The 144,179-nt window shown below is 45.6% G+C and overlaps 1 protein-coding gene, 1 long non-coding RNA gene and 1 gene segment (V, D, J or C); 2 read left to right on the top strand and 1 right to left on the bottom strand.

Annotated features, from left to right (window-relative positions):
- The first annotated feature begins 64,186 nt into the window (after positions 1-64,186).
- LOC122546778 (immunoglobulin kappa constant-like) lies at positions 64,187-77,538 on the top strand. The segment is given in 4 exon segments: positions 64,187-64,436; positions 64,623-64,946; positions 66,490-66,593; positions 75,908-77,538. Coding segments are annotated over 2 exon segments (432 nt in total).
- Positions 77,539-83,124: 5,586 nt separating this feature from the next.
- On the bottom strand, positions 83,125-133,335 carry LOC122554620 (2-5A-dependent ribonuclease-like). Of its 5 annotated transcripts, none has more exons than XM_087990931.1 (7): positions 133,211-133,335; positions 103,877-105,570; positions 98,855-99,027; positions 96,814-97,031; positions 91,733-91,865; positions 89,952-90,076; positions 83,125-84,328 (listed from the first exon to the last, which is right to left on the bottom strand). In XM_087990931.1, the coding sequence occupies exons 2-7, from the start codon at positions 105,543-105,545 to the stop codon at positions 84,208-84,210; spliced, it is 2,439 nt and encodes an 812-aa protein (XP_087847057.1). In that variant the 5' UTR covers positions 105,546-105,570; positions 133,211-133,335; the 3' UTR covers positions 83,125-84,207. The 5 variants fall into 5 exon arrangements, with proteins under 5 accessions (XP_087847057.1, XP_043555871.2, XP_043555872.2 ...); XM_043699936.2 differs by lacking the exon at positions 133,211-133,335 and adding an exon at positions 132,632-132,770; XM_043699937.2 differs by lacking the exon at positions 133,211-133,335 and adding an exon at positions 132,625-132,761.
- On the top strand, positions 133,015-143,572 carry LOC122554621 (uncharacterized). Of its 2 annotated transcripts, none has more exons than XR_006313040.2 (6): positions 133,015-133,129; positions 135,452-135,790; positions 136,023-136,057; positions 138,947-138,985; positions 142,787-142,826; positions 143,359-143,572. It is a non-coding gene; the product is annotated as an uncharacterized LOC122554621 (long non-coding RNA). The 2 variants fall into 2 exon arrangements; XR_006313041.2 differs by having other exon boundaries at positions 133,034-133,074.
- The last annotated feature ends 607 nt before the right edge of the window (positions 143,573-144,179 follow it).

Raw genomic sequence — 144,179 nt, 5'->3', positions numbered from 1 at the left:
CTCCTCATTCCCAAGATCCAGGTCTAGCAGAGCCTCCATTCCCATTGGACTGGAAACATACGGCTGGAGAAAAATCATCTGAGCACACTCTCACAACTCTGGCCCTCTCTGCCCTTCACATTGCTCCTCTCCCACTCTATATTCTGATAATTAAAGTCCCCCTAATGTTTGCACTTCACTGTAAACTCCTTCCAGGTTTGTTCCTCTCCATCCTTCCCATTAGTTGGTGACCTACAGACTGCACTGAAAAAACTGATTGTACCTTTTTGTTCTTTATCTTGAACCAAATCGACTCTGTCCTTGACCCCTCTGGGACATCCTCTTTCTCGAGCTCTGCACCCATCTCCTTAACCAATCCCACACCTCTCACTCTTTCCCCCCTTTCCTATCTTTCCTGAATGCTTTGTATCCAGGAATATTGAACACCCAGTCGTGTCCTCATTTCAGCCTCATCTGTTACAGCAACAACATCAGATTTCCGCTTAGCAATCTGTGTCTGTAACTCCCCAATCTTATTTGTTTCTATAAATGATGAACAATGATGAACCCAGAACCAATCCTTTTGCCACATTGCTGGTCACAGTCTTCCAGTCTGAATAATAATATTCTACCACCACTCTCTGTCTCCAACCATCAAATCAATTTTGTACCAATTGGCTGGCTCTCCCTGGATCCCATTTGATCTAACCTTACTAACCAGTTGTCCATGTGTGCAGTCCCATACAGTCAACCGGATTTAGAATTTATTACTCTCTCCCTCACTCTGACCTTGCCCAAGAAGTTACTATTTCTCATTCTCGTGTATCTATCTCCCAGGATTCTGTCTTCCTTGGTGTTCCTCCTTGATATTACCTCCTGGTTCCCTCAGACCTGCCAAATTGGTTTAATCCCTCTCCAACAGCACAAGCAAGTGACACCACAAGAAGCTCAATTCCTGCTCTGTTCAGGAGCAACCCATCCAGTCTATAGAGGTCGCATCTCCCCTGGAATCATTCCCAATGTCCAATATCTCAAACCATCCCTCCTGGACCATCTTTTCAGCCTCACATTCACCTGTCTTATCCTCTTATCCCTATTCTCACTTGCATTGGTCGCTGGGAGTAATCCAGAGATTCCCTACTTTTGAGCTCATGCTGCTAATTTCCTCCCGAGCTCCCTAAATTCTGACTGCAGGACTACATCCCTTTCCTCCCTCTGTCACTGGGACTGATGTGGACCACGACTGCTGCCTGTTCCCCCTCTCCCCTCAGGGTGCTCTACAGCAGCTCAGTGACATCCTTGACCCTGGCACCAGGGAGACAACACACCATCCTGGATTCCCATCTGCAGCTGCACAAACACCTATCGATTATCCTCACTCTCGAATCTCTTCTCACTATCGCTCTTCCAGTCTTCCATGTGCCCCCCCCTGTACAGCTGAGCCCCCCACCACCACTGTGGTGTCATAGATTTGACTCCGGCTGTATTCCCCAGATGAACCATCATTCTCATCAGGATTCTGAACTGAATCCCGATTGGAGAGAGGGATGCACTCAGGGGATTCCTGTACTAGCTGCCTGATCCTTTTGGACTGTCTGCTGCTCCCCATTCCCTCTTTCCCTGCATTCTCTGAAACTGCAGAGTGACAACATCTAGAAACGTGCTCTCCACGGAGCTCTCAGCCTCACGGACGCTCCGCACTGACACCAGCTGCTGCTCCAAGCTCCGAAACCTGGAGCTCCAATTGCTGTCACTGACCACACTTCCTGTACTCATGGTATTCCAGGAGCTGGGAAGTATCCTGAAGTTCCCACATGGAACAAGATGAACCTCTCTCCATTCCCTGATTACGTCTTGACAAAGTTCTGATGACAAACAGCTCCAGCAGGGCTCACAATCCAGTGCTTTCAGTGTTCGTGGGTTTTGCTGAGTCTCTTCAAAAATATCAGAATTAGGCCATTCACCCCATCAAGTCTGCTGTGCCATTTGGTCATGGCTGATGTGTTTCTCAGGACCATTGTCTTGCCTTCTTCCCATTATGTTTGATTGCCTTGCCAGTCAAGAACCTATCAATGTCTGTCCTAAATACACTCAATGACTTCACCACCACAGTAATGGGTTATCCTTTAACTCTGCGGCTGTGCCCACTGGCCCAATTTTCTCTTCCTTGTGGAAACATCTTCTCCACGTCCACTCTATCCAGGCCTCTCAGTATTCTTTAAGTTTCAATGTGATCTCCCCATGTCCTTCTGAACTCCATCAAGTCCACAACCAGAGTCCTCAACCGCTCCTCATCAGACCAGGCTGTCACTCCCAAAGTCATTCTTATAAACCTCCTCTGGACCTCCCCCAATACAAGCACATCCCTCCTTCGATACAGGTCCCAAAACTGTTCACAATATTCCAAATGCAGTCTGATCAGAGTCTCATACAGCCTCAGCAGGACATACCTGCTCTTATATTCTAACTCAGTTGAAATGAATGATAACATTGCATTTGTCTTCCTCATTGCTAACTGAACCAAATGTTCACCTTCAGAGTGACCTGAAAGAGGATTTCCTTTGTACTTGAGAATTCTGAATTTCCCCATTTAGAAAACAGTTTGAGCTTCTATTCTTCCAACCAAAGTGCATAACCTCACACTTTCCCACATTGTATTACATCAGCCACTTCTTTGCCCACTCTCTGAGCCTTTCCAAGTCCTTCTGCTTCCTCAACTCTGCCTGTCCCTCCCCGCATCTTTGTGTCATCAGCAAATTTACTAACAATGCCCTCAGTCCCTTTACCCAGATCGTTAATATATAATTAATTGTTACATGAATAGCTGAGGTCCCAACACTGCCCCCTGCTGAACTGCATGAGGCACCAGCTGCCATCCTGCAAAAGACCCATTTATTTCCACTCTCTGTCCATGCCAGTACCGGGCCCCAAACCCCATGGGCTTTTATGTTATTTAGCAGCCTCCTGTGTAGCAACTTGTCAAAGGCCTTCTAGAAATCCAAATAGATCATGTCCATTGGCTCTCCTTTGTCTAACTTGCTCATTAATTCCTATTACTACATCGAATTCCAGCTTCTCCCTCTCGAACTGCAGGGTGAATTCTAACACATTATGGTCACTGCCCCCTCAGGGTTCATTCACCTTCAGCTCCCCAATCAGGGCTGTCTCATTACACATCACCGAATCCGGAATTACCTGTTTCCTAGGGGCTCTACCACAAACTGTTCCAAAAAAGCCTCTCGTAGACATTCCATGAATTCCTTTCCTTGAGATCCATTCCCAACCTGACTTTCCCAGTCCACCTGCATATTGCAGTCTCCATGACTATTGTAATAATCCCTTTCTTACATGCCTTTTCTATCTCCTGATTTATTTTCTGACCCACATCCCGATTACTGTGAGGAGGTTTGTACATAACTCCCATCAGGATCTTTGTTCCTTTGTGGTTTCTTAAGTTGACTCACACAGATTCTATGCATTCTAACATTATACTTCCTCTTGCTGTCGATGTAATTTCAATTCTAACTGACAGAGTAAACCCGCTCCCCAACACCCCAACCTGCCCATCTACCGATCATTAGAAACGTAGAAACATAGAAAATTGCTGCAGGAATAGGCCATTTAGCCCTGAGAGCCTGCACCACCGTTCAATATGATCAGGACTGATTATGCAATCTCCGTATCCCATTCCCACTCTCCCCCATATCCCTTGATCCTTTTCGCTGCAAGTGTCACATCCCTCTTGACATATATCTAACAAACTGGCCCCATGAGCTTTCTGTGGTAGAGAATTCCACAGGTTCACAACATCTGAATAACCTAGCCCGTATTTGTGATCTTTGACCCCGAGTTTTGGATTTCTCTAATATCGGGAACATTCTTCCAGCATCAAGCCTGTCAAATCCCATCAGGATTTTACATGTTTCTGTGAGATTCCCCTCATTCTTCTAAATCCCAGAGAGTACAAGCCCAGTCGATCATATGTCAGTCCTGCTGTCCCAGGAATCAGTCTCATGGACCTGCGCTGGATTCCCTCAATAGCAAGAATGTCCTTCCTCAGACTCGGAGACCAAAACTGCACACAATACTCAAGGTGAGGCCTCACCAAGGCCCTGTTTAATTCTGCAAGACATCCTTACTCCAATACACAAATCCTCTCACTGTGAAGGCCAACATACCATTAGCTTTCCTCACTGCCTGCTGCACCTGCATGCCCCCTTTCAGTGACTGTTCCACCATGACACCCGGCTCTCATTGCACCTCACCTTTTCCTAAACTTCCACCATTCATTAATAATCTGACTTCCTGTTTACCACCAAAGTGGATAATCTCACATTTACCCACATTATATTGCATTTGCCAAGCATTTGTCCACTTAGCCAGCCTGTCCAAGTAACCCTGCAGCCTCTTAGCATCCTCCTCACACCACACACTGTCACCCGGCTTCGTGTCATCTGCAAGTTTGCAGGGATTGCATTCAATTCCTTTGTCCATATCATTTATCAATATTGTGAACAGCTGGGGTCCCAGCACTGAACCCTGCGGTACCCCACTCATCACTGCCTGCCACTCTGGGAAGGACCCATTTATTCCAACTCTCTGCTTTCTATCTGCCAACGGGTTCTCTCTCCAATACATTACCTCCAATACCATGAGGTTTAATGTAACTCACTAATCTCTTGTATGGGACCTTGTCAAAAGCCTTTTGAAATTCCAGATACACACTATCCACTGAATTCTGAGGGAGGGTCACTCAATCTGAAACTCTAACTTTGATTGTTCTCCACAGATACTGCCAGATCTGCCAAACTTTTTCATCAATTTTTGTTTTTGTTGTCCACTCGCAACTGAACACATCCTCAAAACCTTCCAGAAGATGTGTCAGGCCTGATTTTCCTTTCGTAAATCCATGCTGACTTGGACCGATCTTGTCACTGCTTTCCAAATGCTCGGTTATTGTATCGTTAACAACTGACTCTGGTGTTTTCCTCATGTATAATTCCTCATTTTCACTCTCCCTCCTTTTATTAAAAAGTGGGATTATATTGGATACTGTCTAGTCCATTGGAACTCTGTCAGAGTCGACAGAATGCCAGAAAATGATCACCAATGTGCCCACTATTTCTACACCCACTTTCTTAAGGACTCTGAGTTGCAGAGCATCAGGCCCTGGGGACATATTAAGTTTTGATAGCATCAGCTTCTCCAAGACCATTTCCTGACTAACAAGGATTACCATCAGTTCCTCCTTCACACTTGACACTCTATCCCCCTGCATTTCCTTTCAATAGGATGTGCATCCCTGGATATTTAGTTCCCAGTCCTGATCCCCTTGCAGCCACGTCCCTGCACTACAGGCTCATTTACCTTGTTTCATATACTCGATACATCGAAGTACAACACCCCCAGTTGTTCATTGACTGTCTCCTTCTCATCGTTATCTCCTTTAGAATTCATAGAAACCCTACAGTGTGGAGGCAGGCCATTCAGCTCATACTGACCTGCAAAAAGCATCCTACCCACCCTACAATTCCCACGGATAATCCTCCTAACCTACACTTCTTTGTGACAATGGGAGGAAACCCAAGTAGACACGGGGAGAATGTGTAAACTCCACACAGACAGTCAGTTGGAATTGAGTCTGTGTCTCCGGAGCTGTGAGACAGCAGTGCTAACCACTGATCGACCATTCCACCCTGTGGTGCCTCAAGTTCGATTCCAGATTCTTTCCCTACTCCCTATCCCATTACTTGGTCTTGATGCTTTAATAAAGTGTCCTGAGCCCCTACCTTCTTTAATTAGTTTAAATTCCTCAGAAGCTTTATTTACATTGGTTTGTGTGGTACCACTTTGTCGACATTATTCCGAATGGGTCATGCATTAAGAGACAAAGCCTTTAAGTTTGTTCTATATTGAGCTTCCTTGCACTTTTAAGTTCCCTCAGTACAATATGACATTCACAATACTCTGTCCCTTTCCTATTATTTTCTGGTAACAATCAATCCCATCACTAACCAGTATTCCTACCTTCTCCCTTAACTTTCATTTTCTCATTTTCCATCCAACTGTTCCAGTTACTTTTTCTTTGAATCGTACTCAAGCTGATATTTATCCCTGAACAAACATCTCTCAAAATGTTCCTTGGCTCATTGTTACTTGTGGGATCTTGCTGTGTACAATCTGGCTTGCACATTTCCTTCATTACAACAGTGACCACATTTCAAACAAGTCTGTCTGCAAATGTCTTTGGGACAGTACGAATCTTTCTTTTCTTTGGATGAACTGGGAGTCTTTCAGATGTGAAAGATGCCATTCCAATATTGCATAGTCCTCCTCCTCAACTACAGTTTCTGCTTTGTCCCTCTCTTTTGTGAAAACAGACTGGAAGTTTTCATAAGGAACCATTGCTCCATCTCCCACCACCGCACACAAGTTCCCTTCCTGCTCTCGAATGGGCCTCATAAATTCCTTCATTCTCTTGTTGTTTCTGTGATTATAAACATCACTGGGATTTCCCTGACTTCATTTGGACACATTTCATCCTGTCAGCTCTGTGCTTTCCTCAGGTCCTGGTTAATTTCCCCTCTGCATTTTGTCTTTCAGCCACTTTTACCCAATCCCTGCCCAGTTTAGTAAAATGGTTTTGTTCCCAAATGAAAACTTTTCCACTTGCTCCATGATTCTCCATTTCCATCCACACTCTCATTCTCACTGAGTTCTGATCACTGTCACTCAAATGCTCCCCCATTGAGAGCTCTTCCAGCTGCCCACATTCATTCCCAAAAGAATGATCCAAAACTGTCCCTTCTTTTTCACCATCACCTTCTCTGGGGCAATTAGGGATGGGCAATAAATGCTCGCCCTGCCAGTGACACTCACATCTCAAGAGCAATTTTAAAAGGCCCTGTCCTTTTATGGGGTCTGTTAGGTATTGAATACAAATGTTCAAATGGATTGCTTTGCCAGTGAATGTTCAGAGTTGAAATCCCTTTGAATGGCAGGGATTAAAATTGTTTGTCTTGTCTTTCAGACCGTGAAAACTCTCAGCCCAAGCTGACCCTGCTGCCCCCCTCCCCGGAGCAGTTCAATGCCAAGGGCACTGCCACCCTGGTGTGCCTTGCCAATCACTTCTATCCCGATGAGCTGGAGGTGCAGTGGAAGAAGGACGGTGCAGTCATTTCGGACGGGGTTCAGACCAGCAACTACCTGCGAGCTTCAGACAGCACCTACAGTGTCAGCAGCCTGCTGACCCTCTCTGGGTCTGACTGGGAGTCCAACGCTCGCTTCTCCTGTGCCCTCACCCCGTGACCCTCCCCTCTCCCCTCAGCAAGAGCATCAGGAGATCAGAATGTGTGTAGAGTGTTTGAGACAGTCCACAGAGGAGACACAACTTTAAATAGAACAGGGCTGAGCTGGCAGGACAAAGGTCATTGTCAGCACTGAATTTCAACTCTCTTCCTTCTTGGGATTGGTTCAGAGACACTTCTGAGGTTCAAGGGTTAAGGCAGGTCATTGGGATCATCAAAAACAAGCTTTACTCTGTATCAAACCCCATGCTGACCCTGTCCGGGGACTGTTTGATTGAACAGTGAAGACTCGTGATGCCAAGTAAAACCTCTCGAAGATACTTAAAACTGCCAGCTGTACAAAAACAATGTGAACCTCAGAAGTCTCTGCTTCAGTAAACCAGATCTCCTTCCTGCTCAGCCGCCAGTTCCAATTTAAGCTTCTCTCACTGTTTAAAGGGACAGGATTCTTATGTCATTGAGAAAATCTCCACAAGTGTTTTCCTCAAGCTCCATTGTGGCTGTGAATTTGTGCGGCTTCCTCTGTCTGGGCTGTTAATTGCAGTCTGTTTTCTGTCAATGTCAATCTGGAAAAAGGAATAAAAAGATGAAGATTCAGTCTCTGTCTCATGTGTGCTTTGGGAATGGCCAGAGTTGAAACCTCAGGGAAAGGTGTGTGAAGTGTTAACTTCCACCCTCAAGGTCTGGAACAAGAGGGGGGAATTGAGGGGGTAATGAGGTCTCTGGAGCAGGAGGGCAATTCTACAACTGTGTCCAGAAGGGGTACTTTCAGAAGGAATGCAGGGTCCTAAGGAATTCTTTCCCAATAAATGGAGAAAATAAGGAAGGCAGGAAGGGACACTGGGGAACACAATAATCTGATGGAAATTCCCTTACCCATCCCTTAGGCACAGCAAGATCCCAGGCCAAGAAATTCAACTCAACTGTTTGTGAGCCAGTGCCATTGGGAACCCTGTATTCATGAATATGACCATCAGGCTCTTGTTACTCAGAATAACAATTCTACAAGGTTTGAGAAATAAATATTCCATAAATTAGACCTGGGTTTTCTTTCCTCTTCAAATGGGACGGAATTGCCCCGTGTGTCCATAGGGTCAGATTGAGAATGTTCAGTCCGGGGGCATCTGGGAGTCACGGCTGGGGAGGACCATCAATGATAAATCTTCTGCTGTCATATTCTGTAGCCCCTGGGCCATCTCAGTGAGGATCATCCAGGGCTCAGGGTGGATTCCAGAGCAGCTCATTGTCCTGACTGTTGTGTTCCTCAGTCCACATTTGGCTCCAGCAATCTCACTCCATGGCTCTAGTATCAGTGGGAACCCATGGGGCTGAAATCTTATCCAAACAGACCCTCACACAGCGGGGAGGCTGCTGGTGGCTCAGAAACCCTTTGGATTCAGTCCCAGATTCCACCGTGGCTCTTTCATTCAAACACAGCATTAGCACACTGACACCACATTCAGAGGGCAATCCTGAGATGGGGCAAGTTTGATTCTTGATTCCAATGTGAGGAAATGGGGGCTGGGTGTGAAATGTCCAGTCTGAAACTGTTACTTTATAATGAAGAATAGGAACTGTTGTTTGAATAAAGTCAGGTGTTGATGGGAGTGAGGAATATCTCCGTGATCTGTCTCCAGAATCCACAGATGGTACACATCCTTCTGTCAGACCTTGACATCATATATTTCTCTATCTTTCCCAGAAAAGGTGAAGTATCCTCTGCCTCTCTGGGACAGGACATTTTAAAAAGGGTTGTGGGAAGGGAACTGTTGACTCCCAATGACAAAGCCAATGGATGGATGTGGAGCTGGCTCTATGAAATGTTAGGGCACAGAGGATGACACCAGAAGCAATTCAATGTTGTTGCTCTCTCCTTTGAAATTGCTAAACTGGTAACAATTACTTTTTGCTCACAATTTGCCCCCTTGTATTCGATCCACGTGCCTTTCTTGCTTTGCTTCTTTTGACTTTAGTCTGTGGGTAGTTCCACCAAAACCCAATCTCCTCACACTCATCCTGGCCCCTGAAGAGATTAGAGACAAATAAAAAACTGCAAATGCTGGAATCCAAGGTTGACAAACAGGAGGCTGGGAGAACACAGCAAGCCCAGGCAGCATCAGGAGGAAGAGAAGTCGACGTTTTGGGTATAACCTTTCTTCAGGAAGTGGGGTGGGTGGATGTTGGGGGAGCTGCAGATAAAGGGAGAGGTGGGGGCAGGGTGGTTAGGTGGGGATAGGTGGAGACAGGTAGAGGATAGGACCTGGTTGGTTGAGGGGATGGATGATTCCGGATTCATCTCTCCCATCGACCAATCAGGTCAAACTCTCTATCTTTCCCAACCTATCCCCACCTCACCACCTCGCTCCAACCCACCCCTTTATCTGCAACTCCCCTCACACCTATCCCCCCTTCCTGAAGAAGAGTTACACCTGAGATGTCGACCCCTGAAGAGATTAGACGAGGTTATTTCACTGAATCAAATCATCGAGCCCATCAATCCTGAGAACAGATTCCAGCATTGAAGTCATATTTCCTGTTTGCAAACGTAAAGTGTCTCTCAGGCTGAAAGAAGAAAGCTTTCAATTGAGAAATGAGTGAGCTTAACCCAGATCCTGAACAACAGCACTTCAGGATGGAGTGATACAAATCAGAAGCATTATAAATACAGGACAGCTTATATACTGCAGCTCAAACTGAGTGCAGCCAGCACAGAGGGGAATGCTGGGGAGTTTGGTCAGTGTGGGAGTTCGGTGAACTCGGGGAAGGAGTCTACCTTTGCTTTTTCAAACTGATTTGGAACTGTCACTTCAGCTGCTGGGAGCCTGCACATGTACTTGGTTTGAATGAAAGAAAATGATAAACAAGAAAATAGGAATCTGGGATTTGTTTAGTTTGAGGGGCTGTATAAATAGACTGCTTCAGGACATGTCCATTAGGGGAGGTTAATAAATGGAAAGTATTGAAACTTCAAAACAGAATGAAGACAATTATTACTCTAATGAAGGAATGGATATTTTTCATTTGTAAGTGAGATCAACATTTCTTTATTGCATTGAAATGATTCAGGGTAAATACATCTGCAGTGAATGTATAAAACTACAGGAACTCCCATTCAGTGAGTTTGGAATAAAGGCTGAATTGAAAAAGCAGTGATATATCAGGGAGTGTCGGAGATACCTGGAGACTTAGTTCCAGAAGGAAGTTATAGGCCTCAGGACTGCACAGTTCAATTCCACATGTAGTAAGGGGCAGGAGGGTATGACCCATGAGGGAGGCAGATAGGGAGTTGGAGAATACAGTGGGACAGGAAAACCCCTCACTCTTCCAAACTCCAGTGAGAACAAGGCCAGCCTTTCCAATCCTTCCTCATCACACAGCCCACTCATTCCAAGGATCAATCGGGTAAAACTCCTCTGAACCACTTCCAATGCATTTATATTCTTCCTTCAATAAGGAGACCAAAACTACACACATTATTTTAGATGTGGTCACACCAATGTCCAGGAATAACTGAAACATCACAGTCTCACTTTCTGGTCCCAAATCACACCTACTCTTACTTTTACCAGCCTTTTTACTGTCCATCTTTAATTGTCCTGGACAAGATGGTGCTGCAGGTAGACCCACAATGTCCTTAGGAAGGGAATTCCAGAATTCTGACCCAGTGATAACATTTCCAAGTCAAACTGGTGAATAACTTAGAGGGAACTTGCTGGGGTATGTTCCCATTTTATCTGCTGCCCTTGTCCATCTTGATTCAAGTAATCATGGGTTCAGAAGGTGTTGTCTCAGAACTTTTGATGAATTTATTGCAGTGCATCTTGTAAATAGTACACACAGATGTTACTGAGTGTTGGTGTGGAGGGAATGGATGTGTGTGGAAGTGATGCCAATCAAACGGGCTAAAATTTGATAAACAAAATTTAAATAAAATAGTATAAAACAACTTAAAATGGAATAAAATAAAATGCTGCTGCTTTTTTGATAAAACATCACTGAACCCCAAAAAGTTAACTCCTCCTGTCCCCACAGAGGCTGCACCTGTTCCCTTTTTCCAACATCATGCTTCTATTTGAGATTTGCAGTATTTTGTTTTTGTATCTGTTTTAATGCCATTGGTTATAAGAGAAGTATTGGTCAGCACACTGGCGGGGATTTTGTCTGAGATGATTGGAAAGCCCTTACATTCACATTGACCTGAGGATGCAGTGGTTTAACCAATCATCCAGCAGATGGCATCTTTGCCTTTGCCAGCCTCAGGATAGTGCTCCAGTCTCTGGAGTGGGGCTTGAAACCTGCAGGTTCAGGTGACGGCGTTACCACTGAGGCTGTCTATTCTTTCCTGGAATGTGGGTGTCACTGGCAAGACCAGCATTTGTTCCCCATCCCTAAGAACATAGAACATAGAACATAGAAGAATACAGCGCAGTACAGGCCCTTGGGCCCTCGATGTTGCACCGATCTAAGCCCACCTAAACTACACTAACCCACTATCCTCCATATACCTATCCAATGCCCTCTTAAATGCCCATAAAGAGGGAGAGTCCACCACTGTTACTGGCAGGGCATTCCAAGAACTAACGACTCGCTGAGTGAAGAACCTACCCCTAACATCAGTCCTATATCTACCCCCCCTTAATTTAAAGCTATGCCCCCTTGTAATACCCGACTCAATACGCGGGAAAAGGTTCATACTGTCGACCCTATCTAACCCCCTAATCATCTTGTACACCTCAATCAAGTCACCCCTAAACCTTCTTTTCTCTAGTGAAAACAGCCCCAAGTGCCTCAGTCTTTCCTCGTACGATTTTCCTTCCATACCAGGCAACATCCTGGTAAACCTCCTCTGCACCCGTTCCAATGCCTCCACATCCTTCCTATAGTATGGCGACCAAAACTGCACACAATATTCCAGATGCGGCCGTACCAGAGTCTTATACAACTGCATCATGACCTCAGGACTCCGGAACTCAATTCCTCTACCAATAAAAGCCAGTACGCCATATGCCTTCCTCACCGCACTATTTACCTGGGTGGCAACTTTCAGAGATCTGTGTACATGGACACCAAGATCCCTCTGCTCATCCACACTACCAAGTATCCGACCATTAGCCCAGTACCCCATCTTTTTGTTATTCTTCCCAAAGTGAATCACCTCGCACTTAGCTACATTGAATTCCATCTGCCACCTTTCTGCCCAGCTCTGCAGCTTCTCTATATCCTGCTGTAACCTGCCACATGCTTCCTCACTGTCAACAACTCCTCCGACTTTCGTATCATCCGCAAACTTGCTCACCCAACCTTCTAACCCCTCTTCCAGGTCATTTATAAAAATGACAAACAGCAATGGTCCCAAAACAGATCCTTGCGGAACACCGCTAGTGACGGCACTCCATGAAGAAACTTTGCCATCAACTACTACCCTCTGTCTTCTTCCATCCAGCCAATTCCTAATCCAAACCTCCAACTCACCCTCAATGCCATATCTCCGTATTTTCTGCAGTAGCCTACCATGGGGAACCTTATCAAACGCCTTACTAAAATCCATATATACCACATCTACCGCTTTCCCCTCATCAACCTCCTTCGTCACCTTTTCAAAGAATTCAATAAGGTTTGTGAGGCACGACTTGCCCTTCACAAAACCATGCTGACTATCCTTGATCACATTATTCCTATCTAGATGTGCATAAATCCTATCCCTTACAATTCTCTCTAAGACTTTGCCCACAACAGAAGTGAGACTCACCGGCCTATAGTTACTAGGGCTATCCCTACTCCCCTTTTTGAACAAGGGAACCACATTTGCTATCCTCCAGTCTTCTGGGACTACTCCTGTAGACAAAGAGGACATAAAAATCAAGGCCAATGGCTCTGCAATCTCCTCCCTTGCTTCCCAGAGAATCCTAGGATAAATGCCATCAGGCCCAGGGGACTTATCTATTTTCACCTTTTCCAGGATTTCCAACACCTCTTCTCTACATACCTCAAAGCCATCCATTCTACTTATTTGTGCCTCAGTATTCTCATCGACAACAATGCCCTGTTCCTGAGTGAATACTGAAGAAAAGTATTCATTCAGTGTCTCCCCAATCTCTTCCGCCTCCACACGCAACTTCCCCCTACTATCCTTGACTGGACCTATTCCTACCCTAGTCATTCTTTTATTCCTAACATACCTATAGAGCTTCAGTGTTTGCGCTCAGTGTGCATTTTCCCTTGCGAATTGCCCCCCTTTTACATGATAATGAGGAAAGAAGGCTTGTTGGTTCAGTTTTCTTTTAATCTTTTCAGAATATTCAAAGCTGCGAGCACAGAGCAGTCACGTTCCCAGACAAGATGGTGAGGTCCCACAGACAGTAAACGAATGACGAAACACATCTGTTTTGTTGGCACTAGTTGAATAGCGAGCAGGACAGCCAAGGGAATCTTTCAGAATGGGATCTTGTCGAGCCCGCTGAGGTGGGGTGGGGCTGGTCGGGGTGTGGTGGTGGTGGAGCCTCAAATGATGGTGCCAGAGACTGTGCAACTTTCAGCAGTGCACCACAGTCTCAGCCTGGATTCTGTGCTCTCATTTCTGAGGTGGCTTTCAACCCGATGACCATTTTGACGATGAAGCAGGAGCATTGCCCATGGAGCCACGGTCAGTAACAATGTAAACTGTGTGGCTCTGAAAGCCTGAGTTTGCACCTCAGCTCGGAAGGATATCAGCTCATTCACCAAATCTGTTTCTGCCCCTCTGCAGGCTGACCAGGCTGCCGGTGCCTTTCCAACACTCCCACGTTTCCTCTTGTGCCACAGCTCATTCTCCTGAGGGATAGTTGTGCTCGGAGTCGAAACGTGTGGTGCTGGAAAAGCCCAGCAGGTCAGGTAGTTGTGCTCAGGCCGAGGACATGACCTTGTCCCTCTGTCAGATCCTCTTCGAGACACTCATGGCTCACCACTGCCCTCTGCAGGAAAATTAAGGAAGAGCAACAAGCAAGGATGGAGGTGGAGACGTGGGGCTTCAGATGCTGATCTTTGCACTTTGGTGGCACGCTTTGATGGCTGTTTGTAAGATCTTTGCGTAAAACTATATTTGTGCTGTTCCCACTGCTAATCCGAAGGACACTCCACCCTTCAGTCTGACAAACCAGGTTCACTCATTTCAAGGCTCTGTTTCTGAGCGAGGCTCCAGTCTTTCAAAGAGATTAATTCAAGCCTCACCAGTTTGTTCATTTGAATTGGATGCCATTTATTTTGATTTCTCCTGGGATGGGGCGGGCGTTGATGTGTCGGTTATTTGTTGCTCTTCCCGAATTGTCCTGGAGGTGGCGATGGTGAACCATGTAATATCTGGGAAGCAACTGACAGGTCATTCCCACTGGAATCCACTGGAATGACTGCGGGTTTGTTCGCGGCTAATGGAAGGAGTCGTTACCCATAATCCTCAGCTGCAGTGCAAGTACTCTACAGTTAGTGGAAGGCAGCTGTTCCACTGTGCCCGCACAATATAAAGTCAGAAGGCACACAACACCAGGCTCTAGCTCAACAGGTTCATTTGAAATCACACGTTTTCGAAGCACGGCTCCTTCATCAGGTGTACCCCCATCGGTATCCCCCACATCACTGAACAGTACAAATAAACTGGGGCTCTGCGAGGATCCAACCGGCTGAATCTTAGAGAGTACAGCTCTCGAATCAGGATACCACAATGAAAATGCCCTGCATGCTATGATATATCAAAAAGAAATACATTGATGTGACTTTAGATTGTCTTCAGATTGTACTTTTTTCTCATTCTGTGATACACGTAGACATTGTCAGTGTTGGGTATCACAAAGTATGTTTTCTCCCTTAAGCACTTTCCAACACACCCTCTCCATCTTGCTTTAATCCTTATTGACTCTCCGACACTGTCCCTGTTCCCTCACTCCGTCCCGGTCCCAGAGGAATTGATGGCCGGAGTTCATGACCACGCACTGTGTGAAGATTGGTGTGAAGTAAGGCCAGTGTGTTGGAGCTTGGGCCCCTGCCTCAGACCCAGGTGTAGGGGCCTGTTCAACAATCTGCACATTGTCCTTTTTCTCTTTCTGAATGAACTGGATCAAGTTGCAGTAACGAGCTGGCAACAAGGTGTCTTGTTTAAAATGTTCCCAGCATTGGATAGAGAACTAGGTTAGTCACAGGAGACAAAGGGTAGCGATGGAAGAACGCTTTTCAGAATGGAGGGCTGTGACTAGTGATGTTCCACGGGGATCAGTGGTGGGAACTCTGCTGTTCATGATCTCCATAAATGATTTGGAGCAAAGCGTAGCTGGTCCAATGAGTACGTTTACGGTTGATACAAAGATTGGTAGAGTTGCAGATAATGAGAAGGATTGTCAGAGGATACAGCAGGATATTATATCAGTTGGATGCATGGACAGAAAAATAGAAGATGTAGTTTAATCCAGCCAAATGTGAGGTGATGCATTTTGAAAGGCGATATACAGGTGGGAATTATGCAGTGAATGGCAGAATCCTTTGGAGTATTGATATGCAGAGGGATCTGGATGTGTATGTTGACAGATCACTGAAGGTGGCAGCACAGGGAGGTAAGGCAATAAAAGAGGGTTACGGCATGCTTGCCTTCATTGGAAGGGGCATTGAGTATAAGGATAGACAAGTTATGCTGCAGTTTTATTGAACATTAGTTAGGCCACACTTGGAATATTGTACACAGTTCTGGTCACCACACCTTCAGAAGGATGTGGATGTTTTGAAGATGGTGCAGAAAATGTTTATCAGGATATTGTCTGGTATGGTGGATAGTCGTCCTGAAAAAAGGTTGAATAGACTGGGTTTGTTTTCACTGGAATGCGGAAAAATGAGGCGTGTCCTGATCGAAGTTTATAAAGTTGTGAATGTGATATGTAGTGTGGAGAATATGAGGCTTTTTATCCCCAGGGTGGAGGGGTCAATTATTGGGGAACAGAGGTTCAAGGGGCGGGGGAATTTAAAAGAGATGTGCGAGGCAAGTATTTCACACAAAGGGAGTTGAGTACCTGGGACACACTGCCAGAGGAGGGGGTGGAAGCAGACCCAATAGAAGTAACAGGGCATTGTCGTCGATGTGAATACTGAGTCACAAATAAGTAGAATGGATGGCTTTGAGGTATATAGAGAAGAGGTGTTGGAAATCCTGGAAAAGGTGAAAATAGATAAGTCCCCTGGGCCTGATGGCATTTATCCTAGGATTCTCTGGGAAGCAAGGGAGGAGATTGCAGAGCCATTGGCCTTGATTTTTATGTCCTCTTTGTCTACAGGAGTAGTGCCAGAAGACTGGAGGATAGCAAATGTGGTTCCCTTGTTCAAAAAGGGGAGTAGGGATAACCCTAGTAACTATAGGCCGGTGAGTCTCACTTCTGTTGTGGGCAAAGTCTTAGAGAGAATTGTAAGGGATAGGATTTATGCACATCTGGATAGGAATAATGTGATCAAGGATAGTCAGCATGGTTTTGTGAAGGGCAGGTGGTGCCTCACAAACCTTATTGAATTCTTTGAAAAGATGACGAAGGAGGTTGATGAGGGGAAAGCGGTAGATGTGGTATATATGGATTTTAGTAAGGCGTTTGATAAGGTTCCCCATGGTAGGCTACTGCAGAAAATACGGAGATATGGCATTGAGGGTGAGTTGGAGGTTTGGATTAGGAATTGGCTGGATGGAAGAAGACAGAGGGTAGTAGTTGATGGCAAAGTTTCTTCATGGAGTGCCGTCACAAGCGGTGTTCCGCAAGGATCTGTTTTGGGACCATTGCTGCTTGTCATTTTTATAAATGACCTGGAAGAGGGGTTAGAAGGTTGGATGAGCAAGTTTGCGGATGATACGAAAGTCAGAGGAGTTGTTGACAGTGAGGAAGGATGTGGCAGGTTACAGCAGGATATAGAGAAGCTGCAGAGCTGGGCAGAAAGGTGGCAAATGGAATTCAATGTAGCTAAGTGTGAGGTGATTCACTTTGGGAAGAATAACAAAAAGATGGGGTACTGGGCTAATGGTCAGATACTTGGTAGTGTGGATGAGCAGAGGGATCTTGGTGTCCATGTACACAGATCTCTGAAAGTTGCCGCCCAGGTAAATAGTGCGGTGAGGAAGGCATATGGCGTACTGGCTTTTATTGGTAGAGGAATTGAGTTCCAGAGTCCTGAGGTCATGATGCAGTTGTATAAGACTCTGGTGCGGCCGCATCTGGAATATTGTGTGCAGTTTTGGTCGCCATACTATAGGAAGGATGTGGAGGCACTGGAACGGGTGCAGAGGAGGTTTAGCAGGATGTTGCCTGGTATGGAAGGAAGATCGTATGAGGAAAGACTGAGACACTTGGGGCTGTTTTCATTAGAGAAAAGAAGGTTTAGGGGTGACTTGATTGAGGTGTACAAGATGATTAGGGGGTTAGATAGGGTTGACAGTGTGAACCTTTTCCCGCGTATGGAGTCGGGTATTACAAGGGGGCATAGCTTTAAATTAAGGGGGGGTAGATATAGGACTGAAGTTAGGGGTAGGTTCTTCACTCAGCGAGTCGTAAGTTCATGGAATGCCCTGCCAGTAGCAGTGGTGGACTCTCCCTCTTTATGGGCATTTAAACGGGCATTGGATAGGTATATGGAGGATAGTGGGTTAGTATAGGTTAGGTGGGCTTGGATCGGCGCAACATCGAGGGCCAAAGGGCCTGTACTGCGCTGTATTCTTCTATGTTCTATGTTCTATTCAAGAAATACCTGCTCTAATACATTAATAAGAAGGGAATAGAGGGATATGAATCCTGTAGGTGACGTTTCAGTATGGAAGGCCAAAATGTGTCAGCACGGGCTTGTAGGGCCGAAGGGCCTGTTCCTGTGCTGTATTGTTCCTTATTCTTTGGTCCCTGCTGTTGAATTGGATTCTCTGGAGCCAGCTCCGTATAAAGAGCCTGTTCTCATTCTTTTGTTGGAGTTCATGGGGCAGCTGCTCCGTCACTGATCAAACCAACAATGTGGAAAGCCTCTTGATATTTTAAATACACTCTCTGCAGGAAAATGTTTGGCCGAGGTTTTAATATTGTTTAATAAGATAATGACGTCAATACACCAGTGTTGTTTACGGCTCGGAACATTTCACATCATGGTCCAAGATTTAAATGGACCCTAACTTGTGATAATACAGTTTTCAATGTTTCTCTCCCCTGACGTGTTATGAAGAGGTTTTGATAACGTGTTTTGATGAAGACAGTGCATCATCAACACCGTTTGGTGGAGTGGGTGTCTGTTTGAATTCTCGCTTGTGATAATACAGTTTTAAATGTGTCAGTGTTACTTTCCCCACTCTCTGGGGGGTGTCGCTGTCACTATCCCCACCCCACCCGTCACTCTCGGGGTGATACGATTTTAGCATCTGAGAATGTCCCTGTTCTTGTCCCCCCTCTCTCAGGGATGGGATGGGTGTTTCACATGCACCTGGTTTGTTCGATCCATTTACTCTCTTGTGAAATGGGTAATCCTGTTTTACTCTGGTAACAGTGAGTTGAAGCCCGGCACAGTTCACCCTTCATCTCCATCATATCTCAGGGCCGAAGGTTGGTCAGTTCTGTCTAGGCCCAGAACAATCCCACCACTTGTCGCAGTTTTCCCTCTTTCCTATCTTTACTGAACACCTTGTATCCAGGAATCCCCAGTCCCGCCCGATCTATGTTCGAGCCACAGCATCAGTTTTCCACTTGGCAATCTGTGTCTGTAACTCCCCAACACTGTATTATTGACCCATTTCAGTCTGTTTCCCATCAGTCGCGGTCCTTAATTGGCAAAGGCTGCATTTAACGAATCTCACTGATTGTGGAGACCTGGTGAGGTTGGGAAAAATCAGAAGGATCAGTTGCACCATTTGCATTATGTACAGGGTCCGGGACCCAACAAGCGGTACCTGGGATGCCAGGGGGCCCGTTGTGCTCGGGTCTGAGACTGAGGAGCCTGTAATCTCTGGTCTCTGTCCCTGATTTATGGGTCCTCTCTGATGGAGACCATTGCGAAATCCATTGTCAAGATCGCTACCTGCTGACCTGGAGATGCAAGAACATGCAGTGCCCGTGGGCACAACCTGAATGTGATCAGAGGACAAGGTCAAAATCATCCAACACCAGATTTATTAGAACAACAGGTTTAGTAGAAAACATAATCTTTCAGAGCCTCGCCCTTTCTTCAGGTGATCAGAGCAAGCAAGGTGAATTTAATCAACAGAGAAAACAAACTCTGCTGTTCATTTCTTTCTCAGTTGACTCCGTTCTCCTAAATGACGTGAACAAGATACAAGGCAAGAATAAAGAATCTAAGGACACCACCAGTGACCTCCTGAAATTTATCAGAAACCTCACCCAGCACTTTGATAAAAAGTAAGAGTATGTGAACCATACTTAGTGACAATATTTTTCTGCTTTTTCAGTTTTTAGCATCGATTCAAAGCAGAAAGAGTCTTTCTTTCTCCTTCCCTCCTTGAAACTCTTACTGAGATGATCAAACCCAGCCACAGTTCATGTGACGGGTTGAAGGATTGCCGAATGATTGAGAGAGGGGACTGGGTCAGGATTCCCTAGAATTCAGAAGACTGGGATGAGATTTCACTGAAACATTTAAAATTCTCCAGGGCCCTGACAGGGTAGATTTTGAAAGGATGAACCCTTACCTGGGGATTCTAAAGCAGAGTCCCAGTCTGGGAATAAGGGGTTAGACATTGCAACCAGAGATGAGGAATGGGTGGCACAGTGGCTGGCACAACTACCTTACAGCGCCAGGGACCTGGGTTTGATTCCACCTTCAGGCAACTGTCTGTGTGGACTTTGTATGTTCTCCCTCTGTCTGAATGGGTTTCCTCTGGGTGCCCCAGTTTGCTCTCTCAGTCCAGAGATGTGCAGGTTCGTTGGATTGGCCATGGAAGTGTAGGGTTAGGAGAGGGGGCTAGTTCTGGTGAGATGCTGCTTGTACTTGATGGGCTGAATGACCTTCTTCCACACAGTAAGGATTTTATGATTCTATGTTGCTGTGGGTCTGGAGTCATATGTCAGTCAGTATGGACAAGGACAGCAATCTGATGGACATTAGTGGGCCCGACAGGGTTCTCCCCCAACAATGGTCGTCATTCGACTCTTAACTCCAGAGTCTTTTTGAATTTAAAATTCCACTCCATGCATTGCCAGGATTTAGATTAGATTCCCTACAGTATGGAAACAGGCCCTTTGGCCCAACAAGTCCACACCGACCCTCCGAAGAGTAACCCACCCAGACTCATTCCCCATATTCACCCCGACTATGGGCAATTTAGCATGACCAATTCACCTAACCTGCACATCTTTGGATTGTGGGAGGAAACCGGACCACCCAGAGGAAACCCATGCAGACACATGGAGTATGTGCAAACTCCACAAAAGGCAGTCACCCGAGGCTAAAATTGAACCTGGGATCCTGGTGCTGTGAGGCAGCAGTGCTAACCACTGTACCACCGTGCTGCCCCACGGTGATCCCAGGTCCCCCAGAACATTACTTGGCTCTTTGGATTAAGAATCTAGTGATGATACCATTAACTCATTGCCTCCCCACATGTGAATCATCTCTATCTTGAATTTATTCAAATGCCCAAGTATCGATGAGTATCCCAAAGATTCCAAACCCTCTGAGTGAAGAAATTCATAGAATCCCTACAATGTGAAAATAGGCCATTCAGCCCAAACCGCCTCTCCAAAGAACATCTCACCCAGACCCACTCCCCTATAACCTTGCATTTCCCATGGCCATTCCACCTAACCCGCACGTTTGTGGACTGTGGAAGGAAACCAGATCACCAGGAGGGAACCCAGGCAGGCACAGGGAGAACGTGCAAACTCCACACAGTTAATTGCCTGAGGGTGGAATTAAACCTTGGTCCCAGTGCTGTGCCACCCCATTTGATTCTGGGCAATAAATGCTGACATAGCAAGTGATGCCCAATCCAGTAAAGGAATTAAGAAAAGATCAGTCAAGTTTAGGATAGGACTGTGGTGGGTTACTCCCCACTTGCCTGGATGGATGCAGCTCCAAAAACAATCAAGAAGCTTGATATCATCCAGTACAAAGCAGCCTGCTTGATTGGCACCACGTCTACAAACAGACACTCCCTCCACCACTGATGCTCAGGAACAGCCGTGTGCACCATCTACAAGATGCACTGCAGGAATTCACACCAAGTCTCTTGAGACAGCACCTGCCAAACCCTCGATCATTTCCATGTAGAAGGACACAGAACACCACCAAAAACAAGTTCCCCTCCAATCCACATAGAATCTTGATTTGAAAATGTATTATTGTTCCTCCAGTGTCGCTGGATGAAAGTCCTGAAATTCCCTCCCTCAGGGCATTGTGGGTTTATCTACAGCACATGGACTGCAGTGGTTCAAGAAGGCAGCTCACCATCACCTTGCAAAAGGGCAGGATTGTGGCTCAGTGGTTAGTGCTGCTACCTCACAGCACTAAGGACCTGGGTTCAATTTCACCCTGGGACAACTGTCTGTGTGAGGTTGCACATTTTCACCATGTCTGTGTGGGTTTCTTCCACACAATCCATAGATATGTTGGGTAGGTGGATTAGCCATGCCAAATTGTGCATAGTGTCGAGGGATGTGTTGGCTGGGTGGGTTGGCTATAGGAAATGCTGCAGTACAGGAATGGGGTCAGTCCAGATGGGATGCTGTTTGGTGGGTTGGTGTGGATTTGATGGGCTGAATGGCCTGCTTCTACACTGGATGATGATTGCATGATTCACAAGGGCAACACAGAACGTGTAATAAATGCTGGCCCAGCAACACCCATGTCCTCAGAGTGAGTTTTAAACAAAAAGACCATCTGCACTGCTTAGTATTCCATCAGATTTTGTGTCAATGTGGAACTATGATTCTCATTAATACATACAGTCAGTAGTTAAGGCCTCACCACAGAATCCTTGTGGAACACCACTCGTCACTTTCTTTCTCAGTTGTCTGTCACTAAACCAGCCTCCAAACCAAGTCAAACATTCATCTTCAATCCCATGGGTTTTAACTTTGGTCAGCAGACTGTTTTGTGGGAAATTATCGAGTACTTCTGAAAGTTCATGAGACTTTCTGCCCTATCGACTATTTTGGTCAATGCATTTGGTTCGTTAGTCAGAACCTACCTATCACAAATCTATGTGGGCTATTTCCAATTCTCTACATGTTCATTTTCTTGGCTGTTAATTATAGATTCCAATGAACCCCCCGAAAGAGATGTTAGATTGACCAGAATGTAATTTCCACGGTTCCCTCTCTCATCTTTCTTCAACCCGTGGAGTTACAGCAGGATATTTTCCAAACTAAAGGAACGGTTGCTGCTTTGGAAGCTGATGGGAAAACCTTCTGAAAATTCTTCCCCTCTTCCTTTAAACCCCTGAGGTCCTGGAGAATCTGTCAGCCTTTAGAGCTGCTCACTCTCCAATGCTGTTTTCTGGCATGTATCAAGTTTTGCGAATTCCAGTCTTCAATTCATTACTAACCTCCCTGGAATGGAAGCTGCATCATCCCGTTCCTTGACTGTGAAGACTGACACAACTAATTATTGTACATACCGGCAATTCCCTTAGTCTCATTCATGGAATTCCCTGTTTGTTTTTAAAGGGCTCACATTGCACTGGAGCCCCCTTGATTTTCTAATTTTCGTGTAAAACATTTGTGTTATTCTTGTGACCCCTTGCAGGTCTCTTTCTCAATCACTTTTCTGTAACTCTTGCTTCCTTTTTGTCTTCCTTTGCAGTTCTTCATGTCTTCCTTCAGTTGCCTGAATTTTCACTGATATTCCCACATTTGAGGGTTCTCACCTTTCGTTTGCTGTTTTCTCTCACTTATTTTGTCAGCGACGAAGTGGGGACCTGTTCCTTACTGAGCTGAATTTATCTTTAACCATCTCCCCATCTCATTGAGAGTCTGATCTGACAATTTTGGCTGACATCAATCTCTGTTGCATTCTGTTTTCTGGGAGGTGGGTGTCACTGGCATAGATCAGCATTTGTTACCCAAGACTAATTGCCCTTGAACTGCTGGCCTTGCTGTGGCCTCTCAGAAGGCACCTAAGAGTTAACCAGATTGCTGTGGGGCTGGAGTCACATGAAGTCCAGACTGGGGAAGGCTGAGGCTGGACAGCAATCAGGGATCATTATAGTGGTCACCATTAATGAGGCTTGCTTTGTGATTTGAATTCAAATGCCAGCACTTGTCACTGGGGGAGATAGTACAGTTGGATATTTTGTGGCAGGACCCCTGTTTTGTATCTCCCCTGAAAGACAACAGTTCCCTCAGTTTTACAGTGTCAGCCTTGACTGTGTGTTCAACATAGGAATTAGGAGCGGGAGGAGGCAATTCAGCCCTTCGAGCCCGCTCTGCCATTTAACATGACTGTGGCTGATCTTATCCTGGTCTCAACTCCACTCTCCTGCCTGCTCCCCATCGCTCTTTATCTCACTTTCCATCAGAAACACATCTTTCTTGAACCTGTTGATTGATTCTGCCTCCACTGCACTCTGGGGCATTGAGTTTCACAGATTCACAACCCTCTGGGAGATGTAGTTTCTCCTCAGCTCAGTTTTGAACCGACCTCCTCTCACTCTATATCGATGACCTCTTGTTCCAGAGTGTCCCGCAAGGGGGAGCATCTATTCAACATCCACCTTCTCAATCCCCTTTCACATTTTCTATCCCTCAATCAGATCCCTCCTCATTCTTTTGAACTCCAGCGAGTACAAGCCCAAGCTCTTTAACTGCTCGTCATGGGACAGCACTTTCATCCCTGGGATCAGTCTGGGGAACATCCTCTGAACAGCCTCCAGTGCTGAAGGACTCTATGATCAAAATAGACTCCCCAAAGCTTCTGAGACAGAGGTGACAGTGCTCCCACTGACCAGGATCCAGTTTGTACAGGGATCCGCTCTCAGCTGGATGGTTGGGAGTTGGAGCTGATTTTAAGCTTTATATTGGAGAGGAGTAAACAACCTTTTTGATCAAAGCCTCCAGAAATGTGAAGGTGAAATTTATGAGCAATTCAGAGCAATGATTTACTCAGTTATTTTGACTCCTGGGGCCTGCTGAGTACTAAAACTCAGCATTTAGTGATTGCTGAGAAATATCTTCATTGACTTGGACATTAATTGTATTTTTCAGGTTCCACAGTTTAATGAAGAGCCCAGAAGATTATAGCTTTGGGTTATTTCCCGATCTCATTGTTGCTGTCTACAGGGCTGTGAAGGACACAGAGTGGAAGAAGTACTTTCCAAAGGAATAGAGGCTGCTCCTGTCTTCAAAGGGTTGCCATCCCTTGAGTGGATATGAGACAGAACCACATGCATGCTTCAGGGCGAGAATGGAAAGAAGGAATTTGTATTTGTAACACAGAATTCCTATAGTGTGGAGGTCGGCCATTCAGCCCATTGACTCCATACCGCCCCTCCGAAGGTAATTCTATCTCGACCCCTATCCTATCTCTGTATGTTCCAATGGCTATTCCACCAAGCCTGCACATTCCTGTACACTCTGGGCAATTTAGCATGGTCAATGTATCGAGCCTGCAGATCTTTAGACTGTGGGAGGAATCTAGAGCACCTGGGTAAAGCCCACGCAGACACAGGGAGAATGTGCAGACTCCACACAGACCCACCTGAGGCGGTTCTCTGGCACGGTGAGGCAGCAGTGCTAACCACTGAGCCATCGTGCTGCCTATTATTGCTTGCTGTAATGTCTGTTTCATGACTTGTAATTTATTTTATTGTTTTAAATAAACCAACTCATAGAGTTAATGGATTGATTATGGGACCATTATCTTTAACCTCACAGTGAAAGGCTGGAGGAAACACTGTGCAGATGAGGCCTATTGCACAAGCAGCTTAATCTGCAGGTAGAAAATACGAGTGGCAGTCTTTGCTTGTGCGAAGGTGTATGAGGCAACATATGGGCAGGGAACAAAAGTAGGCCACTCGGCCCTTTGAACCTGCTCCCCCATTCAATAAGATCGTAGTTGATCTGATTTTAACCTCAACTCTACATTCTCTGATAATGTTCCATCCCTTCAGTCATCAAGAATCTATCTACCCCTTCCTAGGGTAAATATAGGGTCGGGAAATGGGTCTGGATTAGTTAGTCTTCGGAGGGTTTGTGTGGACTTGTTGGGCTGGAGGACCTGTTTCCACACTGGATGGATTCTAAATTCTGCATCCACTGCCTTTCCACATTCACCTGGTCAAGGCCCCTCAGGATCTTGCTTGTTTCAATGAAGTCTTGCATTCAGTTTCCCCTCACACTACACCATAATGTTCTATGAGCTTTCCTGATGACTTGCTGTACCTACATACTAACCTTCTGTGATTAATGCACAGAGACCCAGATATGGTTCTGGGGACACAGGCTCAAATCCCACCGTGGCAGATGGGGGAATTTAAATTCAATTAAAAAGTCTGCAATTAAGAGTCTAACGATGACCATTAATCCATGTCGATTGTCAGGAAAACCCATCCGGTTTACTAACGTCCTTTTGGGAAGGGAACTGCTATCCTTACCTGGTCTGGCCTACATGGGAATCCAATCCCACAGCAATGTTGATGACTGTTAACTGCCCTCTGGGGCAATTAGGGGTGGGCAATAAATGCTGTCCAAGGCAGTGACACCCTCATCCTGTCAATGAATGAAAAAGAAAAATCTGACTATAAATAATCGACGAGGATTAAAGTCATTTGTAATTAATGAGCAGCCTTTGTTCCAGGCCCTCATTATCTCCTGATTTATTCTCTTTCCCACTGTAAAGCTACTGTTAGGAAGCATGGAGACTAGTCCTATCAGCTCTTGGATCTCTTCCCTATTTGTGCTGCTTTCCAGAACACAAGTGTCTTCCTGCTCCAGCCTCCATTCCTCACCCTCAAACTGTTCTCCCTCTCTCCACTCCTGACTTCTCACACTGTTCTGCAGCCTCCACTCCTCACCCAAACCTATTTAAGACCACGGGTTATAAGATTAAGGTGGAAGTATTTTTTGACCCAGCGTGTGGTAGATATATGAAACATGGTGCCTGAGAGGGTGGTGCAGGCTGAAAATTTCACAACCTTTAAAAACATTTGGATGAGCACTTATAGTACCAGGGCATGGTAGGCTCCAAACGACTGTGGGTAAATGGGATTAGTGTAGTTGAGTGTTTGTTGGTCAGCATTGACATGGTGGGCCGAGGGGCCTATTTCTATGCTGTGTGACTCTCGAAACTGGGTCCCTGGCTCTGTGAGGCAGCAGTGCTGTGTCACCCATTTTGAGGGAGGCACACAAAAAAATCAGCACAAGGGGCGATAAGAATTCAGCTCTTCCTGTTTTTGAAAACCCCATCCACATCACCCAATTAGCAAATTAAAACAAACGATGGGTTATTAGCACATCTCCATGCTGGGGTGGTGAAGGGAGGTGTGGTCACTGGTCAGATAACAAAGACATAGGAAGAGAGGGAGTGGACTCAATTAAAATGAAAGGGGAGTAGTGTGGATGGAATCTGTGAATGGATGCTTTCCCATCTGACAGAGAGCCCTCCACCTGGCAATCTATTTTACATGATGTAGAAACATAGAGGATAGGAGCAGGAGTAGGCCATTTGGACCCTCCACCCTGTTATGCCATTCAATATGATTGAAGCTGGTCATGGAGCACACTACTGTAATCCATCCCTACCCCATATCCCTTGATTCTTTAGCCACAAGAGCTAGCTCTACCTCTTTCTTGATAACATCATGTTTTGGCCTCAACCACTTTCTGTGACAGAGAATTCCACAGGCTCACCACTCTCTGGGTGAAAACATTTTTTCTCATCTCTGTCCTATAGAGTTTAACCCTTAACCTTAAACCATGTGCCCTGGTTCTGGACTTCCCCACCATTGGGAACATCCTTCCTCCATCTAATTTGTCTCGTCCTGTTCCAATTTTATAGCTTTCTCCAAGATTCCCTTCCTTCATTCTTCTAAACGCCAGTGAAGACAATCCTCATCAACTCAACCTCTCCTTATCCGTCAGTCCTGCCATCACCGAAATCAAATGGCATTCAGTAGTTAATATTAATCAGCCCAATGTGGAACACAGACTTTGTAGGTTAGAAGACAATCATTGCTGGTTCTAAAATTCAGGTTTCTGTTGCAGTAATCTCAATGGAATCATTGGATACAATCTTACAAAGAGGGGAGGTGTGGATGGAGGATGCAGACAATGGTGTAGACAGTGGGTGTAGATGGTGGGTGTTCACAGAGGGACTAGACAATGGCTGTGAATGCTGGATGCAGACAGTGGGTACAGATAGTGGTGCAGACAGTGGGTGTAGACAGTGGGTGCAGACAGTGGTATAGACAGAAGGTGAAGAAAGTGGGTGCAGACGGTGGTGTAAATGGTAGTGTAAGCACAAACAAGACTTTGTGTAGTGACCAGACGAGTGGCTGTGTGGAATCACACAGAGAGCAGTCAGTGAGCCTGACACAGTCAGGGACACCCCCTGGTGCTGAAGGTCATGCTGCTGCTGACAAAGGTCACATTTTAACTGAAACTGCACTCCCTCCCTACACACTCCCCTCTTGTCCCCAATTACCTCACTACAACACAATGAGATGCCAGTCAGCACCCTGCGCCCTCGCTCAATCTCCATTGACCTTGTCTCCATTCGCCTTGACCCTCCTCCCAAGCACTTACTTGGGCCTTCACTGAAGCTTGAGCCATTTCCTCTGACCCTTGATCATGTGTTTGCCATCTTAGAACTGCCTCACCTCGTCACCATTAACCTACACTGCCCTCTCAACATGGAGCACAGATTGAAACAGAGCGGAAAAGATCCTTTGTCCCATTCGGTCTGTACCAACATAACTACCACTAAAGGCACTCTCATCCCAATTTCCTGCACTTATCCCAGATCCTTGCATGTTATGATATTTAAAGGTTGTAAGGTTTCCACCCTGCACTACCTTCCCTGACAGAGGGTTGCATGTTTATAGTTTATATCACGTCAGGCTCACGGAGCTGAACAAAAGCTCAACTCTTTGGGCATTTTTTAAAATTTGTGCCATGGTGGCTCAGTGGTTAGCACGGCTAACTCACAGCACCAGGGACCCAGGTTCGATTTCAGCCTCAGGTCTTTGTGGAGTTTGCACGCTCCCCCTGTGTCTGTGTGGATTTCCTCCGTGTGCTCCAGTTTCCTCCCACAATCCAAAGATGTGCAGGTTAGGTGAATTGACCATGTTACAATTGTCACAGTGTTCAGGAATGTGTCGGTCAGGGGAAATGTCGAGTGATAGGGCAGGGGAATGGGTCTCGGGGAGTTTCTCTTCAGTGGGTCGGTGTGGACTTGTTGGGCCAAATTGGTGATGTCTGTAATGAAATCTTTCAAACCACTCATTTTGTCCAGTGTCGTTTAGTTCTTGCACTCCTTGTTCGATAAATGTTTCATTTTTTCTGATAATATGAGTTCCCTGATGAGCTGTTAACCGTGTCCAATCAGGGAGTCCTGGCTGACAGATAAAAAGGGGAGTGTCAGAAGGACTGACACTCTGGGACCTGACTCTGAATAACAACCTGCCAACCAACCCCCTCCTTCTGTCACCCTCAATCTCCCCATGCTTACTCTTGTGGCCCCATCGATCCAGCCTGTGCTGCCTTTGGGAGAGGTTGACCTTCCCTCCATTCCTGATGAAGAGCTTATGCCCAAAATATTGATTATCCTGCTCCTCGGATGCTGCCTGACCTGCTGTGGTTTCCCAGCAACACACTCCCAACTCTGATCTCCAGCATCTTCAGTCCTCATTTCCCCTTCCCCCCACTCGCTCATTACAAACAGAAATGACTGGTGGTGAGTTTAACCCTGAGCATCATCACAGCTGAGGCAGAGGGAGAGAAGGTCACACCTTCATGGTGGTAGCACCCTTAATTAATCCACTGCAATCACTCTCGGGGCTGCAAGAATTCAACCTCCCTCACTCAGACAGCTCCCTCCCTGTAAGGTAATATTGCTGCACCTGTTTTAGGGCTAATTGACCATTGAAATACGACTATGGCTAGCCAGCACTGGCTGAGCAGACAACCACAACTGCAATGACCCCGGCTTCTTGTAATTGGGGAGCACATTAGGAACTACAGAGTGCACTGCCTCTGAAATCCCTCCCTTACTGAGAACACACTCTCAGTATTCACCTTTCTCAGCTGCCATCTCAATTTCATGACAAATTCTGTGAACTATGATCCTGCCCCACTAGCTGCCTGATGAAGGAGCAGTGCTCCGAAAGCTTGTACTTCCAAAGAAACCTGTTGGACTCTAACCTGATGTTGTGCGATTTTTAACTTTGGCCAAATGAGCTGCCATCTCAGGCTAAATTGTTTTTCATCTGAGATTTGAGAAGATTAAGGCCTAATCTTCAATCCCCATCACAAAGCCTATTCTCTATCCATCACTTAGAGACACCTGCAGGCAACACAGAGTAACACACTGACACTCACTGAGATACCGACAGGCAGTGCAGAATAACACACACACACTCAGAGACACGCCTACAGGCAACACTGAGTTAACACACACAGAGTCAGGCAGCACTGAGTAACATGCTCACAACCCTTGCTGCCTGTAGGTGTCTCTTTGAATAATACACCCACACTCAGAGTGACACCTACTCTAGTACACTCACTTAGAGAGACACAGTCTGCAGTGTCAGTGATTGGCCTCAGATCATTTCAGGTACAACACAGCATGAAGCAGAGAGTGCAAGTGCGATCCCAGCACCTGAGTTTGGACCGGAGAGTGAACACGGAATGCCTCAGATTGTAATTATTGAATCCCAACAGCTTTCAGTTTCTATTCTGTTTTGAATCTTGTAACCTCCACAGATTCCAGACCAACTGGATTATTTGAAACTGATTGCTGATTGGCTGTCAGTATCATCTACCACGGATTGACAGGCCACGTAGCCAATTGTGACAATGTCATGCTGACATGCAGCTAATCAGCTGAATGGAGTGGTCCATTTCCAAAGCACACAGAGACAGAGACTGAATCTTCATCATCTTTATTTCCTTTTCCAGACTGACATTGACAGAAAACAGACTGCAATTAACAGCCCAGACAGAGGAAGCTGCACAAAATAACAGCTACAATGGGTTTTGAGGAAAACACTTGTGGAGATTTTCTCAATAACATGAGAATCCTTCAAATAGTGACAAAAACTTTAAATTGGAACTGGCTGCTGAGCAGGAAGGAGATCTGATTTATTGAAGCAGAAATTTCGAAGGTTCACATTGTTTTGTACAGCTGACAGCCTTCAGCAACTTCAAGACATTTTACTTGGCATCACAAATCAACCCTGTCCCAATCAAACAGTCCCAGAATAGGGAGAGCATGAGGTTTGACACAGCGTAAAGCTCTATCTACACTGTCCAAATGAACTACCTTTACTCCTGAACCTTAGAAGTGTCCCTGAGCCAGTCCTGAGAAGGAAGAGAGTTGAAATTCAGTGCTGACAATGATCTTTGTCCTGCCAGTTCAGCCCTGTTCTGTTTAAAGTTGTGTCTCCTCTGTGGACTGTCTCAAACACTCTACACACATTCTAATCTCCTGATGCTCTTGCTGAGGGGAGAGGGGAGGGTCACGTGGGTGAGGGCACAGGAGAAGTGAGCGTTGGACTCCCAGCCAGACCCAGAGAGGGTCAGCAGGCTGCTGACACTGTAGGTGCTGTTCGAAGCTCACAGGTAGTTGCTGGTCTGAACCCCGTCCGAAATGACTGCACCGTCCTTCTTCCACTGCACCTCCAGCTCATCGGGATAGAAGTGATTGGCAAGGCACACCAGGGTGGTAGTGCCCATGGCATTGACCTGCTCCGGGGAGGGGGGCAGCAGGGTCAGCTTGGGCTGAGAGTTCTCACGGCCTGAAAGACAAGAGAAACAATTTTAATCCATGCTATTCAAAGGGATTTCAATTCTCAGAATATTCACTGGTAAAATGTTTGAATATTTGTCTCCAATACCGAATAAACCAGACAAAATAATTTACATTTTTAAAATTGATTCTTGGGATATGAGTGTCACTAGCAGGAGCAGAATTTATTGCTCATCCCTAATTGCCCCTGAGAAGGTGATGGTGAAAGAGAAGGGACAGTTTTGGACCGTCGTTTGGGGAATGAATGTGGGCAGATGGAAGAGCTAAAAGATGGCGAGCATTTTAGTGAGAGTGATCAGAACTCAGTGAAATTGAAATTAAGGATGGAAATGGAGAACCATGGAGTAAGAGTAAAAGTTTTCATTTTACTAAATGTTTCAGTAATTTAGTAAAAGTGGACTGGAACCAGTGACATGATGGGAAATCAGTGTCAGGGCAGTGGGAGCCCTCAAGTGACAAGACAGAGATCATTCAGAATCTGTTCCCACAATGAGTAAGGGTGGGACTCCCACATCTAAACTCTTAGCCTGGGATGTCAAAAGGCAGCCAGTGTAGGGAAGACCAAACAGGGAAGGTGATGTTGGTTATCTGGAGATCAAACCTGCAGAAAGCTGAGAGAAGGATAAAAAATGCAGGATTAAAATTGAACAGGACCTGAGGAAGGCAAAGAGCTGACAGGATGAAATATGTCCAAGTGAATCAGGGAAATCCCAAAGAACAAGAGGATTGGGGTCATGTACTGACATGGATTGGGAACTGGTTGGCAGACAGGGCAGGAAGAACAAGTCTTTTTCTGAATGGCAGGTAGTTACCAGTTGGGGTACCACAGGGGCCAGTCCTTGGTACCCAGTTATTCATAATATAATAGAGTTATAGAGTCAGAGAGACCCAAAAGACCCATCAGTTCATTGTGTCCACATTGGTCAAAAAACAACAACCCAATAATTCTCATCCATTTTTCCAGCATGAGGGAATTAGATGCAGTATGTGTTCAAGAAGGAATTAGATTTATTTCTTTGGATTAATGGGATCAAAGAATGTGGGGAGAAAGCAGGAACAGGGGACTATGTTGGATGATTGGCCATGATCATATTGAATGGTGGAGCAGGCTTGACGGGCTGAATGGCCTCCTATGTTTGATGTTTCTATCTGTTTCTCAGATAATGAAGGAATGTCTCTTGTCAATTTGAACCTGGAAGTCACATGTGTGTGGAGGTGGAAGATGTGGTCATGGTGATTAATGAATGCGGGTCAGTAAGGTGGTTAAGAAGACACATGGGATAAACTGTTTTTCTTTTTCCCTTGATGGAATGAGGTCATTGCTGGATCGGCAGCATTTATTGCCCTTCCACAACCGCCCAGAGGGCAGTTTAGAGTCAACCACTTTACTGTGGGTCTGGAGTCACATGGTAACGATGACCGTTTCCTTCCCTAAAGGTCATTAGTGAATCAGATGGCTTTTTCCTTACAATCAACGATGGTCATCATTAGACTCTTAATTCCAGATTTTTTTATTGAATTCACATTCCACCATCAGCTGTGTCAGGATTCTAACCCTGGTTCCCAGAACATTATCTAGAGCTCTGGATTAAGAGTTCAGTAATTATATCATTTGACCATCACCTCCCTTTATCATTTTTGGTTGAGAGCGAAAGCAAGGAGTTTGTTTATTCTGGAACTGTATAAAAGCCCAGTTAGAGCACAGTGAGAGAACTGTGTACGGCTCTGGTCACCACATTACAGGAAGGATGTGATCCCACTAGAGATGGGGACAAAGGAGGATTTTGTCAAAAATGGGGAATTTTAGCTTTGAGGAATGATTGGTTTGGCTGGGATTGTATTCTTTGGAACACAGGAGGCTGAGGGGAGATTTGATCGAGGTGTAGAAAATGATGAGGGGCCTGGATAGAGCGGGTAGGAAGGACTGATTTCCATCAGCACAGAGGATGATAACCATGGGGAGAGATTGAAACTAATTGGACACAGAGTTCGAGGGGAATTGTGGAGTAATTGTTTTCAGCCAGAGGCTGGTGGGATCTGGGACGCACTGTCTGAAAGAGTTGGAGAGGCAGAAACCCTCATCACATTGAAAAACACTTGGATATTCATTTGAAACAGTGAAACCCGCAGGCTTATGGAGCAAGAGCTGGAAAGTGGGATGGAGCTCGATATCTCTTTAACAAACCTCTGATTAAGCTTGTCCCATTTTCCAGCATTTTGCGCATATCCCTCTAAACCCTCCCTATTCATGTACCCATCCTCTTAAATGTTGTAATCATACCATCCTCCACCTCTTCCTCTGGCAGCTCATTCTATACACACAGCACCCACCACGTGAAAAGGTTGCCCCTTCAGCTCCTTTCAAATCTTTCCCCTGTCGCCTTCAACCTATGCCTCTAGAACTGGACTCCCCAACTCTGAAAATAATACCTTCTCTACTCACCCTTTCAATGCCCCTCATGATCCTATAAACCACAAAATGGTCACCACTCAGCCTCCAACAATCCAGGGAAATTAGATCCTATTCAACCTCTCCCAGTAGCTGAAAACCTCCAACCTTGGCAACATTCTTGTAAATCTTTTCTGAAGCATTTTAAGGTTCACAACATTTTTACTACAGCAGGGCAACCAGAATTACACACAGTATTCCAAAAGTGTCCTAACCAATGTCCTGTACAGCCGCAACAGCTCCCAGCCAGTCAGACAAAGGAGAGTCTGAAGAAGTAATCTATTTGGATTTCCAGAAGGCCTTTGACATAAGGTACAAGCCCATAGAGTTAGGGGCAAGGTACTGGCATGGACTGAGGATTGGTAGGTTGATATAAAGCAGAGGGTGAGGAAAAATGGCAGCTGGTGAATAATAGAGTTCTGCAGGTGTTAATGTTGGAACCATAACTATTCATGTCATGCGTTAACAATCTGAATGAAGGAAGTGAAGACATTGTTGCTAAGTTTGCAGATGACATGAGATAAGTAGAGGGACAGGTAGTGTTGAGGAAGGCTGTAAAAGGTCTGAGATAGGCTCAGAGAGTGGGCAAAGAAATGGCAGATAGAATACAATGTATTACAGTGTGAGGTTATGCACTTTGGTAGGAAGAAGAGATGCAAAGGCTGTTTTCTAAATGAGGAAATGCTTTGGAAATCTAAAGCACAAACCTCATTCAGGTTTCTCTGAAGGTGAACAGGCAAGTCTAGTTTGTGCTTGGGAAGGCAAATGAAATGATAGCATTCATTTCAATCGGGCTAGAATATAAGAGCAGAGATGTAGTGCTGAGGCTGTGTAATGCTCTGGTCAGACCACTTTTGGAATATCATGAACAGATTTGGGACCCATATTTAAAGAAACGATGTGCTGTCATTGGAGGGATTTACAAGAATGATCCTGGGGATGAAGGGCTTGTCATATGAGGCATGGTTGAGGACTCTGGGTCTGTACTCGATGGAGTTTCGAAGGATGAGGAGGGATCTTATTGAAATTTACAGAATACTGATCAGCCTGGAAAGAGTGTATACAGAGAAGATGTTTCCAAAAACTGGAGAGACTCGGTAACCAGGGCACAGCCTCAGAATGAAGGGCCGACCCTTTGGAGCTGAGATGAGGAGGAATTTCTTCAGCCAGAGGGTGTGGAATCTGTGGAACTCATTGTTACAGAGGGCAGTGGAGGCCAAGTCACTGAGTGTATTTAAGACAGAGATAGATAGGTTTGTGATTTTTAAGGGGATCAAACATTCCCGTGGAGTAGGCAGGAGAATAGGGGGTGAGAAGCATATCTGCCAAGATCAAATGGCAGAGCAGATTCCATGGGCTGAATGGCTGATTTCTGCTCCTATTTCTTAAAGTCGTCTGGAGAGTTTCCCCAAAACCCTGGAACACTGAATCCACTGGACTGTGAGCCCTGCTGTAGCTGTTTGTCATCAGAATGTTGCCAAGAGATAACCAAAGAGTGGAGAGAATGTGCATCTATGTGGGAATTTCAGGATACTTTGCAGTTCCTGGAATACCATGAGTGCAGGAAGTGTGGTTAGTGACAGCAGTTGGAGCTCTGGGTTTCGGAGCTTGAGCAGCAGCTGGTATCAGTGCGGAGCGTCCGTGAGGCTGAGAGCTCTGTGGAGACCACGTTTCTAGATGTTAAGAAAGATTCTGGGTAATCCAAGGAGGACGGGAAAAATTTCTGGCTGAAACAGCTGCTCCTTTTTTGAGGTATTTTAGCTGCTGGAGCTGATTTCCTCGAATTGCAGGATCAGCAATTACTGTTTTGTATGCTGTTGCATTGTTTTGGAGCTTTGGAAAAAAAAGTCAAAACAACAGCTGTTTTAAAAGGCAGAAGAACAGACAAAGTAAGCACATGGTGAGGTCATTGCAGGAGAGAGAGAGAGAGAGAGAGAGAGCCTGCACAGTTACTGCCTTTGCTCTTTGAATTCATGTATCGCTGGACATCGGGGTGCGTCTGGGAAAATTATCCAACAGTGAAATTCACAACTGATCTTGGGGGATCTGTTGGGAGAAGTTCACAGCACAGAATCAGATAAGTTAATTGTTGTTTTAAGTGTAGCCTACAGAGAACCTGCAGTAGTGAGTAGAGTCGCTTCTTTCTTGATTATATGTTTCTGGAGATATGTCTCTTGATTAAACTTAAAATATAAGCCAGAAGTATTAATTTAACCTGGGGCAGGGTCTGTAGAGGAATAAGACATTGTTATTTTCTGGGTCTGTAGATTGTGAAGGAGAAAAAAAATGGCCTTTAATAGAGTGATATGTATTTCTTATCAGATGTGGGAGTTTAAAGAGTTTAAGGGTTACTGCGGATTATATCTGCCATAAATGCTGCTGGCTGCGAATCTTATCAGATCAAATGGATCGGTTGGAGGGACAATTGGAAGCAATGAGGAATTTGCAACAGCAACAGTATGTGATGGATGGCAGTTATAGGAAGGGAGGGGGGGAAAGTCTCAGATACAGTCACGAACTTGGGAAGTAAATAGCAATGTCTTGACAAAAGTCCACATTATGGAATAGGATTCCTTAAAGTGCAAGACAGTAGATAAATCTCCAGGACCTGATCAGATGTATCCCAGGACATTGTGGAAAGCTAGGAAAGAGATTGCTGGACCCCTTGCTGAGGTATGTTTCTGATCGACAGCCATGAGTGAGGTGCTGGAGAACCAGAGAGGTTGGCTAATGTTAGCCATTATTTAAGAAAGGCTGGAAGGAAAAGCCAGGAACTATAAACTAGTGAGCCTGATGTCATTGCTGGGTAAGTTATTGGAGTGAATTCTGAGGGACAGGATTTACATGCATTTGGACAATCAATGCAGTTTTGTGCATGGTAATCATGTCTCACTAACGTGATTGAGGTTGTTTGAAGAGAAGATTGATGGAGGCAGAACAGTAGACACTGTCTATATGGACCTCAGCAAAGCGTTTGACAAGGTTCCACATGACAGACTGGTTAGTAAGGTTAGACCACATGGGATCCAGGGGGGCTAGCCATTTGGGTAAAACATTGGCTTGAAGATAGGAGACAGAGAATGTTGGAGAAAGTGAGGACTGCAGATGCTGGAGACCAGAGTTGAAAAGTATGGTGCTGGAAAAGCGCAGCAGGCCAGGCAGCATCTGAGGCGCAGGAGAATCGACATTTCGGGCATAAGCCCTTCTTCAGGAATGAAGCTTGTGCCAAGCGGGCTGAGATAAAAGGTAGGGAGGGGGGGAATTTGGGGGAGGGGCGCTGGGAATACGATAGTGAAAGGAGGTGAGGGTGAGGGTGATAGGCCAGAGAGGGGGTGGGGGCGGAGAGGTCAGGAAGAAGAATGCAGGTCAAGAGGGCGGTGCTGAATCCGGGGGTTGGGACTGAGATAAGGTGGGGCGAGGGGCAACGAGGAAGCTGGAGAAATCTACATTCATCCCTTGTGGTTGGAGAGTTCCAAGGCGGAAGATGAGGTGCTCTTCCTCCAGGCATCATGTTGCCAGGGTCTGGCGATGGAGGAGGCCAAGGACCTGCATGTCCTTGACGGAGTGGGAGGGGGAGTTAAAGTGTTCAGCCACGGGGCGGTTGGGTTGGTTGTTGCGGGTGTCCCAGAGGTGTTCCCTGAAATGTTCTGCAAGTAGGCGGCCTGTCTCCCCAATGTAGAGGAGACCACATCGGGTGCAGCGGATACAGTAAATGATGTGTGTGGAGGTGCAGGTGAATTTGCGACAGCTATGGAAGGATCCATTTGGGCCTTGGAGGGAGGTGAGGGGGGAGGTGTGGGCGCAAGTTTTGTACTTCTTGCGGTTGCAGGGGAAAGTGCCGGGAGTGGAGGTTGGGTTGGTGCGGGGTGTGGACCCGACGAGGGAGTTGTGGAGGGAGTGGTCTCTCCGGAACGCTGGTTTCCAGCATCTGCAGTCCTCACTTTTGTCAATTTGTGACACCTCTGCCCATTTCCCCAAATGATCAAGGTCCCACTGTACTCTCAGATAAGCTTCTTCACTATCCACTGTCCCACCATTTACAAACTCGCCATAATTCCTATATTCACATCCAAATCATTTATTTAAATGATGAAAAGCTATGGACCCAGCACCAATCCTTGTGGCACACAGCTGATTACTGATCTCCAGTCTGAAAAGCAACCCTTTACCAACATTCTCTGTTGAAAAGTGTGGTGCATGGAAAAGCGCAGCAGGCCAGGCAACATCCGAGGAGCAGGAGAATCGACGTTCCGGGCATAAGCCCTTCTTCAGGAATGAGGCTGGTGTGCCAAGCGGGCTGAGATAAAAGGTGGGAAGGGGGGGTGGAATTTGGGGTGGGGCACTGGGAATATATTGGTGGAAGGAGGTGAGGGTGAGGGTGATAGACCGGAGAGAGAGTGGGGGCGGAGAGGTCGGGAAGGAGATTGCAGGTCAAGAGGGCTGCGCTGAATCTGGGGGTTCGACTAGAGGAATCCTGATGAAGAGCTTTTGCCCGAAACTTCGATTTTCCTGCTCCTCGGATGTTGCCTGACCTGCTGTGCTTTTCCAGCACCACTTTGATCTAAACGTGTGGCAAATGGAGTTCAATTTAGATAAATGTGAGGTGTTGCATTTTGGAAAGTCAAACCAGGGCAGGAGTTATACAGCTAATGGTAGTGTTTCTGAACAAAGAGACCTCGGGGTGCAGGGGCAGGGGCAGGGGCAGGTGCAGGGGCAGGGGCAGGGGCAGGAGCAGGGGCAGGGGCAGGGGCAGGGGCAGGGGCAGGTGCAGGGGCAAGTGCAGGGGCAGTGGCAGGTGCATTATTCCTTGACAGTGGAGTCACAGGGTGACAGGGCGATGAAGAAGGTGTTGGGTACACTTGCCTTTATTAGTCACTGCACTAAGTATCAGAGTTGGGACATCATTTGCAGCTGTACAGGAAATTGGTGAGCCTACTTTGGGAATAACATGAACAATTCTGATCATCCTGTGATAGGAAGGATGCTGTTAAACTTAAAATGCTGCAGAAAAGATTTACATGGATGTCGCCTGGAACTGGAGGGTTTGAGCTGTCAGAAGAGGCTCAATAGACGGGTTATTTTTTCTGCAGGATCGGAGGCTGAGGGGTGGCCTTATAGATGTTTATAACATCATGATGGACATGGACAGGATGTATATCCCAGGTCTTTTCCTTGGGAAGGAGAGTCCAAAACTAGAGGGCACAGGTTTAAGGTGAGAGGCAAAAGATCCAAAAGCGACCTGAGGGGTAACTTGTCACACAGGGGGTGGTGCGTGTATGGATTGAGCTGCCAGAGAAAGTGCTGGAGACGGATACAATTACAGCATTTAAAAGATGTTTGGATGGGTACATGGATAGGAAGGGTTTAGAGGGATGTGGGCCAAATGCTGGCAAATGGGATGAGGTCAGTTTTGGATATCTAGTTAGCATGGACAAGTTAGACCGAAAGATCTGTTTCCACGCTGTATGACTCCGTGACCATGAGAGGCTGGAAAAGCTGAGACCTTTTACCTTGAAGTGCCGGAGGCTGAGGAGTGACCTTATAGAGGTTTATAAAATCATGTGGGACATAAATAATGTGAATAATGCAGGAAGGAGGTGAATGTTTTGTAGAGATGGCAAACATATGCCCAAAGATCGTTCCAGGGATGAGGAACATCAGTTATGAAGATAGATTGGAAAATTTGGGACTGTCTTCATTGGAGAAAATTATAGATCACACAACACCAGGTTATAGTCCAACAGGTTAATGTGGAAGCACTAGCTTTTGGAGCACCGCTGACAACCACCTGATGGAGGAGGGGCGCTCCGAAAGCCAGTGCTTCCAAATAAACCCCCTGTTGGACTATAACCTGTGTTGTGTGATTTTTAACTTTGTCCACCCCAGTCCAACACCGGCACCTCTAAGTCTTTGGAGAAGGCGGCGAGGAGAATTGTTCCAGAAATTCAAAATCAGGAGGGGCCTGGACAGTGTAAATAGGGAGAAAATGATTCCACTTGTGAAAGGATTAAGATTGAAAGTAATTGGATAAGTAACAAAAGTGAAATGAGGAAAAGCATTTTCAGCCAGTGAGTGGTTGAGGTGTGGAATGCACTGTCTGAGAGTGTGGTGGAGGCAGCTTCAATTGAAACATTCCAAAGGGAATGAGACTGTTATTTGAAAAGGAACAATGTGCAGGGTGACAGGGAGAAGGCAGGAGAATGACACTCAGTGAATTGCTCATTCGGAGAGTCGGTCCAGACAGGATGGACAGAATGGCCTCCTTGTGCACTGCAACAATTCTGTAACTGTGTGATTGAGCAGAGTTAAAGCTGTGGGAGGTGGGAGCTTGGTGTCTCACTGTGCTGCTGCTGCTGCTGCTGCTGCTGATGATGCTGAGGTCAGTGGGATCAGAGACTGGGACAGGGCGCCAGAGCTCACATCAAACTCTGCCCGTGTCCGTCACACTGAGACTGGCAGGAGGCTACTCACTGATTTCACTCCATGCTGCAGGAATGGGACCACAGGCTGCAAATGGACAGAGCTCCTCCACATGGTGAGTAAAACTTACTGACTTATATCTTGCAGCTTAAAGGGAGCAATGGAACTAAAGAAATACAGCTGGACACCCTGTTAGACACAGTGCTCCTCAATCAATCATTTCATTCACTGCAGCTCCCCACTAACACCTTCAACAATTCAGTATTTTTGTTTTAGAAATTGTATTTAGAAATTGAAAGGGTTAATAATGGAGGATTGAGGTTGACTTACTCAGTCTGAGCTTGGTTCCTTTACCGTTCGTGCAAGGCCGCCTGTTGTGCTGCTTACAGTAATAGTTAGCGACACCTCATTCTGAACGTTGCTGATTGTCAGGGTGAACCTGGTCTCATATCCTCTGCCAGTGAATCGCTCGGAGACTCCTGTGTTTCGAGTTGTTGCTTCATAGATCAGGAGAGAGGGTTTCTGTCCTTCTCGCTGCTGGTACCAGCTGAGGTCATTTGTAATATCTTGACTGGCCGTACAGGTGATGGTTGCAGTCTGGCCCAGTCCCACTGACAGGACCGGGGGTGACTGGATCATGATGATGTAACCACTGATGACCTGTCAGAACTGTCACAGAAAGAGACTGCGAAATGAGAGATTGTTGGAGACACTGAGCATTCCTCTGGTTTCAGCATTTTCCCTTCAATCACAAGTCAGTGGAATTGGAGTGAAATGGAGAGCAGCTAAAGATTCAAGGTGGAAGGAGAGAGATTTGTACCTGCGACACAGAATGCCAGGGGCCAGATCAGCTGGATGTGTGAATTCATGTGTGTGCCCCTGTCCCTGGGCCCGGTTCCTGATAAACTCTCCCTTCACTGGACTCTGCTTTATAAAGCTGCAGCCTGTGAGAGTCTGACTGGGTGTTCCTCAGTATGTAAGTGGCATCAGGCAGAGAGAGCCACGTCAGCCCCTCACACTTTCAATGTCTCGATGGTTTGTGACTCAACCAGCCTTTCAGGCAGTGAGTTCCAGACTCCCACCACCTTCTGGGTAAAAACATTCCTCGATTCTCCTCTCAGGGTCTACCTCAACTGAACCTGAACTCACTTGAGTTGAGAAGGATGAGAGGAGGTCTGACTGCAATGTATAACATCCTAACAGGGCTGGACAGACTTGATGCTGGAAGGAGGTTTCCCAAGGTTGGGGAGTCTGGAATCAGGTGCCACAGTCTCAGGGGGACATTGGGTCAACCGTTTTGGATTCAGATGAGGAAACATTTCTTCACTTAGAGGATGGTTAACAAGTGGAATTCTCTACCAGAGAAGGCTGTTGAGGACAAAGGACTGAATATATTCAAGAAAAAGACAGAGGTAATTCTTTTGCATTTTAACAACATCAAGGGGTATGGGAAGATGGTAGGAATATGGCATTAACTCAGAGGGCTATCCATGGTCATATTGCATGACAGAGATACTCAAAGGGATGAATGGCCTATTCTATGTCTGTGTTACCTTCAATCTCTGCCCCTTGGTATTGTTCCCTCTACGATGGAAAAGGTGCCTTCCTACCCACCCTATCTCTGCATCTCATAATCTTACAGCCCTCTGTCAGGTCCCCTCTCAACCTTCACTGCTCCAAGGAAAACGACCCCAGTCTTTCTAATCTTTCCTCATCGCTCAGACCCTCCAGGCCAGGCAGCGTCCTGGGAAACCTCCTCTGTACCCTCTCTAGTACAATCACATCCTTCCCAGAATGTGGTGTCCAAAACATGTCTCGCTCTCTCTCTATCACTGTCTCTCTGTCTCACATCTGCCATGTCTTTCTCTCTACATCTCTCTTCCACTCTTAATTTCTCTCATATTCTATCTCTCCCACTCTGTCTCATAGCCAATCTCTCTAACTCTCTTTTGCTTCTTCACTCTGTCTCACAATCTCCATTTCTTCACCTCTCACTGTTTCCCTCATTCACTCCCTCACTCCCTCCAATTGTGATCTGCCAGTCTCTATTCCTTCCTCTTTTACTCTTCCTCCCTCTCTTTTGTCTCTACAGTCTCCCTCTCTCTCTCTGTCCTGCACTCTGTCTCAAATCCTACTCTTGTCTCTCTCTCTCTCTCTCACTCACTCACAACCCAACCCTTCTATCGTGATTCCCTTCACTCTTAGTCTCACACTCTCTTTCTCTTTCTCTGTCTGTTTCTCTCTTTCTCTTTCTCCATCCCTCTCAGTAACACCTTATTTCTCTCTCTCTATCCCTCAACCTCACCATTTCTACCTCCCTCGACCTCTCACTCACTCGCTTCACACATCTCACACTGCCTCAGACACTCCTCATTCTCTATTTCTCACCCTCTCACACACACTCTCTCCCTCTATCTCTCTCACTGACTCTCTTCTCTCTCTTTTCCACAGTCTGCCAGATGGCAATATTTAAATGCAGGGCGAATCCCCCTCTGCTTTGCCTCATGAGTGGATGTTAACCATTGACCCCAGAGGCACGTCTTCTCCTGGAGTAAGGTTCAATTTCCCACATCCAGTAGGCTTTGGCCTCTCTCAGGAAGATGGACAGATTCTTGTCAAATGAAGGGCAGTTCTGTGCTGTTGGCCTCTTCTCATTGGGGACTGGTTTGGACACAAACCTCATTCCATGAAGGCCCAGCAGAGAGAGGAGACCCTCAGGCCATCGGTGTGAACTGGAGGGACAGGACAGGCTTTGACCAACTGACCCAGCCTGACAATCACAACATGTTCCAATCTCTTCCCCTCTCCTACCCCCCTCCTTCCCTTTCCATGATCAGTCTCCAGGTCAGAGTGTTTCACTGGGATGAGAGCTGGACAATTACATAGTTACAACAGAATGGAACTCAGCCCCATACCCACCATGGTGCCCATGACCCACTGGACTCTCCAAAAGGGGCCAGTAAACATGGAACTCCTTCCACTGGACAGTCTGCTAATAAATATGGACCACCCTGCAATAGACACTACTAAACATGGGCATCCTTCCCACTGGACCCTCCAATAGAAACCAGCAAACTGGGACTTCCTTCCCAATGGACAGTCCAATGGAGACCAGTAAACATGGACATCCATACCATTGGAACATCCAATAGATACTAGTCAACATGGGCCTCCTTTCCACTGGACTGTCCAGTAGAGACCAGTGAACACGAGCCTCCTTCCCACTGGATGTTCAAACAGATAGCAGGAAACATGGGCCTCCTTCCCCCTGTACCTTCCAATAGAGACCACTAGATATGTGTCTCATTCCTGCTGGAATCTCTAACTGAGATCAATAAACATGGGCCTTCTTCCCATTAGACCTTCCAGTATCTCAGCATTAAACCCCAAATAGGCCTCTGATTTCCATTCCCACAACATTGTCCGCCTCTGCAATACATCAGCCCCTTGACCACAGAAACCTTCATTCCTGTTTGTCCCACTCCATGATTCCGATGTCCTCTCCCAGCTTCCCCCATCCATGCTCCATAAACCCCAATTGTCTGAAATGGAGTGGTCCCTTCCCTTTCTCACATCAAGGAGGAGATGGACAGATTTTTAGTTAGTAATGGGTTAAAGGATGATGGAGAGTGGGCAGGAAAGTGGAGTCGAGGCTGAGATGGGATCAGCCATGATTGTATTAAATGGTGGAGTGGGCTCGAGGGGCTGAATTGCCTGCTCCTAGTTCTTATGTTCATCCACCCCCTCCCCCATTCCTCTTACTGCAACTTTGTGAACCCTCTTGAAATGTTTTGGACATTGAAGGTGCGATGTGAATTCAAGATCTGTGTGGATTTAATGTGGGGACAGAATTGTACAGAGGGAGTGATAGCTCCAGCAAGTGAATATCCTGCTGAGAGGCTCCAGCCTTCCATATACAGAATGGGGAAGTGGGGGAGTCAGAATATACTGCCAGGGTCCATGGCACTCTCCCCCACAATGTGGTTGGCTCTGAACTGCCCTCTGAAATAAATGAGCAAGGCACTCAGTTGTATCAATCGTGATGACATCTCAACAAAGAAATAAAATGGGACAGACCACCCAGCATCGATCTAAACACCAAAAAGACAATGACAGAAATAGCCCTGTCTACCCTGCTCCATCCTCCTTACTGACATCTGGGAGCTAGTGCCAAATTTAGGAGAGCTGTCTCACAGACTAGTCAAGCAACAGCCTGACACAGTCACACTCACAGAATCATACCTTGCAGACAATGTCCCAGACATCACCATCATTGTCCCTGAATGTGTCCTGTCCCACCAGAAGGGCAGACCCAGCAGAGCTGGCAGCACAGTGGTGTACAGCCAGGAGGGAGTTACCTTGGGAGTCCTCTCCACTGACTCCAGACCCCATGGAGTCTCATGACACCAGGTTAAACATGGGTGAGGAAACCTCCTGTTGATCATCACATAAGTCCCTCCTTCGGCTGATGAATCAGCGTCTCCTCCATGTTGAACAGCACATGGTGGAAGCACTGAGGGTGATGACGGCACAGAATGTACTCTGGGTGGGGGATTTCAATGCCCACCACTGAGAGTGGCTCAGCAGTAGCACAGTAGCATTACTGATCGAGCTGGTCGGGTCCTAAAGGACAAAGCTGCAGGACTGGGCCTGCAGCTGATAGTGAAGGAAACAACAAGAGGGAAAAATCTACTTGCCCTCATCCTCACCAATCTTGTGGCTTTAGTTGCATCTGTCCTGTATGTGTAAGAGTGACCATCACAGAGTCCTTGTGGAAACAAAGTCTGACCATCACATTGAGAATACCCTCCATTGTGCTGTGTGGTACTATCACTGTGCTAAATAGGACAGACTTTGAACAGATAGAGCAACTCAAGGCAAGCTCAGAAGTGGTGATGATTGCCAATGATTCCATAATGTTCAGCATCATTCACAACTCCTCAAAAACTGAAGCAGTCCATGATCAGATGCACCAACATGTGGACAATATCCAGGTTTAGTCTGAAAAGCGACATTTCACTTTGGTTCCATGCAAATGCTAGGCCAATAAGAGACAATTCAACCATCACCCCTTGACAGTGAATGGCATTATTATCATTGAATCCCCACTGTCAACATCCAGAAACTCAATTGGCTTACCACGGAAACACAATGGTTACAAGAGCAGGCTCGAGGCTAGCAATACTGCATCTAGTAACTCACCTCCTGATTCCCCGAAAGCCTGTCGATCATCAACAAGGCACAAGTCAGAATTGTGATAGAATACCCCCCACCATTGTCTGGATGGATGCAGTTCCAACAACATTCATAGAGTGATGGTGTCATAGAATCACAGACCCTACAGCCAAACTTGTCCATGCCGACCAGGTTTCCAAACCTGAATGAGTCCCATTTGCCTGTGTTTTGCCCATATCTCTCTAACCTTTCCTATCCAAGTCAATCATATTCTATGTCTCCCTTATCCACTCAAAAAGCTTGATACTGTTCAGAGCAAAGCAGCCTGCTTGATTGCCATCACATCCACAAAGCAGCCATCTTACCACCATTGACACTTAGTATCTTATTATCTATAAGATACACCGCAGAGATTCACCAAAGATCCTCATACAACACATTCCAAACCCAAAAATAGAAATTGTACGAAAAGCTCAAGTATGAAGGGTCACGTGCCCCAAAGCGTTAACTCTGATTTCTCTTCACAGATGCTGCCAGATCTGCTGAGCTTTCCAGCAATTTCTGTTTTTGTCTCTGATTTACAGCAGCTGCAGTTCTTTTGGTACCTTCCAAACACATGAACAGCTCCAGTTAGAAGGACAAGAGCAGCAGATATATGGGAACAGCATGTCTGCAAATTCATCTCCAAGGCACATAACATCCTGACTTGGAAATATATCACTGTTCCATCACTGTAGGTGGGTCAAAATCCTGGAATTGCCTCCCTAGGACATTGTGGGTCAACATACCGTATGTGATCTATAGCGGTTCAAGAAGGCAGCACCTTCTCAAGGGCAACTAGGGACGGGTAGCAAATGCTGACCCAGCCAGTGACGCTCACATCCAATGAGTGAATATATGAAAACAAATGAAGAGTCCCTCAGGAGGGGAGAGGGAATGTTCAAGGTCCTGAACTGCATTCCCCAGCCCAGGCAGCTTGTCTACCAATGAATGAATGAGATGACAGATTACGGACAGCCTCATGCTGTGGACCCAGGTCTGTAAGAGGGAATTAGAGACAAGTTGAAAAGGAAAGATTTGCTGGGTTAGGGGGAGAAAGATGGAGAGTGAGACTAACTGGGTCACTCACAGGCACAATGGGCTGAATGGCCATCCCCCCGTGCTGTCAGATTCCAGGGAGTGCAGACGGTTCACAGTTTTCTCCCGTATCAGTAACAAACATCCAGCTGCTCTGAACTCCTTCTTTCACTTGCTCTCTTGGTGAAGTTTCAACCTTGCGCTCTGACAGTCTTTGCAGTTATTTTTTGCACTGGGGCTTTCTGCTGTGGTCAGAATCTCTAATAATAAGTGTCCAATCAGTGACAATCACAGCAGCTAAGAGCAGTCAGGACTGAGGAGCCAGGCTCACTGTGAAACATCTTGGGAAGATCAAAGCCATCCTCTTCAGCTCCCGGTACAAACTCCATCCCTCTCCCTGAGCACTATCTGCTGCTCAACCAGACTCTTTACAACCTTGACTTCATTTCTGAGAATGATCTGAGCCTTATATCCCCCATATTACAAAGATCTGCCACTGAAAATCTCAGCCATGTCTTTTGGACTCCAAACATGACCATTCCAATGTTGTCTTGAACCGTATCATAGCCAGTGCCCTTCATAAACTTCAGCTCAACCCAAACTGTGCTGCTTGTATCTGGACTCACACCAAGTCCCATTCTCCCATCCTACACCGTGCTCGCTGACCGACATTTGCTCCTGGTCCAGCAACATCTGATTTTAAAATTCTCATCCTTGTTCTCAACCTCCTCCATGTCCTCCACCCTCCCTTTCCTCCACCCTCCCTCCCCTCAGTCAGTGTGGTCAGCAACCTTAGATATATGGCTTTCTATGCGTTCATCTAAGTTATTGAGAAATATCATAAAAAGCTGAGGTCCCAGCACAGATCCCTGGGAATACCACTATTCACATATTGCTCAATGGAGGAAACACACATCCCCAATTGGTCCCACCTCCTTCTTTCTCACTATAACCCAGCTAATTTTTTTTCTCCAGCTCAATCTCCAGTTCCCTATTGAAGACCTGAGTTCACAGCCTGAGCCTGCCCCTAACGTGGTCTCCAATTTGGCATCATATTCAATCATTGGGAGACAAGCTGCCTAGGCTTGGGGCGTAGAACAGCGAACATAGAATATAGGACATAGTGCATAGAACAGTACAGTTCAGTGGAGACCCTTCAGCCCTCGATGTTGTGCCAACATTTTATCCCACTCTAAGATCAAACTAACCTTCATATCCTACATTTTACTATCATCCATGTGCCTATCCATCAGTCACTTAAATGTCTCTAATCTATCTGATTCTACTACCACTCTGGCAGTGCATTCCATGCACCCACCACACTCTGTGTAAAGAACGTACCTCCGACGCCTCCCCTAAACCTTCCTTCAATCACCTTAAAATTATGCCCCCTCATGATAGCCATTTCTGCCCTGGGAAAAGTCTCTGGTATCCACTCTATCTATGCCTGTCATCATCTTGTTTACCTCTATCAAGTTACCTCTCATCCTTTTTCACTTCAATGAGAAAAACCCTAACATTTCTTCATAAGACATGCTCTCCAGTCCAGGCAGCATCCTGGTAAATCTCCACTGCACCCTCTCTAAAGCTTCCACATTCTTCCTATAGTGAGGCAACCAGAACTGAACACAATATTCCTAGTGTGGTTTAACCAAGGCTTTATTGGACTGCAGCATAACCTTGCTGCTCTTGAACGCAATTCCCCCCAGCTACCGAAACACACCATATACCTTCTTAACAACTCGATCAACTTGTGCGGCAACTTTAAGGGATCTCTGGATGTGGACCCCAAGATCCCTCTGTTCCTTCACACTGCCAAGAATCATGCCTTTAACCTTGTCATCTGCATTCAAATTCAATCTTCCAAAATGAATCACTTCACACTTTTCCAGTTTGAACTCCATCTGTCACTTCTCAGCAAAACCCTGCATCCTGTCAATATCCAATCTTCATAAAGTTGTTTTGTCACACCCTCAAAAAATTGAATAAGGCTTGTGAGACATTACCTGCCCCTCACAAAGCCATGCTGAGTATTTCTAATCAAGCTTTGCTTTTACAAACCTCAGAATCTTCTCCAATAATGTGCCCACCACTGATGAAAAACTGACTGGTCTGTAATTCTCAGGGTTATCCCAAATCCCTTTCTTGAACAAGGGAATAACATTTGCCACACTCCAATCATCTGGTACTACTCCAGTGGGCAGGATGCAAACATCATCACCAAAGGCACAGCAATCTCTTCCTTCACTTCCCGTAGTAACGTTGGGTATATCCAGTCTGGGCCAGGGGACTTATCTAGTTTCATGCTTTTCAAAATTATCAGCACATCCTCCTTCTTAATATCTGTTTGAGTGTATCAGCCTGTATCACGCTGTCCTCACAAATGACAAAGTCCCTCTCACTAGTGACTATTGAAACAAAGTATTCATTAAGGACTTACTGTACAACACGGCACAAGCTCCATCCACTATCCCTGATCGGCCCTACCCTCACTCTAACCATCATGTTTTTCCTCACATTAGTATAGAATGCCTGAGGGTTTTCCTTAATCTTACCCACCAAGGCTTTCTCATGCCTGCTCTGCATGACAGCTATGGAGCTTTGGATGGACTCACTTTGGAGCATCCATGATGCTGAGGAGAGCGTGGATAGCATGTTTAGTGAATGGGTCACACCAGAGATTAGGATTGCTTAGGTAAAAAGGGAATGGGTGACCAAAAGGCAAAGAAAGAGCAGAAAGGCAGTGCAGGTGTCCTCTGCGGTCATCTCCCTCCAAAAGAGATGTACCGTTTTGGACACTGTTGGGGGAGATGGCTCACCAGGGGAAAGCAGCAGGAGCCAGATTCATGGCACCATGGCTGGCTGTGCTGTACAGAAGGGTGGGAAAAAGAGTGGAAGGGGAATAGTCATTGGGGATTCAATTGTAAGGGGAGTATACAGATGGTTCTGTGGTGGAGAATGAGACTCCCAAATGATATGTTGCCTCCCAGATGCATGGGTCAGAGACATTTCAGATCGGTTATAGGACATTCTGAAGGGGGGGATTGAACACCCAACTGTCGTGGTGCACATAGGCACCAATGATATTGGTAATAAACGGGCTGAGATCTGACAAGTAGAATTTAGGGAGTTAGGAGTCAAGTTAAAAAGTACAACCTCAGAGGTAGTAATCTCAGGATTGCTACCAGTGCCATGTGCTAGTCGGAGTAGAAATGAAAAAATAGGCTGGATTACTGAGTGGTTTGAGAGATGGTGCAGTCGGGAGGTTTTCAGATTTTTGGGACATTGGAACCGGTTCTGGGGGAAGTGGGACTATTACAAATCAGACAGTCTACACCTGAGTAAGGCTGGAACCAATGTCCTTGGGGGTGCTTTTGTTACCGCTGTTGGGGAGGGTTTAAGCTAATATGACCGGGGGATGGGAACAAAATAAGGAGGTTAGTGGACAGTTAGGAGGTAGTAACTAAAGCCTGTAAGAAACTAGATAATGAAGGCAGCGTGACTAAGGGGAAGAGTAGGTAGGGAGCAGATGATGAAAACAAAGGGACAAGTGGTCTTAGGTGCATTTGTTTTAATGCAGTAAGTAAGGCAGAGAAAATTAGGGTTTAGATTAGTACCTGGCAGTATAATGATTAGATTAGATTCCCTACAGTGCAGAAACAGGCCCTCTGGCCCAGCAAGTCCACACCAACCCTCCAAAGAGTAACTCACCCAGACCCATTCCCATACTCTGTATTTACTCCTGACTAATACAGTGAGTAATTTAGCACGGCCAATTCACCTAACCTGCACATCTTTGGATTGTGGGTGGTAACCAGAGCACCGGAGGAAACCCATGCAGACACGGGGAGAATGTGCAAACTCCATATGGACAGTCACCCAAGGTTGGAATCGAAACCGCGTTCCTGGCACTGTGAGGCAGCAGTGCTAACCAGTGAGACACCGGGCCACCCCGGCTATGATGTTATTGCTATTACTGAGACTTGGTTGAGGGAAGGGCAAAATTGGCAACTAAATATCCAGAGGATACAGATACTTCAAGTGGGATAGAAAGGGAGGCAAAAGGGGTGGAGGAGTTGCGTTACTGGTCAGAGAGGATATCACAGCTGTGCTGAAGGAGGGCACTATGGAGGACTCGAGCAGTGAGGCAATATGGGCAGAGCTCAGAAATAGGAAGGGAGTGAGAACAATGTTGGGGCTGAATTATATGCCTCCCAACAGTGAATATGAGGTACAAATATGTGAACGCATCATGGAAAGATGTAGGATCAAGAAGGTGGTGGTGATGGGAGATTTTAATTTTCCCAACATTGACTGGGATTCACTTAGTGTTCGAGATTTAGATGGAGCAGAACTTGTAAGGAGTATCCGGGAGGATTTTATAGAGCAGTATGTAAATAGTCCAACTCAGGAAGGGGCCATACTGGACTTGGTGTTGGGGAATGAGCCTGGCCAGGTGGTTGAAATTTCAGTCAGGGATTTCTTTGGAAACAGTGATCACAATTCTAAGTTTTCGAATACTCACAAGAGTGGTCCTAAAGGAAGAGGGCTAAACTAGGGTCAGGTCAACTATAGCAAAATTCAGCAGGAGCTGGGGAATGTGGATGAGGAGCAGCTGTTTGAGGGTAAATCCACATTTGATATGTGGGAGGCTTTTAAAGAAAGGCTGGTTCGAGTCAGGACAGACATGTCCCTGTAAAAATGAGGGATTGAAATCAAGGTTAGGGAACCCTGGATGACAGGTGAAATTGTGAGACTAGCTAAGAGGAAAAAGGATGCATACATAAGGTCTAGGTGGCTGAAAACAGACAAAGCTTTGGAAGAATATCGGGAAAATAGGACCAATCTGAAATGAGGAATTTAAAGGGGTCATGAAATCTCATTAACAAACAGGGTTAAGGAAAATCCCAAAAACCTTTTATTCACATATAAGGAGCAAGAGGGTGACTAGAGAAAGGGTTGTCCCACTCAAGGACAAAGGAGGAATGTTATGTGTGTAGTCAGAGAAAATGGCTGAGATTCTCAATGAGTACTTTGTTTCAGTATTCACCAAGGAGAGGGACATGACAGATGTTGAGGTGAGGGATACATGTTTGATTACTCTAGGTCAAGTCGCCATAAGGAAGGGAGAAGTGTTGGGTATTCTAAAAGGCATAAAGGTGGACAACATTTGAAGGACATGGATGGGATCTATCCCAGGTTACTGAGGGAAGCAACAGAGGAAATAGCTGGGGCCTTAACAGGTATCTTTGTCACAATCTTGAACCTGGGTGAGGTCCCAGAGGACTGGAGAATTGCTGATGTTGTCCTCTTGTTTAAGAAGCATCGCAAGGATAATCCAGGTAATTCTAGACTGGAGAGCCTCACGTCAGTGGTAGGGAAGTTGCTGGAGAAGATACTGAGGGATAGGATCTAATTATATTTGGAAGGAAATGGGCTTATCAGTGATAGGCAGCAAGGCTTTCTGCAGGGAATGTTATGTCTTACTAACCTAATAGAATTCTTTGAAGAAATGACAAAGTTGATTGATAAGGGAAGGGCTGTCATTGTCATATACATGGACTTCAGTAAGATGTTTGATCAGGTTCCCCATGGTAACCGGATGAAGAAAGTGAAGTTGCATGAGGTCCAGGGTGTACTAGTAGATGGATAGAGAACAGGCTGGGCAACAGGAGACAGAGAGTAGTAGTGGAAATGAGTTTCTCAAAATGGAGAACTGTGACTAATGGTGTTCCACAGGGATCCGTGCATAAACCACTCTTGTTTGTGATATACATCAATGATCTGGAGGAAGGTATAGGTCTGATTAACGAGTCTGCAGATGACACGAAGATTGGTGGAGGAGCAGATAGTGAAGGGGACTGTCAGAGAATACAGCAGAATATAGATAGATTGGAGAGTTGGGCTGAGAAACGGACACATGGAGTTCAATCCGGTCAAATGCGAGCTGATGAATCTTGGAAGATCCAATTCTAGAGTGAACTATACAGTGAATAGAAAGCCCTGAGGAAAGGTAATGTGCAGAGAGATCTGGGTGTTTAGGTCCATTGTACCCTGATGGTGGCAACGCAGGTCAATAGAGTGGTCAAGAAGGCATATGGCATGCTTTCCTTCATTGGACGAGGTACTGCGTACAAGAGTTGGCAGGTCATATTACAATTGTATCGGAGTTTGGCTTGGCCACATTTGGAATACTACGTACAGTTCTGGTTGCCACATTACTAGAAGGATGTGGATGCTTTGGAGAGGGTGCAGAGGAGATTCACCAAGATTGCCTGGTAGGGAGGGCACTAGCTATGAAGAGAGGTTGAGTAGATTCGGATTATTTTCATTAGAATGTAGAAGATTAAGGGGGGCCCTACAAAATCATGAGAGGTGTAAACAGGGTGGATAGCAAGAAGCTCTTTCCCAGAGTGGAGGACTCAATTACTAGGAGTCATGAGTTCAAGGTGAGAGGCGAAAGGTTTAAGTGAGATATGCATGGAAAGTTCTTTATGCAGAGGGTGGTTGGTGCCTGGAATGCGTTGCCAGTGGAGGTGGTAGAGGCCAGCATGATAGCATAATTAACGGTGTATCTAGACAGATACATGAATGGGCAGGGAGCACAGGGATACAGGTCCTTGGAAAATAGGTGACAGGTTTCGATAGAAGATCTGGATCGGTGCAGGCTTAGAGGGCCGAAGGGCCTGTTCCTGTGCTTTTCTTTGTTCTTTGTTCTTTGAACTGAGGAAGCTTAAAGGAACAGAGTGATCTTGGGGTGCTTGTCCACTGATTCCTGAATGTGACAACAGAGCAGTTATGAAGGCACAGGGGACACTTGCCTTGGTCATTTCAGGTATTGGGTTATAAAAACAGGAGGATATGCTGCAGTTAAGCAGAACATTGGTTAGGCCACAGCTGGAGTACTGTGTGCAGTTCAGGTCACCACACTGTAGGTAGGAGGTAGTTGCACTGGATGGAGTACAGAGGAGAATCACCAAGATGTTGCGTGGGATGGAACCTCTCAGTGATGAAGAGAAATTGGATCAGCTCGGGGTTATTTTCTTCAGAGCAGAGAAAGTGGAGGGGGGATCTGATAGAGGTGTATCAGGTTATGAGGGGAATGGACAGGGTGGATAGAAAGCAGCTGTTCTCCTTCATGGGAGGGTCAATAACAAGTTGGCTCACATTCAATGTGAAAGATAGGAGGCTTCAATATGTTTTGAGGAAAATGTTTTTCACCCAGAGGGTGGTGTGGGTCTGGAAGGCACAGCCTGGGAGGCTAGTTGATGTGGGAAACCACACAAACTTTAAAAAGTACTTGGGTGAGCAGTTGAAATGTCATAACATTCAAGCTATGGGCCTCATGTTGGAAAGTGGGACTGGTGTAGGTTTAGTGTAGTTTGGCTGGTATGCAGTTAATGGGCTGAAGAGCCTCTTCTGTACTATGTGATTTTATGATTCTGTTGGGTGCAGTTTTGATCTCCTTATCTGAGGAAGGATGTTCTGGCTGTGGAGGGAGGGCAGTGAAGTTATACCAGACTGATTCCTGGGATTCCTTAGATCTGATGAGAAACTGGATCAGTTAGGACTATATTTACTATAGGTTAGAAGATTGAGAGGAATCACATTGAAACCTTCAAAATGTGAACAAGACAAAACTGGAAAAACGCAGGAAAGGTGTTCCTGATGACTGGGGAATCCAGAACCAGGAATTTCAGTTTAAAGAAAAGGGAAAGGCCATTTCAGACTGAAATGAGGAGACATTTCTTTAGCCAGAGAGTGCAAAGCTAGTGGGATATTCTGTCACAGGAAGCACCTGAGCCTAAAACATTCAATGTTTTCAAGAAGAGGATAGATATAGTTCTTAGGACAAAAGGAATTAAAAGTCATGGGGAAGAAAGTGGGAATAGGGACTAAGTTGAATGATCAGCCATGGTCATATTGAATGGCAGAGCTGACTCGAAGGGCTGAATGGCCTCCTCCTGCTCCTAGTTCCTTTGTTTCTATGTTTGAGAGACTGTTCATAAACATGGAAACGTATGGAATTATAGAGTCATCAAGTCCTACAGCACAGAGACAGCCCTTTGGCCCAAACTGGACCGTGCTGACCAAAATATCCATCCACGCTAACCCCATTTCCTAGCCCTTGGCCCATGTCCTTCAAAGGTTTTCCTCTCTATGTATTTATCCAAGTGCCTTTTAAATGTGTTAATGTACCCACCTCATCACTTCCACCGGCAGCTCATTCCATATGCGTGCCACCCTCTGTGTAAAAATGTTTTCCCTCAGATTCTCTTTTAGTCTTTCCCCTCCAACCTTAAACTGATATCCTCTCGTCCTCGATTCCCCAACCCTGGAAAAAAGACTGAATGCATTCACCCTGTCCATGTCTCTCATGACCTTATACACTTCTAAAAGATCCACCATCAGTCTCACACGCTTTAAGAAAAACGTCCTAATTTGTCCAACCTCTCCTGAAAACTCAGATCGTTGAGTCCAGGCAACATTCTTGTAAATTTCTTCTGTACTCTTTCTGGTTTAATAAGATCCTTCCTATAACAAGGTGACCAAAACTGAACACAATACTCCAAGTGCGACCTCATGGATGTCCTGTACAACTGTAACATAACTTCCCAACTTCTGGATGCAGTACCCTGAGTGATGAAGGCCAGTCCACCAAAAGCCTTCTTCACTGCCCTGTCTAACTGTGACTCAACTTTCAGAGAACCATGTACCTGAACTGCAAGATCCCTTTGTTCCACTACAGTCCTTAAGACCATACCATTCACCATGAAACTTCTACCTTGATTTGACTTTCTAAAATGCAAGAGCTCACACTTATTTACAATAACCTCAATTTGTCATTTCTCTTCCCACTTCCCCAGCTGATCAAGGTCCTGCTGCAATGTCTGATACCCTCCGTGATACCGCCTCTTGTAATGTCATCCACAAACTTACTAATCATGCCTTGCAGATTTTCATCCAAATCATTGATATAGATAACAAACAGTAATGGGCCCAGCACTGAACCCTGAGGAACTCCACAAGTCTCAGGCCTCCAGTCTGGCGAGCATCCTTCCACTATTACCCGCTGCTTCCTACCATCAAGCTAATTAGAGAAAAGTATTTGTCTTCATTCAGGAATTAGTTTGGAGGTAGGAGACAGAGAAGAGGATGATGCGTGTGCTCTCCAATGAACAAGATGTGAATAGTGTTGTCCCCAGGGATCTGGGCTGGGACCTCAGCATTTCATGATATTTCTCAATGACTTTGATGAAGGAATAGAGAGCCAATTATCCAAGATTGTTGATCACACTGACTGAGGCAGCTTGGAGGAGATTACAGACCTATGGAGGGTGGAAGACAGGGACGGATTTTTGAACAAGGATGAGAATTTGAAAATCAAGGTGTTGTTGGTTCAGGAGCCAATGTAGGCTTTGGGATGCAGGGGGTTGGGGGAATGGGCCTTGGTACAAGTTTGGATATGGGCAGCAGAATTTGAGATGAGCTGAAGGTTACAGAGGGCGGTTGCTGTGAAGTGTGCGAATACAGCATTGGAATTGTCATGTTTGGAGTCCCATAGACATGGCTGTGATTTTCAGTGGCTGATCTTTGCGATATGGAGGATATGGGGCTCAGATCATTCTCAAAGATGAAACCCAGGTTGTAAAGAGTCTGGTTGAGCAGCAGACAGTGCTCAGGAAGAGGGTTGGAGTCTGGAACAAGATCTAAAGAGGATGGCTTTGATCTTCCCAATATGTTTCCCAGTGAGCCTGGCTCCTCAGTCCTGACTGCTCTTAGCTGCTGTGATTGTCACTGATTGGACACTTATTATTAAAGATTCTGACCACAGCAGGAAGCCCCAGTGTAAAAAATAACTGCAAAGACTATCAGATCGCAAGGTTGAAACTTCACCAAGAGAGGAAGTGAAAGAAGGAGCTCGGAGCAGCTGGACGTTTGTTACTGAGACGGGAGAAAACTGTAAACCATCTGCACTCCCTGGAACCTGACAGCACAGGAGGTTGGTTCTGGGATTTAATTTTTGCAGAAACAGCACAATGACGGAAAAAGTGTCAGTCACTCTCTCACAAACACACACGCCTGCACTCGGAGATCAGAAACAGAATCCAGCAGCAGCTCTGTCTCCAAGCTGTGAAACCTGCACAGAATTGTTCCCTCATTCAGTTTTTAACTGGCAGGATAGACCAAGCAGGGGAGGCAACACAGTGGTGTGTACAGTCAGAAGGGAGTTGCCCTGGGAGTCCTCACCATTAACTATGGAACCCATGAAGCCTCATGACAGCAGGTCAAACATGGGGAAGAAAACCTCCTGCTGATTACCACATAGCACCGGCCTCCACTCCAACCTCAACTGAGCAGTCAGTCCTCCTCCATGTTGAACAACACTTGGAGGGAGGACTGAGGGTGGGAATGATGCAGGATATACCCTGAGTAAGGGACTTCAAAGCCCACCATCAAGTTCCACCTGATTCAGCTGCTAGACTGGACCTGGGGCAGGTGGTGAGGGAACCAACAAGAGGGAAAAACATACTCACTATCACCCTCACCAATCTGCCTGCTGCTGGTGCATCTGTCCATGACAGTATCAGTAATGGTGACCACCCCACAGGCCATGTGGAGACAAAATCCCATCTTCACATTGAGATTACCTTACATTCTGTTGGGCAAGAGATACAGGATGTCAGGAAGAACTTTGTTTTTATCAGCAATTGGTAAAGATTTGGAAATTAGTGCCCATTCAGGTGAGGCAGGTGAAGACACTCAGTTATTGCAATGGCAGATTGAATGGGCTCTTGATGGAAATAAACCTGCAAGGCTCTGGGAGTCGAGCAGGGGAGGGGGTGGGACTGACTGGATTGCTCCATGAAATGACAGCGTTTACCTGACAGGCTGAATGTTCTCCCCCTGTGCTGGAAATAGGTCTCACTCAATGACGGGTTCACAATTAGAGAATTTGGATGCAGTAAATACAGGACAAATTGTTTCTCCAGGCAGGAGGGTCAGTAACCAGAGGGCACACATTTCAGAAAGGGTCTGAAGGACAAGAGAAGATGGAACATTTTTATCCAGCGAGTTCATGATGACTATCTGCAAGGTGAGTGGAAGTGGATTCAACAGCAACTTTCAAAAGGGCCTTTGAGAAATAGCTGAAAAGGAAACAATTGCAGGGTTATACAGGAAGGGCTGGGTAAATGGGACTCATTGGACTAATTTGACTGTCACAATCAGCCCAGTGACCTCTGTCTGTGCTGTATAAGAGCTTACGTATACCTCGTCTCACCTTTACACAAAGACTGGGAGAAACAGACAACCCAGTTTACAGAAGAGTGTTTTCTCAAGGAAAATGCTCTTGAACCAACTCAGGGAACAGGCCAGGCTAGATTTACCAGAATAAGTCAGCAAATCAATGGCAAAGCAACAGTGATCCAAACGTGATGGAAGTGAACAGTATATTCAATAGCACAGCCATCGAGAGGGGGAGGGATGAAGGGCAGGAGGTCAGAGAGCACGCAGTAGGGGTCTGAAGGCTCTGCTGTCAATGGTGGGATGGAGGAAGCAGCTATGGGCAGGACACCAGAGACAGAAGATGGAAGGGGGAGGGAGGGAATGTGAGTCTGCAGCAAGACACAGACTGAGGGAGGAGGGAGGCCATGGAGGCAATTGGCTGGCAGTGAGGTCAGAGGTCATTCTGGAATAACACATGGTAAGACATGGAAGAGACCACACCATATCAAACAAGTTGGGGTTGATAGAATGTGGATTCAGGAAGCTGGGAGAGGACATTGGAATCATAGAGTTAGGAGACGGGACAAGCGGGAATTAGGGTTTCTGTGCAGAGACGGACAATGTGATTGAGATTGAAATAAGAGACATATGTGGTGGACACAATGTCGGTTTTGCAGCTCAGATACTGGACAATCCAGTGGGAAGGAGGCCCATGTTGACTGGTCCTATGGGAAGGTGCCCCATGTATACATCATCATAGAGTCATAGAGGTTTACAGCATGGCACCAGGCCCTTCAGCTCTACTCATCCATGCTGACCAAGTTTCCAAAACTGAACTAGTCCCATTTGCCTGTGTTTGGCCCAATCCTCTCTAAATCCTTCCTATCCATGTTCCTGTAAAAATGTCCTTGAAATCTAGTAATTGTACTCCCCTCTACCACTTCCTCTGGCAGCTCATTGCACATACATACCAACCTCTGTGTGAAAAGGTTGTCTCTCAGGTCCCTTCTAATTCTTTCCCCTCTCAACTTAAACCTATTCCTTCTAGTACTGGACTCTCCTACCCTGGGGAAAAAAAACTTTAGCTATTCACCTTATCTATGACCCTCATGATTATATAAACCTCCATAAGATCACCCCTCAATCTCCTGCATTCACTGGAAAACATCTCCGCCTATCCAGCCTCACCTTATAATTCAAACCCTCCAATTAATCTTTCTTTTATCCAAACCAGTGTAATAACTTCCTTCCTATAGCAGGGTGAGCAGAAATGTACATAATGTCCAAATGTGGCCTTCCCAATGCCTTGTACAGTTGTAACATGATGTCCCAGCTCCTGTACTCCCTGCTTTGACCAGTGAAGGTGAGCGTGCCAAATATCCTCTTCACCACCCTGTCTACCTGTGACACCACTTTCAAGGAACTATGTACCTGTACCCCTCAGTCTCTCTGTTCAACAACACTCCCCATGGCTCTACCATTAATTGTGTAATTCCTGCCCTGGTTTGTCTTACCAAAATGCAACTCCTTGCATTAATCGAAATTAAACTCCATCTAGATTTGTTGACCCACTGGCCCAGTTGATCAAGATGACATTGCATTCTTAGATAACCTTCTTCCCTGTCCACGATGCCAACAATTTTAATGTCAGCCACAAACTTCCTGACCATTCCTGCTATTTTCTCATCCAAATTGTTCATATAAATGATGAACAACAGTGGATCCAGGATTGATTCTTGTGGCAGACGGCTGGTCACTGGCCTCCAGTCTGAAGAACAACCCTCTCTCACCAGCCTCTGCCTCCCACCATCAGGCCAATTTTCTATCCAATTGGCGAGCTCTCCCTGGATCCTCTGTGATATAATCTTATTAAGCAGTCTCCATGGGGAACCTTGTCTAAGGCTTTGCTAAAGTCCATGTAGACAGAGTGTACTGCTCAAACTTTATCTATCTTCTTGATTACTTCTTCAAAAGCTACTCACCTCTATCGGAAACTCCAGTGAATAGGAGGTCCATGTTTACTGGTCTCTGCTGGAGGTTCCAGCAGGAAGGAGGTCCATGTTTACTGGTCGCTATTGGGAGGTGGGTATGGGGCTCAGTTCCTTTCTGTTGTAACTGTATGATAGTCCAACCCTCATCCCAGTGAAACAGCCTGACGCAGAGACTCATTATGGAAGTGGAAGGAAAGGGAAAAGGATTGGAACATATTGTGAATGGACAGGATGGGTCAGTGGGTCAGAGCCTGTCCTGTCCCTCCAGCTCACACTGATGGCCTGAGGATCTCCTCTCTCTGCTGGGCATTCATGGAATGAGGTTTGTGTCCAAACCAGTCCCCAGTGAGAACAGGCCAACAGCACAGAATTGCCTTTCTTTTGACAAGAATCTGTCCGTCTTCCTGAGCGAGGCCAAACCCTGGTCAATGTGGGAAATGGGGAGTTACTCCAGGAAAATACATCTTTCTGGGGTCAAGGGTTAATGTCCATTAGTGGGGCAGAGCAGAGGGAGATTTATCCTGCATTCAACTGGCACCGCCCAGGACTCTGTCAGAAAGAGAGAGAAGCGAGAGAGTTTCTGTGTGTGTGTGTGTGTGTGTGTGTTTGTGTGTGTGTGTGTGTGCAAGAGATCGGGGGATAGAGAGAGGAGCATCTGAGATATTTTGAGATATGTGAGGGGATCAAGAGAGAGGTAGAGGGAGGTAGAAATGGTGAGGTTGAGGGACAGAGAGAGAAAAACAAGGTGTGACTGAGAACGATGGAGAGAGAGAAAGAGACAGGATGGGTGTGATACCAAGAGTGAAGGGAATCAAGAGAGAGAGGGTAGGGTTGGGTGTGTGTATGTGTGTGTGTGTGAGAGAGAGAGAGAGAGAGAGAGAGAGAGAGAGAGATATGAGTATGGTTAGAGACAGAATGCCAGAGAGGGAGGGAGAGAGACTGTAGATTGGGATGCAGAGAGGGAGGGAGAGAAAGAGAGGGAGGAATAGAGAGGGGTAATTAACATTTGGATGCTTTCAATTATAGCGAGAGATGGAGCGAGTGACGGAGACAGAGAAAGATGCAGAAATAGAGATTATGAGACGGAGTGAGGAACTGGGAATGAGTTGGAGGGAGTGGCTTTGAGACAGAAAGAGAATATGAAAGAGATTAACAGTGGGGGAGAGAGAGATAGAGGTAGAGAGAAAGAAGTGTAAGGTGTGAGTCAGAAAGGGAGATAGAGAGAGAGAGAGAGAGAGAGAGGTGGACAGGTCCTGGTCACCACATTCTGGGACGGATGTGATTGAGAGGGTGCAGAGATTTCCCAGGATGCTGCTTGGGATGCAGGGTCAGCTGTGGGGAATGTTTGGAAAGGTTGGGGATGTTTTCCTTGGAGCAGTGAAGGCTGAGAGGGAACCTGATAGAGGGGTATAAGATTATTTGGGGCAGTGATAGTGTGGGTAGGAAGGGACATTTTACAAGAGTAAGGGACTCAATAACCAGGGACCGAGATTGAAGGTAACACAGACATGGACATATAGAAACTAGGAGCTGGAGTAGGCCATTCGGCCCTTTGAGTCTGCTCTGTCATTCAGTATGATCATGGCTGACCCTCCATCTCAAAGCCGTATTCCTGCTTTCTCCCCATTCCCTTGATGCTGTTAAAATCCAGAACAATTATCTCTAATTTCTTGAATATATTCAGTTCCTTGTACTCCGCAGACATCTGTGGTACAGAATTCAGCAGGTTGATGACCCTCTGAGTGAAGAAATGTTTCCTCATCTCAGTCCTAAATGGTTGACCCTGTATCCCCCTGAGACTGTGTCCCCTGGTTCCAGACTCCCCAACCAGGGGAAACCTCCTCCCTGCCCAGCCCTGTTAGAATTTTATATGTTTCAATCAGATCCCCTCTCATCCTTCTGAACTCGAGTGAGTCCAGGCCCAGTCAAGTTGGAGAGTGAGAGGGGAATTGAGGAGAAATGTTTTCACCCAGAGAGTGGTGGAAGTCTGGAACTCACTGCCTGAAAGGCTGGTTGAGTCACAAACTCTTGTGACATTGAAGCAGTGTTTAGATATTCTCTTGTGTTGCTGTAGGCTCCAGGGTAATGGGCCAAGAGCTGGAGGATGGGATGAGTGTCATCAGATCGCTGTTGACCAGCACAGACACAATGGGCCAAATGGTATCATTCAGTGCTGTTCACATCAATGACTCTCTGAGACAGAAAGAGAGAGAGAGAAGAAGAAGTGTGAGGAGCTGACGTGGCCCTCTCTACCTGATAGGAGAAAGTGAGGACTGCAGATGCTGGAGATCAGAGCTGAAAAATGTGTCGTTGGAAAAGTACAGCAGGTCAGGCAGCATCCAAGGAGCAGGAGAATCGACGTTTCGGGCATAAGCCCTTCTTCAGGAATGAGGAAGCAGGCTAAGATAAAAGGTAGGGAGGAGGGACTTGGGGGAGGGGCGTTGGTAATGCGATAGGGGGAAGGAGGTTAAGATGAGGGTGATAGGCCGGAGAGGGGGTGGGGGCGGAGTGGTCGGGAAGAAGATTGCAGGTCAAGAAGGCAGTGCTGAGTCCGAGGGTTGGGACTGAGATAAGGTGGGGGGATGGGAAGTGAGGGAGCTGGAGAAATCTGCATTCATCCCTTGTGGTTGGAGGGTTCCTTGGCGGAAGTTGAGGCGCTCTTCCTCCAGGCATCATGTTGCCATGGTCTGGCGATGGAGGAGGCCAAGGACCTGCATGTCCTTGGCGGAGTGGGAGGGGGAGTTAAAGTGTTCAGCCACGGGGCGATTGGTGCGGGTGGCCCAGAAGTGTTCTCTGAAACGTTCCACAAGTAGGCAGCCTGTCTCCCCAATGTAGAGGAGGCCACATCGGATGCAGCGGGTGCAGTAAATGATGTGTGTGGAGGTGCAGGTGAATTTGTGACGGATATGGAAGAAATGCAAAACTTGCGCCCACACCTTCCCCCTTGGGGCCTAATAGGGAAGTGAGGGGGAAGGTGTGGGCGCAAGTTTTGCATTTCTTGCAGTTGCAGGGGAAGGTGCCGGGAGTGGAGGTTGGGTTGGTGGGGGGTGTAGACCTGACGAGGGAGTCGCAGAGGGAGTGGCCTTTCTGGAACACTGATAGGGGAGGGGAGGGAAATATATCCTTGGTGGTGGGGTCTGTTTGGAGGTGGCGGAAATGATGAAGGATGATACGATGTATCTGGAGGTTGGTGGAGTGGTAGGTGTGGACCAGTGGGGTTCTGTCCTGGTGGCAATTGGAGGGGCAGGGTTCAAGGGCGGAGGAGCGGGAAATGGAGGAGATGCGGTGGAGAGCATCGTCAACCACGTCTGAGGGGAAATTGCGGTCTTTGAAGAAGGAGGCCATCTGGGTTGTTCGGTATTGGAATTGGTCCTCCTGGGAACACATGCGGCGGAGGCGAAGGAATTAGGAATATGGGATGGCGTTTTTACAGGGGGCAGGGTGGGAGGAGGTGTAATCAAGGTAGCTGTGGGAGTCGGTCGGTTAATAGGAAATGTCCGTGTTGAGTCGGTCGCCCGAGATAGAAATGGAGAGGTCTAGGAAGGGGAGGGAGGAGTCTGAGATGGTCCAGGTAAATTTGAGGTCTGGGTGGAAGGTGTTGGTAAAGTGGATGAACTGTTCAATCTCCTCGTGGGAGCAAGAGGTAGCACCAATACAATCATCGATGTATTGGAGGAAAAGATGGGGCGTGGTGCCAGTGTAGCTGCGGAAGATGGACTGTTCCACATATCCTACGAAGAGGCAGGCATAGCTGGGGCCCATACGGGTGCCCATGGCTTCTCTTTTGGTTTGGAGGAAGTGGGAGGATTGGAAAGAGAAGTTGTTCAGAGTGAGGACCAGTTCAGTCAGTCGAAGGAGGGTGTCAGTGGAAGGGTACTGGTTGGTACGGCGGGAAAGGAAGAAGCTGAGGGCTTTGAGTCCTTCGTGATGGGGGATGGAGATGTGCAGGGACTGAATGTCCATGGTGAAGATAAGGCGTTGGGGGCCGGGAAAGCGAAAATCATGGAGGAGGTGGAGGGCGTGGGTGGTGTCCCAAACGTAAGTGGGGAGTTCTTGGATTAAGGGGTGCAGGACCGTGTCGAGGTATGCAGAGATGAGTTCGGGGGGGCAGGAGCAGGCTGAGACAATGGGTCAGCCGGGGCAGTCAGGTTTGTGGATTTTGGGCAGGAGGTAGAAACGGGTGGTGCGGGGTTGTGGGACTATGAGGTTGGAGGCGGTGGATGGGAGATCCCCTGAGGTGATGAGGTTATGGATGGTCTGGGAAATTATGGTTTGGTGGTGGGGGGTGGGGTCATGGTCAAGGGGGCAGTAGGAGGAGGTGTCCACGAGCTGGCGTTTAGCCTCAGCAATGTAAAGATCGGTGCGACAAACTACCACTGCGCTCCTTTGTCTGCTGGTTTGATAGTGAGGTTGGGGTTGGAGTGGAGGGAGTGGAGGGCTGCACATTGCAAGCGTGAAGAGGTTGGAATGGGTGAGAGGGGTGGACAGGTTGAGGCGGTTAATGTCGCGGCAGCAGTTGGCTATGAAGAGATCGAGGGCAGGTTAGAGGCCAGCACGGGGTGTCCAGGTGGATGGGGTGTGTTGGAGACGGGCGAAGGGGTCATCAGAGGGTGGGCGAGAATCTTGGTTGAAGAAATAGGCGCGGAGGTGAAGGCGGCAGAAGAATTGTTCGATGTCTCGTCCATGTCTCTCTGCCTGATGCCATTTACATACTGAGGAACACCCAGTCAGACTCTCACAGGCTGCAGCTTTATAAAGCAGAGCCCAGTGAAGGGAGAGTTTATCAGGAACCAGGCACAGGGACAGGAGCACACACTATGATTTCACACATCCAGCTGATCTGGCCCCTGGCATTCTGTGTCGCAGGTACAAATCTCTCTCCTTCCACCTTGAATCTTTAGCTGCTCTCCATTTCACTCCAATTCCACTGACTTGTGATTGAAGGGAAAATGCTGAAACCAGAGGAATGCTCAGTGTCTCCAACAATCTCTCATTTGACAGGCTCTTTCTGTGACAGTTCTGACTTCACTGTGTTTCTCTCTGACCCCTCAGGTATCAGTGGGGACATCATCATGGCCCAGTCTCCCCCGGTGTTGTCAGTGGGACTGGGCCAGACTGTAACCATCACCTGTACGGCCAGTCAATCTGTTAGCAAGTGGGTTAGCTGGTTCCAGCAACGAGAAGGTCAGAAACCCTCTCTCCTGATCTACAATGCAGCAACTCGATTCACAGGAGTCTCCGAGCGATTCACCGGCAGTGGATCAGGGACCAGTTTCACCCTGACAATCAGCAACGTTCAGAATGAGGATGTCGCTGACTATTACTGTCAACAAGGTTACAGCCTTACGTTCGGTTAAGGAACCAAGCTCAGACTGAGTAAGTAAACCTCAATGCTCCGTTATTAACCCTGTCAATACTAAAACACAATTTCTAAAACACAAATGCTGAATTGTTGAAGGTGTTAGTGAGAAGCTGCAGTGAATGAAATGGTTGATTGAGGAGCACTGTGTCTAACAGGGTGTCCAGCTGTATTTCTTTAGTTCCATTGCCCCCTTTAAGCAGCAAGATATAAGTCAGTCAGTTTTACTCACCGTGTGGAGGAGCTCTGTCCATTTGCAGCCTGTGGTCCCATTCCTGCAGCATGGAGTGAAATCAGTGAGTAGCCTCCTGCCAGTCTCAGTGTGACGGACACGGGCAGAGTTTGATGTGAGCTTTGGCTCCCTGTCCCAGTCTCTGATCTCACTGACCTCAGCAGCAGCAGCAGCAGCACAGTGAGACACTGAGCTCCCACCTCCCCCAGCTTTAACTCTGCTCAATCACACAATCACAGAATTGTTACAGTGCACACGGAGGCCATTCTGCTCATCCTGTCTGTACTGGCTCTCTGAATGAGCAATTCACTGAGTTCCTCCTGCCTTCTCCCTGTCACCCTGCACATTGTTCCTTTTCAAATAATAGTCTCATTCCCTTCGGAATGTTTCAATTGAAGCTGCCTCCACCACACTCTCAGGCAGTGCATTCCACACCTTAACCACTCACTGGCTGAAAATGTTGTTCCCCATCTCACTTTTGTTACTTTTCCCAATTACTTTCAATCTGTGGTCTCTCAGTCTCAATCCTTTCTCAATCGGGAACATTTTCTCCCTATTTACTCTGTCCAGGCCCCTCCTGGTTTTGAATTCCTCGAACAAATCTCCTCTCAGCCTTCTCCAAAGAAGACAGTCCCAAATTCTCCAATTAATCTTCATAACTGATGTTCCTCATCCCTGAAATGATCTTTGGGAATATGTTTTGCCATCGCTACAAAACATTCACCTCCTTCTTGAATTATTCACATTATCCTCATGATTTTACAAACCTCTGTAAGGTCACTCCTCAGACTCTTAAGCTTCAGGGTAAAAAGTCTCAGCTTTTCCACCCTCTCATTGTCATGGAGTCTACAGCGTGGAAATAGACCTTTTAGTCCAACTTGTCCATGCTAACCAGATATCCTAAATGACCTCATCCCATTTGCCAGTATTTGCCTTCCATCCCTCTAAACCCTTCCTATCCATGTACCCATCCCAATATGTTTTAAATGCTATAATTGTATCTGTCTCCAACACTTTCTCTGGCAGCTCGATCCATACACATACCACCCTCTGTGTGACAAGTTACCCTTCAGGTCCCTTTTGAATCTTTTGCCTCTCACCTTTAACCTATGCCATCTTGTTTTGGACTCCCTTTCCCAAAGAAAAGCCCTTGGATATACATCCTGTCCATGCCCCTCATGATTTTATGAACATCTATAAGGTCACCCCGAGGCCTTAGATGCTGCAGGAAAAATAGTCCCAACAGCTCAAACCCCCCAATTTTTGACCACATCCTTGTAAATCTTTTCCGCTGCTTTTTAAGTTTAACAACATCCTTCCTATTGCAGGATGATCAGAATTGTTCACATTATTCCCAAATGGCCTCACCAATCTCCTGTACAGCTGCAACATGATACCCCGATTCTTATACTCAACGCAGTGACCGATAAAGGTAAGCATACCCAACACCTTCTTCATCGCCCTGTCTACCTGCAACTCCAATTTCACGGAATAATGTACCTGCACCTGCCCCTGCCCCTGCCCCTCCCCCTGCACCCTGAGGTCTCTTTGTTCAGCAACACTCCACAGGGCCTACCATTAACTGTATAACTCCTGCCCTGGTTTGTCTTTCCAAAATGCAACACCTCACATTTATCTAAACTGAACTCCATTTGCCACACCTCTGCCCATTGCCCCATGTGATCAAGGTCCCACTGTATCCCGAGATCATCTCCTTCACTATCCACTGTCCCACCAGTTTTGGTGCCATTTACAAACTCGCCATAATTCCTATATTCACATCCAAATCATTTAGTTAAATGATTAAAAGCAGTAGATCCAGCACTATTCCTTGTGGCACTCAGTTATTCACAGATCTCCAGTCTGAAAAGCAACCCTTAATCCCACTCTCTGTCTCCTATCTTCAAGCCAATTTTTTATCCAAATGGATAGCTCCCCCAGGATCCCATGTGATCTAACCATACAAACCAGTCTGTCATGTGGAACCTTGTCAAACACTTTACTGAAGTCCATATTGAAAATGTCTACTGTTCTGTCTTCATCAATCTTCTTTGTCACCTCCTCAATCGAAGTATGGAGACACAATTTCCCATGTACAAAACCACATTGATTATCTAAATGGATATAAATCCTGTCCCTCAGAATCCACTCCAACATCTTACCCAGCACTGACATCAGGCTCACTGCTCTATAGTTCCCTGGCTTTTCCTTACAACCTTTCTTCAATAATGGCATAACATTAGCCATCCTCTCTGGTTCTCCAGCACCTTACCTATAGCTGTTGACGATAAACGTATCTCAGCAAGGGGCCCAGCAATCTCTTCCCGAGTTTCCCACAATGTTCTGGGACACATCTGATCAGGTCCTAGGGATTTATCTACCTTTATATGTTTTAAGACCTTTAGCATCTCCTCATTTGTATTGTGGACTTTTTCAAAACATCACTATTTTTCCAAATTCCCTCGCTTTCATGCCCTTCTCCCCAATAAATACTGACCTGAAATATTTGTTTGGGATCTCACCCATCTCCTGTGTCTTACCAAAATACAGCACTCACATTTATCTGAATTAAACTCCATCTGCCATTCCTCAGCCCACTGGCCCAGTTGGTCAAGATCCCATTGTACTGTTCACTGGCCATGGTGCCACCTGAAAATTCACCTGAACACAGTCTCGCAGTTCTGGCCCTTTTCTGCTACTACCCCAGTCTATGATCAGAAATTAAAGACCCCCCCCCACCCCCCATTTATAATGACTCTATCATATTTGCAGGTCTCTGTAAATTGCTTGCATTTGTATTCCTCCACATCGTTTCCACTTATTGACTGTTCTGAGGATTCCGTGGTCCTTGGTGTTCCTCTCTGATATTCTCACCTGGTTCCCACAGCCCTGCCAAGTTAGGTTAAACCCTCTCCAATAGCACTCATATGTCACCTCAAAGGAACTCAGTCCCAGCTCTGTTCAGGAGCTACACTGTCTGGTCTGTCCAAGTCCCATCTCCCCCAGACCCAGTCCTAAAGTCCCAAGAATCTAAAGCTCTCCCTACTGGACCCTCTTTCCAGCTCCATATTCACCTGTGTTATCCTCCTGTACGTATTCTCACTAGCATGGGATACTGGGTGTAATCTGGAGATTCCTACCTTTTAGTTCTTGCTTTTAATTCCTTCCCGAGCTCCTTAAATTCTGACTGCAGGCCCACATCCCTTTTCTCCATCTGTCACTGGGACCGATGTGGATCACGACTGTTGACTGATCCCCCTCTCCCCTCAGGATGCTCTGCAGCTGTTCAGTGACCCTGGCACCAGGGAGACAACATCCTGGATTCCCATCTGTAGCTACAGAAACACCTATCGATAGCCCTCACTCTTGAATATTCTCTCACTATTGCTCTTCCAGTCTTCCTTGTGTCCCCCTGTACAGCTGAGCCCCCCATGGTGCCTGGAACTTGGCTCTGGCTGCACTCCCCACATGAACCATCATTCTCATCAGGATTCTGAATTGAATCCTGGTTGGAGAGTGGAATGCACTCAGATGATTCCTGTACTAGCTGCCTGATCCTTTTGGACTGTCTGCTGCTCCCCCATTCCCTCTCTCCCTGCATACTCTGAAACTGCAGAGTGACCACATCTAGAAACGTGCTCTCCATGGAGCTCTCAGCCTCACGGACGCTCCACACTGACACCAGCTGCTGCTCAAGCTCCGAAACCTGGAGCTCCAACTACTGTCACTGACCACACTTCCTGTACTTCATGGTATTCCAGGAGCTGGGAAGCATTCTGAAGTTCCCACATGGATGCACACTCTCTTCACTCGTTGGTTACCTCTTGGCAAAGTTCTGATGACAAACAGCTCTAGCAGGGCTCACAGTCCAGTGGGTTCAGTGTTCCAGGGGTTTGGGGAAACTCTCCAGAAGACTTTAAGAAACAGGAGCAGAAATCAGCCATTCAGCCCATGGAATCTGCTCTGCCATTTGATCTTGGCAGATATGCTTCTCACCCCCATTCTCCTGCCTACTCCTCAGGAACCTTCCATCCCCTTAACAATCATGAACCTATCTATCTCTGTCTTAAATACACTCAGTGACTTGGCCTCCACTGCCCTCTGTAACAATGAGTTCCACAGATTCCCCACCCTCTGGCTGAAGAAATTCCTCCTCATCTCAGCTCCAAAGGGTCGGCCCTTCATTCTGAGGCTGTGCCCTGGTTACCGAGTCTCTCCAGTTTTTGGAAACATCTTCTCTGCATCCACTCTATCCAGGCCTAACAGTATTCTGCAAATTTCAATAAGGTCCCTCCTCATCCTTCTAAACTCCATCGAGTACAGACCCAGAGTCCGCAACCACACTTCATATGACAAGCCCTTCATCCCCAGGATCATTCTTGTAAACCCCTTCAATGCCAGCACATTGTTTCTTAGAATATGGGTCCCAAAACTGCTCACAATATTCCAATTGCGATCTGACCAGAGCCTTACACAGCCTCAGCAGTACATCTCTGCCCTTGTATTCTAGCCCTATTGAAATGAGTGCTATCATTTCATTTGCCTTCCCAAGCACAAACTGGACCTGCCTGTTAACCTTCAGAAAAACCTGAATGAGGTTTGTGCTTTAGATTTCCAAAGGCTTTCCTCATTTTGAAAACAGTTTTTGCATCTCTTCTTCCTCCCACAGTGCATAACCTCACATTGTAACACATTGTATTCTATCTGCCACTTCTTTGCCCACTCTCCGAGCCTATCTGGGACCTTTTGCAGCCTTCCCACTTCCTCTGTCCCTCCACCTATCTCATGCCATCTGCAAACTTAGCAACAATGTCTTCACTTCCTTCATCCAGATTGTTAATGTATAACGTGATTAGTTATGGTCCCAACACTGACACCTGCAGAACTCCACTGGTCACCAGCTGCCATTGCTCCTCACTCACTGCTTTATGCCAACCTGTCCGTCCCCAGTCCATGCCAGTACCTCACCCCTAACACTATGGGCTCTTACCTCATGTCAAAAGTCTTCTGGAAATCCAAATAGATTAATTCCTCAGACTCTCCTTTGTCTGACTGGCTCATTGCCTCCTCAACGAATTCTAACACATTTGCCAGGCATGCCCTCCCCTTGATGAAGCTGTGTTGACTCAACCCTATTTTACCATTGCACTTCCAAATCCTCTGCAATTTCACCCTTAAATTGAAGTCTAAAACCTTGCCAACAACTGAGCCCAGACTAACTAGCCAATAATTTCCCATCTTCTACCTCCCTCCCTTCTTAAACAGGGCTGTTATGTGAGCCACTGTCCAGTGCCTTGCCTCCATCAAATCCCTCCCCACACCACCTTTACCCCCCGACTCCATTGATTCCTGAAAGATCATCACCAATGCCTCCACAATCTCCTCAGCGATCTCCTTCAGAACACACTGGTGTAGTTCATCCAGTCTGGGTGAGTTATCCACGTTCAGACCTCCCAGCTTCCCCAGTGCCTCCTCCTTAGTGATGGCCACTACATGCCCCCCTGCCCCCTGACAGTCTTGAAGTACTGGTATGCTGCTGGTGTTTTCCATGGTGCAGAATGATGCAAAATATCGATTTCTTCATTTCCTATTATTCTTTCTCCAGCATCATTTTCCAGTGATCCAATGTCTATTTTGCCTCCCTCTTCCTTTTTATATATCTGATAAACTTCTTGCAATTTTCTTTTATATTACTGGGTAGCTTAACCTCCACATTTCACCTTCCCCACTCTTAATGCTTTCTTAGTTATCCTCTCCAGGTTTTTAAAAACTTCCTAATCCTCTGGCTTCCCACTATTCTCCACCACATTGTATGCCTTTTCCTTTTGCTTTTATGCTGTCCTTGACCTCCCCCATCAGCCATGGTTGCCTTGTCCTCCCCTTAGTATGTTTCTTCTTTTTTGGGATGAGTTCCTGCTCTGCTTCCTGAATTACCCCCAGAAACTCTGCTGTTTGCTGCCCTACCATCTTACCTGCTGGCTCCCCTTCCAATCAACTCTGGCCAGCTCCTTCCTCATGTCTTTGTCTCATACCTTCCTCATACCTTTACTCAGTTGAAATGCTGTTCCATCTGATTGCAGCTTCTCCCTCTCAAACTACAGGGGGAATTCGATCATATTATGGTCCCTTATCCAGGGATATTTTCACCTTCAGCTCACTAATCAAGTTTGTCTCAATACACATCACTGAATCCAGAACTGCCTGTTCCATAGTGGCTCAACCACAAGCTGCTCCAAAAACCACCTTGTAGACATTCCATGAAATTTCCTTGAGAAGCGCTACCCAGTCCACCTATCCATTGAAGTCTGCCCTGACATTTTGTATCTGGCTTTTCTGTCTCCTGATTGATTTCCTTCCCCACACCCTGATTACTGCTTGGAGACCTGGACATAACTTGCACCAGATTCTTTATTTCTTGCGGTTCCTCAACTCTACCCACAAAAAATTCTACACTTTCTGACTCTATATCACTTCTTGCTATTGATTTGATTTCATTTCTTACTAACAAGGCAACTCTTGCCCCTCTGCCCATCTGTCTGTCCTTTTGATGGGACATGTATCCTTGGATATTTAGTTTCCAGCCTGGATCCCCTTACAGCCATGTCTCTGTAATACCCACAACATTGTACCTGCCAGTTTCAATCTGCACTACAAGCTCATTGTGTATACTGTGTGTATTTAAGTACAACTCCCTCAGTCCTGCATTGACTGCCCTCCTTCCCATCATTGTCCCCTTATCTGCTGTGCGTGACATTTGATTTCTGATCCTTTCCATGCTCTCAGTCCTATTACATCTTCTAGAAACCTGAATAACCTCTCCTGAACCCTCCTCCACTTTAACTAGTTTAAATTCCTTGAAACTCAATTTATCTCATAATTTGGCATCACTTTGTCTCCCTTACTCGGAATTATTCATGCATTTAGATACAAAGTCTTTCAGTTTGATCTATTATTGATGTTCCCTGCACTCTTATGGTTCCTTTGATATTCAAAAATTTTGACCCTTCCCTTTATTTTCTGGTCACAATCAATCCCATCACTAACCAGCAATCCTACCTTCTCCTTTACTTTCCATTTTCTCATTTTCCATCCAACTGAACCAAATTCCTTTCTCTTTGGGTTGAGTTCAGGACAATATTTATCCATGAACCAACAGCATGAAGAATACTCTTTGATCTCATTGCTTCTAGTGGGATCTTGCTGTGTAGAAATTGGCTGCCCCATTCTTGACATTGCAACAGTGATTGGTTTTCAAACAAATTGTAAATGTCTTTGGGAGAGCCTGAGATGTTAGGGGTTCAATTGAAATACAATTACAGTTATGAAGATGTACAGCACAGAAACAGACCCTTCAGTCCAACTCATCCATCCTGACCAGATACCCTAAATTAATCTAGTCCCATTTGCCAGCATTAGGCCTATGTCCCTCTCAACCCTTCCTATTCATCATATATCCATCCAGATGGCTTTTTAAATATTGTAATCATACCAGCCCCCACCACTTCCTCTGGCAGCTCATTCCAAAAATGTAACACCCTCTGCATGGAAACATTACACCTTAGGTCTCTTTTAAATCTTTCCCCTGTCACCTTCAACCTATGCCCTCTAGTTCTGGACTCCCCCACTCTGAAGAAAAGATCTTCTCTATTCACCGTATCTACACCCCTCATGATTTTATAAACCACTATGTGGTCACCTCTCAGCCTCCAACAATCCAAGGAAAATAGCCTCAGCCTATTCAGCCTCTCCTGATAGCTCAAACCCTTATAAATCTTTTCTGGATCATTTTAAGCTTCACAACATTTTCCCTACAGCAGGGAGACCAGAATTGCACACAGTATTCCAAAAGTGCCCTAAACAATGTCCTGTACAGCTGCAACAGCTCCCAACTCCAATACCCAATGCACTGACCAATAAAGGAAAGCAAACCAAATGCCTTCTTCACCCCCCCCCCCCCCCCCCCCCACCTACCTGCAACTCCACTTTCAGGGAACTATTCTTCTTTTTGGTTGAACTGGGAGTCTTTCAGTTGTGAAAGATGCCATTCTGTGGCACTATTGGATGAAGAGCAGACAGTTCCCTCTGGTGTACTGGTCAATATTTATACACCAATCAAAATCAATAAAAATCTATTTCTCTGCTAATGATCATATTGTGTTTGGGATCCCGCTGTGCACAGTCTGCTGGAAAGAGCCATTGGGACATCCTGATTTCCAGATGCTACACAAATGCAGATCTTTCTTTAAGGTTGGAGTCTCCTGATCCTGACCCTCACCCATTGTCTGCGCACTCTCACCTTCCAGGAGTCATGGGATCATTAGGAGCAGTGACCCTGTCTGACCCCAGGACACTGAGACTCTTTGCAGCCTCACCCCTGACTTCAGCCCAGTGGTGTGCAGCAAGGTTTGAAATGTATTCTAGAACCTTCTACGCAGACACCCAATGTGACTCCTTCCCGAAATGTTTGGATCCAAGTCTGCTCCAATGTCCTCAGATAAAGTTATCCTGATCTGTGGGTGATCGGAGGTTTGTTAAAGAGATATCGAGCTCCATCCCACTTTCCAGCTCTTGCTCCATAGTTCTGGAGGTTTCGATGTTTCAAGTGAACATCCAAGTGTTTTTTCAATGTGATGAGGATTTCTGCCTCTCCCACCCTTTCAGCTAGTGAGGTCCTGATCCCACCAGCCTCTGGGTGAAAACAATTACTCCTCAACTCCCCTCTAACCCTGCCCCCAATTCATTTCAATCTCTCCCCATGGTTATTGCCCTCTGTGCTGATGGAAATCAGTCCTTCCTACCCACTCGATCCACACCCCTCATCATTTTACACACCTCGATCAAATCTCCCCTCAGCCTCCTCTGTTCCAAAGAATACAGTCCCAGCCAAACCAATCATTGCTCAAAACTAAAACTCCCCATTCCTGACAAAATCCTCCTCTGTCCCCATCTCTAGTGGGATCACATCCTTCCTGTAATGTGGTGACCAGAGCCGTACACTGTTCTCTCACTGTGCTCTAACTGGGGTTTTGTACTGTTCCAGAATAAACAAACTCCTTGATTTCACTCTCAAACAAAAATGAGATGAGGGAGGTGATGGTCTAATGGTGTTATTGCTGAGCTGTTAATCCACAGATCCAGATTAATGTTCTGGGGACCAGGGTTAGAATCTTGCCACAGCAGATGGAGGAATTTGAATTCAATAAAAGAAATCTGCAATTAAGAGTCTAATAATGACCATGAAACAATTGTTGATTGTCAGGAAAAAGCCGTCTGATTCCTTAATGTCCTTTAGGGAAGGAAACTGCCATCCTTACCATGTGACTCCAGACCCACAGCAATGTGGTTGACTCTAAACTGCCCTCTGGGTAATTAGGGATGGGCAATAAATGCTGCCGATCCAGCAATGACCTCATTCCATCAGGGGAAAAAAGAACAACAGTTTATCCCATGTGTCTTCTTAACCACCTTACTGACCCGCATTCATTAATCACCATGGCCACATCTTCCACCTCCACACACATGTGACTTCCAGCTTCAAATTGATGAGAGACATTCCTTCATTGTCTGAGAAACAGATAGAAACATCAAACATAGGAGCAGCAGTAGACCATTCGGCCCTTCAAGCCTGCTCCACCATTCAATATGATCATGGCTGATCACCCAACACAGTTTCCTGTTCCAGCTTTCTCCCCACATTCTTTGGTCCCTTTAATCCTAAGAACTATACCTAATTCCTTCTTGAACACATACCGCATCTAATTCCCTCATGCTGGTAAATTGATGAGAATTATTGAGTTGTTTTTTGACACAATGATCCATTGGGCCTTTTGGGTCTCTCTGACTCTATGACTGTATTATTATATATTATGAATAACTGGGTAGCAAGGACTGACCCCTGTGGTACCCCAACTGTTGACTACCTGCCATTCAGCAAAAGACTCGTTCTTCCTGTCCTGTCTGCCAACCAGTTCCCAATCTATGTCAGTACATGACCCCAATCCTCTTGTTTGTTGGGATTACCCTGATTCACTTGGACATATTTCATCCTGTCAGCTCTTTGCTTTACTCAGATCCTGTTTAATTTCATCCATGCATCCTCTATTCTCTCAGCTTTCTGCAGGTTTGAACTCCAGATAACCAACATCACCTTCCCTGTTTGGTCTTCCTTACTCTGGCTGCCTTTTGGCATCCCAGGCTGAGAGTCTAGATTTGGGAGTCCCACCCTTACTCCTTGTGGGAACAGATTCTGAACGATCTCTGTCTCATCCTTTGAGGGCTTCCACTGCCCTGACACTGATTTCCCATCATGTCGCTGGTCCAGTCCACTTTTACCAAAGCACCGCACAGTTTAGTAAAATGGTTCATTCCCAAATGAAAACTTTTACACTTGACACATTGTTCTCCATTTCCATCCCTCCTCTCAATCTCACTGAGTTCTGATCACTGTCACTGAAATGCTCCCCCATTGATAGCCCTTCCAGCTGCCCACATTCATTCCCTAAATGATGGTCCAAAACTGTCCCTTCTCTTTCACCATCACCTTCTCAGGCGCAATTAGGGATGGGCACTAAATGCTGGCTCTGCCAGTGACACTCACATCCCAAGAAGCAATTTGAACAATGTCTGTTCTTTTGTCAGGTTTGTTAGGTGTTGGATACAAATGTTCAAACATTTTCCCAGTGAATATTCTGAGAGTTGATATACCTTCAAATGGCAGGGATTAAAATTGTTTCTCTTGTCTTTCAGGCCGTGAGAACTCTCAGCCCAAGCTGACCCTGCTGCCCCCCTGCCCGGAGCAGGTCAATGCCAAGGGCACTGCCACCCTGGTGTGCCTTGCCAATCACTTCTATCCTGATGAGCTGGAGGTGCAGTGGAAGAAGGATGGTGCAGCCATTTCGGACGGGGTTCAGACCAGCAACTACCTGCGAGCTTCGGACAGCACCTACAGTGTCAGCAGCCTACTGACCCTCTCTGGGTCTGACTGGGAGTCCAACGCTCGCTTCTCCTGTGCCCTCACCCACGTGACCCTCTCCTCTCCCCTCAGCAAGAGCATCAGGAGATCAGAATGTGTGTAGAGTGTGTAAGACAGTCCACAGAGGAGATACAACTTTAAATAGAACAGGGCTGAGCTGGCAGGACAAAGGTCATTGTCAGAACTGAATTTCAACTCTCTTCCTTCTCAGGACTACTCGGAAAAACTTCTGAAGTTCAGGAGTTAAGGCAGTTCATTGGAACAGTGTAGAGAGAGCTTTATCCTGTGTGAAACCTCATGCTGGCCTTGTCCTGGGAGTGTTTGATGGGTCACGGTTAACTTGTGATGCCAAATAAAATCTTTCGAAGATGCTGAAGACTGTCAGCTGTACAAAACAATGTGAACCTCAGAAATCCCTGCTTCAGTAAACCAGATCTCCTTCCTGTTCAGTTGCCAGTTCCAATTTAAGGTTTTTATCACTGTTTCAAGGGACAGGATTTTCATATTATTGAGAAAATCTCCACAAGTGTTTTCCTCAAGCTCCATTGTGGCTGTGAATTTGAGCCACTTCCTCTGAATGGGCTGTTAATTTTAGTGTTTATTCTCCCAATTTCAATGAAAACGGAATAAAGATGAAGAAGATTCAGTCTCTATTTCTGTGTGATTTGGAAATGGACCCCTCCCTTCAGCTGATTGGATGCATTTCAGCATAGCATTGTCACAATTGGCTGTTTGGTCTGTCAATCAGTAAGACATCTGTTGTAGTATGGACTGACAGCTAATCATCAATCGTTTTCAAATGATCCCTTTGATATGGAAACTGTGGAGGTTACAAATTTCCAAAAGAACAAAAACTGAAAGCTGTTGCGACTCAGTAATTACAATCTGAGGCATTCCCTCTTCACTCTTTTGATCCAGGCAGAGTTGCTGGGACAATACTGTGCACTCTCTGCTGCATGCTGGATGTTACCTGTAATGATCTTAGGTCAGTCACTGAGAATGGAGGCTCTGTGTCTCTCTGAGTGGACAACGGTAACCCCATAAACTGGGATTAAAAAAGGTGCATTTGCTATCGTATAACAGGGCACCCACTCAGTAGGTGGGTTCTGCTGAAGCCACAGGTAAATAATAAGAGACTGGATGGTTAATAAAGGGAACTGTAAATAGGATAACTGTAAATTCGAGTAATTCAATCTGTTCTTTGTAATGTTAAGACATGCAATGTATATATCTATGAATGACATGACAAATTGTACAAGTACCAAAGATTTATTTCTATGAATAAAGTATATTTTGAAATAAAAAAAGTATTACATAATCCTGCCTGAGGTGTCATTCTGAGTGTTATTCAGAGACACCGACATGCACTGAGTAACATGTTCACACTCAGAGAGACACCTACAGGCAGCACTGAGTAACACGCTCACACTCAGAGAGACACCTACAGGCAGCACTGAGTAACACGCTCACACTCAGAGAGACACCTACAGGCAGCACTGAGTAACACGCTCACACTCAGAGAGACACCTACAGGCAGCACTGAGTAACACGCTCACACTCAGAGAGACACCTACAGGCAGCACTGAGTAACACGCTCACACTCAGAGAGACACCTACAGGCAGCACTGAGTAACACGCTCACACTCAGAGAGACACCTACAGGCAGCACTGAGTAACACGCTCACACTCAGAGAGACACCTACAGGCAGCATGGAGTGTGAGCATGTTACTCAGTGCTCGAGAGTATGGTGCTGGCCGAAAAGCACAGCAGGTCAAGCAGCAACTGAGGAGCAGGAGAATCGATGACTTCATCAGAAAAGTTCCTTCATCAGGAAGCCCGAAGCATTGATTTTGCTGCCGCTCGGATGCTGCCTGACCTGCTGTGCTTTTCCAGTACCACACTCTCAACTCTTAAGCTCCAGCATCTGCAGTCCTCACTTTCGCCTTGTTACTCAGTGCTGTCTAGCTCTCTGAGTGTGTATGTTACTTAATGTTGCCTGTAGATACCTTTCTGAGTGTGTGTTATTCTGTACTGCCTGTCAGTATCTCATTGAGTGTGAGTGTGTTACTCTGTGCTACGTGTAGTGTCTCTGAGGTATTTGTCTCTTCATGATGGATAGAGAATGGGCTTTGTAATGGGGATAGAAGATTTGGCTTTAATCTTCTCAAATCAGGAATGAAAAACAGTTCAGTCTGAGATGGTGCCTCAGTGAGATGGCCAAAGTTAAAAATCACACAACAGGTGTGTTATAGTCCAACAGGTTTCTTTGGAAGGACAAGCTTTCGGAGCGCTGCTCCTTCATCAGGCAGCTAGTGGACAGGATCATAGTTCACAGAATTTACAGTGAAATTGAGATGGCAACTGAGAAAGGTGAATACTGAGAGTGTGTTCTCAGTAACGGAGGGATTTCAGAGGCAGTGGGCACTGTGTTCCCTAATGTGCTCCCCAGTTACAAGGGGACTTTCTGGATCCAGGGTCATTGCAGTCGTGGCTGCCTACTCAACCAGTACTGGCTGGCCATAGTCATATTTCAATGGTCAATTAGCCCTAAACTAGGTGCAGCAATATTACCTGACTGGAAGGGGAAGCTGTATGAATGAGGGAGGTTGAATTCTTGCAGGTCCAAGAGGGATTGCAGTAGATTAATGAAGGGTACTACCACCATGAAGGTGTCACCTTCTCTCCCCCTGCCTCAGCTGTGGTGACCCTTGGGTTAAACTCACCACCAGTTGGCTCTGTCTGTAATGAGCAAATGGGACTATGTTCCTCTGGGATTAGATTAGATTAGGTTAGATTAGATTAGATTACCTACAGTGTGGAAACAGGCCTTTCAGCCCAACCAATCCTCCAAAGAGTAACCCACCCAGACCCACTTCCCTCTGACTAATGCACCTATCACTATGGGCATTTTAGCATGGCCAATTCACCTGACTTGCACATCTTTGGACTGTGGGAGGAAACCGGAGCACCCGGAGGAAACCCAGGCAGACACAGGGAGAATGTGCAAACTCCACACAGACAGTCGCCTGAGGCTGGAATCGAACCTGGCAACCTGGCGCTGTGAGGCAGCAGTGCTAGCAGGGATAATGACCACTTTCTTAAGTGATGGAGGGAAGGTCAACCTCTCCCAAAGGCAGCACGAGCTGGATCAAAGGGGCATCAAGAGTAAGCATGGGGAGATTGAGGGTGACAGAAGGAGGGGGTTGGTTGGCAGGTTGTTATTCAGGAAGAAAGGAAACACCCGAGTGGCCAGTGCTAAGCAGTGCCCTTCACATCAGAGTGCAATACTATGTGATCAAATAGTGAAGGGGAGGGCAGGGATTAAATCAAAATAGAGTTGGGACACTCCCCTTTTTTTCTGGTATCCTGTCACTAACTCACCCTTTATTACACATGGAGAGTCTTTGACACTGATCCAGCTCCCTCAGAGCCAACTCTCAGAGTGAACAGAACCCGTGACAGTCCTGCTTATCTTTTTTTTAACAGACCCACTGACATTCCTGTTTATTATTTTCTTCCCCCTTTTTACCCCCACACTACCGCCTAACTGCAGTAGTGCTTATTTTTTCCCCAGCCCCCATGATGTGTGTCTGCAGGTGTGAGATACAGTGAGAGACACAAGGTCCACGAATCTTTATTCAGTTTCCACCACCAGGAAGACAGGAAAACACCCGGGTGGCCAGTGACAAGCAGTGCCCTTCACATCAAAGGGCAATACTGTGTGATCAAACAGTGAAGGGCACAGCAGGAGTTAAATCAGAATAGAATCGGAGGGGGAAATAAAACATTCCATGCCTCGCAGTGCCCACCTCTACCTCCTGTGTATTTTCTCTTTTTTTTTCTTCTTTTGCCCTTACACTCCTTTTTTCTTTTTATCCCCACACTACCACCTAAGTGCAGTAGTGCTTATTTTTTCCCCAGCACCCATGGTGTGTGTGTGCAGGTGTGAGACAGTGAAAGACACAAAGTGCACGAATCTTTATTCAAATTCCACCACCAGGAAGAAAGGAAACACCCGAGTGGCCTGTGACAAGCAGTGCCCTTCACATCAAAGGGCAATGCTGTGTGATCAAACAGTGAAGGGGAGGGCAGGGATTAAATCAAAATAGAGTTGGAAACACTCCCCTTTTTTTTTTATTTTAATTATTTTTTTTATTTTAACCCCCACACTACCACCTAAGTGTGGTAGTGCTTATTTTATCCCCAGCACCCATGGTGTGTGTATGTGCAGGTGTGAGATACAGTGAAAGACACAAAGTGCAGGAATCTTTATTCAAATTCCACCACCAGGAAGATAGGAAAACACCCGGGTGGCCAGTGATAAAACACTCCCCTTTTTATTTTTCTCCTTTCTTTTTTTTTCTTTTTTTTTTTATCCTTTTTTTTATTTTTTTATTTTTTTTTATGCTCTGTTGATTTTTTTTCTTTTCTTTTTTTTGTGCGGTAGTGCTTATTTTATCCCCAGCACCCATGGTGTGTGTGCGCAGGTGTGAGACACAGTGAAAGACACAAAGTGCACGAATCTTTATTCAATTTCCACCACCAGGAAGATAGGAAAACACCCGGGTGGCCAGTGATAAAACACTCCCCTTTTTTTTTTTTTTCTCTTTAAATTTAACCCCCACACTACCACCTAAGTGCGGTAGTGCTTATTTTATCCCCAGCACCCATGGTGTTTGTGTGCAGGTGTGAGACACAGTGAAAGACACAAAGTGCACCAATCTTTTATTCAATTTCCACCACCAGGAAGATAGGAAAACACCCGGGTGGCCAGTGACAAACACTGCCCTTCACATCAAAGGGCAGTGCTGTGTGATCAAAACAGTGAAGGGGTGGGTAGGGACTAAATCAAAATAGAGTTGGAGGGAACACTCCCCTTTTTATCTGGCAGACGGGGATCCCTGATTGGACAAAGTTAACAGGCCCCATCAGCAAACTCATATTTTATCAGAAAGAATTAACACATATCAAACAAGGAGCGCAAGAGCTAAAGGACACTGAACAATATGAATCATTTGAAAGATTTCTTTACGAACATTGCAAATGAGATTTGGGAAAGAACATTTTTCACTCAGAGGGTGGTGGGAATCTGGAATGGACTGTCATAGAATCCCTACAGTGTGGAAACAGGCCATTTGGTGCAACAAGTCCCGACCAATCCTCCAAAGAGAAATTCACCAAGATCCATTCCCCTAGGCTATTTCCCCTGACTAATGCACCTAACTGACACATCCCTGAACAGTATGGACAATTTTAGCATGGCCAATTCACCTAACCTGCACATCTTTGGATTGTGGGAAGAAACTGGAGCACGCAGAGGAAACCCACACAGACACGGGGAGAACGTGCAAACTCCACACAGATAACCGGGGCTTGAATCGACCTGGGTCCCTAGTGCTGTGAGGCAGCTGTGCTAACCACTGAACCACCATGCCACCCATAAAAAAGCCCAAAGAATTGAGCTTTTGTTAAGTTCCACCAGCCTGACATGATACAAACTATAAACTCGCAACCCTCTATCAGGGAAGGTGGTGGAGGGTGGAAACCTTATAAACTTTGAATATCATAACATTCATGGATTTGGGACAACGGCAGGAAATTAGGATTAGAGTGCCTTCAGTGGTAGTTATGTTGCTGCAGACTCAATGGGCTAAAGGGCCTTTTCAGTGCTGTATCAATCTATGCTCCATGCTGAGAGGACAGTTCAGGTTAATGGTGACTAGGTTCAGCTGTCGAAGGTGGCAAATACATGATCACGGTCAGAGGAAATCGCTCAAGCTTCAGTGAAGGCCCAAATAGGTGCTTTGAAGAAGGGTCAAGGCTAATGGAGGCAAGGTCAATGGAAACTAAGTGAGAGCACAAGGTGCTGGCTGGCATCTCCAGAGGCATGCGGGGACAAGAGGGGAGTGTGTAGGGAGGGAGTGCAGTTTCACATGAAATGTGAGCTTTGCCAGCAGCAGCATGACCTTCAGCACCCGTCTGGTCACCACGCAAGGTCTTGCTCATGTCTATAGTACCATCTACAACACTGTCTGCACCCAGTATCTGCACCTTCTGTCTACACCACTGTCTGTACACACCGTCTGCACCCTCCGTTTACACCCCATGTTCACACCCATTGTCTACACCGCTGTCTGCACCTTCCATCTACTCCTCCTAACTTTCTGCTGTTGTAAGATTGCATCTAATGATTCCATTGAGATTACTTCAACAGAAGCCTGAATTTTAGAAGCAGCAATGATTGTCTTACAACCCTGACCTTCAAAGTCTGCGTTCCACAATGGGCTGATTAATATTAATTACTGAATGCCATTTGATTTCTGTGATGGCAGGACTGACGTATAAGGAGAGGTTGAGTTGGTGAGGATTGTGTTCACTGGAGTTTAGAAGAATGAAGGAAGGGAATCTTGGAGGAAGCTATAAAATTGGAACAGGACAAGACAAATTAGATGGAGGATGTTCCTGATTGTGGGGAAGTCCAGAACCAGGGCTCATAGTTTAAGGTTAAGGGATAAACTCTATAGGACAGAGATGAGGAAAAATGTTTTCACCCAGAGAGTGGTGAGCCTGTGGAATTCTGTCAGAAAGTGGTTGAGGCCAAAACATTACGTTTTCAAACAGGAGGTAGATATAGCCCTTGTGGCTAAAGAATCAAGGGATATGGGGTAGGGAGGGATTACAGTATTGTGTTCGATGCTCAGCCATGAACATAGATTTTTGATGACTGAAGGAATGAAACATTATCAGAGAATGTAGAGTTGAGGTTTAAATCAGATCCACCACGATCTTATTGAATGGGGAGCAGTTTCAATGGACTGAGTGGCCTACTTTTGTTCCCTGCCCATATGTTGCCTCATACACCTTTGCACGATCAGAGACTGTCGTTCATATTTTCTACCTGCAGATTAAGCTGCTTGTGCAATAGGCCTCATCTGTACAGTGTTTTCTCCAGCCTTTCACCAGGACAAGTTAAAGATAATGGTCCCATAATAAGTCCATTAACTTTGTAAGTTAGTTTATTTGAAGCAATAAAACACATTACAAGTCGTGAAGCAGACATTGCAGCAAGCAATAATGGGTGGCACAGAGGCTCAGTGGTTAGCACTGCTGCCTCACAGCGCCAGGGACCCAGGTTCGATTCCAGCCTTGGAAAACTGTCTGTTTGGAGTTTGCACATTCTCCCCGTGTCTGTGCGGGTTTCCTCTGGGTGCTCCAGTTTCTTCTCAAGTCCAAAGATGTGCAGATTAGGTGAATTGGCCAAACTAAATTGCCCATGTTCAGGGATGTGTGGGTTAGGTGCAGTAGTCAGGGAATATGTAGAGTGATGGGGTGGGTGAGTGGGTTGCTCTTCGGAGGGTCAGTGTGGCCTTGTTGGGCCATGTGGCCTGTTTCCACATTGTAGGGATTCTGTGAATTGATCTCGGTCTATGCAGTTTGCAGGCTCACAGATGACTAACTGCAATACTGTACATACATAGGGGTGGATTTTCTTCAAGGCAATGAACATCAAGGGGGGATAGTTACGTTCTCCCTTGATGGAGACAGTCATTGCCTGGCAGTTGTGTGGCAAAAATGTAACCTTGTTCATGTTCCAAGCCTACATCTCTGGCAGTAAAATGCTTTGGAACATCCTCAGGTGACAAAAAAGTGCTATACTTTTGGGGTGGCATGATGGCTCAGTGGTTGGCACTGCTGCCTCACAGCACCAGGGACCCGCCTCAGGCAGGTCTGTGTGGAGTCTGCACATTCTCACTGTGTGTGGGCTTCTCCTGGGTGCTCTGGTTTCCTCCCACAGTCCAAAGATCTGCAGACTCAATAAATTGGCCATGCTAAATTGCCCACAGTGTCCAGGGATGTGCAGGCTAGGTGGATTAGCCATTGAAAAATACAGGGATAGAATAGGGGGCTGGGTGGAAGGGCGGTGTGGATTTGATGGGCTGAATGGCCTACTTCCACACTATCGGGATTCGTGATACAAATGCAAGTTCCTTCTTTCCATTCTTGCCCTGAAGCATGTGGTTCTGTCTCATATCCACTCAAGAGATGGCAACCCTTTGAAGACAGGAGCAGCCTCTATTCTTTTGGAAAGTACTTCTTCCACTCTGTGTCCTTCACAGCCTTGTAGACAGCAACAATGAGATCGGGAAATAACCCAAAACTATAATCTTCTGGACTCTTCATTAAACTGTGGAACCTGAAAAGTACAATTAATGTCCAAGTCAATGAAGATATTTCTCAGCAATCACTAAATGCTGAGTTTTAGTACTCAGCAGGCCCAGGAGTCAAAATAACTGAGTAGATCATTGCTCTGAATTGCTTATAAATGTCACCTTCACATTTCTGGAGGCTTTGATCAGAAAGGTTGTTTACTCCTCTCCAATATACAGCTTAAAATCAGCTCCAATTCCCAACCATCCAGCTGAGAGCGGAGCCCTGTACAAACTGGAACCTGGTCAGTGGGAGCACTGTCACCTCTGTCTCAGAAGCTTTGTCTATTTAAACCAGAGAGTTAGTCAGAGAGTTATTCGGCACAGAACAGACCCTTCAGTTCAACTCATCCATGCCAAACAGATATCCTAAATTAATCTCATCCCATTTGCCAGGATTTGGCCTCTATGCCTCTAATCCCTTCCTATTCATATACCCATACAGATGTCTTTTAAATGCTGTAATTGTACCAGCCTCCACCACTTCCTCTGGCAGCTCATTCCATACACATGCCACCATCTGTGTGAAAAAGTTACTCCTTAGATCCCTTACGAATTCTTCCTCTCTCATGTTAAACCTGTGCCCTCTAGTTTTGGACTCACATACCCTGGGAAAGTTGTTGGCTATTCACCATATCTATGCCCCTCAGCCTCCAATGCTCCAGGGAAAATAGCCCCAGTCTATTCAGCCTCTCCCTATAGGTCAAACCCTCCAACTCCAGCAACATCCTTACAAATCTTTTTTGTCCCCTTTCAAGTTTAACAACATTGTTCTTAAAGCAGGAAGACCAGAACTGAGCCCTATATTCTCAAGGTGTCCTCAACAATGGCCACTTTGAGGGACAGCCAGTTCATGACATCCCAACTCCTATACTCAATGCACAGTCCAATAAAGGCAAGTGTATCAATCCCCAACTTCACTCCCCTGTTTACCCATGGCTTCGCTTTCAAGGAACTATGAACCTGCACTCCAAGATTTCGTTGCTCAGCAATACTCCCCAGGACCCTGCCCTGATTTATCTTACCAAATGCAACACCTTGCATTTATCTAAATTAACCTCTGTCTACCACTCCTCATCTATTGGCCCACCTTAATAAGCATTGATCTTACATTATAAACCTGAACGTGTGGAAGGCATTGGTGAGAGACACCTGCAGTACTGTGTCCAATTTTGGTCTGCTTATTTGAGGAAGGATGTGGTGGCACTGGAGGCTGTTCAGAGGATGTTCCCCAGACTGATTCCAGGGATGAAAGGGCTGTCCTACTATGGAGCAGTTAAATAGCTTGGGCTTGTCCTCACTGGAGTTCAAAAGAATGAGGAGGGATCTGATTGAGGGATAGAAAATGGGAAAGGGGATTGAGAAGGTGGATGTTGAATAGATGCTCCCCCTTGCAGGACAGTCTGGAACAAGAGGTAATCGATATAGAGTGAGAGGAGGTCGGTTCAAAACTGAGCTGAGGAGAAACTACATCTCCCAGAGGGTTGTGAATCTGTGAAAGTCAATGTCCCAGAGTGCAGTGGAGGCAGAATCAATCAACAGGTTCAAGAAAGATGTGTTTCTGATGGAAAGTGAGATAAAGAGCGATGGAGAGCAGTCAGGAGAGTGGAGTTGAGACCAGGATAAGATCAGCCATGGTCATGTTAAATGGCAGAGCGGGCTCGAAGGGCTGAATTGCCTCCTCCCTCTCCTAATTCCTATGTTGAGCACACAGTCAAGGCTGACACTGCAAAACTGAGGGAGCTGTTGTCTTTCAGGTGAGATACAAAACAGGGGTCCTGCCACAATATATCCAACTGTACTATCTCCCCCAGTGACAAGTGCTGGCATTTAAATTCAAATCACAAAGCAAGCCTCATTAATGGTGACCATGATAATGATCCCTGATTGCTGTCCAGCCTCAGCCTTACCCAATCTAGACTTCATGTGACTCCAGCCCCACAGCAACCAGGTTAACTCTTAGGTGCCTTCTGAGAGGCCACAGCAAGGCCAGCAGTTCAAGGGCAATTAGTCTTGGGTAACAAATACTGATCTATGCTAGTGACACCCACCTCCCAGAAAACAGAATGCAACAGAGATTGATGTCAGCCAAAATTGTCAGATCAGACTCTCAATGAGATGGGGAGATGCTTAAAGATGAATTCCGCTCAGTATGGAACAGGTCTCCACTTGTTCACACATCATCGCTGACAAAATAAGAGAGAGAAAACAGAAAAAAGGTGAGAACACTCGAATGTGGGAATATCAGTGAGAATTCAGGCAACTGAAGGAAGATATGAAGAACTGCAAAGGAAGACAAAAAGGAAGCAAGAGTTACAAAAAAGTGATTGAGAAAGAGACCTGCAAGGGGTCACAAGAATAACACAAATGTTTTACACGAAAATTAGAAAATCAAGGGGGCTCCAGTGCAATGTGAGCCCTTTAAAAACAAACTGGGAATTCTATGAATGAGACTAAGGGAATGGCCGATATGTACAATAATTAGTTGTGTCAGTCTTCACAGTCAAGGAGGTTAGTAATGAATGGAAGGCTGGAATTCACAAAACTTGATACATGCCAGAAAACAGCATTGGAAAGCAAGCAGCTCTAAAGGCTGACAGATCTTCAGGACCTCAGGGGTTTAAAGGAAGGGGGAGGGGGAAGAAGTTTCAGAAGCTTTTCCCATCAGGTTCCAAAGCAGCAACCATTCCTTTAATTTGGAAAATGTCTTTCTGTAACATCACGGGTTCAAAAAAGATGAGAGAGGGAACCAAGCAAATGATATACTGGTCAATCTAACATCTCTTTTGGGGGTTTCATTGGAATCTATAATTAACAGCCGAGAGAATGAACATGTAGAGAATTGGAAGTAGCCCACACAGATTTGTGATGGGTAGGTTCTGACTAACAAACCAAATTCATTAACCAAAATAGTTGATAGCACTTATATTCTTATCAACTTTCAGAAGTACTTGATAATTTTCCACAAAACAGTCTGCTGACCAAAGTTAAAACCCATGGGATTGAAGATGAATGTTTGACTTGGTTCGGAGGCTGGTTTAGTGACAGACAACAGAGAAAGAAAGTGATGAGTGGTGTTCCACAAGGATTCTGTGGTGAGGCCTTAACTACTTACTGTATGTATTAATGAGAATCATAGTTCCACATTGACACAAAGACTGATGGAATAGTAAGCAGTGCAGATGGTCTTTTTGTTTAAAACTCACTCCGAGCACATGGGTTTTGCTGTCTGGGCCAGCATTTATTACACACTCCCAGTTGCCCTTGAGAATTATAGAATCATTAGACAGTGCGGAAGCAGACCATTCAGCCCAACAAGTTCACACCAACCCACCGAAAAGCATCCCATCTGGACTGACCCCCTCCCTGTAATATTGCATTTCCCACCCAGTCTGCACATCCCTCGACACGACACACAATTTAGTTTGGCTGATCCACCTAATCTGCACATCTATGGACTGTGTGGAGGAAACCCACACAGACATGGGGAAAATGTGCAAACTCCACACAGACAGTGTTCCCAGGGTGGAATTGAACCCAAGTCCCTGGTGCTGTGAGGTAGCAGCACGAACCACTGAGCCACAATGCTGCCCTTTGCAAAGTGGTGGTGAGCTGCAGTTCATTTGCTGGAGATAAACCCACAATGCCCTAAAGGAGGTAAGTCCAGGATTTTGACCCAGCTGCTATATGGATTGGAGGGGAACTTGTAGTTAGTGGTGTTTTGTGTATCTGCTGCCCTTGTCCTTCGAGATGGAAATGGTCGTGGGTTTGGAAGGTGCTGTCTCAGGAGATTTGGTGGATTTCTGCAGTGCATCTTGTAGATGGTGCACACAGCTGTTACTGAGCATCAGTGGTGGAGGGAGTGAATGTTTGTCGATGTGGTGCCAATCAAGCAGGCTGCTTTGTACTGGATGATATCAAGCTTCTTGTCTGTTTTTGGAGCTGCACCCTCCAGGCAAGTGGGGAGTAACCCACCACAGTCCTATCCAAATCTTGACTGATCTTTTCTTAATTCATTTACAGGATTGGGCATCTCCTGGTATGCCAGCATTTACTGTCCAGAATCAAGTGGGGTGGCACAATGGCCAGCACTGTTGTCTCACAGCACTGGGACCAAGATTTAATTCCACCCTTGGGCAACTGACTGTGTGGAGTTTGCACGTTCTCCCTGTGCCTGCCTGGGTTCCCTCCCGGTGATCTGGTTTCCTCCCACAGTCCACAAACGTGCGGGTAAGGTGGAATGGCCATGGGAAATGCAAGGTTATAGGGGAGTGAGTTTGGGTGGGATGCTCTTTGGAGAGGCGGTACGGGCTGAATGGCCTGTTTCCACATTGTAGGGATTCTATGAATTTCTTCACTCAGAGGGTTTTGAATCTTTGGGATACTCATCCCCAGAGAGTTGTCGATACTTAGGCATTTGAATAACTTCAAGATAGAGATCATCCACATGTGGGGAGGCAATAGCCTCATGGTAACATCATGAGATTCTTAATCCAGAGAGCCCAGTAATGTTCTGGGGGACCTGGGTTCAAATCCTGGCAAGGCACAGAGTGGAATTTAAATTGAAAAGAAAACTCTGGAACTCAGAGTCTAATGATGACCATTGTTGGAGGAGAACCCCATCGGGCCCACTAACGTACTTTAGATTGTTGTCCTTGCCCATACTAACCAACATATCACTCCAGACCCACAGCAACGTAGAATCATTGAATCCCTACTGTGTGGAAGAAGGCCATTCAGCCCATCAAGTCCAAGCAGCATCTCACGCAGAACCACCCCCCTCTCCTATCCCTGTAACCCTACACTCCTCATAGCCAATCCACCTAACCTGCACATCTTTGGACTGAGAGTGGAAACAGGAGCACCCAGAGGAAACCCACACAGACACAGGGAGAATATGCAAACTCCACAAAGACGCCTGAGGGTGGAATTGAACCCAGGTCTCTGGCGCTGTAAGGCAGTGGTGCTAGCCACTGTGCCACCCATTCCTCATCTCTGATCTAAATGTCTAACTGCTTATTCCCAGACTGGGACTCTGCTCTGGAATCCCCATTTCAAGGCACATCCTTCCAAAATCTCCCCTGTCAGGGCCCTGGATAATTTGAAATGTTTCAGTGAAATCTCCTCCAACCTTCTAAATTCCAGGGATGAGATCTGCAATCTCCTCCTGGCTTCCTAGAGAATCTGGGAATGAAGGAAGTGAGGTCTGCAGATGCTGGAGATCAGAGCTGAAAATGTGTTGCTGGAGAAGCGCAGCAGGTCAGGCAGCATCCAGGGAACAGGAGAATCGACGTTTCGGACATAAGCCCTGAAGAAGGGCTTATGCCCGAAACGTCGATTCTCCTGTTCCCTGGATGCTGCCTGACCTGCTGCGCTTCTCCAGCAACACATTTCCAATCTGGGAATGAATCCCATTCCTGACCCAGTCCCCTCTCCCTATCATTAGACAATCCCCTCAACCCATCACATGAACTGTTGCTGGGTTTGATCATCTCAGTAAGAGTTTCAAGACGGGAAGGAGAAAGAAAGACTCTTTCCGCTTTGAATCGATGCTAAAAACTGAAAAAAAGCAGGAAAATATTGTCACCAAGTATTGTATTGATAACATACTCTTTCTTTTCATCAAAGTGCTGGATGAGGTTTCTTATGAATTTCAGGAGGTCACTGGTGGTGTCCTTATATTCTTTATTCTTGCCTTGTCTCTTGTTCATGTCACTGAGGAGAATGAAGTCAACCTAGAAGGAAATGAACAGCAGAGTTTGTTTTCTCTATTGATTAAATTCACCTTGCTTACTCCTCTGATCACCTGAAGAAAGGGCGAGGCTCTGAAAGCTGGTGTTTTCTAATAAACCTGTTGCACTAGAACCTGGTGTCACATGATTTTTGACCTTGTCCTCTGATCACATTCAGGTTATTCCCACGGGCACTGCATGTTCTTGCTTCTCCAGTCCACGAGGTGGCGATCTTGACAAGGGATTTCACAATGGTCTCCATCAGAGAGGACCCACAAATCAGGGACAGCGACCAGAGATTACAGGCTCCTCAGTCCCAGACCCGAGCACAACGGGCCCCCTGGCATCCCAGGTACTGCTTGTTGCGTCCCGGACCCTGTACATAATGCAAATGGTGCGACTGATCTTTCTGATTTTTCTCCAACCTCACCAGGTCTCCACAGTCACTGAGAGTATTTAAATGACAAAGCCTTTAGCTGCCTTTGCCAGTTAGAGACCGTAATTGATGGGAAACAGACTGAAATGGGTCAATAAGATTTGGGAGTTACAGACACAGATTACGAAGTGGAAATCTGATGTTATGGCTCTGACAGAGACCGGGTGGGACTGGGTATTCCTGGATACAAGGTGTTCAGTAAAGATAGGAAAGTGGGAAAATTGAGAGAAGTGGTAGGATTGGTGAAGGAAGTCAGTGCAGAGCTGGAGGGAGAGAGTGTCTCAGAGGGGTCACGGCTTGGCTTGAGATAAGGAACAAAAATGGTGCAATCAGATTGTTCAGAGCAGACTACAGGTCACCAATCAGTGGGAAGGATGGATAGGAACAAACTTACAAGGAACTTACAGAGAAGTGTAAACATGATAGTGTCGTCATAGTGGGGGAAACTTAAATTATCTGAATATAGACTGGGATAGTAGCAATGAAGGACAGACAGGGGCAAGTCTGATCTTATAGTAGGATAAAAGGCCAGCACAACATCGCGAGCCAAAGGGCCTGTACCATGCTGTACTGTTCAATGTTCTATTTTCATTCCAAGCTTGTATTGAAGGCATGCAGGACAAGAGTTTGTGCTCGGCCTGGATCTTGGTAATGAGTTAGGCCAAGTAGATCAAGTGTCATGGGAAGCATTTGTAGAACAGTGATCATTGTATTGTAATATTTAGGAAAATGATTTTTTTTAAAAAAAGAACAAAAGCACAGCCCAGAGTAAGAATAATTAACTGAGAGAGAACTGATATCAACAAAACAAGAGCAGAGCTGGATTGAATAGACTGGATCTGAAGACTGGCAAGAAAACCACCAGCTGAGCAATGGGTTACCTTCAAAGCACAGCTGGGTAGGGGGACAGTTGTAGGTTAGGTGGATTAGCCATGGGAAATCTGGGATTGGCAGGGGGTGTGGAGTTGGGTGAATTGCCTTTTAGAAGGATGATACCTACTCCCTGGGCTGAATGGCCTCTTTCTACACTGGAGGGATTCTACACTTCAATGCCTAACATCAGTCTGCTCACCTGCAGTGAATGATCTAGCATCTGTTTCACAGAGGGATTTTAGAACTGATAGAACCTAAAGCATGTGGCATTGAACCCACAATAGATGTAAACCAGAAGCCAGCATCAGAAAGCTCAGAGAAATGGTATTATTGCAGGTCGGAAGGTGTACCTTCTCTGTCCACTTGTGAAATGATCTTTCCTGATCCTCTCCGGTCTTATTCAGGATCTGGACAATCTGACTGTCATGATTCCGTTTGACCACATCCTTCTCGTTGGCGAGATTTTGGATCAACTGGGCCTTGCTGGAGGGGAAATGGAAAGGTGATTAATGCAAAGCAACCTCGGTCACACAGAACTGCAGCCACTGTAACGTCCTGTGTCACATGCAGAATGTTCATACAATAGGAAACTGATTGATCAGATTCATTTTCGTTCCCAAAATACCTTCATGGGTAAGGAAAGTACAGTTTAATAAAAACTAATCCCCGGTAATGGTACAGACAGAGAGGAGAGGAAGGTATCAACTGGACACAATAAAATGTGTAAGGGATTGATAGCCGAGTTTTTGACTCTGGCTCTGTAAAGCATGGTGGGGTATTTTCTAAGCTTAAATCTCCATTCTCGAAATGTATTTGTGTGTTCTGTGTATCTGGGTTTTATAGAAACATACATAGCAACATAGAAGATAGGATTAGAAGGAGGCCAGTCGGCCCTTTGAACCTGCTCCATCATTCGTCACGATCATGGCTGATCATCCAACCCAATAGCTAATCCTGCTTTCTCCTTAACCTTTGATCCCATTCGCCCCAAGTGCTAAACCCAACCACCTCTTGAATACATTCAATGTTTTGGCATCAACTACTTCCTGTGGTAATGTATTCCACAGGCACATCACTCTTTGGTGAAGAAATGTCTCCTCACCTCTGTACTAAATGGACTACCCTGAATCCTCTGACTATGAACCCTAGTTCTGGACACACCCACCATCGGGAGCATCCTCCCTGTATCTACATTGTCTAGCTCTGTTAGAATTTTATAGGTCTCTCTGAGATCCACCCTCGTTTGTCTGAACTCCAGCGAAAGCAATCCTAACCCAGTCAATCTCTCCTCATACGTCAGTCCCCACCATCTCCGGAATCAGTTTGGTAACCCTTCACTGCACTCCCTTGAGAGCAAGAGCATCTTCCCTCTGAAAAGGAGACCACAACTGCACACAATACTCCAGGTGTGGGCTGTATTTTGTGTACATATTTATGTTTTGTGTGTATTTGTGGTTCTGTGTATATTTCTGTCTATTTATGTGGATATGTGTGTATGTGTTCTGTGTGTATTCTTGAGTTCTGTGCAGATTTGTGTAAATCCGTGTGCCCTGTGTTTATCTGTGTGGATGTTTCCTTGGTTGAATCATTATGTCAGGTAACGGATAGCCAGCTCTGTTGCTGTTTAATCATCGTCCATTGCTCATTTTTGACTCACTTGCCAAGTTTAGTCTCAATAGAAATACATCAGATATTTTCACATTAAATGGCTTAAATCACATAGAACACCAGCTCTTTAAAATCCTGAAATGAAGGTCTACCACAGACCCGGCATACAGTCATAGAGATGTACAGCACGGAAACAGACTCTTCGGTCCAACTCGTCCATGCCGACCAGATATCCTAAATTAATCTAGTCCCATTTGCCAGCAGATGGCCCATATCCCTCTGAACCCTTCCTATTCATATACCCATCCAGACGACTTTTAAGTGTTGTGACTGTACCAGCCTCCGCCATTTCCTCTGACAGCTCATTTCATGCATGTGAAAAAGTTGCCCCTTAGGTCCTTTTTAAATCTTTCCACTCTCACCTTTAACCTGTGCCCTCTATTTTAGGACTCCCCCATGCTGGAGAAAAGACCTTGACTATTCACCCTATCCATGCCTTTCAAGATTTTATAAACCTCTACAAAGGGTTGAGAGAGGTTTATAACCCCTTTTTAGCCTCAGCCACCGACACTCCAGGGAAAACAGCTTCAGCCTATTCAGCCTCTCCCTATTGCTTAAACCCTCCAAATGTGGCAACATCCTTGTAAATCATTTCTGAACCATTTTAAGGTTCACAACATTTTTCCAATAGGAGGAAAACAAGAATTGAACGCAGTATTCCAAAAGTGGCCTAACCAACGTCCTGTACAATCGTAACGTTACATCCCAACTCCTGTTGTCAATGTACTGACCAATAAAGGCAAGTCGACGAAATGCCTTCTTCATGACCCTGACTACCTGTGACTCTGAAAGGATCAATAATAAGAGTACTTAAGGCACTGTTAATCTGCCTGAATTGATCGATAGACTGTCTATATTGAAGAAACAGGGAGTAGCTGAAGCATTTGATGTGTTTTAGTAGGAAACTGGAGAAGTGATTGAGGGAAAAGGGAACACAGTGTAATGATGCTAGATTCAGACAAGGAAAGATTAAACTAGGCTCGAAGGGAGCACAAACATCAGCCTCATCCGATACAAACATTGTCACGTTCTATCTGAAGTTGTTGATTACAATCAAGCCTGTTGTGCAATGCTGTCTGAAACCAGCTGTACTTAATCCAGATGAGCAGCAGATGGAGTTTAATTCCGATAAATGTGAGGTGTTGCGTTTTGGAAAGACAAATCAGGGTAGGAGTTAATGATAAGGTCCTGGGGTGTGTTGCCAAACAAAGACACCTTGGGGAGCAGGTTCATAGTTCCTTGAAGGTGAATTCACAGGTAGACAGGATAGTGAAGAAGGTGTTTGGTACACCTGCCTTTATTGGTCAATACATCCAGTATAGGAATTGGGATGTCATTTTATAGTTGTACAAGATATTGGTTAGATCACTTTTAGAATACTGCATTCAATTCTGGCTTCTCTGCTGTAGAAGGGTATTGTTATACTTGAACAGGTGAAGAAAAGCTTTACAAGGATGTTGCCAGGGTTGGAGGACTTGAACTACAAGGAGAGGCTGAATAGGCTGGGGCTATTTTCCCTGGAGCGTCAGAAGTCGAGGGGTGACCTCAGAGCTTTATAAAATTGTGAGATTTTATCTTTTTTCCACGTGGGTGAGTCCAAAACTAGAGGGCATAGGTTTAAGGCGAGAGGGGCAAGATTTAAAAGGGACCTATAGGGCAACTGTTTCAAGCATGAGCTGCCAAAGCAAGTGATGGAGGTAGCTGGTACAATTACAACATTTAAAAGGCTTCTGGATGGATACACCAATAGGAAGGGTTTAGAGGGATATGGGCCAAATGCTGGCAAATGGGACTAGATTAATTTATGATATTTGGTCAGAATGGATGAGTTGGACAAAGGGTCTGTTTCCATGCTGTACATCTCTATGACTCTATGTTAAAGTGAAGCCCTGACTGGATGGAGATTTGCTCGCTGAGCTGGGAGGTTCATTTCCAGATGTTTCGTCACCCTACTAGGTAACATCTTCAGTTGGCCTCAGGCGAAGCAGTGTACATAATTCCTACTTTCTATTTATATGTTTGGGTTTCTTTGGGTTGGTGATGTCATTTCCTGTGTGATGTCATTTCCTGTGTGATATCATTTCCTGTTCTTTTTCTCAGGGGGTGGCAGATGGGGTCTAACTCGATGCGTTTGTTGATAGAGTTCCAGTTGGAATGCCACGCTTTTGAGAATTCTTATGCGTGTCTCTGTTTGGCTTGTCCTAAGATGGCTTGTCCTAGAATTATGGCATTCTAACCGGAACTCTAGCAACAAACACATCAAGTTAGACCTCATCTGCCACCGACCTGAGAAAATGAACAGGAAATGACACCGCCACAAGAAATGACATCACCAACCCAAAGAAACCCAAACATATAAATAGAAAGCAGGAATCATGTACACTGCTTCGCCTGAGGCCCACTGAAGATGTTACCTAGTAGAGTGACGAAACGTCTTGGAATGAACCTCCCAGCTCAGCGAGCAAACCTACATCCAGAACCTCAATCTGAGTTGCAAGTCTTCTCAAAACGTGTTGAAACCCTAGCTACCTGCTAATGTGCACGTGAAAGATCCTGTGGTAATACTGCAAAGGGCAAGGTGAATAATCCATGGTGCCCTGGCCATTATTCTTCCCTCAATCAACATCACAAATACCAGATTATCCGGTCATTGTCCACTGCCGTTTGTGGGATCTTGCTGTGTACAAACTGACTGCTGGGTTTCTTACAACAGTGACAACACTTGGGAAAAGTGCACTTGGTATATTGAAAATTTCTAGATAAATGGAAGCCTTTTTCCTTTTCTTTAGGGCAGAGATGAGGAGAACTATCTTTGCCCAGAGAGCGGTCAGCCTGTGGAATTCTCTGTGACAGAAAGCGGTTGAAGCCAAAACATTGAACATTTTCAAGAAGCAGTTCAATATAGTTCTTAAGGCTAAAGGGATCAAAGGGAATGGGGAGAAAGCAGGAACAGAGTTTGATGATCATTCCCTAAGTGCATTGTGAATCAACCCACAGCACATGGCTCCAGCGGTTCAAGAAAGTAGTTCACCCCCACCTTCTCAAGTATCAACTAGAGACTGGCAATAAATGCTAATCAGCCAGTGACGGCCTCTTCCTACAAATAATAAGAAAATGGTCAGCCATGGTCCTATTGAAGAATGGAGCAGACTCAAAGGGCTGAATGGCCTCATCCTGCTCCTAGTTTCAATGTTTCAAGAAAGTGAGGATTCTGGGTAAGGGAAAACTGTGTCAGATGATGTCTTAGGGGTTTAGAAGGTACAAAGTGAGAAACGTCAAAGCAACCCTGACCATAGTAAAACCAATAAAGAGGAAGCTGGCAAAAACTATGTATCGGGAAAGGATCACGTCAAGGATTACACCAGGACTGCTTGAAGAGACAAATCCTTCACTCAGAGTCATAGAGCACAGAAACAGACCCCTCAGTCAGACCAGACCATGCCAAACTAAACTACTCCCACCTGCCTGTGCTCGGCCCATACCCCTCCATATATTTCTTATCCGTGTCCTTAATCTGTTTTAACTGTACCTGCATACACCACTTCCTCTGGAAGTTCATTCCACACACGACCCACTCTCTATGTAAAGAGGTTGCACCTCATGACCCTTTTAAATTTTTCTCCTCTCTCCTTAAAAATAAGCTCCCCAGTCTTGAAAGTTCCCACTTGATTTTATAAACCTCAATAAGTCAATCTCCTGTACTTCTCCACACATAAGGATGTCTATAAACACCAGTCTTTCTTAACATTCTCCAAAGACTTACTCCAGATCTTTCCACAGTAGTGGATGGTGCTCAATCTCAGTGAGTGTCGCTCTCTGCTCTGCTGGTGCTAACAGGCACTCCACAAAATCTCTGGCTTCAGCATTCTTCAGGTCACAAAGACTGTCATCGAAAGAGGGGTTATTCTCAAGTTCATCCTCCTTACTCCTGTAGACGTCCTTCCCACCAGATATGACAAAGTGTAAGAGGCGTCCTAGTGCCTGTCTCATAAACAGAACAACTTTAATGGAAAAAATACACTGTCGGGCCCTGGCTTCACAAACATACCACGCAGGTAACATTTTAGAAATTAATCTATTTTGATTGATTTCTAAACAAAGCTTTTCAATGCACTCAGGTACATGTGACAATAAATCAAATCAAAATTCTCTCAAATTTTTGGTTCGAAATTTTTGGTGAGCATCCAATATTCTCTCGAGTTCAGTGTCATTCCTTGTAAATGGAGCCTCCTGGGCCCAATGCCCAGGAGGTTGCCTTTCCTGCCCTATATCTGGTGATGTAATCAGGGAGGACTGCTGTAATTGTGAGCCGAATCCTGCACTGTGATTCCACACATGCCCTCATGTACTGCTCCCTGAAAGTGACCCTACCCTGTTCCTTCATGGCAGGACGCTGAGGCTGATTGCGGAGTACAATCCATGACCACTGCTGTTAGGATCTACAAATTCAGTGATGGAGCCAGCTATCCTCCGAGATCGATATAAAAACAAAATTTGCGAGAGAAACTCAGCGGGTCTGGTAGCATTTCTGGAGAAAGAAATACAGAGTTTTCACTCTTCTTTGAAAGTTACATCCTTCAGAAACTCAGTTCTGAAGAAGAGTCCTACAAGACTCGAGACATTAATTCTCTTTCCCCCTCCACAGATGCTGCCAGACCTGCTGAGTTTCTCCAGCATTTTTTTGTTTTCATTTCAAATTTTCATCATCTGCAGAATTTTGCTTTACCCTCCCAGGCCACATGACTCTGTTCCAAAAAGTTAGCTGCCGGAAAACTATGGGAGGAAACCCTCACAGACATGGGGAGAATATGCAAACTCCACACAGACAGTCACCCGAGGCTGGAATCGAACCTGGGTGCCTGGCGCTGTGAGGCAGCAGTGCTAACCACTGAGCCACCTGCTACAAATTTCACTGAGATGTGGGGCTGCAGAGGCTTAGTGGTGTTACTAATCGAGTAACAGACCCAAGTAATGCTTGGAGGAGCATTTGGAGACTCTGGTCTATATTCAAGAGTTTAGAAAGATGAGGAGGAACCTTTTTGAAACTCATTGCTACAGAGGGCTGTGGAGGCCAAGTCACTGACTGTATTTAAGACACGTTCTTGATTGGTAAGGGGATCATGGGTTACAGGAAGGATACAGGAAAATGGGATTGAGAAAAACATATCAGCCATGATCAAACTGTGGAGCAGACGCACTGAGCCAAAATGGCCTAATTCTGCTCCTATATCTTATGTCCTGGGTTCGAATCCCACCACGGAATTTGAATTCAATAAAAATCTGGAATTAAGAGTCTATTGATGACCATGAGTCTGTTTCCCATTGTCAGGAAAAACCCATCTGGTTCGCTAATATCCTTTCGGGAAGGAGAGCTGCCATCCTTACCCAGTCTGGCCTATTTGTGATTCCAGAGCCACAACAATGTGGCAATCCCTCTCAAAAATGGTGGAGCAAGAGATTCCATTGTGGCAATCGCTAGAAAGGAGAAAAGGAATGGAAATGGATGGGCCACCAATTCAGGAACCAGAAACAACATGGATTACAGCGGTTCAGGAAGGCAGCTGAACACCGCCTTTTCAAGGGGTGATGAGGAGTGAGTAATAAACGCAGTGATGCCCATGTGCAACAATTGAATTTTAAAAAAAGTTCAGCTTCTTCCCTCTGTCTCAACAGCTTTGAAAACTGAACTTAGCATTATCTGGCCAAATCCATTACCAATGCCTGATTTACCCAGTCTCCCTTTGATTCGTCCAGACACTTAAATCTCATCCCTCAAGAGAGAAAACAAGTCACCACATGTGGACCTGCACATCTGCTTTGAACAGCTCATCCTCGGTAAACGTTGCCTTTGGCAAATGTTCCAGTTTCTGCAGGATTTCTGAGGCTTCCCAGGTTCCAGGGCAAATCGGCATAGTTGGGTTCTTATCAAAATGCACACTCTTATCGAAATCTGCCAGGCGAAAATTTTCTTCAACATCTGGAGAAAATCAAACCATTTTATTGCTCATATCTCACACACAGCAAAAAGGCTCCAAATCAGTTTTAAACATATCCTTCCATAAATCCATTCACTTTCAAACATAATTTGGAATTCTTGGTGTTTCAAATTCATCCATTCCACACAGGTCAGAGTTCCAGTGGCCTTACACTGAGTGGTGGTTTCATGTTGACAGTTTTCAGGGTTTAAGAAGCTGAGTAAACCCATGAGGGAGTAAGGGATAGATGGTGTTGCTGATGTTGAGATGAAGTAGGGTGGGAGCAGGTTGTTTGAAGTCTGAACTCTAGCCTCTAACGTGACCCAGTTGGGCGCAATGATCTGTACCTGAGCTGTGTGTTGTGCTATTGTAAGAGGTGGTGAACTGTTGAGCTATACATAAGTCACTTGGAGCTTGGTCTTTCAGACACAAATGCCATCTTTCACAGGACGCTAAAATGTGGAAGTGTTGTGAACAGTGAAGAGGCTAGTGTAGAACTTCAAATAGGTCTTAGTCAAGTTGGTCACATGAGCAGACAACGGGCAGATTAAATTTAATAGCGTGAGTTGTGAAGTGATTCCATTAATACAACTAATGTGGAGAGCCAATGTCGGGATTTTCCCTGCTCCGAGCGACATGGACAATGGCAGGAAAGCTTTTTGGAAACCAGCAAAAGGTCCCATTTCCCGACCAAGTGTTGAATGGTGAGACACTCATTAGTGAGTGGCAAGAGGCCTATTTAATGCACATTCACTTTCTCACTTAGCCTCCTGATATACAGTTTCCCATTCTCCATCTGCCCCATGGAACATGGACAGGAGTGATTCTCGGTGTGCTAGAACAAGCAGTACTCTGGTGACTTCAGCTCACCACTTGCTCGTCTAACCATCCATCTCATACTACCCCTCCTCCCACATCTCCACCCCACCCACCCACAATCTTGCACATCCACTCCCACACACCCCTTGTTTCCTATTCCCACAACCTCAATCCCCCACTTCTATCACCTCCCCCCATCACTCCAGTCCCCCACTCCCTCACCCCCTCAATCCCTGAATCCACTAATCCCCACTCCCACACCCCTTAATCTACCACTCCCACCCACTCCCTCCAATATTCTACCTCACTCTCCTACTCCCACCCCTACATCACCCCCCTCCCATCCTCACTCCCACATCGCAATACCCTCCCCCCTCCCACTATCGAGCGGGAGTACTTAATGATTTGTGCGCTGCGAGAATATGTTGTATACATAAAGAAGTGAGTTTAAGAGGATACCACAAGAGACCTTGCTAGGGCTCATGGAGGGAAACCCTCCGTGAAATATGGTAAAGTTTACACTTTAAAGAACAGAATCCTTACAGTTTAGGGTGTAGCTTTGCTCGCTGAGCTGTAGGTTTGATGTCCAGACGTCCTGGACATGTGTTTATCCTGGGACATCTATCCTGGGACAGGCTAAGCAAAGAAATGCCAGAGAATTCCTAGAGGCCTGGCACTCCAACCACAACGCCATAAACAAACACATAGATCTTGATGCCATCTATCAACCCCTCAGAAAACAAACAGGAAATGACATCACCACAAACCCCAGGAACCCCATATAGGAGAAAGATATAAATAGAAAGCAGGAGACAACAGTTTTGCTTCACTTAGAGGTCACCACTGATGATGTTACCAAGCCAGGTAATGAAACGTCTGGACATCAAACCTACAGCTCAGCGAGCAAATCTACACCCTAAATCTTAACCTGAGCTACAAACCTTCACAAACCTTGCAAAAATCCCTACAGTGTAGAAATAGGCCAAAAAGTCCACACCAATTCTCTGAAGACCATCCCACGCAGATCTTACTCTATCTGTGGAACACTGCATTTCCCATGAATAATCCATACCTAATTTACCCATCCGTGGATACTATAGACAACTTAGCATGGCCAATTACCTAACCTGCACATATTTGGATATGAGAGGAAACTGAAGCACACAGAGGAACTCACGCAGACACAGGGAGAATGCGCAAACTCCACACAAGCTTCCTGGCAAAACTTCAGTCCAACATGAAAGAAAGAGAACAATTCTAAAGGAGGTGAAGGAACTGCATGTATGTGTGCTCCCAGCACGGTTCACAGTCAGGACATCCTTCTGAAGTGTCATCACTCCTGTGAGTCCTGCAAGGAAATGCCTAAGGGATAAACACACGGTTAACTCCTCTGAGCTTCTCCCGAGAATGCAATGGGACCTTCTACATTCAACTTTGACAGCAAGTCGGGTCTGAGCTTCAGGTCTCATCTGAAAGCCAGCACCTCCAAGGCATAGCCTTGTTCAGTTCTGCACAAGTGACAACTTTAATGTTGGCTCGTGAGTCCCAGAGTGGGATTGAACCCACAACCTTGTGATACTGAGATGAACGTGCCACTAATTGAGCTAATGCTGATCCCCACACACAAGGAGAGAGAAAAACATTTTCAGCCAGTGAGTGGTTAAGGTGTGGAATGCACTGCCTGAGAGTGTGGTGAAGGCAGCTTCAATTGAAACATTCCGAAGGGAATGAGACTGTTATTTGAAAAGGAACAATGTGCAGGGTGACAGGGAGAAGACAGGAGAATGACACTCAGTCAATTGCTCAGACAGTCGGTCCAGAGAGGATGTGCGGAATGGCATCCGTGCGCACTGTAACAATTCTGTGAGGCTTTGAAAGGCACTAAAAGAAATATAAGCTGTACATTTGTTTTCCTCAGTCAAGTACTTGTCAGAAATACATAAAGTAAACGCAAGTAAAATCCTGTCAATCACTTCCTTTCGCCTCATAGCCTTAGCATTTAGATCATTCAGTCTTACAAAGAAAGGATGGATAGGCTGGGAGTTTTTTTCCCACTGGAGGGTAGGAGGTTGAGAGATGATCTTATAAAAGTTTTTAAAATCACGAGGGGTATAGGTAGACTTAATGGTAAGTGTGTCTATTCCCTAGGGTGGGGGACTTCAAAATGAGGGGGCACATGTTTAAGGTGAGAGGAGAGAGACTTCAAAAAGACACGAGGGGCAAATTGTTTACACAGAGGATGGTTCATGTGTGTGGAATAACTTACTGATGAAGTGGTGGATGTGGGCACACTTACAATGTGTAAAAGACATTGGGATAAGTCCATGAACAGGAAAGGTTTGGAGGGATACGGGACTAGTTTAGTTTGGAATCATGTTCATCATGGACTGGTTGGACTGAAGGGTTTGTTTCAATGCTGTATGACTCGATGACACCTCCTTTATTCTTGCACATCTCCTCTTTCTGGAGTTATTTAAAAGCTGCTCATTGTTAATCTCTCCTAATTCTGACAAAAGGTATTCGAATTAAAATGTTAACTCTGTTTCACTTTCCACAGATGCTGCTAATTCTCGCTGCTGAATAGTTCCAGCATTTTCCTCATTATATTAATTCTGGTTAATAAGATAGAGGCGTCCGCCTCTACAAATAGACACAGATTGAAACTGTTGTTGGGCCCTGAGTATTGCAATGCCTCATCACGAGAACCTTCCAACAAGCACCAAGACATCACTTTGCAGATGGGAAGAAGGGCACTACCTGTGAGATCCTTCTTGATTGCTTGGTCCGTCTGCGCCCTCACATGCTGCCTTCAAAGTGGCTGCATTGGCAAAGAAACTTTTTGTCTATTCATTCATGGGATGAGGGCATCGCTGGCCAATCTGACATTTATTGCCCATCCCTAATTGCCCAGAGGGCAGTTAAGAGTTAACCACATTGCAGTCAGTCTGGAGTCACATATTGGCCAGACTGGGTAAGGATGGCAGATTCCTTCCCTCAAGGACATTAGTGAACCAGATGGATTTTTCCAACAATCGACAATGGACTCATGGTCATCATTAGACCCTTAATTCCAGATTTTACTGAGTTCAAATTGCAACCTCTGCCGTGGCGGGATTCAAACCCAGGTCCCCAGAACATTATCTGAGTCTCTGGATTAACAGTCTGGACATAATGCCACTAGGCCAGTGCCTCACACACTGGAACGTGCATTTACAAAGGAAGTCTGAAGAAAGATGTAGTGGTTTGTGTCGAGGTTCGTCCCGAGCAGCTCCGTGACACGTATCTGTGCCCTACGGTCTGTTCCTTGGGACGCACACCGAGACAGACACTGACTGCACCTGGAGGACCATCAACTCAGTGAAAGATGCTCTTTGGTCTGCTCAAAACGTATGGGTCTTCCAGAGCAAGGAGTTGACCCTGACCGAATGTTGCAGACTGGCACATTCCAAGGTCCAGAACTACGTGCTGAGGGATGGACTAAAGCTTGGGGCAGCTGCCATCAAGGCACAGTCGGGGAAGACCACCAACTAAGGTCTCTCTGCTGAACTTAAATGGGGTCCATTCATTATCAGACCCTCCCAGTGTCTCAAACGTATATAAATGTAATCTTGTACAAGTAACAAATGCCTTGCTGGATAGAGTCAAACATCAATGTTTCTTTTGTTTCTTCATATGCTACTGCAGAGAAACAAACTGCTTTAGTGACTATATATGTATATAAAGATATTTTTATTAATAAAACATATTTTTGAAATTGAAAAAAGCTGTTAGGCCTGCTGAGTCTCTTCATATCCTGTCTTCGCTTAAGATAGCAATCTGCAATATTTGACCCTGTAAGTTTTGGGTGAGGTAGCGTGTGCTTATAACGTGTATCTCGGTAAATTTATGCTTATGAAAGTCTTGAAAAGATTGGCTCCATTTCTATCCTCCACACCCAGATCAGAACACAAAGAATCGAACATTTGAGCAGCACAAAGACACCCCAGAATATACCACTCTCCGAAATATATGAAAATGTTTAAGAGATGTTACCTCTGAGGACATTTGTCGGATGCAAATCCCGGTGAGCAAATTTAACCTTGTGCAAAATCTGAAGAGCCTGAACCAACTGCTTCATTATTTTAGGGGCGTCGCTTCGCGTTTTGTCCGGCCACTTGCTCACACATTCCTCAAGGTTATACTCGCAGAGATCCAGGCACAGGTAATCACAAAAATCATCACTTTCACAATACCGGAGGCTTGCGAAGCGACTGCTGCCACTGATTTTGGGATCACGGAGGCAATCCAATTCTCTTTTGGCTGCTTCGACACCTTTCCTGTGACATTTCACCGCCACTTCGATCTCATTGTTGAAGAACCCGAGGCAGACCTCCGTCGCGCTGCCTTCTTCTGTAATTTTATAATCCGGGATTCTGGATAGTTTCAGCTTCCCAACGGGGTCACGGGGCTCCACCTGCAGTTTCCGCAGGCTCTCTTTCCAGCGTACGCTGTGCTCCTTCCATCTTGAAGGAGGTCTTCCTTCATTGGATGCCACCTTCTCTGCCCCATGCTTAATCAGCATGTTTTTTGTTCTATTGTCATACTTCCTTATGGCTATCATTAACGCCGTATCCCCGCGGTTGTTCGCAAGGGATACATCAGCCCCCCTCTTACACAGCATCTCTGTCAACGAGGTATCCTTATTTTCCACAGCTGCCAGCAGGGCCGTCTGGCCTGAACGGTCTTGTGCATTGATTTCCGTGCTGTCATCCTCCAGCAGAAGTTTAACCACCCTGGGCATCTTCTTCTCGACTGCAAGGATCAGCGGCGTTTTCCAATCGGCGTCCCGAACATTGAGATTCTGGGTGCACTTCACCAGTTGTTCCAACAGGGGGCTTCGAAGCGTACACTTGGTCAAGGCGACACTCAGAGGCGTGTTTTGATTTCGGTCCATGGCATTAACATCTGCTCCCCGTTTCAGCAGAGCCTCCGCAATCTCCTCGTTGCTTCCCTCCAAGGCGTGGATCAGTGGCGTTTTGCGGATGTTGTCGAACGCATTAACATCGGCGTTCATTTCATCCAACAAGATCTCGACAATGTCCTTCCGGCCTTCCATCACGGCATCAATCAGGGCTGTCTTGCCGCCTTTACCGATATTCGCCCGGGCGCCGGACACTTGCCTGCCCTTGTTCACGTTAGCGTGCTCCCGGAAGAGGAGGCGGAGCGCCTCCTCATGGCCGTACTGCGCCGCCTCCATGAAGGCGGTAAAACCGTTGTCGTCTGCCTCGTCGATGCCCGCGCCCAAGGCGAGAAACTTCCTCAGCAGGTTCACGTTGCCCGTTATCGCAGCGACGATGAAAGGCGAGGCGCCATTCTTCTTCCGAAGCCCGGGCTCGGCCCCGTGTTCCAACAGCAGGTCAACCATGTCTTCTTGTTCCGCCTGCACAGCGTTTAGGAGCGGCGACCATTGGTACTGCGGCTCCCGGTAGTTCACGTCCACTCTGTTACTCACAAGCAGCTTCTTCATGATGTCGACGTGACCTTTCATCGCAACTCGACATAAAATGGAGCCAATCTCGTCAACACTGAGATTTTCCAAGGCACCCTCTTCAATTAACTTTTCTGCCCGAGAGAGATCTGGATTGTTAGACTCACAGACACCTCGAAGCTTATCACCAAGTTCGGTCCCATCGACCACTTGTTCCTCTCCTTGTCCTGCCATTCTCGGTTGAGGTCTAGCTTCCTTCCTGTTTGGAAGGAAAAGCAAAACAATCACTCTGCACTTCACGCCTAACCTCACCCACCTCGTCATTCAAATGCACTTTCATTTCCCTAATCACAATGTCGAAGGGTTTCGCTAAAGCGATTTGTCACTCAGATCGTGCATTGTCGTGGATCCTAACCCACAACTAATTTCCTCAGAGAACATTCTTCACTATTTTGGCTCAACTCTCAAAACAGTTGAGCAAATCAAGGCAAAACATGGCGGGATGATACAATTAATAGTCGGTCAGTGGGGACTGTTGCCGTACCAGACGACCTTGGGATGCGAGTTCACAGTTCTTTGAAAAGCGGGAATCGCGAGTAGGCAGGGTGGTGAAGGAAATAGCTGGAAACGCTGAGCAGGTCTGGCAGCATCTGTGAAAAGAAATCAGAGTTAATGTTTCGATTCCGGTGACCATCCCTCAGAACCGGAAGCGTTAACTCTGATTTCTCTTCACAGATGCTGCCTGACCTGTTGAGGTATTCCCAAAATTTCTGGTTTTGTTTCTGATTTATAGCATCCGCAGTTCTTTTGGTTTTTATTCATGGAAGAAAGCGTGTGGTGCGCTTGCCTTTTATTGGTCAGTGCATTGAGTGTTGAGGTTAGAAGGTCACGTTGCAGTTGTACAGGACATTGGTTAAGCCATGTTGGGAATACTGCGTTCATTCCTGGTCTCCCTGCTATAGGAAAGATGTTGTTCAACTTGAAAGGGTTCAGAAAAGATTTACAGGGATGTTGCCAGGGTTGGAGGGTTTGAGCTATAGGGACAGGCTGAATAGGCTGGGGCTATTTTCCGTCAAGCATCGGGGGCTGAGGGAAGACCTTATAGAGGTTTATAAAATCATGAATGACTGATAGGGTGAACAGCCATGGTCTTTTTCCCAGGGAAGGGGAATCCAAAACTAGAGGGCCTGGAAAATATTTAAAAGGGACCAAAGGGGCAACTTTTTCACGCAGAGAGTGGTGCGTGTATGGAATGAGCTGCCAGAAGAAATGGTGAAGGAGAAAGTGAGGACTGCAGATGCTGGAGATCAGAGCTGAAAATGTGTTGCTGGAAAAACGCAGCAGGTCAGGCAGCATCCAAGAAACAGGAGAATCGACAGCAACACATTTTCAGCAAAGAAATGGTGAAGGCTAGTACAATTTCAACATTTGAAATGCATCTGGACAGGTACATGAATAGGAAGGGTTGACATGGATATGGGTCAAATGCTGGAAAATGGCACTGGATTAATTTAGTATGCCTGGTCAGCATGGACGCATTATGGACAGGTGCTGTATGACACCATAACTCTGACTCTAAAACCTCACAGCCCTTCCAACAAGTTCTTCATTTCAACATTGTTTCATCACCTCTCATTGAACTGTGTTATCTATTCTTGCGATGTGGGATTTGATGGCAAAACCAACTTTTCCTCCCCCCGTGCCTTGATAGTGAGCTACCTTCTTGAACCACTGGGGTGCATCTGGGGTCAGGTGACCTCAGGTACTTTTAGGGAGGGAGTTCTGGGACTTTGACCCAGTGACACTGAAGGAACAGCAATATAGATCCCTGTGTCAGGACGGTGCGTTACATGGAGGGGAACACTTGCTGCAGGGGACGTATTACCTTGTATCTGTGGCCCTTGTCCTTCCAAGAGGCAGTGGTCATGGACTTGGAAGGTGCTGAAATAGTCTTGAGTTGACATTTCCTTGGTACCAGAAATGTAAAGGATCAGTAGGTACCTTAAAGTATTCGATCAGTATTTGTTCGAAGAGCAATCAGTTTTTATATTTGTGCAATGGTTAATGATTAGGGAACCTCCCAGACCCTGTGCAGAAACCCAATGACGATGAGAGGAAATATTTTACCAGAACAGGAGAAGGTGACTTTGAAGCACTTTATTGTTTAAAAAAAATCATGTTTTTAGGAATTTCCTGGCACTTCAAAATGGGAATACTAGAACCAGGAAATTGTCCCAAGGGAGCACTTTCACTAGAATCCCAATCATTTTACCCTATTTTCCAGAAAACCTCCTGAAAATGCACGACATGCTCTATCACAGGATGGTTAAACTGTGATATTTCCATGGATGTGAATGGATTAGATATTCCACACTGACTATTTGAATGAAGTTGTTTTGAAGATTCATTCTCTTATCTGAGGAGGTGAACGGGAAGATCCAAATTTTCAAAGGATTCTTTAAAGGGCTCCTTCATGTCTCTTCCTTAGGTATTTATAATTCAATTTTTGTCCGTCAATGTTATGGTTTGTTTTTAAATGTTAGCTGCCCCTTATCAGTTCAAGCCTGGAGATTCCAGGTCTTGCAGCATTTGAATGTGTACTGTTTCAGTATCTGAAGAATCGAGAATGGTGCTGAACATAGTGCAATCATCTACAAACATCCCCACTTCTGACCTTATGATGGAGGGAAAGTCATTGATGAAGCAGTTGAAGATGGTTGGGCCTGGGACACAATCCTGAGGAACTCCTGCAGAGATGTCCTGGAGCTTGGACAACTGACCTCCAACAACTACAACTATCTTCCGATGTGCCTGGTGTGACTCCAGTCAGTGGAGAGTTTGACCCAGTACCCAGTTTTGCTTGGGTTTTTTGATGCCACAGACTCAGAGGGCAGAGGCTGGTGTGAGTTTGGAATTTCCTGGACTGTAAGGGCCTTGGAGACAAGAGGCAGGATCACTGAATATTTTTACAATGGGGTAGACAGATCATTAGCTGGAGGAATTAACGGTCATTCAGGGTTGATGGGAATGTGGAAATCAAAACACAAATGGCAGAAGGCTGGAGGGGCCATGTAATCTAATCCTGCTCCTGTATCATAACAGCCAATCACTTTGCTGTTGGTTTGGAGTCACACATAGGTCAAGACCAGGCAAGGATGTCAAATTTCCTTCCCTTAAGGAAATGATAATCATCGAATCCCTACAGTGTGTAAACAGGCCACACCTACCCTCTAAAAAGCATCCCACCCAGACTCACCCCTCCCCCCCCCAACCCTGAATTTCCTATGGCTAATCCAGCTAGCCCACACATCCCTGGACACTATGGACAATTTAGCATGGTCAATCCACATAACCTGCACATCTCTGCAACGTGCAAACGCCACATAGCCAGTTGCCTGAGGGTGGAATCGAACCTGGGTCGCTGGTGCTGTGAGGCAGCAGTGCTGACCACTGAGCCACCATGTTGCTCAACAATTAGTAATGCTGATTGCTGTAAAAACTTATCAACTCATGGTCATCACTTTTAAACCCCATCTGCCAGAGAGGGATTGGAACCAGTGCCCCCATAGCATTAGTCTAAGCCTCTGAAATATTAGTTAGTGACATTGCCAACACACTACTAGGACTGACCCCAAACATCGAGATACTTCCCCATTACCCCCCTCACTCTCACAAACTGGCCAGTAATATCAGCATCACACCCACCTCTCTGCTACACATTAAAGGCAAAGATGGTGTGGTGAATTTCCAATCAGCTTGTAATCCCACCCTTCCTAAGGATCAGTTTTAACAATAGTGAGCCAGGGATGAAGGGCTCTAATCCCACAGAGAGACATTGAGCAGATCAAGCTAAAGAGTTTTGGAATTGAAGAACAAGGGATTAGGAAACGACAGAATAATGCAGGAATCTAATTCGGAAAATGTGACGTCATATTTGGGAAGCAGAAACTAGGGAATACACAATTAACGTCAAAGATCTGAGAAATGCATTAACATAAAACAGCTTATCCACAGAGCGCTGAAAATAGCAAAACAGATAGACAAGTGAAAGCAAACAAATTATAGACCGGAAGAGAAGGGAGGTAATGTCAGAGCCATTTCACGCGTATCTTAGATATATATTTTTGTATGAACGGAACACAAACCCACTTGAATGTGGTTTTAAGAAATCCAAATGCAAATGGAACATGTACAGTAATTCGATTGCCAGAATCATTGTTCTTGGGGCTTTGGTCACAGCTTCATTGTGTACAGTTCCGGTCACCACATTGTGAACAAACTGCACCCCTCTTAAATGTTGGAGATTAGACCATTCCAAATGCAAATAGGATTTAATGAAACAACCTCTGTCATTTCCATCCCAGTCAGATCACAAGAAGGAAAAGACATGTCCAGGTTTAAAACTCGCTCGGTTTGGCAGGTTAACCCATTTGCTTCCTGCCCATAAATTTAACCTTAGTTCACTTTGTTTGACATGGTACAATAAGCACAAAATTGAAGTTCAGTACGAGCCATTCACTAAGAGCATTGCATCAGGACACGCATCCTTTTTAAAACACTTTCACTTTCAAGAGCTCCTGAACAGCGAGCAAAGCAAGCTGAAATTAAAACAAAGACTGCTTATGAACAAAGAACGCTTATGAAATGGACCAACTAGTCTACTCACACACCGCTTGTCCGACTCTCCTCGCCCTTTTCCCTCTTCCAAAACAATAAACATGCGAGAGGCACGGATTTCATGCAGCAGTGACCCTTGTAACGTTTCGTCTGCGTTAAGAAATGGGGTGTGGCTTTGTTTGCAATGGTGTGAGTGCATTCTGATCCCACCCCCTGCACATCAGACGATACTGTTGAGGAAAACAATAATGTTTCACCTGCGAGCGTGACTCAGACCGCTTCCAGTAAGTAGAAGACAGCTCAGCAAAACACTCTACTGTCCACTGTGGACGGCGTGGTTACTGAGAAACTATTGGGAAAAGTCCAACGTACTTACTTTTCAATAATAACCTCAGAGTGAGTCAAAGCACTTCACAGCCGATTAAAAAACTTGTGAACACTGGCGATTGATGTAATCGAAGAGATGTCCCTCACATTCTCAGGCCATTCTGCTCACCACCTCTGTGCTGGCTCTTTCCAGCAACTCTCCAATTAATCCCTTTCCGAAACCTTTCATAAAGCATGAACAGACATTTCGGTCCCATTAATCCACGCCGAACATATTCCCAAACTCCAGCACCACTGATCCAGAATGCTGCCTGAATTGCTGTGCTCTTCCAGCACCACTGATCCATATTCTGAAACTAAACTAGACCCACCCGCCTGCACTTGGCCCATATCCTTATTCAGGTACTTATCCAAATGTCTTTTAAACCTGCATCCACCACTTCCTCTGGCAGTTCATTGCACACACTTAACACTCTGCATTAAAAAAAGTCACCCCTCATGTCCTTGTTTTTGTTTTTATGTACGTATTTATTGAAAAAATCTTTACTCTTTTACAAAAAGAAAACTTACAAATGTACAAAAGTACAGAGAAATAGAAATAATACCACATTATGATATTACAGTAATGTTAACAATAAACTACTACTACTCTACAGGATACAATTGTCTCATATTTGCTTAATTCCTGAAGAAGGGCTTATGCCCGAAACGTCGATTTTCCTGTTCCCTGGATCCTGCCTGACCTACTGCGCTTTTCCAGCAACACATTTTCAGCTCTGATTTCTAGCATCTGCAGATCTCACTTTCTCCTCATATTTACTTAACCCAAGTTAAAATAAACTCGAATTAAATGAAATAGAACTAAATTAAGTTATAATCCAATTAAAATAAGTTACAGTACTTTCCACTGCTCCACTCGCTGCCCCCGTCTACAGGATCAGTGGTTATTATACCCATATTTACTAGGCCTCCTTCCCACAGGGTCCCCGGACCACCATATATGGCCCTCACAAGTATATAAAGGCCCTAACCACTGATAGATCCATGTATGTGTAATTTAGAAAGGGCCACCAGGTCTTATAAAATCGCTCTGTTCCATGATGCACCATACTTGTCAGATAATCTTGAGAGACACGCTCCATCACAAATCTGCGCCACCCTGCAAGACCTGGACGTTTTTCTGATGTCCAGTTCATTAAGATGTTCTTCCTCACACAGCGTGTGAGAATGTTAAACCACCGCTTCCTGTGCTCATCCAAAGAGGGAAGATTTGGCAATTCCAATCGATGGGATACTGGATCCACATTAACATCAATTCCCAGGATCTTCTCCAGCTCATTCACTATGGCACCCCAGTATCCACGAATCTTGTAGCAGGACCAAAGGCAAAGTGTAAGGGTGCCTATGCTGATTTTACATTTGAGACAACCTGGAGAAGATCCTTTCGTAAACTTTGCTAACCTCTCTGGTGCCATATGGATCCTGTGAAGGATCTTCAATTGCATAGCTTGTGCTTTATTGCATGTTGAGATTTTCTTTACATTCTCTCATGTTTCCGATGAAATTTATTCCCCCACCTCCTGATTCCAGATCCCATGGAGTGTCTCCATATCCCCCAAGGCGCTCCCCTCTGCATATGGTATAATGTACTAACCAAGAGAGCATCCCTACATTGGAGCACCCTTCTCTCTATATCCAACTTGTTCAACTGAGCCAAGAGTGTAGTCTTCTTCTGTATATGATCCCTAACCTGAATGTATCAGAAAAGGCCCCTATTAGGAATCCCTGACTTAATTGGTTGAAATACATCAAGACCTCTCCCTTGAATAAATTTCCCAAATAGGAGACTCCCATGCTCTAAAGCCGGAGTCCATTGACCCCAGCCTAAATCCTGGGGGCCCCACGAATGGAGTGATTGGCAAACTGCCCTCTCCCTGCCACATTATCCTCCATGCTTTCACCATGTTTAAGATAATTAGGCTCTCACAGTGCTCAGCCACGGATCGCATCTTGTCCATAAACAGTACATTCATGAGGGGACACCTCACCTGCGAGGCCTCAACGCCAAGCCATATCGACCTCAAGTCTTTACGCACTCAGTCACCCACATATGACAGCAGGGCACGTAATTGGTATTTCTTCAGATCTGGGAGATCCACTCCTCCATATCCTGCGGAAGTAGCAGCTTGGTACATTTAATTAGGGGGCGCCTATGGCACCAAATAAAGGATCCAAGCCAACCGGTAAACCCGTGCTGCGCCTGTCTGGGTTACAACAACAGGAGCATCCTCATAGGATATAATAGCAGAGGAAGAACATTCATTTTAATCAGGGCTATACAGACTAGCCATGATATTGGTAACCCCTCCCACCACTGCAAGTGGTTGGTTGATAGAAGACATTTCACCTGGAGATTGCAGTATATTTAAGCTGACGGTGGAGAAGAGAGGAACATCAAGGTAGAAAGGGGAATTTTTATTTTTGGTTAGGTTCGGGCCAGCATCAAAGTACAACCCTGATCAACCTGAAGGAGTGGAAGAGGTTATTACATTTAGCAGGGGTCACATTCCTATTCTGATCATGTGAACTCTTTGCCCAATAAACCATGTGACCCTTTTGAATAATTGTTGCTCCCTGAAAGAACTCTTACAGGTTGAAAGGTCTCAACCGAAAGGTGGCGCCTACAATAGTGCAGCACTCCCCAAGTACTGTGCTGGCAGGGTCAGTGTGGATTATGTGATCACTCTCGGAACTGTGACTTGAATTCTCAAACTCCTGATTCAGAAGTGAGTGTACCACTTACCAGGCAATAGTTTTCTCGATAAGTCATCTGATGTAGGCTGTCTGATTTAAAGTTTCACCATCGAGGTTGTTGATCATTCTGAAGCGCAAGGTGAATAGGTAGATAAGCAGATGTCCTCTTCTGTGGGGTAATGGATGTCAGTCCCAATGTTAAAGAAGCTCTGCCAATGTGGCTCAAAGCAGCTCGAGCAGAGAGGGTTTCCACCTCTGGTCCAATCCTGCAGGGAGGGGCAGTCACCCTGACAAAGAGGCTGCTGCACACAGAGTTCACTGGCAGCGATAGATGGCCATACTGATTCAAGGCAAGGCACTGTCTCCAACCCGAGATTGGTGAGGATGTGGCATATATGGCAGCAATGATGGACAATGGGCAAGACCATCCTGTGGCTGATGTCCTGAAAGTGTACAGACAAGGGATGTCTTTAATGCCGATGAAATCAGACCCAGATCGCTCTTTCATATTTAAAGATGAAATGCATCACAGCAGGAAGTGAAGGAGCATGCCACTGCTGTGGCCTGGGCCAATCCAATGCCAACACAGATGGCACTGAAAAGCAACCATGTCCAGTGATGGGAAAGTCCAAGAGGTCACATTGATTTGTTAACATCGACCACTCACACATTGAGAGGCCAACAAAACTGCCCAGAACACCCTCCAGCAGGAAAGAGGACAAATTGTGTCAGTGGAAAAATTGAACATAGAGCAGAGAACATTACAGCACAGTACAGGCCCTTCGGCCCTCACTGTTGCATTGACCTGTGAAACCAATCTGAAGCCCATCCTACCTACACTACTCCATTATCATCCATATGTTTATCCAATTACCATTTAAATTACCTTAAAGTTTGCAAGTTTACTACTATTGCAGGCAGGACATTCCATGCCCTCACTACTCTGAGTAAAGAACCTACTTTTGACATCTGTCCTATATCTATCACCCCTCAATTTAAAGCTATATCCCCTCATGCTAGCTATCACCATCCAAGGAAAAAGGTTCTCACTGTCCGCCCCATCTAACCCTCTGATCATCTTATATGTCTCTTTTAAGTCACCTTTCACCTTCTCTCTAATGAAAACAGTCTCAAGTACCTCAGCCTTTCCTCTTAAGACTTTCCCTCCATTCCAGGCAACATCCTGGTAAATCTCCTCTGCACCCTTTCCAATGCTTCCACATCCTTCCTATAATGCAGCAACCTGAACTGTACGCAATAATTTTTTTCCTTCAACTTTTATGTTTATATTTATTACAGTGTTGGAGAAAAGAACCATTTGATTCAAAACCAACCGAATGAAGACAATAATTTAGCGAAGTTGTAAAATAGCGTTTGCCAGACCTGTCTTTTTTCTCAGCTTAAAATGCACGATTTGCTGGAGACCAAAATCTACAGTAAAACACCAAACTTTCATCAGTTTGTTCCAAATAGGAGATTTACATACTTGTTCAGCAAAGGATATGGAAGATATAGGCTGTAGGGAAATAGATGATGACATCTTGCAAAATGTCCAGATTACAGAGGAGGAAGTGCTGGATGTCTTGAAATGGTTAAAGGTGGATAAATACCCAGGACCTGATCAGGTGTACCCGAGAACTCTGTGGGAAGCTAGAGAAGTGATTGCTGGGCCTCGTGCTGAGATATTTATATCATCGATAGTCACAGGTGAGGTGCTGGAAGATTGGAGATTGGCAAACGTGGTGCCACTGTTTAAGAAGGGCGGTAAAGACAAGCCAGGGAATTATAGACCGGTGAGCCTGAACTCTGTGGTGGACAAGTTGTTGGAGGGAATCCTGAGGGACAGGATGTACATGTATTTGGAAAGGCAAGGACTGATTCGGGATAGTCAACATGGCTTTGTGCATGGGAAATCATGTCCCACAAACTTGATTGAGTTTTTTGAAGAAGTAACAAAGAAGATTGATGAGGTCAGAGCAGTAGATGTGATCTATATGGACTTCAGTAAGGCATTTGTCAAGGTTCCCCATGGAGACTGATTATCAAGATTAGATCTCACGGAATACAGGGAGAACTAACCATTTGGATACAGAACTGGCTCAAAGGTAGAAGACAGAGGGTGGTGGTGGACGGTTGTTTTTCAGACTGGAGGCCTGTGACCAGTGGAGTGCCATAAGGATCAGTGCTGGGCCCTCTACTTTTTGTGATTTACATAAATCATTTGGATACGAGCACTTCAGTAAGGCTTTCGACAAGGTTCCCCATGGGAGACTGGTTAGCAAGTTTAGAGTTCATGGAATACAGGGAGAACTAAATATTTGGTTACAGAACTGGCTCAAAGGTAGAAGACAGAGAGTGGTGGTGGAGCATTGCTTTTCAGAATAGAGGTCTGTGACCTGTGCTGTCCACTACTTTTCATCATTTATATAAATGATTTGGATATGAACATAAGAGGTATAGTTAGTAAGTTTGCAGATGACACCAAAATTGGAGGTGTAGTGGACAGCAAAGGAGGTTACTTCAGAGTACAACAGGGTCTTGGTCAGATGAGCCAATGGGCTGAGGATTGGCAGATGGAGTTTAATTCAGATTAATGCGAGGTGCTGCATTTTGGAAAAGCAAATCAGAGCAGGACTTATACACTTGATGGTAAGGTCATACGGAGTATTGCTGAACAAAGAGTCCTTGGAATGCAGGTTCATAGCTCCTTGAAAGTAGAGTCGCAGGTAGGATAGTGAAGAAGGCGTTTGGTATGCTTTCCTTTATTGGTCAGAGCTTTGAAAATAGGAAGTGGGAGGTCATGTTGTGGCTGTACAGGACATTGGTTAGGCCACTTTTGGAATATTGTGTGCAATTCTGGTCTCCTTCCTATCAGAAGGATGTTGTAAAACTTGAAAGGGTTCAGAAAAGATTGACAAGGATGTTGCCAGGAGGATTTGAGCTATAGGGAGAGGCTGAACAGCTGGGGCTGTTTTCCCTGAAGCATCGGAGGCTGAGGGGTGACCTTATGGAGGTTTATAAAATCATGAGGGGCATGGATAGGATAAATAGACAAGGTCTTTTCCCTGGGGTGTGAGAATTCAGAACTGGAGGGCATAGTTTTAGGGTGAGAGGGGAAAGATATAAAAGGGACCTAAGGGGCAACTTTTTCATGCAGAAGGTGATGCACGTGTGAAATGAGCTGCCAGAGGAAGTGGTGAGGCTGGTACAACTAAAACATTTAAAAGACATCTGGATGGATATATGAATAGGAAGGGTTTAGAGAGGTCTGGGTCAAGTCCTGGCAAATGGGACTAGATTAGGTTAGGATATCTGGTTGGCATGAACAAGATGGACTGAAGGGTCTGTTTCAGTGCTGTACATCTCTTTGACTCTCTGATCTTCACTGCTACATCAATGACCTTCCTTCAATCACAAGGTCTACTGCGCTATAATAAATCACACAGACTCCATCAACAGCCCTTCCAAACCCAAGGCCTCACCATCTAGAAGGCCAAGGGCAGCAGACATGGAAACATATCAGTGTTCTTTTACTGTGACAAGATACAAATCTTGTAACTCCATCTCCAACAGCAGTGTGTGTACCCATGCAATGTACACTCCATGTACCCATTCTCCATGGCTATAAGGGACAGGCAGTTAGATGATGCCCAGACACCACAAACATGCGAGGGGAAAACAGATTATGGGTTTTTGCATGTCACATAACCTCTGGCAGGAGAAGGCAGCAGAGGAGAAATGAACTACTGGGTGAACTGACTCAGCTGCTGGGAGATGGACAACTCATGCAGCCTGTCTCTTATTGTGGCTGTGCTATCTATTTATTTCACCATTGAAGACAGTCTCTTCAGCTGTCCCCCCCCCCCCCTCTCTCAGTGCATTTCTGTCTCTTTTTCATCCTTCATGCTGCTCCTTAAAACCTATCCCTTCAATAAAGCTTTGGGTCATCTTGTTTCATATCGCCTTATCTAGCCCATGGTGATTTTACTTTGTCCGATAACACTCCCACAAAGTGTCTGATCTAAACAGGATTGTCTGGAAGTACCCATCAAGTTTAGTCAGCATTTGTGAGGAAAGATACAGATAACATTTAAGGGGGCTGACATTCTTTCAACTCAATTTACTTTTTCTGAAAAAGGAAATGCTGTTTGAAGCTTTTCATTTCTTACTGATCAGGACAGAATTGCAAGAATTTAGATGGAGAGGAATTTGTTCAGTATGTACAAGAAAGTTTTCTGATTCAGTATGTGGATGTACCTACTAGAGAAGGCGCAAAACTTGACATGCTCTTGGGAAATAAGGCAGGGCAGGTGATTGAGGTGTCAGTGGGGGAGCACTTTGGGGCCAAAGATTAAAATTTCTAATAGTTTTAAAATAGTGGTGGAAAAGAATAGACCATATCTAAAAGTTGATGTTCAAAATTGAAGAAAGGCCAATTTTGACGGTATTAGATTAGATTAGATTACATTACATTACATTACAGTGTGGAAACAGGCCCTTCGGCCCAACAAGTCCACACCAACCCGCCGAAGCGAAACCCACCCATTCCCCTACATTTACCCCTTACCTAACACTACGGGCAATTTAGCATGGCCAATTCACCTGACCCTGCACATCTTTGGACTGTGGGAGGAAACCGGAGCACCCGGAGGAAACCCACGCAGACACGGGGAGAACGTGCAAACTCCACACAGTCAGTCGCCTGAGTCGGGAATTGAACCCGGGTCTCAGGCGCTGTGAGGCAGCAGTGCTAACCACTGTGCCACCGTGCCGCCCTAATTAGACAAGAATTTTCAAAAGCTGATTGGGCACAGATGTTCGCAGGTAAAGGGATGGCTGGAAAATGGAAAGCCTTCAGAAATGAGATTATGAGAGTCCAGAGAAAGTATATTCCTGTTAGGGTGAAAGGAAAAGCTGGTAGGTATAGGGAATGCTGGATGAGTAAAGAAATTGAGGGTTTGGTTAAGAAAAAGATGGAAGCATATGTCAAGTATAGACAGGGTGGATCGAGTGAATCCTTAGAAGAGTATAAAGGCAGTAGGAGTATACTTAAGAGGGAAATCAGAGGGGCAAAAATGGGTCATGAGAGAGCTTTGGCAAATAGAGTTAAGGAGAATCCAAAGGGTTTTTACAAATACATTAAGGACGAAAGGGTAACTAGGGAGAAAATAGGGCCCCTCAAAGGTCTACAAGGCGGCCTTTGTGTGGAGCTACTGGAGATGGGGGGGCATACTAAATAGTTATTTTGCATCATTTTAAAGTGAAAAAGGGCATGAAAGATATAGAGTGTGGGGAATAGGTACTGACATCTTGAAAAATGTCCATATGACAAAGGAGGAAGTGCTGGATGTCTTGAAACGCATAAAAGTGGATAAATCCCCAGGACCTGATCAGGTGTACCTTAGAACTCTTTGGGAAGCTAGGGAACTAGTTGCTGGGCCTCATGCTGAGATATTTGTATCATTGATAGTCATAGGTGAGGTGCCAGAAGACTGGAGGTTGGCAAACGTGGTGCCACTGTTTAAGAAAGGTGGTAAGGACAAGCCAGGGAACTATAGACCAGTGACCCTAACGTCAGTGGTGCGCAAGTTGTTGGAGGGAATCCTGAGGGACAGGGTGTGCATGTATTTGGAAAGGCAAGGACTGATTCGGGATAGTCAACATGGCTTTATACATGGGAAATCATGTCTCACAAACACGATTGAGTTCTTTGAAAAAGTAACAAAGAAGACTGATGAGGGCAGAGCAGTGGATGTAATCTATCATCAGTAAGGCATTCGAGAAGATTCCCTATGGGAGACTGGTTAGCAAGGTTAGATCTCATGCAATACAGGGAGAACTAGCCATTTGGATACAGAACTGGCTCAAAGGTAGAAGATAGAGGGTTGTGGTGGAGGGTTGCTTTTCAGACTAGAGGCCTGTGACCAGTGGAGTGCCACAAGGATCGTGCTGGGTCTACTACTTTTCATCATTTACATAAATGATTTGGATGTGAACATAAAAGGTACAGTTAGTAAGTTTGCAGATGACACCAAAATTGGAGGTGTAGTGGACAGCAAAGAAGGTTACCTCAGATTACAATGGAATATTGATCAAATGGGCCAATGGGCTGAGAAGTGGCAGATGGAGTTTGATTTGGATAAATGTGAGGTGCTGCATTTTGGGAAAGCAAATCTTTGCAGGACTTATACACTTAATGGTAAGATCCTAGGTAGTGTTGCTGAACAGAGAGCTTGGAGTGCAGGTTCATAGCTCCTTGAAAGTGGAGTTGCAGGTAGATAGGATAGTGAAGGAGGCGTTTGGTATGCTTTCCTTTATTGGTCAGAGTATTGAGTACAGGAGTTGGGAGGTCATGTTACGGCTGTACAGGACATTGGTTAGGCCACTGTTGGAATATTGTGTGCAATTCTGGTCTCCTTCCTATTGGAAAGATGTTGTGAAATTTGAAAGGGTTCAGCAAAGATTTACAAGGATGTTGCCAGGGTTGGAGCATTTGAACTATAGGGAGACGCTGAACAGGCTGGGGCCATTTTTCCTGGAGTGCCGGAGCTTAAGAGGCAAACTTATGGAGGTTTTTAAATCATGAGGGGCATGGATAGGATAAATAGTCTTTTCCCTGGGGTGGGGTGAGTCCAGAACTAGAGGGAATAGATTTAGAGTGAGAGGGGTAAGATGTAAAAGAGACCTAAGGGGCAATGTTTTCAGGCAGAGTGTAGTACGTGTATGGAATGAGCTGCCAGAGGAAGTGGTGGAGGCTGGTACAATAGCAACATTTAAAAGGTATCTGGATGAGTATGTGAATAGGAAGTGTTTGGAGGGATAAGGGCTGGGTGCTGGCAGATGGGACTAGATTGGGTTGGGATATCTGGTCGGCATGGACAGGTTTCCGAGCTGCATATCTCAATGACTCTAAGACTTTATGTTGATCTTGTGGCAGGGCTTAGCCCTTGCATTCTGGTTTTCTTTGTTTTATTTTTGCATGGGTGTTTTCACTTTTTTGGTGTTCGACTGAGTCCCCTGTGAGATAATGCACCTTTCCAGATGAACAGTTCCTCTGTGGGTGGCATATACCTCTGTGTGTGGAGTCTACCTCTGTAAAGACTGAACATCTGTGTGTGTGCTGGGAGGTGAGCACTTGCTGCATCCAGGATTGGACTCTGCTGTTGGAGTGGACCACCCCTATGAGTTCCCTGCAACTTTTACAATGAACTGTACTCCTGTAAGTGGACCTGGTTCTCTGTCGATGGACCAGGCCTCTATGGAGACTGAACACCTGTGTGTGCGCTGTGGGGTGGGCATTTGCTGCCTTCAGGAGTGGACTCTGCACACTGGAGTGGACTCTGCTTTTGATTGTAGACTCTGCGTACTGGAGTGGAGTGTGCGTACTGGAGGGCGGCACGGTGGCACAGTGGTTAGCACTGCTGCCTCACAACACCAAAGACCCGGGTTCAATTCCCGACTCAGGTGATTGACTGTGTGGAGTTTGCACATTCTCCTCGTGTCTGCGTGGGTTTCCTCCGGGTGCTCCGGTTTCCTCCCACACTCCAAAGATGTACAGATCAGGTGAACTGGCCATGCTAAATTGCCCGTAGTGTTAGGTAAATGTAGGGAAATGGGTGGATTACGCTTCGGCGGGTCGGTGTGGACTTGTTGGGCCGAAGGGCCTGACTCCACACTGTAAGTAATCTAATCTAATTCCTGATAATGCACTCTGCACACTGGAGTGGATTCTGCATTCTGAAGAAAACTATTATGGTAATGGACTCTGTGTACCAGAAGGGACTTGTTTGTTGATAATTAACTCTGTCATGTTGCTTGTTGAGTTTATCACCCGCACTGTCTTGCATGTCCCTGGGTCTGGCAGGCCTCACTGTGAGCTGAGAGGCTCATAGGTCATCCCAAAAAGCTGTCCCAAAAGCCGGAGGTTGTTAGGCTGTCCAGAGAACCAGAAGGCAGGTAGGCTCTCCCGAGAGCTGGAAGTTGGGTAGGCAGTTCTGAGCACTGTTGTCCGAAGAAGGGATAATCGGGATGGGCTGTCATAGAGGTGGTTGGAAGGTGTGTCGGAGCAGCTGATCGCCAGAATGTGCGTAGGGGCAGGCCTGGATCCAGAAGGCCTGTGGGCTGCCCTATGCGCCGTCATCCCAGGAAGGGGGACGAGCTGGTCTAGATGCTGCTTGGATGTCTGTCAGGGCAGTCCACAGGCCGGATGGCGCATCGGGGTGGGCGAGAGGCAAATGGTAATTAGGGGCAGACCGAGAACTGGAAGGCGGTGGGCTGTCCTCAGTGCTGTCACCACGGGAAGCTACCAGGGCGGTCTATCCTCGAGGTGGCCAGAAGGTGTGTCGGGCCAGACCGAGAATTGGAAGGGGCGTTGGGGCAGGCTGCCTTTGAGTAGCCGGAAGTGGGGAGGAATGGGGGTTTGCTGTTTTTTTGTAAACTGCTGTTCATTATTAACTGTTTGTTTGTAACTTGTACTGTTTAATAAAATATTTTAAAATAAAAAAAACAGGCACGTGTGAGGTTCAGTTCATTCTGAGAGCTGGCTCTGAGGAACCTGGATCAGTTCATACTGGCCCTACAGCAGGCCATTCAGCCCAGCAGGCCCGCACCAACTCTCCAAACACCATCCCAACCCTCCCACCCTATCCCTGCTTTTCCCATGGCTAACCCACCTAGTCTGCACATCCCTGGACACTATAGGCAATTTAGCATGGCCAATCCAACTAACCTCCACATCTTTGGTCTGTGGGACGAAACCAGAACACCTGGAGGAAACCCACCCAGACACGGGGAGAATGTGCAAACTCCACATTGACCGTCGCCCGAGGCTGGAATTAAACCCAGGCCCTTGGTGCTGTGAGGCAGCAGTGCTAACCACTGAGCCACAAGGACTTTCCATGTGTAAATAAAAGGTGACTTGGTGACAGGATACCAACCTCATTGGAGTTATTTCACACATCAATTGGTACAGCTTTCCCAAGAACCAAACAACTTATTCAAGCCACTTAGTCATAGAGTCATAGAGATGTATAGCACGGAAAAAGACCCTTCGGTCCAATTCATCCATGCTGACCAGATATCCCAACCTAACTTAGTTCCGTTTGCCAGCACTTGACCAATATCCCTCTAAACCCTTCCTATTCATATATCCGTCCAGATGCTTTTTAAATGTTGCAATTGTACCAGCCTCCACCATTTCATCTGGCAGCTCATTCCATAAACGTACCACCCTCTGTGTGAAAAAGATGCCTCTTCAGTCCCTTTTATATCTTTCCCCTCTCACCCTAAACCTATGCCCTCTAGTTCTGAACTCTCCCAGCCCAGGGAAAAGACTTTTTCTATTTACCCTATCCATGCCCCTCATGATTTTATAAACCTCTATAAGGTCACCCCTCAGACTCCGATGATACAGGGAAAACAGCCCCAGCCTATTCATCCTCTCCCTTTGGCTGAAATCCTCCAATCCTGGCAACATCTCTGTAAATCTTATCTGAAACCTTTCACTTTTCACAACATCCTTCCGATAGGTCCTGTACAGCTGCAACATGACTTCCCAACTCCTGCACTCAATACTCTGACCAATAAAAGAAAGCATACCAAACGCCTTCTCCATTATCCTATCTACTTGCGACTCCACTTTCAAGGAGCTATGAACCTGCACTCCAAGGTCTCTTTGTTCAGCAACACTCCCTAGGACCTTACCATTAAGTATATAAGTCCTGCTAAGATTTGCTTTTCCAAAATGCACCACCTCACATTTATCTAAATTAAAAACTATCTGCCACTCCTCAGCCCATTGACTCATCTGACCAAGATCCCATTGTAATCTGAGGTAACCTTCTTCACTGTCCATTACACCTCCAATTTTGGTGTCATCTGCAAATTTACTAACTATACCTTCTATGTTCACATCCAAATCATTTATATCAATGATGAAAAGTAGTGGACCCTGCACCAATCCTTGTGGCACTCCACTGGTCACAGGCCTCTAGTCTGAAAAGCAACCCTTCACCACAACCCTCTGTCTTCTAACTTCAAGCCAGTTCAATATCCAAATATCTAGTTCTCCCCATATTCCATGAGATCCAAACTTGCTCCCATGAGAAACCTTGTCTAACACCTTACTGAAGTCCATATAGATCACATCCACCACTCTGCCCTCATCAATCCTCTTTAATACTTTTTCCTCCAGTGATTGTAATTTTCTTGAGTTCCTTTCTCCCTACCTTTCCTGACTTATATCTTACTTGTAGAAGCTATAATAGGCTTCAGTAACATACGGGCCATCAGGCCATTGTTCAAGATACATGTGACTGCAACGTTTAACTTTTATACGATTTTCCAATCCACAATTTCTCTCCCGTGATTGCTTCTGATAGATTCCTCTCTGGTTTATTGCCCCTTCACCTAAGCTAGCTCAACTCTCACATCCTCGTAACTGTCTTAACTAAGTTTCAAGTACTGTTCACTTTTCTCTCCTCAAACTGAAAGTAGAATTTAATCATATTATGGTCACTACTTATTAGGAATGTCTTCACTGTGAGATCATTAATTAATTTAATCTCATTGCTCAATATCAGGTTTTGTATACCCTGATCTTTGATTAACCCCAGAGCTTGATTTTTCCATTCCATATGAGGTTTAACACCTCCATGTTTATCACTATTTATTTCTTCCTTTATATCCCATTCTATTGTGTAATATCAGTTAGGGAGTCTGTACACAACTCTCACAACTGATTTTGTATCTTTATTGATTCTCATCTCAACCCAAGGCTGCTTTCCTGAAGTTAGGTCATTGTTGTCATGTGCTAATGTAATCATTAATTGCTGAACAGCACTGTTCTGTCCATAAGCATGAGGCCAGTCGCTTGCAATTTTATTCACCGTCTTGCTCTCATGCTCACATTTTTTTTAATTTCAAAAATATACTTTATTCATAAAATAATTTGATGGTCTGGACGTTGGTCATGCCATAGATACGTAAACATTTGCATACAGAGATCAAAATTTATCATTTGTATATACAGGTCTGTACATTTATCAATCATATGTCCATATATGTAGCTGAGGCGCCAGCGGAGCCCAAATGACTGCGTGGGCCTCCTGTTCTTCTTAGGCAGGCAGATGTTACATAGTGGTCTTTGCCCACTGCGCCTTGGCGGCAGCTGCCCCAAGCTTCAGCGCGCCCCTCAACACGTAGTCCTGGACCTTGGAATGTGCCAGTCTGCAACATTCAGTCGGGGTCAACTCCTTGAGCTGGAGGATCAGCAGGTTTCGGACCACTCAGAGAACGTCCTTCACCGAGTTGTTGATCCTCCAGGCACAGTTGATGTTCGTCTCAGTGTGCGTCCTGGAGTACAGATGGTAGAGCACGGAGTCCCGCGTCACGGAACTACTTTGAACGAACCTCAACAAACACCACAGCATTCCTCTCCAGACTTCTTCTGCATAGACACATTCCAGAAAGAGGTGTGTGACAGTCTTGTCCCCCCCGCAGCTGTTTCGAGGGCAGTGTGCGGTGCGACTGAGAGTCCGGGCGTGCATAAAGGATCTCACAGGCAGAGCCCTTCCCACCACCAGCCAAGCCATGTCTAGGTGCTTGTTGGAAAGTTCTGGCGATGAGGCATTCTGCCAAATGGCTTTGACAGTCTGCTCAGGGAACCGCTCGATAGGATCCGCCCTCTCCTTTTCCCGAAGGGTCTCAAAGACACTACGTGCTGACCACTTCCTGACGGACTTGTGGTCAAAGGTGTTTTTCTTCATAAACTTCTCCACGAAGGACAGGTGATACGGAACAGTCCAACTACTCGGAGCGTTCTGTGGCAGCGAGGCCAGGCCCATCCTTCGCAACACCGGGGACAGATAGAACCTCAGTACGTAGTGACACTTGGTGTTTGCGTACCGGGGATCCACGCACAGCTTGATGCAGCCACACACAAAGGTGGCCATCAGGGTGTGTTTTTTCCACGTTGCCCAGATCTTTATACATCGTGTCCCTTTGGACCCAGTCCATCTTTGATCTCCATATAAACTGGAAGATGGCCTGGGTGACTGCAGCGGCAGAGATTCTGGGAATAGGCCAGACGTGTGCCACATATAACAGCAATGACAGTGCCTCACACCTGATGACCAGGTTTTTTTCCCGCGATGGAGAGCGACCGTAGCATCCATCTGCCCAGTTTCTGCCTCACTTTGCTGATACGCTCCTCCCAAGACTTGGCGCACGCCCCAGCGCCCCCGAACCAAACACCCAGCATATGAGGTGGTTTCGGTCCTGATGATAAAGGGGATCAAGGATTGGTCGGCCCAGTTCCCAAAGAGCATGGCCTCGCTCTTGCCTCGGTTTACCTTGGCCCCAGAGGCCCTTTCGAACTGGTCACATATGCACATGAGTCTGTGCACGGACAGGGGATCTGAGCAGAAAACGGCGACGTCATCCATGTACAGGGAGGCCTTAACCTGCAGACCCCCGCTGCCAGGAATAGTCACCCCTCTCAGGCTCGCATCCTTCTTGATGGACTCAGCAAACAGCTCTATGCAGCACACAAACAAGGCAGGAGAGAGAGGGCTGCCCTGCCTGACTCCAGATCTGACTGGGAAGCTATCTGATTCCTACCAATTGATTGAGACTGCACTGACAATGTTAGTGTAGAGCAGTCTGATCCAATTGCAGATTCCCTCCCCAAAGCCCATTTTGGAGAGAACATCTCTCATATACGTGTGTGATATCCTATCAAAGGCTTTCTCCTGATCCAGGCTGACCAGGCAAATGTCCAACCCTCTGTCCTGCACGTAGACGATCGTATCCCTGAGGAGGGCGAGACTGTCAGCGATCTTCCTGCCCAGTACAGCACAGGTTTGGTCAGGGTGAATCACCGACCCCAGAGCAGACCTGACCCGGTTGGTGATAACCTTTGACAGAATTTTGTAATCCGCATTCAACAGTGAGATTGGTCTCCAATTTCTGAGTTCTCCCTCTCCCCCTTCCGTTTGTAGGTGAGAGTGATGATGCCTTTCCTCATGGATTCACTCATGGTACCTGCCCGAAGCATACTGACATACACCTCCAGCAGGTCCTGGCCAATCAAGTCACACAGAGAGGAATAGAGCTCGACCGGTCACCTCCGGGAGTTTTTAGATTAGATTAGATTACAGTGTGAAAACAGGCCCTTCGGCCCAACAAGTCCACACCGACCCGCCGAAGCGCAACCCACCCATACCCCTACACTTACCCCTTACCTAACATTATGGGCAATTTAGCATGGCCAATTCACCTGACCTGCACATCTTTGGACTGTGGGAGGAAACCGAAGCACCCGGAGGAAACCCACGCAGACACGGGGAGAACATGCAAACTCCACACAGTCAGTCGCCTGAGGCCGGGAATTGAACCTGGGTTTCAGGCGCTGTGAGGCAGCAGTGCTAACCACTGTGCCACCGTGCCGCCCGTTTTATTCTTTTCGAAGGACTCGAGGGCCTTGGTCAGCTCATCCAGAGATAGCGGCTGGCCCAGCCTCTCGCGTGTTCTGTCATCTAAGACCTCCGTGATAGAGGACAGGAACGACTGGGAGGCTGCGCTGTCAGTCAACTTCACGTCATACAGATTGGCATAGAAGGATTTGCTGATCCTCATGACGTCAGCCTGAGATGACATTATCGAGCCATCTTCTTCCTTCAGGCTGCTGAGCACAGAGCTCTCTTTGTGTACCTTCTGGAAGAAGAAATGTTAGCACGTCTCGTCCTACTCCACCGAGTGGACCCTGGACTGGAAGATTATCTTGGAGGCCTCCGAGGCAAAGAGCGAGGTTTGCTGGCCCTTCACCTCCTTGAGGTCCTCTGTGACATCGACCCCTATCGTCTGCAGCAGGAGCATGTTCTGCATACTTTCCTGGAGCTGGGACAGTTTTCCCCACCTCTCTCTCGCATTCCAGTCCTTGGCCAGCTGCTATGTTCCAGTGAAGCTCAATGCAAGCTGAAAACAGCACCTCATCTCTAATGAAGCACTTTATAGACCTCTTGACTCAACATTGAGTTCAACAATTTCCGACGATTTGCTCTGTCCCCCATTTTGCCAAATGCCCAGTTTGAATCTTGCTTTTCATTTGTTTCAGACAGTGCTGTTTATGATTCTGCCATTATTCTAGACCAATGCTTTGTCTCTTTATTACAACCTTTACCACTCCTTTGTCTTTTTTTCCATGATATTTTTGTCATTTAATGTTTTTCACTCTCTAAACCACACCTGACAACCCGGTCCGATCTTCCTCCCCTTCCCCACTTACAACAGCATAAAAGCCATCACATTTTTACCCTGCTTCAGTTTGAACAGTTATATTCAACCAGAAACATTAATTCTGTTTCTCTTTCCACAGATGCTACCAGATGTGCTGAATGTGCCCAGCACTTTCTGTTTTCATCTAAGATTTCCTGCATCGGCAGTATTTTGTTTTCACACCTTTTGATGTTTATCAATTCAAGTAATGGAACAGAACATATTATGAGGAGAAGGGTGCAATTACTTAGATTTTTCCATTTGAGTTGAAGTTAATTTGAGATGAAGTTCAATGTGGAATAGTGTGAGGACATACAATGAAAAGATCATGCAGATACAATATAAAACAAAGGGGACAACGTTAAAGGGTGTGTAGATGTGTTCAAGTCATTAAAGGTGGCAAGAAAGGTTGAGGTAACAGTTAATAAAACATACAGAATCCCAAACTTTATTAACAGGGACATAGAGGAGGGAAATTATGTTGAACTAGTATAATACACAAGTTAGACCTCAGTTGGCATATTGTGTATAGTTCAGGATGCCACATTATAACATGTGGAACACATTGGAGAGATTACAGAAGCGCTTGACAAGAATGGTTCCAGAGATGAGAAGCTTTTGTTGTGAGGAAAGATTGGGAAGTTGGGATTGTTTGACTTGGAAAGAAGACCAAGGCAAGAAAGCACAGTGTGACATATTGTTCTTTTACTGGACTAGTGATCTAGAGACCGAGGCTAATGTTCTGGGAAAATCGGTGCAAATCCCACCAAGCCAGGCACCCTCAACATTTCTCTCCAACTTATTCATACAAACCTGAAAAGTCAAGGGTCCCAACACCAATCCCTGGGGAATACCATTTTCAACTCCTCTCCAATCTGAGAAATTCCCTTTGTTACTTATCATTCAGTCACATTCAATTCCATGCTGCCAAGGACCCGTCAATCCAACCATTTCTAATTTGCTTACCGATCTGCCAGGTGGCACCAAATCAAGCACTTTCTGGAAGTTCAAATATACACTATCCACTGCACTGCCCTCATCCACCTCAAATAAGTCAATTAAATTTGTCAAGTATGACATGGACTTGAAAAAGCCATACTGATTGTCTACATTAGCTTATTTTTGGTCTAAGTGTATGTTTACCTTATTTCTCCATCAGTTTTCCCACTACTGATGTCAAGTTGAACAATGATGTCATTTCCCAGGTTAGCCTTTGCCCCTTTCTTAAACAGTGGTGTCATAATTTGAGAATGGTTCTGTGATTTGCTGCCTTACCTCTCTCAGCAATCTCGGATATGTGCCGTGAGCGCCTGGTGACTTCTCTATCTGAAGTGCTGCCAGCCTTTTTAACACCTCTCAATATCCACATTTTCATCTAGGCCATTGTCACCAGTTTTTAATTTGATAAAGACTGAAGCAACATAATTATTCAGTATTGCTGCTATACCCTTTGCTTCAGTGGAGAAAGTGAGGTCTGCAGATGCTGAAGATCAGAGCTGAAAATGTGTTGCTGGAAAAGCGCAGCAGGTCAGTCAGCATCCAGGGAACAGGAGAATCGACGTTTCGGGCATAAGCCCTTTGCTTCAGTGAGCAGCTTACCCTGCTTGTACCTTATGGGCCCCAATCTATCCTTCACTAATCTTTTACTGTTAACATGTTTGAAGAACATTTTATGATTTGTTTCAGTGCAGTCTGCCATCCTTTCCCCATGCATCCTCTTAACCTTCCTTATTCCAGCCTTAGTTTCTTTCCTGCATTCCAGATATTCTTCCGGATTTCTACTGCTATTCTTATTCCAGTATGCATCATATTCCCCCTTTTTCTTCCTTATTTTCTTATTGATATCCTTAGTCATTCAGGGCACTCTATCTTTTGGTACACCATACTTATTTCTTATGTGTATGTACCTAACTGGCACCTTATTCATCTCTCTTTCGAAAGTCTCCCATTTTTCATCCATCAAGATGCATTTCAATCAACAAGCTCCAGTTCAATGTCCAAACCCCTAAAATCTGCCCTTTTCAAATCTGAGATCGTGATCCTGGACTGATCTTTATCTTTTTTTAACTTAACATTGAACCTCATCACATTATGATCGCTATTTCCCAAATACTCTTCCACTCTGACTTTCTCCACATGGCCTGCCTCATTTCCTCAGACCAAATCTAACACGACTTCCTCAGTGGTAGGACTGGAAATATACTGTTCGAGAAAGTTCCCCTACACACCTCGCAGGAATTTCTCCCCTCCCATGCCCCACATTCTACCTTTTTCTCAGTTTACTCCAGAGTAATTCAAATTACCAACTATTATAACCCTGTTTGTCCTGCAGATTTCCATAATCAGTCTACAAAAGCTCTCTACTGATTCTTCAACCACTATTTGAAGGTCTATACTAAATACCTAACAAGGTAACTCTTCCCTTTCGGTTTCTCACCTTCATACCGTATAGATTCTAAATCAGGAACTGCATTTTATTTAAGGACTCTGGTACTATTTTTGATCGAGACTGCTTCCCTTTTACTTGCCCTGTTTCTAGTAAAAGCTTTATAATCCAGAGTGTTAAGTATAGAGTCCTGTTCGAGCGTGAGCCACAATGTCATATCTTTCTCAAGCCATTTTGATCATTTCACTCCAGCATTTAAATGCATACACTTTAACCCAACCCCTTTTGCTCATTCTTCCACATTCAAAGGCAACCCTTTCTTTGTCAACTGCCAACTCACATGCCTTCCCTCACTTCCTTTTCCCTATCTTCTCTCTTTTGCCCTCTCCGATCCTTCCAATACAAGGCCCATCAAACAACCTAAGTCTAAGTCCACCTCACTACACTGTTTACTCTCTCAGCTAGGAGAAAAGTTCAAATTCTGCTCAGGTACATCCCAACTCTTCTGAACAGCTTCCTCCTTTCCCAAAAGCAATTGCAATGTCCTAAAAATCTAAGCTATTCCCTTCTACTCCATCCCTCAAGCCATACATTTAGCTCCCTGATCTGCCTTTGCCTAAGCTCATGGCACACTTAGTATTTCTGATTACTACCCCAGAAGTCCTGCGTTTCAATCTACTCCCAACTCCTGTCTCTGATCTTCCACACTATCCCTTCCTTGTTGTTGGTTCCCACATGTACCACAACCGCTGGTTGTTCACATCCTTTTCCAGAACTTTATCCAGCCATTCTATCACATCCTGAAGTTTTGCACCCAGGAGGCAACAGACGATATTGGACTGACAGTCTATTCCTTAGACAAGTAGTTACCCACTACAACTACCTTTCCAATCTGCTTATGCTCCCCTCTCTCTTTTTCCACACTGGCCTTGGGCTCCTGGTACAGTGGTTTTCCTGGAGTCATCCACCCCGGACTTATTTGTATTGCTCACTAAATAGGCATCTAAACTTTTAGACAGCTCCACTGAACTCCGTTTGCTGGACCTGCCAGCTCCTACCCTTTCAGCAAATAGTCACCCACTCACCAGTCATCTCTACACTCCTCCTTACCTGACTATCATTGTTGATCTGATTTTATATTCAACTCTACAGTCCTGCAGGTCCCAATAATCTTGCATCCCCCAGTCATCAAGAATCTATCTACCATTGCATTCAAGAGGCCATTGGAATAAACAAAAAGATGAGCAGGCTTATGGGGAAAAGAAAAGAGAATGGCACTGAATCAGGAAGTGCATTTAGAATCACAGAAATCCTACAGTGCGGAAGCAGGCCCATTGAGTCCAAACCAATCCTCTGAGGAGTCATCCCACCCCGATCCACACCCAAACCTCCCCCTGTGATCTTGCATTTCCCATGGCTATTCCACCTAGCCTACACACCCCTGGACACTACGGGCAATTTAGAGCAGCAGTGCTAACCACTGAGCCATTTGGAGAGGCAGTGCAGATATGATGGGCTGAGTGGCTTCCTCCAGCTCCATAAAAAGTATTCTTTTATTGCAAAATTGTACTTTATTCAGAAAAGGAATCTTTATGCACACACACAATTACTAAAGTATTACAGTTCTCTACAGTCTTTGTATATCAATAACAAACAAACATTGGGGTTTGACTTTATAGTTACAACAAAGTTTGTGAAAAGATTTGTAGCTCGGATGCTTGTTGTTGTGGTTCTGTTCGCCGAGCTGGGAATTTGTGTTGCAAACGTTCCAGCCCCTGTCTCGGTGACATCCTCCGTGCTTGGGAGCCTCCTGTGAAGCGCTTCTGCGATCTTTCCTTCGGCTTTTGTAGTGGTTTGAATCTGCCGCTTTCGGTTGTCAGTTCCAGCTGTCGGCTGCAGTGGCCGGTATATTGTGTCCAGGTCGATACCCAGCATGAGCAAAACCAATGTATTGTACAAAATCCCATGTAAGGACTGCACAAAACACTACATAGGACAAACAGGAAGACAGCTAATGATCTGCATCCATGAACACCAACTAGCCACGAAACGACATGACCAGCTATCCTTAGTAGCCACACACGCAGACGACAAGCAACATGAATTCGACTGGGGCAACACTACTATTATAGGACAAGCCAAACAGAGAACAGCCAGGGAATTCCTAAAGGCATGGCACTCATCCACAGATTCAATCAATAAGCACATCGATCTGGACCCAATATACTGGCCACTGCAACGTACAGCTGGAACTGACAACCGGAAGTGGCAGATTCAAACCACTATAAATGCCGGAGGAAAGATCACAGAAGCACTACACAGGAGGCTCCCAAGCACTGGGGATTCACCTAGACAGGGGACGAAACGTCTGCAACACAAATTCCCAGCCTGGCGAATAGAACCACAACAATAGTTACAACAAACCCGAAGGCATTTCATACTTATGCAAGATATTATTTACATGTACTAATAGCACAGGGAGGGTCAAATACTCAATGGACACCATTGTACTTCGGCAGAAAGACCTCAGACAGTGCTCTTTCCCCACTGCGCCTTGGTTGCAGCTGCCCAAGCTTTAGTGCATCACCCAAGACCTAGTCCTGGACATCGGAATGTGCCAGTTTGCAACAATCAGTTGAGGTCAAATCTTTGCACTCAAAGATCAACAAGTTTCAGACAGACTAAAGTGTGTCTTTCAACAAGTTGATGGTCCTCCAAGTGCAATTGATGTTTGTTTCAGTAGGCGTCCTGGGGAACATACCGTACAGCACAAAGTCCTGTGTACAGAGCTGCTCGGGAGGAACCTCCACAAAAACCATTGCATCCCTCTCCAAACCATCCTTGCAAAAGCACATTGCAGATGAGTGACAGTCTCTTCACCAGCGCGGCCACTTCAAGGACAACATGCAGAGTCTGGGCATACGTGAAGGAGCTAACAGGCAGTGACCTACTCACCACTAACCTTGGCGACTGTTGGAAAGTTCTGGCAACGAGGCAGTGTAACCAGTCTGCTCAGGCCACCATCCGACAGGATCCACCCTTCTCTTTCTCTAATAAGGAGGTTCAGGGCTGACCACGTCCTGATGATCTTATGGAGAAAAGTGTTTTTGCGTGCAAATTTCTCCACGAAGGACGGGTGATAGGAGAAGGTCCAACTACTTGGAGGCCGGACCCATCCTTCGCAACTCGGAACAGATACCATATAAGGAAATATCGACCGAGGGAATGCGCAAATGAATGAGCTGCAATTTCACTTCCTTGGGAGGCGTTCATTCATTCATTAGCTCAACTGGGGGCGGGGCCTGTGACGTCTTGACGCCTACCACGTGACCTATGGAGCGGAGGGACCGCCTCTACTGGTCTCGCGCCTCAACATGGCGGTAACGAATCGCTGTACCTCGCTCGGTACGTATTCGGTTTAAAAAAAATTCAACAGACTGAAGTGAAACTGCGTCCTCAGGTAGTACTTATATTTAAAATAGCAGTTTATAATAATCCAAGTGCGACCGATTCTGTTGCTTTGCGCGAATTCCCCTTTTACCTCAGGAGGCGAGGGTTTTCTATGAGTTCGCGTATTTTCTGTGCGGTTGTCGGCTGTTCCGGTTGGGGGGGGAGAAGGAGAGACAACCTCCGGCTCCGGTGTTGGTTGCGACCTCGGGGATTATATTTGAGAGAAAGCTGTGGGGCTGTCGGCCGCGGTATTTTTTCCGCGGGCACGGCACGCCCGGCCCGCGGTGTCGTAGCGCAGGCGCGGCACGGCACGCCCGGCCCGCGGTGTCGTAGCGCAGGCGCGGCACGGCACGCCCGGCCCGCGGCGTGGTAGCGCAGGCGCGGCACGGCACGCCCGGCCCGCGGTGTGGTAGCGCAGGCGCGGCACGGCACGCCCGGCCCGCGGTGTGGTAGCGCAGGCGCGGCACGGCACGCCCGGCCCGCGGTGTGGTAGCGCAGGCGCGGCACGGCACGCCCGGCCCGCGGTGTGGTAGCGCAGGCACGGCACGCCCGGCCCGCGGTGTGGTAGCGTAGGCGCGGCACGGCACGCCCGGCCCGCGGTGTCGTAGCGCAGGCGCGGCACGGACGGCTGCGCTGCACGAGTCTTTGGATGGAGGGGAATTCCAAATGGAAAGACTCAGTCTCAGAGAGAACAGCACTGTGAGGCTTGGAGCTCCTCTCAGAGTCAAATCTGACACCAAGATTGTCCAGAAGAAAGTGAGGGCTGGAGATCAGAGTCGCGAGTGCGGTGCTAGAAAAGCACGGCAGTATCCGACAAGTAGCCCTTCGACAGGAATAAGGCTTGTGGGCCAGGGGGCTGAGAGATAAATTCCTGACGAAGGGCTTTTGCCCGAAACGTCGATTTCGAAGCTCCTTGGATGCTGCCTGAACTGCTGTGCTCTTCCAGCAAAACTAATCCAGGCAGAGAGATAAATGTGAGGGGGTTTGGGGGGGGTACGTAGTTGGGAAAGTGATTGGTGGGTGAAGGTGAGGGAGTAGGTGAAAGGTCAAAGGGGGCAGTGATGGACGGGTCTGGAGGGTGATGCCGAGCTGGAGGTTTGGGACTGGGATAATGTGGGGGGAGAGGAAATGAGGAAACTGTTGAAATCCACATTTATCCCGTTTGTTTGCAGAATCCCAAAGTGGAAAATGAGGTTTTTCACCTCCAGGTGTCTGGTGGTAATGGTTTGGCGGTGGAGGAGGCTCAGGAGTTGCGTGTCCTTGACTGAGTGGGAGGGGGAGTCAAAGTGTTCAGCCGTGGGGTTGGTGGGTGCGGGTGACCCACAGATGTCTCTGAAATGATCTGCAAATAGGCATTCTGTCTGCCCGATGTAGAGGAGACCACACTAGGGTGCAACGGATGCAGTAGATGACATTGGCAGAACTACAGGTGAATTTCTGACAGATGTGGAAGGGCCTTGGGCAGAGGTGAGGGGAGTGGTGTGGGCGCAGGTTTTGCACTTCCTGCGGTGTTAGGTAGAGGTGGCCGGAGTGGGGTATGGGCTGGTGATGGGTGTGGACCTGACGAGGGAGTTATGGAGGGAATGGTCTTTTCGGAAAGCTGATAGGGGTGGGGAGGAAAATATATCTCTGGTGCTGGGTTCTGTTTGGAGGTGGTGGAGGATGATGCGCTGTAGAAGAATTTGAGGGTAGCGGTGTTCCCATATATCTGCCTTTGTTCTTTTAGATGGAAGGGTTTTTTTTTTGAAGGTGCTGTTCAATAACTGTAATAGTTGAAGGGGGGAATAAAGGTAAATGCATTGGCTTTTTTCGCTACAAACGCATCCATAGAATTGGGACAATGAGAACAGCCCATGAGCTCCCAACTGGATACCAGTGGAAAGGTGTTTTAGGAGGATGTTGTGGTAGACGAGAAAAAACAATTTACTTTGGTCATTATGTTGGATGCGACTTGGATAACAGTCATTTCAAAAAGGTGGCAAATCACAAACTTGATTGGAAGGATTCACATGTAGAATTTGGGAAAGATGAGCACAGGTTTGAGGCAACAACGTATGAAAATTGGCAGGCGCTGCGGGAGTTGAGTGTATATTTCTTGAGAGTCGTGATGAGAGATATTTGAAGAGGAAAGAGACAATGTGAAAAGGAGGCAATATGTGAGTAAGAAAGTTAGGGGTTCCGCAGTTTAGCAGGACAAGATTTGAAGGAGTTTTTTATTGAGGGGGTGGGGGTGGTTCTGATGGACCAGAAGTGGCTGTGAGGAAACATCGATAAATAAGTCACTAACTTCACTAATTTTCCAGTGTTAACGCCATGCTCTCTACTTGTCTAGTTGACTGCATCTTCAACAACGCACTCTCAGAACAGTCCAGTGGATCAAGCATTGTGCATTCTCTCTCTCATTGGTATGCTTCAACTGCAAAGTACTATGTAGAAGATGGATAGTAGAAACTCTCCAAACCTGGCATTTGTGCTAACTAGGGGAATGTGAGTAACAGGGATAGTAGCAACGTCATATTCACTTCCAAGGTGCGTTGCCACTCCTCATTCGTTGCTGGATGAAAATCCTGGAGCTCCCTAACTAACACCACAATGACAATAGTAGTGTTTCATTGAGGGAAAACTGGAATGGTGCCTTCCCACTGACGTCAGTGTTTTAACACCATTAAAGGTGAGAGTACCTCTGTTGTTCTTTTAGCATTATTTTAGTGCCCGGACTCTGTCGTGTTTGAATTGGATGATGCAAATGATGGTTATTGGGAAATGTGATGTTACTGATCTTGAAAGTAAATGCTCTGATGCATCTTTCAGTGGGTATTCAGATAATTAGAATTTGTGATGCAGAATGTGGTCAGTTGGTAACAATGATCTGGACGCTGATAATTATTTCATGTTGTTGACAGGAACTGGATATGGAACCGGTGACCATTTGAATATGGTGAGTGACTTCTGAATGCAATGGAATTCTGTTTATGGTTGCAAAAGACAGGAGTGCGTTTTTGACTTGTTAATTTTTAGCAGCAGGATTTGAATGATGACACTGTTTACATGTTGAATTCACCATGAGACTCAAAGTAAACGCTCTGATATGTCCTGCAGTTCACTGGGAGTTGATTTCATAATTAGCTGATCAAAACATTGAATTTTAGTCTTTAAACTGTACCTCACATCACTCTTTCTCTGGTATATGATCATTCTATACATAACTGCAGGGAACATTCTCTTAGGAATAAAGTTGATACATTGCTTCTGTCTGTTTGTGACTGAGTTATCCCCATTTAGCCTCAATATTTTGATTTGGAGGTGTTGGTGTTGGTGTTGGCCTAGGGTATACAAAGTTAAAAATCACACAACACCAGGTTATAGTCCAACAGGTTTATTCGGAAGCAGTAGCTTTCGGAGCACTACTCTTTCATCAGGTGGTTGTAGAGTGTAAATCATAAGACACAGAATTTATGGCAAATGTTTACAGTGTGATGTAACTGATGAAATATTGAAAAAGACTCAGATTGTTTCTCATCTTTTAGAATGACCATGTTGGTTTCAATTCTATCATAGGTCAATCAACCCCCTGCGCACACCCCCTAAAGTTTATGGGGTGAATTTGTATTTGCAGACTTACTTTTTATTTTGCTCAAACTGCCTGAATCCATGTAAGATTCTTTAAATCCTCTTTTTAGAAATTAGAATCAGTCTGAATATTAGGGTACAGACAGACTTTAATCTCACACCTTCTGAGCTGATATGGCACCTATTGTTAAAGTTCTCTTGAGAATGATTTGGAGATGCTGTGTTGGACTGGGTGTACAAAGTTAAAAATCTCACAACACCAGGTTATAGTCCAACAGGTTTAATTGGAGGCACTAGCTTTCAGAGCGCTGCTCCTTTATCAGGTGGTTGTGGAAATATATAAATGCCAGGAAATCACTTGAGAATGTAACTTCAAAAAAAGTTCTGGGATTTGCATATGAAAGAACTGAAACCAACATGGTCATTCTAAAAGATTAAGGAGCAGCGCTCTGAAAGCTGGTGCTTCCAAATAAATCTGTTGGACTATAACCTGGTGTTGTATGATTTTTAACTCAATACTTTGAGTAGTTGTTTAAGTTTTAAAAATGAGTGTTTTATGACTGAGGATGGCTGTGCTGTGAATGCGAGGTGATTAGTTACCTTTGTAAATAGAAATCACTTTGAGTACAGTGACCAAGCTCTGAAAAGATTGGCCATGTTAGAGTAAGTAAGTCAGTTCACAATGAACAAACATGGGTCAAAGATTAAATAAAGCAACTTCCTCAACTGTGCAGAACTGAAGTTAACTCTTGTTTATGACTGAGAACAGGTTGGATCAGTAAGCGCTTTCACTAAATCTGCTGCTTTGAGGAATTCTGTGCTGACTCTCAAACTGTTTCAGCGTCAGTTTGCATATGCCTTTCCCTTGCTTACTGAGTTTGAGAAAATGAATATTTTAAAAGTTGTTGGTTGATTTAATTAATTGATCAATGGCATCATCTATTCAGAGGGCTGTGCTTGTTCAAACTCATTCCTGGATTGAACAGTCACGAACTTCTGACAAACCATTAATTTGGCAGATCTATAGGTGAGGTTACTGAGGATGTTGGAAACAAGGCCAGCAAGTGGGATTATATTGCAGTTAGCCATGATCTACTTAAATGGTGGAATAAGCTTGAGCTGAATAGTCTACCCCTCATTCTGAGTTGTATAGAGTCTAGGCAGGGAAAATTGTGCAGCTAAGTGCTTTATTTTAGTCAATGGTCTGATCTTGCATTGTTTGCTCCATCAGCTCTGTCTATTGACAAGCGTTGGGCATCCTCTTGTCAAGATTGATCTGTTCTGTAGGGTGATGCAGAGCTGAATCTGCAGCCGCTCTGTCCACAAAACTGCTGGCATGTTGTGGGCTAAACGAGGTGCACAAGTTAGGTGTTGACAGTTATTTTGGGTTGAGGGGTGTGGTAACTATGAGACATGATTTAAGATATTTTCTATTTGATTATGTTCAAACATGTTAATTCACACCACTGGAACAGATGGGACTTGAACCCAGACCTCCTGGCTTAGAGGTTAGAGACACTACCACCCCACCACAAGAATCTTTGAGACATGATTTAATACTTAGAGAATATTTGCCAATAGGCTGGTGCCACCTCACCTGCAGAGTGTTCAGTTTTTGTTACTCTTTAATTCTCATCCTTTTACCTTCAATTCCCACCATAACCTCACTGCTCCCATTCTCTCAACTCTCCTTAACCCCCTCCAATTCTTGCTTCTTGAACCTTCACAATTTTAAATCACACAACAGTTGTTGTCTGTGCCCACTTGTTGCTTTGTGCAGGAGTGTTTAGATAGCAGTACTCCAAACAGGGATTAACCCTACCCACAGGAGTCTCCTATTTTGTTCATTCTGTCTGGTAATGTCCATTATCCACTAATTCTCAGCAGAATGATGCAAATTTAAAAGATTAAAGTTTTTCCTCTAAGAAATAAGAAATGCTTTAAAGAAAAGTGCTTTTCACATTTTGTTTTATCTCCAGTGAGTTGCATTTTGATTTCAAATGATACTCTAATTTGCTCAACAGTAAGGGTTGTTCCCACAATGGGACATGTGATGCTGCTGGTGTCCAAAGCAAGCACTGATTCAGCTTTTAGCCCACAGGAGGATATTGAGGTTGCAGTTGGATAGCCATAGGAAGATACAAGGTGTATGCTCCCTTCCTGTTTCCTCGGACTAGAGTTCAGCTTAGGAGGCAGAATGTGCTCAGTTAATGATAAAATGGTTTGGATATTAATGATTATTTAATGTTGTTAACAGAGCGTGTCTGGGCAGGGAGCCTATGGTCTGTACAGTATGGTAAGTAAACTCTGAATACAACAGAATTTCTACAATATAGACAGTTGGGAATTATGAATGGGTTTCATTTTTGTGTAAGTTCATAAATTAATTTGTATGCAAGTTAGAACGGAGTGCAATACAATATAAAATGGCTGTTTGTAAACACAAGACATATCAGGTTTTTAAAATGAATAAGGGACCTTATTCGTAAGTATGAATGTTAATTCGCAAGTTTGTAAATCAGGGACCCCCAGTACAATATATCTGCTGTTTGATATTCAGGAGCACAGTGCAAATGATGACCCTGTTTATATGTTGATTTCACCATGAGGTTCAAAGTAAATGCTCTGATGTGTCCTGCAACTCACTGGGAGCAGATTTTACCATCGGCTGTTCAAGAAATATGGCTTTACCCCTAGCTGCTTATATTGCTCATCACTCCTCTTAGTGAAGTGAGTGGTTGCCCTTGTTATCAAGGCAGCATTTGACAGAACGCAGCCACAAGGAGCTTACTAAAATTGAAGTCAGTCGGATTCGAGGTGAAAGCTCAACGCCAGTCTGAATCCGAACACAAAAGATGATTGTGGATGGGAGGCTAGTTATTTAAGCACGTTCTAGGCGTTGTTGCAGGAATTGCTTAATGTGTACGTGAGGCCCAATCATCATCATCTGCTTCATCAATGGCCTCTCCTCCTTCATAAGGTCAGAAATGGGAATGATTGATAGTGGTTAGTCTGTTTTTGGTATCATTTGCAACTCGGTATGGAAAGCAGCAATTGTGTCCCCCAAATGAAAAGCAATTTCCATCACAGACATGTAGATCTATCTACCCCTGAACATTCTCCTGTATCGTCCTTGTTGACTAGACATGTGGTTGCACCAATCACACAGGTAGAGCAGGTCAGTAGATTGGGAATACTGCATGTCCTAACTCCACAAATCCTGTTTACTATTTACAAGGTGCAAGTCAAATTTGCTGTGGAATGTTTTGCACTGCATTGTTTAGTGTAGCTTCAGCAATGCTCAATAATCTCCATCCATCACTACAACTTTCATCTATTGCCATTCACTCACATATTCACTGATGCACAGTAGCAACCATGTGCTCTATTTAGAAGGTGCACTGCAGTGACTAGAAGTTCCTTCGAAATCATTGACCACTCCACCTGAAAGGACAAGGGCAGCAAATACATGGGAACACGGCTACCTGTGACCCCCACCCCCCCCCCCAAATCATCTCTTTCTCTCTCCCCCCCCCCCCCCCCCCCATTCTCACTCGCGCTCACTCTCAGTCCTGATTTGGAACTATGTAGACATTCTTTAACTATCGCTGGGTCAAAATCCTGTTATTTCCCCTCTCGCAACTCTGTTATTATACCACGTGGGCCGCTGTGTTCAAAACTGAGGCACACCAGTACCTTCTCCAGGGTAAATGAGGATGTGCAAAAATGCTGGTGTTAATGATAACCACAGATCCCATGAATGAAGAAAAAAACCTTAATGCAAAGTAATATATAATGATCTGAGCTCGATCCTTGGGAGCTTTTTAATCTTCAGTCTGACTGTGTAAATAAACAGTGTACAGACAGAGACTCCTTGTTTGAAACTAGGGATGTATGTGGTGGATGCATCATGATTGGTGCTTGATTGTTTCTAAAGGATAGTTTTGGTTTTTGAAATAATTTATATTGCCAGTGACCAGTTACAGAAACTAACTAAAATAGATTTGTTAATCTCCAAATTCACCATTCAGTTCCCAGCGCAGAAACATTACACTGTAAACCAACCGTTCTTTGAACAAATAGCTTGTCTTGCTGTGCTGATACTAACTCGTTTATTTTGTGATCCATTCAGAACTGTCAAATGACAGAACACTGGATCGATGAGCACTGTAACTGTAACTCTGCTGCTCCAAAGGAAGCCAAGCAGAATTCCAAATGCTTTCTGTTACAGATTGTACATTCCTTGACCTGGTATAATTGTTGATTGAAGTTGAAGGAAGGAACATTTCAAACTCTGTTTAAGTTTGATCAGAGATGTGGCTGTTGCTGGCTGGACCAGCATTTATTTTCCATCCCTAGTTGCCCTTGAGCACATGGTGGTGCTCTGTTTTCTTGAACCATCACAGTCCATTTTGTGTGCTATGACACTTAACTCAGTGACACTGAAGAAATAACTGTTTTTCCGAGTCAGAGTGGTGAGTGACTTACACAAACAAAAAAAATCTTTTTAACTACCTTTTTAAAACTGAAAACATCCCAAGCAACTTCAGAGTCGGGGTGTAATCATAAACAAATGAACACCAAGCCAAAGGTGGAACCAGTGCACATGGGCACACAATTGGCTCCACCGAGTGGAGAGCCATTCTTTGTTCTCTTTTTGATGTCCTGCCTCATAGCACTCATCTTCAGTCCTGATCTTGTGCAGCTGGATGCATTTTAAACTTTGAACAGAATTTGCTGAGACCATTATTTTTGCTGTAAGAAATGAGGATTTTAAACAGAAGAAGTGCGCCTGACCCTTCCATTCCTGTTTTTTAAAAAAAATACAGGTTTTCATTTCAAATGCCGCCCCTCATTTTTTCAACAATCAAGGTTATTCCATTCAACCAAAATAGATTTGGACCATTCCATAATAGGAAATGAGATGTTGCTGATCTAGATTGGTGTAGAATTTCAGAAGTTGTCTCTGTCCCTATCTATCTAGCGCTCTCTCGCTGTCTCTCGCATGTGTAGAAATGCAGCTGTCTACGACCAGATGTACTTTTCATCAAATGAAATGTCAAAAACACAAATTCTGTCCTCTGACCATTTGAACTGAATGTTCTGGAATTTTTTGGAGCCTTAGTGAATCCTTTTGGTGAGGTCAAGATAACCCCATCACACATGTCCCTTGGGAATGATAAAAATAGGCATGAGTGCAAGTAAATAGAGCCCGGACCTAGTGTCGTCACCAAGTCTTTGTCAGAAACGACCCACCTAACTATACTAATCCCATTTTCAAGCACTTGATATCATAAGTGCATATCTAAATACTGCTTCAATATTATGAGGGTTTCTGGCTGTACCATTCTCAGAGTTCCAGATTCCCACCACCTTCTGGGTGAAAAACTTTTTTCTCATATTTCCTCTGAACCTTCAGCCTTTGACCTTAAATCTATGCCCCAGGGTCATTGATCCTTCCATCAAGGAGAAATGTTTCTTCCTGTCTATGCCCCTCATAATTTTATATCTCAAATCTCCTCAGTTCTAAGGAAAGCAACCCCAGTCTGTCCAATCTCTCTTCAAAACTGAAAGTCTCCAGACCAGGCAACATCCTGTGAAATCTCCTCTGCACCCTCTCCAGTGGTATCACATCCTTCCTGTAATATGGATTCCATTATAGGAATATAGAACTGCATGCAACTCTAGCTGTCCCCTAACCAACATTTTATATAGTTCCAGCATCACCTTCCTGCTCTTATACACTCTGTGCCTCAGCTAATAAGGACAAGTATATCATACGCTGCCTTAACCTCTTGATTTACCTGTTCCCCTACCTCAAGGGATGGGTGTAAGTGCAGACCAAGGTCCCTCAGATACTTTGGTGCTTCCCATCGTCCTCCCTTTCATCATGTATCCCTGTGCCTTGTTTGTCCTGCCCAAGTGCATTACCTCCTGTTCTTCTGGATTCACCTGTATCTGCTTTCAAACGTTTTTTCTGGGGATGTAGGCTAGGGTGCAGAATAATCCAGATTAGACTGAAGGTCACTTTAGGGGAAGGATGTGATCAGTTGTTGATATGAAGGCATGAGCCCTAATAATTATTTCATGTTGGCAGATGGAATCTGGGCATGGAGGCTGTGATCACCATCAACATGGTAAGTGAATTGTGAATGGAATGAAATTGTTTGAATATATCCACTTAATTTTCAGCAGCAGGATGTTCATGATGACACTGTTTACATGTTGATTTCACCATGACACTCCAAGTAAACGCTCTGATGTGTCCTGCCTCTCACTGAACAGATTTTGCCATTAGTTGTCCAGGAAATAGAGCTTTATACCTGGTTGTGTAATTTCTATCTTGTTCCCTCATCTAGTCACCCTACAGATGACTGAAGAATAAATTGAGGGCATGTGAGATTTAAAACAAAACGGGGCAATAATTGAGATTAAATGTAACAATGCTAATAATGGAAAATAGAGCTAAAAACAAAGTGTGAAGACATCTATGATTAGCTAATTGTCTCTTTAGAAATGGTGCTATTGCATTAATGTAGCCAGTAGAAAGGCAAGACCAAATGTGTAGACTGAAAAAAGTGGGGATTCCAGTGATAGGAGATGGGCGGTGCTTTAGTCATTTTTAAAGGCATCTTCCCCAGTTACTGACCTGTCTCTTCTATTTTACAGATGTTGACTGTAGCTGTGCGGTGTCTTCCTTTTGGATTCTGAGCAGAGGTTAATATCTCTAGCCAATTGTTTCTTGTCTGACAGGAGGCGCTTTGATTTCACAAAATATAAGCTTGTTTCTAAAGCCACATGTTGTATGCTGTCAAACACAAACTGGCTGTTATCTCATACTGTAATGTAATCCCTTGTGAGGCTGAATAAAGCTCTGACCTTCCATGGCTCCAATTTATTTCTGAACTAGTGGGTTGTTGCCATAAATCCTCCTTTTTCATTGAGAAATTTGTATTGTACAAACTGCTTCTCACAAAAAGCAGGTTGCACTCATTTCTTGATAGTGTCTTTTTTCACAATGCTGCCTGTGGTGAAACAATCTAAGGAGTTAGACCATAAGACATAATGGGCTGAATAGCCTAATTTCTGCTCCTGAGTCTACTCCAGTCATGGCTGATAAGTTTCTCTTCCTCATTCTCCCACTTTCTTCCTGTAACATTTGATCCCCTTGACAATCAAATCCTTCTCTATCAGTCTTAAATATACTCAATGACCTGGCCTCTATAGCCTTCTGTGGCAATGAATTCCATAGATTCACCACTCTGAATAAGGTCTTCCTTTTATTCAAAGGCAGTGTATTGGGTCCTAGTCTCTCCAATGTTCACTCTGTCCATTCAGTATTCTGTAAGTTTCAATTAGATCCTCCCAATCCTTTAAGGACTCTGGAATTTAAACGTTACCTCAATGTTAAGCTTTTCATTTCTGGGACCACCCTTGTGAACCTCCTCTGAACAATCCTGAGATATAGGGTTCAAAGTTGCACACAATAT

The sequence above is a fragment of the Chiloscyllium plagiosum genome, unplaced genomic scaffold (genome assembly GCF_037043375.1).
Source record: "Chiloscyllium plagiosum isolate Xiang-an unplaced genomic scaffold, Cpla_swu_hap1 HiC_scaffold_9, whole genome shotgun sequence".
Taxonomy (NCBI): domain Eukaryota; kingdom Metazoa; phylum Chordata; class Chondrichthyes; order Orectolobiformes; family Hemiscylliidae; genus Chiloscyllium; species Chiloscyllium plagiosum.
This window is presented reverse-complemented; position numbering and strand designations above follow the sequence as displayed.

Excerpts from the sequence above, each read along its gene's own strand:
- LOC122554620 (XM_043699935.2), bottom strand. The coding sequence starts at position 110,051 with ATGAAATCCGTGCCTCTCGCATGTTTATTGTTTTGGAAGAGGGAAAAG. Across the intron at positions 105,571-109,977 it reads GAGAGTCGGACAAGCGGTGT|GAAGGAAGCTAGACCTCAAC; the intron begins GTGAGTAGACTA and ends CCTTCCAAACAG. Across the intron at positions 99,028-103,876 it reads TCCGACAAATGTCCTCAGAG|ATGTTGAAGAAAATTTTCGC; the intron begins GTAACATCTCTT and ends GATTTTCTCCAG.